The sequence below is a fragment of the Crinia signifera genome, chromosome 4, assembly GCF_055691185.1.
Source record: "Crinia signifera chromosome 4, ASM5569118v1, whole genome shotgun sequence".
Lineage (NCBI taxonomy): Eukaryota > Metazoa > Chordata > Amphibia > Anura > Myobatrachidae > Crinia > Crinia signifera.
The window spans coordinates 45414732-45536627 of NC_139220.1; the positions used below are offsets into that span (position 1 = coordinate 45414732).

A 121896-nucleotide genomic window follows, 5' to 3' on the forward strand; every position below is an offset into this window, starting at 1 on the left:
TAATTTAATCCGTATAATTTTTTCAGGCTATGCCATTTGTGTCTGTGTGTGTGTGTGTGTGTGTGTGTGTGTTACACTCTCATGTGCCGCATATTATTATTACTCCAGAAAGATATGGAGAACAAAAATTTGGAGGAAAAAATAGTGAAAGAACAAGAACCACTTCCTCCTAGTGCTGAAACTGCTACCACTAGTCATGACATAGAACATAATGTCATTGTAGGCGACATGTAAAATCCAAAATGCCAAAGTTCAGTAACATGAAAAAAATAAATAAATGTAAATCATTGGATGAGAAACGTAAGCTTGCGAATATGCCATTTATGACACAGAGTGGCAAGGAACGGCTAAGGCACTAGCCTATGTTCATGACTAGTGGTTCAGCTTCACACGAGGATCTACACACTTCTCCTTCCCCACTAGAACATTTAAGAGAGTTAAGCTGTCATCATAAACACAGCAAACAACTGTGCCTAATAAAGACATGGGGGCAGATTTATTAAGCTCGGTGAAGTGATAAAGTGTCTGGTTTTTATCACCGTCCAATCAGCTCGTAACTGTGAAGTTACAAGCTTGATTTGAAAAATGACAGGTAGGAGCTGATTGGCCGGTGATAAACCCATGGTGCAGATGCACACTCCATATTATTAATCAATCAATCAATAACAGAGGTTCTTGGTATATCAATTGGCCAAGAAATATTTGCCCACCAACCAGCTTCACGGTAACCTCATTTCTGGTGGGTCCCTAATACTAAGTTTGGATCTGGGGCGCGGAACCCCAAAAAGGCCAGCATAAGCCAGTCACCCCAGGGCAGCACACAAGTGAAAAAACTAAGCTAGAAGTGTGTTAATAAGAAAGTAGCAGAAGCTAGAGGTTAAAATGTGTAGTGCTAGAGAAAGTATAATATTAGTGAAAAATAATTAGTGCTAAATAAATGTTAGGGTGTGCCACCCCGAAAGCAACTCGGTTACACCAACCCGAGGGGATCCGTGCCCCAAATCCATCCCCAAGACTTGCAATAAGTGTCAATTTTTAGGTCTTACCTTCATTGTGCCTACAGTTTGCAGTCTGTGGCTACCAGGGACCAAGCTGGTGAAATAATATTCAGATCAGGTGGGCGGAGTGCTACTCTAAGTTGAAGGAGTCCCAACCTTCAGGTGTACAGGTGTACACAATTTTAGCTTATGGGGGGGATCTTAGAATGCACACCCAATATACATGAGGTGCTATCATGCTGGGACTTGTAGTTCTGCAAAGAAAAACACATGGTGCAGATGCACACTCCATATTATTAATCAATCAATCAATCAATAACAGAGGTTCTTGGTATATCAATTGGCCAAGAAATATTTGCCCACCAACCAGCTTCACGGTAACCTCATTTCTGGGGGGTCCCTAATACTAAGTTTGGATCTGGGGAACGGAACCCCAAAAAGGCCAGCATAAGCCAGTCACCCCAGGGCAGCACACAAGTGAAAAAACTAAGCTAGAAGTGTGTTAATAAGAAAGTAGCAGAAGCTAGAGGTTAAAATGTGTAGTGCTAGAGAAAGTATAATATTAGTAAAATCCCCCTCCCCCCATGGCCGGTGATAAAAACCAGAGACTTTGGGCCTTATTCTAGTTCACTCTTTCTGACAAAATCCTTCTTAGATGGACAAAACCATGTGCACTGCAGGGGGGCAGATGTTTCTTGTGCAGAGAGAATTATATTTTGGTGGGGTTTTACTTCAAAGTGAGATCTATATTGCAGTGTAAAAATAAAGCAGTCAGTATTTTCCCTGAACAGAAACAAAATAACTCACCCAAATCTAATTCTCTCTGCACATTTTACATCTGCCCCCCTGCAGTGCACATGGTTTTGTCCATCTAAGAAGGATTTTGTCAGAAAGAGTGAACTAGAATAATGCCCTTTATCACTTCACCAAGCTTAATAAGTCTGCCCAATGGTATCACAAATCCCCAAGGAGAGTCTAACGGTGTTGGTGGTTGCGATGCCTGACCTTCCCATCGCTGTACAGGAAGAGGTGGCTCCTTCCACCATTTGCAGCACACCCTTTGCATATGCTGGAAGCATCACCCACTGTCCAGTTCCTGATTTTGAGATTGAAGGTGTCAATGTTTTAAACCAGGAGGAGGATATTGATGTAGCTGGAGCAGGAGAGGAAGTTGACAAAGAGGATGATGAAGGTGATGTGGTTTGCTTAAATGAGGCACTGGGTGAGACAGTTGTTGTCCATGGGATGCAAAAGGCTGTTTCCATGCCTGGGCAGTAGACCAAAATAGCCACCTATTTAGCCTGGAATATTTTTTATCCAGATCCAAACAACATAAAGTGCAAAGTGGGCAGGATAACTGACGTGTTTCACCGTCTCAGCGGCTTTATCAAAGGCAAACTTTGATAATGCTGCTGAGCCGGTGAAACGCGTTAGTTATCCTGCCCACTTTGCACTTTATAGACTGATCCGGACCAGCCTCAGATACCACTTGGACCTCCTGCCCTTGCATTAAAGGACTCCAGAACCACTCTGTTTGACCACAGCTGCAGTGTACTCCCCTACTTCAGGACGGTGACTCGGCCTAGTCTATTCAGGCCTTCAATCCCTAGGAGGTATAAGAAACACCATGGTCTCTAATCAAAGTGGACAATAACATCAATCCTTAGCTATTGCATTGCACTTTATTTGGTCCTCTGAGGCATACTGGGAACAGACAGCTACATTACTTTCCATATGTGAGGCTCTGCTTGCATTTTATATACCAGCACTACCCCCAAACGGCCATTCATTGTATTAATAAAATTTATATATTTTAATGTAAAATCAGTCCAATCTTATTATGTTTTTTTTATTGTTTCTAAATTGCTTTTTAATTTCACAAAACAATCAGCGCTGCTTTCCATCTTGTTTTGGAACCGGAGATCAGTCTGCCAGACCTTCCCCTACAGATATCTAAACTTTTTGTAAATTGGGAGCAGGATAACTGCTGCAAGAGTTGCCAGAAATTCTTTCAACTCTGCGGGCATTGGAGTCATAAATAACTGTGAAACTTGCAGAAATGGTTTCTGTATTTTTCAAGGACGGAATAGGTTAATAAAAAGGTCCCTTAGCGGTGTACAGTTGCGCTAACATAGAGGGGTGACACTGAACTGCAGTTAAGTTTTAGGGTGTGGCTGCTCCGATAGTACACCGTTCTAGAGTTTTCCAAGAGTGTGATTTTGTTAGATTTTTTTTTTTTCAAATGAAGACCAAAAAGTTCCATAAATTGACCAATACCCAATAATTTCACTTATAAATATTTGACTTAGAAATTGCCTACATGGGAAATATTTCTTCATGCAGACTCTATCTAAATAGTAGATGTCATTGAATACTTTCCATGGTAAAGTTTACACTGAACAAATTTCCCCTATGACTGATTGTTGCTGTATCTATGGTCACTTGTGCAGTGACATCACAGTCTGTCCCTACAGGTGTAAGCAGAACAGACAAATGAATGAGATGCTGCTTTACCTCTATATACACTGCAGTAAGGCATACTGAAAAGAGGGAAGAGGAAATAAACTAGCAGATTCAAAAATAAAACAATATGAACCATAGCAGCTTCCTCCTGGTCTGGGACATTACAGTGACATCATTTTTCAGGGCTTCTCTGATATATAACCCAGAACCCTCTACTTTGAAATACTTTTACTACAACACCTCAAAGGATAAGAGCATTTGCATTCAGTACTTAGAGGAACTTCTGCAGGCATTGTTCCAGTCACACGCTCAGACGTAAGATGATAAGTTATATATTGTCTCTTTTCTATATTAATATGTATATGTTTCTAGTACTTTTTCGGCGGTTTAACCCTTTAAGGGCCAAGCCAATTTGTCAAAAGAGGTGTGAAAATTGCCAAGCAAACATTTTTTCTCCATCATAATGACCTGTAAAATTTACCTTGTATAGAAAATATAATCTATTTTACGCAACATTTTTTATTTGAATTTATATAACACATGTGAGCGACGCTGGCATTTTTAGCGGATATTTTGCGCATCTCTCACAGAGATGCTCAAAGGGTTAAAGAAGGCTATGGCTTTACTAAGCACAGATGCTTCCCGGACTTTTTAATCCTGAAATGTAAAGGGGCACTCAGTGGTGTAATTAGAAATTTTGTGACTCCCTGCCAAAAAAAAATCATGCTGTGTCAGGGGTTTCTTATTCATTACCAGTGGGGTTTTTTTACCAGTGGGTTCTGTGCTCATTGCCAGGGAGTTACATGCCCATTGCTAGGGGGGGTTACATGCTCCTTATATTATATATTATATATATATATTCTAGGGGCATTAAATATATATTGCTTCCCAGAATCCGTAAATAAGGGGTAGCTATGAACGCTACCCAACAGGACCTCTAGCTTCTATCCATCTGTCTGCAGAGTCCATCCGCCCCCATAGCGATGGCTCCCCCAAGCCCCCGCTTGGGCTGCAGTGCCATTGTTACGCTTTTGAGGACACTACTTAACTAAAAAAGCAAACCAAGTTTTTCTATTAAAAACTTTGCCACTTTAAATTTCAGGCTTCTACACACTGAGAAAATAAACCCCCTATATATGTTTAAAAAAAAAATGATATGTCCTGTGTTCATCCCAATTGTGCCTGTACTGTATTCAGATTGATGTACAGCTCTGAATGGATAAGTATTTGACGACTGTCTCCTAGCTACAATGCAACTTCAGCTGATATGCGTCACATGGTCAACTATTCATAATGTCAACACCACAATGACGACATGGTTCAAACTATCAACATGTACCCGGCCTACATCTTTAAACTGTTAACCGGTTCACAATCTCATGCTGCATGTCGACAGTTTGACATTTTCATGTCAACCTTTTAAGTGTCGACAAGTCATACCACCCCTCTCATACCACCAGAGCCACTGATCACTCTGGGTGAGATTCAATAGGATGAGAGATTCAGAAAGTGAGAGATTTGGGAAGAAATCTCCAATTTTTTTAAAGCGGCAATCATCTACACTGCAAAATCAAACTAATTTTGCAGTGTAAATGATTGCCGCTTTAAAAAAAACTGGGGATTTCTTCCCAAATCTCTCACTTTCTGAATCTCTCATCCTATTAAATCTCACCCTAAGTGTTCTGTGGTCACTATTTAATTACAATTTTATGCTAATATTTGGCCAAAAGGACATTCTTGAAGGCATTCAGTTTATTGTTATTTAATGTTTTCCATTTTAGAATTAGATAATTTGTTGCTTATTACTATATATATATATATATATTATATATTATAGCATTATTAAAAAACCGTCATCAGGAATGGGATTTTGGGGAGAATTGCTTGCTGTACTGTGAGTCACTTGATTAAATGGCTGCTTTGCATGGTCATTAATTGTCATGATCTACATACAACTTCGCTCTTACACATCCGGATAAACATCCACAGACAATATTATGATGGATTACTATGTCTGTGAATTTATTTCTGCAGGATTTGGCAGCGCGTTACAATGAACATCTTATAATCAGGGTTTATCAGTGGTTAATTATGCAACACAGAGATAATTGCTGAAGAGGTGTGTTATATCACAACATGCTCATTGACATTACGTGCCAATCATAATAGTGATTCCGTAGATCAACATTTATTTATTGGTGGGGGTTGCCATGTGTCTCCTTGGGTGAGACTTTATTTGTTGGATATGATTGGACAGCTAACAAATGACCCACTGCATACCTCCCAACATGACCCTCTCCAGGTGGGACACAATGCTCTGCTCCTGGACTTTCCTCTTAATTAATGATTGCCGTCACCTGTGGTGCAGCACCTTTCACCTATTAGTAAACCTGTTCAAAAACAGGTGATGGCAATCGAACATGAAGAGGAAAGTCCAGGAGCAGAGCATGGTGTCCCTCCTGGCATGGGTCATGTTGGGAGGAATGCCACTGTCATATTTGAAATATATTAGCACTGTACTATTGTACTATTTCCCACACCAGGAAACATTGGTCCAGATTGACAGAGCTGTCCATCAACAGCTTGTCCATTGCTTTGATAGACATTGATATGATATTTTTAATTACAATAATTACAGTACCATTGACTTGACATTCTCCAGTATGAACCGTGTACTGTACAAATTAGCCCTCAGTGTCTTCATGCCTTTGCACTAATAGGCCATTTGTATTGCAGATGCCACTGGACTTAGCACTCACAGTCCTCTTCCTCATACTTTGTGCTCATCCTCTACAGGGAGCTTGGGAGCTACGTTTAAAGAAAAATAGTAAGTGTGCTAAATGTTATATTACAGTATTTACGGTACATTTTTGTGAGTGCAGCAGGTGAAAATTTACTTGAAAACCACGGTGCGGATGTATTAAGCCTGGTAAAGTGATAAAGTGTTGAAAAAGTGGGAGGTGATAATGCCCCAGCCAATCAGCTGTGTTTGAAAAATGACATTAAAGGGGTGTACACATGGAGCGATTTTTGCTAGTGAGCAACTTTAATCGATTGTGACTAAGCGATTTGACTAGATACAACAGAGATTTTGACTAAGCGATTTGACTAAATGCACAGTGATTTTGACTAAGCGATTTTGTCTATGGGCGATTTTGACTATACTAGAATTAACATACTTGGTTGGTATTCATTGCAGATCACCTAGTGAATATCTCCCTCAGCAGTGATTAGCAGTGATTTTGAGTAGACAGCCAGCGATCTAGTCAAAATATTCTTGCCTAGGCAATTCTTTTTTTACTAAGTGATATTATAGGGAGATTTGTCTAACCTTGACAGCGATCTTTACTAACCTTAAGTTCTAAGCAATTTTGACTATGTAGACAAAATCGCTTGGAAGGATTGCTCCGTGTGTACACTCCTTTAGAAGCTGATTGGCTGGTGCATTATCACCTTCCACTTTATCAGCCTTAATACATCTTCCCCAATGTTTATGGTTCCCTTTATAACCAACTTCTAACCTACATCTGTCATCTGTCAAATACTACCAGGTTTATGGGCTAGATGACTCAAACCTTGGAGAGGGATAAAGTTTCAAGCAAGGCTGTTTTTGAAAACCGATAGGAGCTGATTGGTTGGTACTTTATCTCTCTTCAAGATTTGACACATCTCTACATCTGTCTCTAGAGCCAATGTTCAATTGTCCATGACGAGCGGTCACAATTTGCAGCTGTGCAGATTGCACCTCCTACTGCACCGAGAATGTCACCTTGAAAAGGTCGACATACCATAGGTCCGCATTGACAGAAGGTAGATACAAGCTTAAGGTCGACATGGGCTTGGTCAACACCCACAAGGTTGGCATGCGTTTTTCACATTTATTTTGGGTGTAGATGACTTGGATCATACTTTACTATCCAAGTGGGCATAGAGTGAGAATATAATAGTGTAGCGAGTGCAGCTAGGCACCGTTCCCGAAGCATGGCGATCGCAATGAGCCATGCCAGGGGACAGAGTACACTTATACTTTGTACATGAAGACATAGACAACAAAAACCATGAAAACCCCATGTCTAACTTAAGCTTGTGTCGACCTTCTGTCAATGCCGGCCTATGGTATTTCAACCATTTCTAGGTTAGGTGTTGAGCTAGTCACTGTCGACATTAGTGGTCAACCTAGACATTGGCAGGTATTCAATGCTGTTTGCGAGTGGTGACAGCGAGCAGGGCTTCCTGCTCGCTGTCACCACTCACCCTGACAGCCTTCAACACAGCCTCCGCATCCGCCGATTCCCCCTCGCTCCGTTTTTTGAGCGAGGGGGAATTGGCGGATGCGGCTCCAGAAGAAGCGAGACCCGCGGCTAAAAACTGCGAGTTTTCTGCAGCAGCCGCGGGTCTCGCTGTTTTGGGGAATTCTCGCCGTCCTGTGACGGCGAGGATTTCCCCAGTACGTTGAATAGAGCGAGCGGCCGGCGTGGGGGTTAAACAGCGAGGATCGCTGGTTTTCAGCAATTCTCGTTGTTTAACCCCGTCGCCGGCCGCTCGCTGCGGCATTGAATACCCCCCAATGTCTGTCTGTTATACCATAACCGCACTTCATATCTGTATAGAGTGCAAAGGAAAATTGTTATGGCTGGAGGTCACAAAGTGCCACTGATGATCCATGGGTGGGCAATATAAGGGGGCCCTCCAGGTGTTGATGAACTACACATCCCAGCATGCTTTGCATCAGTTTCAGCATGGCCAAATAGCAAAACTAAGGCAAGGCATCCTGGGCTGTGTAGTTTATCAACAGCTGGAGGGCCGCTTATTGCCCACCCCTGCGGGGACTGATCCAACAAAGATGGCTCCAACTGAATTAAAATCTCGACAATGTCTGATCGCAATGTCTCTTCGCTATTCATTCACTACTTCCTTTGTCTTTCAGCCTTAGTTGTAGACATCAATCCTAAGAACACACGATCAGAGATAGTACACATTGAGTGTAATGCTCCTGGTCATCAGGCTGTCCGGTGGAAAAGGAATTTACAGCTACAGAAGACATTAACTGTAACTGTGACAGAACTTGCAGATGTGGGAAACTTTTCCTGTTACTCCTCAACTGAGATTCTGGACACTAAACTTGTTCTACTAAATTCGCTCAACCTACCAGTGTTCAAAAGAATAATGGCACGTAAGTATGATGTCACTTCAGTCCTACTACTAAGATACAGCGGGCAATGTTTATTTTTAAAACTCATGTAACAGTTACCTGAATAAAAGGTGTTCCCCAGATTAACCAATCAGATACAACCTGTCATTTTTTCAGCAAAAACTTAAAGCAATACTGATTGGTTGCTTTGGGTAATGTCACCTTTTTTTGTACAGTTTTTTTAGAGAACAGGTGGACTCCCATAGTAAATGCTTAGTTTATTCACGAGACATTTAATGGAATATTTTACTGTTGGGAAATACAATTGAAATGAATTAATTAATTAAGGGAGATGTAAATATGATAAACAGGGCTTTCATTAATTTTTGCATTTTTGGCAGTTAGAATGAATGCAGGCAAAACTAGTGGTGGATTTTCCACTGAGTATGTGACCCGCAAGGCACATCGCACTTGCTTGGGGACAGCACAGAATGCTCTGTTGCATGGGATCCCTGCTAGGCCAATAGCCTGATTCCTTCTTTTGTTTTGCAAAAGGCAGGGGGCAATAGACAGCAGGCTGTGTTTCGGAGGTGAGACAGGAGACATGGGGTGAGATTTAATAGGTTGAGAGATTCAGAAAGTGAAAGATTTGGTAAGAAATCTCCAGTTTTTTTTAAAGCGGCAATCATTTACACTGCAAAACCACACTGGTTTTGCAGTGTAAATGATTGCCGCTTTAAAAAAAACTGATTTCTTACCAAATCTCTCACTTTCTGAATCTCTCATCCTATTAAATCTCACCCATGTTTTGGGGTGGCCAATAGTTCTTTGCCTACAGGTAGCCTGACCTCTAAATTTGCCCCAGGCTGTCAAAGTAATATCTATATAATAATAATATTAATGATCTTTATCACAGACAAAGAACCAGTACGCTGCAAGGTCAAAAACGATAGCGGCCAGTTCAGCTGCTCATGGCGTTCAGAAGACAGCAGTCCCGAATTTATCTTTGAAGCACGCAGAGGGTAAGAACGCCAACCCAACTGGTCTATTATTAAAACGTTTCTATAACTTTATTGAAAAATTGTTATGAGTACTGTATGTACCATGCCTCCAAGGGCATAATTACCATAGGGGAAGGGGGTGCAGCTGCTATGGGGCCCAGAGCTTTGGGGGCCCATCTTCCCTCTGCAAGATTTGCTACAGTATATACATTTATAAGTATTGGCTGGTAAATAGGGGCCCTCACAAACTTTTGCTATGGGGCCTATGATCAAATTTATTGAGACAGTGTCCTTTTCCGACACCGTCCCATTGTACTACCCACGACCCACAGTATGCTGAATTAGGGGTAAGGGGGGGTAGTTGTAGCACAGCAACAGTGACTAGGTATGCGGCCATTGAGTTGACTGTGTCTAGGTTGACAGTCATAAGGTTGTGAGGTAAGTTGTACAGTAAAATCAGACATAAAAATCTAGCAATTTAGCAGCAGTTATAGACATGTCCAGCAATAAAATGTCCTAGAGAATTCACTGGTTTATCACAAATTTAAAGAAGGGATGGCCATCTGCGATAGATGATCTTAAAATTGATGGGGGAAAACCAAATTATTTCCCACCATCGATGAACAGAGCAAGCACAATTTTTTTTTCCCGTTTACCAGGTGTTCAGTTATGGATCCCAGCTCCGCCCCTGACACCCATGTAGTTACGCTCCTTAGCTCTGATTTGCTGGCAAATCATTGCAGGTGTGACTATCCTAAAACCATTGATGGTTCTCTTGCAGATAGTATCACACCATCAAAGTTATCCATCAATGGTGACATCTAAGGCCATTGGCCATTCCTAATTTAAAGATTTAATGGCTGATTATGAAGTGGGTGTAAAGCAAACAAAAAAAAGGCACGTAACTGTACCCACCTGGACAAACCATGCTGCAATGCCAGGGGTGAAGATACATGTATTGTTTTTATGCAGGGTAAATACTGACTGCTTTTGCATGTATTCCATAATAAATATGCAGCTCTATATTTACAATGCTGTTTAGATTTGCATTTGGACCTGCACCTCTCGCATCAAAATCTCTCTGCACATGTTACATCTGCCCCACCTGCAGTGCAGCATGGTTTTGCCCATTACAGTAAGTTTTTGCTTTTGAGATCCTTACTGAATAATCCCCAGTAGTATGTGGCTGGAGGGTACAGAGGTTATTCCAGTAGCTGTTTGTCATCACAAAGGCACTACATCTATAGTAGTGCCCATTTTATTACTATATCATCACTTCTTGATTGTATCTGTTTTATTACCTTTTTATAGAGACATAACAGAAAATGTATACTTGCACACTTTGGACCAAATGTAATAGGGTGTGAGATCAGAACGTGAGAGATTTTGTCAGAGTTTTACCATTTATTTAAAGCGGCAATCATTTACATGGCAAAATCAACCTTGTTTTGCCATATTAATGATTGCCGTTTTAAATAAATGGGAACTATCCCAAAATCTCTCAGTTTATGATTCTCACACCCTATTACCTTTGGCCCAATAGCTGTATCTCACAACTTTTTCAAAATGCCATTTTTCTAAAACAGAAACTACAGCCTAGTGTGTCAGGAGCCAGTGAGAGAGCATAAAGAGTATACAGTCCATTGTCATGACACGCAATCGTGTCGCTATGCAGAAGAGGAACATAACATCACAGTTATCCTGCACGCCATCCGACATAAGAGATACGAGAATCACACCTTATCCTTCGCATTGAGAGAAATCAGTGAGTATAATGAGTTGGACGATGACCAAATGGAAGTGAAAGCGCAATGTGGTGATCTGGGCCCTTACTCTGGTTTACTCGCAAAGGCAATTTCCTTCTCAAATGGACAAAACCATGTGCACTGCAGGTGGGGCAGATGTAACTTGTGCAGAGAGAATTAGATTTGGATGGGATTTTACTTCAAAGTGAGATCTATATTGCAGTGTAAAAATAAAGCAGTCAGTATTTTCCCTGCACAGAAACAAAATAACTCACCCAAATCTAAATCTCTCTGCACATGTTGCATCTGCCACACCTATACTGCACATGGTTTTGTCAATTTCAGAAGGAATTTCCCTTTGGGAGTAAACCAGAATAAGGGTCAAAGAAGCAGCGCTGGTGTTATAATGAACAGATTGACCAATTTTAAGGTGGAAAAAACAATTTATATTCCAAAAATTAATAAAAACATTACATACATTTACACATGACAATATCACACAATAAAAATAAGTTAAAAAGAAGGTCTCACTCTTTGATTGGATGTAGATCCGTGAGGGCCACTGCCCTATTGAGTATCAGTCCAAATGGAAAGTGCACTTAACCAATGGTATATCTGCCGATTGGGAAGATGAATGGGGGAAAGATTGTGGGGAACAATTCACCGGTCCTCTCTATATTCACGGGTAGATGTTAGTTGCCGCTGGAGGAATCAATGGAGAAATGTCCGTAAACCAGAATAAGGGCCCTGTTCAGCCTATGGGATCCATCAGAACTACTGACATCTCTGATGCATACGGCAGAATGTACTAATGCATGTGGTACTTTGTGTAATGAATTGATGCAGCTTTATAAGCATTCTATTAGGCCCAGCAGTGGTGTAACTAGACATTTTACACCCCCTGCTGAAACGTTTCTGGTACCCCCTCCCCCATACATTAATTATATGTATATTTTTAACTACATGCTCCTTGCCAGAGGTTTATTGCTTATTGCCAGGGCTTACATACCTGTCAGGGGTTTCTTGCTTGTTGCCAGGGGTTACATGCTAATTGACAGGGGTTTTTTTTGCTTGTTGTCAGAGGGTACATGCTCATTGCCAGGGGATTACATGCTCACAGCGCACCAGCATTCCCGGAATCCAGCACCTACGAGTAACTCTATACATAATGCACACCGGCTGACAGGCACTAGAGGACCAGTAAGACCTCTAGCATCTGTCTCCTCCACGGCGGTGGACATTTTCCCTGGGGTGCCGGGACATGAAGCATAGCTAGTGTATAGCATAGCTCCACCCCTGACACCCAACCTGCATTTGGCGGGGTGTGTTAACGTGCTCGCTAGGCTCCAGACACACGCAGTCAGGGCAGTCGAGAGGGGAGGGAGCGGGTACTAATTACCTGGGCCCAGGATTGCTGAAGGGGCCCGGCAGGGGCCCTGGTACGACCCCTCCCTTCCCCCTTAGTTTATTCACGAGACATTTAATGGAATATTTTACTGTTGGGAATTACAATTGAAATGAATTAATTAATTAAGGGAGATGTAAATATGATGAACAGGGCTTTCATGAATTTTTGCAATTTTGGCAATTAGAATGAATGCAGGCAAAACTAGTGGTGGATTTTCCACTGGGCATGTGACCCGCAAGGCACATCACACTTGCTTGGGGACAGCACAGCATGCTCTGTTGCATGGGTTCCCTGCTAGGCCAATAGCCTGATTCCTTCTTTTGTTTTGCAAAACGCAGGGGGCAATAGACAGCAGGCTGTGTTTCGGAGGTAAGACAGGAGACATGGGGTGAGATTTAATAGGTTGAGAGATTCAGAAAGTGAAAGATTTGGTAAGAAATCTCCAGGTTTTTTTAAAGCGGCAATCATTTACACTGCAAAACCACACTGGTTTTGCAGTGTAAATGATTGCCGCTTTAAAAAAAAACTGATTTCTTACCAAATCTCTCACTTTCTGAATCTCTTATCCTATTAATTCTCACCCATGTTTTGGGGTGGCCAATAGTTCTTTGCCTACAGGTAGCCTGACCTCTAAATTTGCCCCCGGCTGTCAAAGTAATATCTATATAATAATATTAATGATCTTTATCACAGACAAAGAACCAGTACACTGCAAGGTCAAAAACTATAGCGGCCAGTTCAGCTGCTCATGGCGTTCAGAAGACTGCAGTCCCGAATTTATCTTTGAAGCACGCAGAGGGTAAGAACGCCATCCCAACTGGTCTATTATTAAAACGTTTCTATAACTTTATTGAAAAATTGTTATGAGTACTGTATGTACCATGCCTTCAAGGGCATAATTACCATAGGGCAGGGGTGGCCAAACCTGTCCTCAAGATCTACCAACGGTGCATGTTTTTTAGGCCACCTGTGGATCTATAGTAGGAATGAATGCAGCATGTTTTAAAATGTGACAGTTTGTAATGACTACAGCTGTGCACCAGCTTGGTAACCTGGAAAACGTGGACCGTTGGTAGATCTCGAGGACTGGTTTGGCCACCCCTACCATAGGGGAAGGGGGTGCAGCTGCTATGGGGCCCAAAGCTTTGGGGCCCATCTTCCCTCTGTACGATTTGCTACAGTACTGTATATACATTTATAAGTATTGGCTGGTAAATAGGGGCCCTCACAAACTTTTGCTATGGGGCCTATGATCAAATTTATCGAGACAGTGTCCTTTTCCGACACCGTCCCATTGTACTACCCACGACCCACAGTATGCTGAATTGGGTAGTTGTAGCACAGCAACAGTGAATAGGTATGCGGCCATTGAGTTGACTGTGTCTAGGTTGACAGTCATTAGGTTGGGAGGTAAGTTGTACAGTAAAATCAGACATAAAAATCTAGCAATTTAGCAGCAGTTATAGACATGTCCAGCAATAAAATGTCCTAGAGAATTCACTGGTTTATCACAAATTTAAAGAAGGGATGGCCATCTGCGATAGATGATCTTAAAATTGATGGGGGAAAACCAAATTATTTCCCACCATCGATGATACAGAGCAAGCACAATTTTTTTTCCCGTTTACCAGGTGTTCAGTTATGGATCCCAGCTCCGCCCCTGACACCCATGTAGTTACGCTCCTGAGCTCTGATTTGCTGGCAAATCATTGCAGGTGTGACTATCCTAAAACCATTGATGGTTCTCTTGCAGATAGTATCACACCATCAAAGTTATCCATCAATGGTGACATCTAAGGCCATTGGCCATTCCTAATTTAAAGATTTAACGGCTGATTATGAAGTGGGTGTAAAGCAAACAAAAAAAAAGGCACGTAACTGTACCCACCTGGACGAACCATGCTGCAATGCCAGGGGTGAAGATACATGTATTGTTTTTATGCAGGGTAAATACTGACTGCTTTTGCATGTATTCCATAATAGATATGCAGCTCTATATTTACAATGCTGTTTATATTTGCATTTGGACCTGCACCTCTCGCATCAAAATCTCTCTGCACATGTTACATCTGCCCCACCTGTAGTGCAGCATGGTTTTGCCCATTACAGTAAGTTTTTGCTTTTGAGATCCTTACTGAATAATCCCCAGTAGTATGTGGCTGGAGGGTACAGAGGTTATTCCAGTAGCTGTTTGTCATCACAGAGGCACTACCTCTATAGTAGTGCCCATTTTATTACTATATCATCACTTCGTGATTGTATCTGTTTTATTACCTTTTTATAGAGACATAACAGAAAATGTATACTTGCACACTTTGGACCAAATGTAATAGGGTGTGAGATCAGAACGTGAGAGATTTTGTCAGAGTTTTACCATTTATTTAAAGCGGCAATCATTTACATGGCAAAATCAACCTTGTTTTGCCATATTAATGATTGCCGTTTTAAATAAATGGGAACTCTCCCAAAATCTCTCCCTTTCTGATTCTCACACCTTATTACCAGAGCCGAATTTCCCATTAGGCACGTGAGGCACGTGCCTAGGGGCGGCACATGTTTGGGGGCGGCACTTGGATGCCTGTGATAGTACTGTCAGCCCAAAATGTACCAATAACTGCAAAATATCCACTGCACTGTACTATATTCCATCTTAAATAGAGGAAATGGATAGGACATGCAGATACTGCCCCTATAAACTGTCCTACTTAGTAAACATTATTGTTGTGCCTAGGGGCGCCCTCATTCCTAAATCCGCCCCTGCCTATTACCTTTGGCCCAATAGCTGTATCTCACAACTTTTTCAAAATGCCATTTTTCTAAAACAGAAACTACAGCCTAGTGTGTCAGGAGCCAGTCAGAGAGCATAAAGAGTATACAGTCGATTGTCATGACACGCAATCATGTCACTATGCAGAAGAGGAACATAACATCACAGTTATCCTGTATGCCATCCGACAAAAGAGATACAAGAATCACACCTTATCCTTCGCATTGAGAGAAATCAGTGAGTACAATGAGTTGGACGATGACCAAATGGAAGTGAAAGCGCAATGTGGTGATCTGGGGTCAGATGTATCAAGCTTCAAAAAGTGATAAAGTGGAGAGTGATAAACAGCCAGCCAATCAGCTCTTACCTGTCATTTTCAAATCCAGCCTGTGACATGGCAGGTAGGAGCTGATTGGCTGGCTGTTTATCACTCTCCATTTTATCACTTTTTGAAGCTTGATACATCTGGCCCCTGGGCCCTTACTCTGGTTCACTCGCAAAGCCAATTTCCTTCTCAAATGGACAAAACCATATGCACTGCAGGTGGGGCAGATGTAACTTGTGCAGAGAGAATTAGATTTGGATGGGGTTTTACCAGTGGCGTAGCTTGCTTTGCGGCGCCCCCCCCCCCCCCCGCCGTTAATGGGGGGGCGCACCCCCGTCGGCCTCCCTCCCCCGGCCACCCGTGCCCCCCCATCGCCGCAGGCTTACCTGTCTGCGCTGCAGCGCGTCTCGGCTGCCATCCTAGCTTCAATTAATTCTATGTAGACGGACCATGATAAAATGGCCGCCGCCATACCGCAGACAGTTTCAGAGAACTGTCTGCTTTATGGGGCGGCCATTTTATCGTGGTCCGTCGCGCAGAGCCGGGACGCGCAGACATGTAAGCCTGCGGGGGATGGGGGGCGGGGGCATTACTATAGCACCGCAGCCCCCCCGCCGCCCCCACATGCACAGCGCCCCCCCCGCGACCGCGGGGGCTGCGGTGCTATAGTTACGCCCCTGGGTTTTACTTCAAATTGAGATCTATATTGCAGTGCAAAAATAAAGCAGTCAGTATTTTCCCTGCACAGAAACAAAATAACTCACCCAAATCTAAATCTCTCTGCATATGTTGCATCTGCCACACCTATGGTTTTGTCAATTTCAGAAGGAATTTCCCTATTTGAGTAAACCAGAATAAGGGCCCTGTTCAGCCTATGGGATCCATCAGAACTACTGACATCTCTGATGCATACGGCAGAATGTACTGATGCATGTGGTGCTTTGTGTAATGAATTGATGCAGCTTTATAAGTATTCTATTAGGCCCAGCAGTGGCGTAACTAGACATTTTACACCCCCTGCTGAAACGTTTCTGGTACCCCCTCCCCCATACATTAATTATATGTATATTTTTAACGACATGCTCCTTGCCAGAGGTTTATTGCTTATTGCCAGGGCTTACATACCTGTCAGGGGTTTCTTGCTTGTTGCCAGGGGTTACATGCTAATTGACAGGGTTTTTTTTGCTTGTTGTCAGAGGGTACATGCTCATTGCCAGGGGATTACATGCTCACAGTGCACCAGCATTCCCGGAATCCAGCACCTATGAGTAACTCTATATATAATGCACACTGTCTGACAGGCACTAGAGGACCAGTAAGACCTCTAGCATCTGTCTCCTCCACGGCGGTGGACATTTTCCTCGGGGTGCCGGGACATGAAGCATAGCTAGTGTATAGCATAGCTCCACCCCTGACACCCAACCTGCATTTGGCGGGGTGTGTTAACGTGCTCGATAGGCTCCAAACACATGCAGTCAGGGCAGCCGAGAGGGGAGGGAGCGGGTACTAATTACCCGGGCCCAGGATTGCTGAAGGGGCCTGGCAGGGGCCCTGGTCCGACCCCTCCCTTGCCCCTTCATCCCTCCCAGGCAGAAGCAGCAGCACACACCTTCAGCATGTGCTTTGCTGATAGCAGGTTCAGCATGAGTCTCTTACTGACAGCATCATGTCAGCACAGAACACGCTGTAGGTGTGTGCTGCTGCTGAGTTTAGAGTTTTTAGAGTTTTCTTTCACCCCCTGTAAACATTTTGGGGGCGTGGCCTAAGCGAGGGAGGTGGCCACACCTCCCACACTTAGGCCACTCCCCAAAATTTTCCTCTCGGCTGCCCTGCACGCAGTCTAGCAGGCAGGGCTGAATCAGCCCCTATATATCTCTGTTTTCCACTATTACATTGAACACCAATGCAGTGCTTGGTCAGCTGTATTAAGCACAAGAGAGGTAAAGTCATGTTACAGGCTGTGTTTGATTTGGTTGGTACTTTATCTTCATCCACTTTATCTGTCTCTAAACTTTGATAAATCTGGACCATATTAACCATTCTATTTAGACCTAGATGTTGCTCTTTCAGCTACAAGACTATAAATAAAGTACATTGGGCCTTATTCTGGCACTCCTGGCACATTCCTTCTTAGATGGACAAAACCATGTGCACTGCAGGGGGGCAGATGTAACTTGTGCAGAGAGAATTAGATTTGGGTGAGTTATTTTGTTTCTGTGTAGGGTAAATAATGACTGTTTTATTTTTACACTGCAATATAGATCTCACTTTGCAGTAAAACCCCATACAAATCTAACTCTCTCTGCACAAGTAACATCTACCCCACCTGCAGTGCACATGGTTTTGTCCATCTAAGAAGGAATTTGCCAGGAGGAGTGAACCAGAATAAGGCCCATAGTGTAAAGTTTGATGGCTGATTTGTCACACATATGTAACTGCATGTTCCTGTTCACCTTTTTATTTTTTAGTTAAACCTGACCCACCACAGGATCTGCTACTTGATAAAACTAAGAACAGTTGTTCCATACACTGGAAGTACCCCAAAACCTGGTGCAATGTGCACACATTTTTCCCACTCGTTTTTAACATCAATATAACAAATGGAGACAACAATCTGCTAGAGGTAATCCAATTTATCATAAAAGTACCACTAAACCTCGGTCCCTTCTTGTTCTGTTTTAATTCACAGGAGGAAAGTTATCATTTATTCCAGATCATAGATAATTTACCTCAGTGGTTCTTAGACTCGGTCCTCAGGACCCCACATAGTTCTCGTTTTCCAGGTCGCCCGACAGGAGCACTCAATACTGACTCCTCAGGAGGAGCTAATTATTTCACTTTATTCTGTGAGGAGACCTGCAAAACATGCACTGTGTGGGATCCTGAGGACCGAGTTTGAGAACCTGTGATTTACCTTCATCTAGTGAGAGCAGAGCTAGTTTTTTATTACTTGAAATAAGTCTCAATTTGTGAAATGACTGAGTTTTCTGAGTAGATCAGGATTCGGGAAAGAAAAAAAGTTTCACAAATTACTGTGGTAAAAAGAAAAAGTTCAAATACATTTACCATTTTCTTTGAATGGAGTGTTAGGGTGGGTACACATCAGGCCGATATTGGCATGATTTGCCGCATTTGAGCGTCAAATTGTGCACATGGTCTGATGTGTATGCTAAAATTGCACAATAGATCGCATGCAACAACTTCCAGTCAGCCATGTTGTGAGGACCACCAGACGGTATCGCATGTGGTGCTGTGTGGAGGAATGATGGTGCCGTAGATCGGTAAATCTTCTTGGTGTGTACCAGCATGGTCCTGGGCGGAGCAAAATTGTCCTGGCCATCAGCCTGATCACCAGCCATTGTGAAATGTAGTCACGTGACGTGCAACGCCAAGCCATGGCATCCTTACTGGGATCCAGGATGAATAAGGACGCATCTTTAATTACCTGGCTCTATGCCTGCTGGTAAACCCTGATTCTACTGATGCAGACATCTGAATCTCGTGAGTCTGACACTGACCCACTGGCCATTGTCACACAGTGGAACTGGAACCCAGCCATTTCACTGTGGGGTCCTTTCCCTGCAGACTGACTGAGAGTGTTTTCTATATAGTTCTGCAGTCATGTGTGTTTAGACACACACACACACACACACAAGGTGCCAAATTGCCTCCAGGCAACTGGAATGAACTTACGCCTCTGGCTAAGCAGGGTGTATGCAGTTCAACCAGAAAAACGGCACCTGTACTCACCCAGAAATAAGTTAGCACAAGATTTAAGGTGGCCATACACTATTGCGCTGTCTTTCAGCAGTGTATATCCACCCGTATCCGCTTGAGCCACCCAGGCAGGATCGTATGTGATACATCGTATGACGTCATTTTGCTTGCAATGTATCTCATGTGACCCTGTTCCCCACTGCCGGGGACACCAGTCTGAGACATCTGCTTTGGGCCGATTTATTGACCCGATTGGTCGGAAACCATGTGAAATCGGCCCAAATCGGACTAGTGTATGGGGGCCTTTAGAATAATGTTTATACTCTGCTGCATACATTTACACATTCATTAATTTCTGAAATAATTTGACTGATTTTTTTATCCCATTTGTGGAACTACAATAGTTTAAAAAAAAAATAGAGATTACCCCAAAGAAAGGTGCTTATACTGGGTACCGCTGAGTACACCAACACTGTAAACACCATGCCCAGCACATTAAGCACAAGCAACTGTTCATATGGCTACAGGCACAAGTGTAACTCCGGCAAGGTAGTTTACTTTGGGCCAGATGCACTAAGTTTTAAACGTGATAAAATGGAGAGTGATAAATAGCCATCCAATCAGCTCCTGCCTGTCATGTCACAGACTGTGTTTGAAAAATGTCAGACAGGAGCTGATTGGTTGGTTGTTTATCACTCTCCGTTTGATCACTTTTGAAGCTTAGTGCAACTGGCCCTTTATCTTCTTAAAGTAGCAATAATTTAGAAGTATAATTGTCAAATGAAAAAAGAAAACAGTCTACAGTAACTCACCAAAATTAGCCCATGCCTGCAAATGACAAGCTATTAAATAATGTCCAAATGCAGTGGTTCCCAAACTGTACCCTGGGGTACCTTGGGGAACTTGTAGGGCTGGCCTGGGTTGGTGGGTTAGGACAAATTCTAATTATTTATGGTAAATGTAACAGACAAAACTAGTGCTAGCGGCTGACAATTATAAAATATGTGGACATTAGAAGCAATAAGAACACCTTATGTAATTTTATATTTACTTAAATCTACTTCAGAATTTATCCTTAACAAGCTTCTGGCCTAGGGGTGCCATGAGAAGAATCCTGATATTCTAGCGTTTTGGAATATTACGTTTATCAGGTACGAAGATCCGTACCTGATGAAGGAAATATTCTGAAACTCAATACACAGAACTTTTACACAATCTGTCACTTTACTGGGCAAACTAGTTGTGGTGGTGCGGAGTTGTCCAGTCTGGGAACCTTCTTTGTTGTCATGCCAACTCTTGCCCACAGCAAATTTTCCAATTTGATGAGATCAGATTCCCTATTTTATGCACCTTATGTTTTCTTGATGCTCCCATATGTCTGAGTAATGGTTTACATGATATTATTTGTAACTATTGGTTAAAAACTGTTATTTTGTTCCCCAGTTTTTGGGGTATATTATAAAATCTGATCCCAAAGTTTGGTTACTATGCATTGATCCTTGGTGAACACGCACACCAGATTTTTTCACCTTTGTCCCAGTCTGAAACTGCAAGCCTGGAAAATCTAAATTAGTACACTGATTAACTAATAGAGATTTGTCTCTAGGAGTCCTAGGATAAAAGAAACATTTTCTATACATTGATCAATATGCATTTTCTTCCTAATAACTTCTAGCACCATGAAAACGTAGAAGGGACAGATCTTATTCTACAAAACAAACAAATCTCAGGTTTCTGCATCCAAGCAAGAGACATGTACTTTAATTCGTCCTGGAGTGACTGGTCATGTTACAAGTAGGTAAGGTGCATTCTGGGTACCAGATTGTGCAGTGGGACATACAGTAACACTGCTTTGCTCTGCCCTGCCTTTTGATAGACATTCTTTGCTCCAGAATTATTTTGTGTTGTGTAACCTGGGGTTATTAAAACTATAAATGAAATAATAACATTTTTGCGTAACCATATGAAAAATGTGACTAAAGCATAGAGGATGATGCTTTAAAAGCATCCCGAGGGGGCTTATACAAATGTCTGCAGGGGCTTATACAAATGTCAGTTAAAGCAGGGTTGCCTACCCTCCTGGATGGGCCGGTAGGGTCCCAGAAATTGGGCCCAGCTCCCGGCCCCCTGGAAAGGTGGGCAATCCTCCCAGATTCCGCAGGACCCCCCCCCCCCTGCATCTCCCCGGGCCGCTGCGTTCATTTACAGCAATTTGCGTTTTTTTTGGGGGGGGGGGGGCATTAAATATGCAAATAGAATCATTTTAACCCCACCTCCTTCTCGAGGACCCGCAAAAAACGGGATTTGCAGCACTGTGGGCGGGGCTTGATTATGTCTACATCAAGCCTTGTCCTCTGAAGTGCTGGTGACAGTCTCCTCTCTGGGCTTCTCCAGAGAGGAGACTTTGAGAGTAGTCAAGTATGAATTAAAGCTGTGTGATTGTGTAAAGTGGAGTTAAAATAAAAGCAAGTTGGCATTTTTGCTTTATTGACCCTTTTGCATCTGGGCAGATTGGCCATAGACCTCACAGTTCGATGCACCTGTGAGTCCACTTATAAGACAGTCACTTATTTTTATGATCTGGGCAGGCCCAGAGTAGTGGTCCCATTGGTGGGGGGGGGTCGGGCTCCTTGGGGGAAGGAGAGTTGCGGCCAACACCAAGTCCGGGGGGGGGGGGGCGGGGGGGATTGTATGGAAATCGAAAATAAGATACATAAACATGTTGTCTTTGAAAAGGCAGATTGTAAGTACTCCACCTCGGCTTCTTCATTCATATGCGGTGGTTTAGAGGGGGCAAGTATAGGGAGAAGCAGGGTCAATCTTTCTATAGTGTCCCAGTGAGTTTGTCTGCTCTCCTGGCTCAAACTCTGACTCCTTATATGTTGACACAATGATTTAACTCAATGTGTGTCAATGCATTATATCCAATGTTAATGTATAACCTGACACGCATATTCCTTTTGTGCACTGTGTCTGACATGTATTCCTTTGTTCTCCTTTTCTTTCTGCACCCTCCTTTATTTGTCTATGAAAAAGCAATACAAATGTAATGATAACCCATACACCCATCACTACATGTGTATGGGCAATCTAGCCCCGGAAACTACAGGATCAAATTCCCAAGCCTACATCCCTTAGCATGCAGGCTAGCAGAAATCGACCAGTGTATATGGGGATTTACACTGCTGCAAATGATTATGCCCATGCATAGCGGAGGTACACTATGAGATTAAAAAGCGTTGTCAATAATATAGGCTACAATCTGTTTGCTGGGTGGGGGAAGGTAAGGAGAGTTAGGTAGGTGAGGAGGGTAAGTATACTTACCCAGCCCCTGTCCGAATTCCGTACAGTGGTCTGTCTTCTGACCACCAATGTTCCATCTGCTGGTCACGCATACAGAGTACGTCAAGAGGGGGAAAGCTTGTGGCAAGGTACCTGGGCCTGTCTGGTGGACCGGCAGAGCAACAGTCTAAGAAGAGCATTTGGCTATACAACTCCCCCGGCTCCACTCCAAGGCATGCATGCCCACATCGCCCTGTAGAGGGGCCTAATACTGCAGATCTCATTGCCAGGTAATCAAGTATGACATAAATATTAAATGGCATATACATTATGTTCAAGTAGCGATAATATACAAGCTACACCCTTGTGAACATCCTAATACTAATTCCCTCTTAACCCTTTAAATACCTACTGTATCACATAACATTCCCGACTGAATATACCAATAAGGCTGATCTTAAAGGACCTGCCCATTTCCATTAAAACCACACCCCATTCTGTCCCTTGGCACTATAAATTAGTGGGAGGGCTGAAGGGCAAATTTGGAGCGAGCAATGAAACTAATGATGACATGTTTTTAAATTACAACTGGATTTGAGAATAACATACATCCCCCCTTTAATCTGTAGACCAAAAGAAAAAGCAAAGAACAAGCAAAAAAATGAAAAGAAAACGAAAAAGAAAAAGAAGAAAAAAGAGAAAAAGAATTAATATAATGTTACCACAGATATTGGACAAAGTATTGCCGAAAGCTAATGTGACTATCCTGTATTACCTTATCCTGTATTATCTTGCCACTTGTACTTCAATGCTTAGCTTTCTGTTATTTATATATCATATATCATTCGGTTCTTCAGGTTTCAGGTCCATTTTCTTTTTAAAAGTTCCATAAATTTCCTTAATACTGTAAAATAAACGTAGAATTGTGCAACCATATTTATATTTTAGAATGGAGTTTCAGCATAATAGAGAATATTTTGCTGTGAAAATTACCTGGGTTGCCAAACCTTCAAAGCAGAGTTTTTACTCATGCCTTCTTAGACCCAATGTTTTGACGTGGTACTGTATAATGTAATACAGAGCTCCAGGTATATTGCCAGTTTTGCTGATGGATGACTTACAATTTTGTTATTTTATACTAATATTTTATTCAGTTTATGACAGTTGGCCATTAGGGAGATCAGTGTTTTTCAACCACTGTTCCACGGCGCACTACTATGCCTTGTGCTGTTCTCTGTGTGTCACCAGAGCTAGAGTTGTCCACACCAGATTACAGCTACCACCAGTTTAACAGTTACTCACTGGACTCCTGTTTTCATGTAAGGGTCAATGTGTTTTTATATTTGCTACCTGTGAGGACTAGTGTGAATTTTTTTTTTCCATATGGGGGTCTGAAGGTGTTCCATGGCAATTTTAAAATCTTGTAGGTTGAAAATCACTGAGTGAGATCCAATGTACTAACCTATGAAAGTACCAGCACCAGTACAGCCGTTCCCACTTGGTGCTTTCAAATTTTATCACAACTGGGGACTGAAGTACCAAGAAAGATCTAATGCCGCCCATACACGTCCCGATACGGGCGTGCGTTCCGTGCTTACCTAGCATGCATCACATCGCATTGCATTGCCTGTGCATGTGTTGTGCATGCAATGCGATGCAATGTGATGAAAACTAAGTACAAAAAGTATATGCAAGCACATACTTTTTGTACTGTGCGATGAGGTGCCGCGGGAGCGCGCACCTCAAAGCACACATCGGACAGCCCGCATCGCAGCGTGTATGGGCTGCTAAATATAGTACTTTTTAACTCACTGAGCCAATTTCATTAGCTGCCTAACAAGTTGCCCATAGCAACCAATCTCGGTAGAATCTGATTGGTTTCTACTTTCTACAGGTACAAAAAAGATTATGGTACAAGGACTAGCGCTGACACTCACAATTTATGCAGCCAGTGGGGCACACCAAGTGTTCTGTCAACACGAACACTCAACAACCGTGACAATTATACAAGAAATGGTGACACCACTTAGCGCTAATTGTGTGATCAATTGTAAAAATACATATCTGTTTAGAAAACAGCAATCCTGATGTATGTTAAGGATGATGAATACCTAAAACAACAAGAAAGGATATACCCTTTCTCCCACGTTTGAGTGGGGAATTGGAATAAGGGTATATCAATAGAAAGCGATCATTGCGTAGTATCCAGGGGGTAAAACAGAATTTTATTTGATACAGGAGACTCACAATATTGATGATTAAAATCGCATTTAAAACAGGGTCCTTAAGGCAAAGCTGCTGCAGAATTTTTCCTCCCCTCCGACCAGGAACTGGATGTTCAAATGTATAGGAGACTTTGGGCACCAGTATCCCAGTCCTCTATCAGTCCAGGCAGGGTGGGTAGCAGTCCAGCCAAAAGGTTCCAAGTGTATGCCTCACTTAATGCATTTCGGACGGTAACATCCTTCTTCAGAAGTGAATTTTTACAATTGATCACACAATTAGCGCTAAGTGGTGTCACCATTTCTTGTATACTTTCTACAGGTAACTTACCCACAAAACGTTTCCCTCCTAATCTGCTCTCTACTTACTGAAACCTGAAGATGCCTACAAAATTATAAATGACTCAAAGTATTAAATATATTATTTATTAAACCTTCTTATTAAAGGTAACTTTTCTTTAAAGATTATTTCCTGACTGAACTTTTGGGGGGGAGAGTGTTCATCCCAAACCATCCAAGATGGAGCTGGCCTCTATAATTATATTAATTAATTTATATTAAGTATATTATTATTTGTGTACCTTTTTTTCGTACCCATGCTGGAATTTAAAACCTATTTGACAAAGGAAAAGATTGGTTGGTATACAGTATATCTACAAGCTTTGATAAATGCATTCAATAAAATGTACATTTCAGCAAGATAGTTGTCTTTTAATTATACAAAATAAGGTCACACAAAGCTGACATGGTCTTGTATGGTGAATGCCATCTACAATATAGATGAATACTCTACAGTTCAAAGACTATGGGGTCTATTCATTTGAAGTCGGACCATTACGACATGCATTTCCCAGAATGAATCAGACAATTCCTATTCAATTGTGCGGCCATTTCTGTCTGTCGGATTTGGGATTTAGCTGGTGCTGCTCACCCAGCCTGGCATTGTGACCGGGTAAGCTGCGGCAGCGGGCCGATGATGCCACTGGGACCGGGTAAGCAGCAGGAGGATGGTGCCAGATGGTTCCGGGACAGTGTGAGCCTCATCTCCTCAATCCAAATTTTTTTTAAGTCGGATTGAGATTATTGGAAACGGGCCAAAACCTGTCGAATTTGGCCTAGTTTCTAATTAAAACATGTGGAATGGCAGCTATTCAGCTGATCCACGTGGCCCCCCCCCCCCCCCCCCCCCAAATATAAAAAAGATACACTATCCTTCTCGCTCAGTTGGATTGACCCTAAGTAAAGTAAATAATACATTTTTAAAAAACCTTGCCTATTTTTTCAGCCATATTGGTAAAAGGTAGTTTGCATAAAGTAGGCGCTGTGCTCTAATATACAGTAGCAATGATCACAGAACCACGTGTCAGTCCACGTGTTACAACATTACTGTATGGCCAAATGCCAATGCTCTCCAATACACTGTACTGTACTATAGGAAGTTCCTGTTAGTAACTTGCATATTTAATAATGAAATATGTACAGTATCAAGCTAAGACAAGGAAGTGGCTGATGATGATGATGATGAAATGTGTCCACAATAAAATCATAGCATCAAATATATCCACTTCCTCAAATGACATCATGCACAATATGACACCAGGAACCTTATGACAATAGGAACAACATGACAATAACACAAGAAAAAAGCAACCAAAATACACAGCGCTAATTTAAGGAGAAATGAAATTAAAATAAAATACCAAGGGATGATAAAATAATATTTAATAATCACATTTTATAAACATAATATAAGGCATAGAAGTTGATTGTACAAGTTAAAAAGGCAGGCATTGTCCCGCTGCGGGGGGTGGCAGTTGGGAGACCCCCCAATCTAATAGAATAGATGCTGTGCGCATTCTCGTATAAAAATGAGGTTGCGGCTAATTAGCATAAGCCGCGCTCCATTTGCATACACCCCGCCCCCTTTTCAGACGCTTGCGCGGCGAAGCCGTGCGAGTGTCCCTATTTTATCAGCACAGAAGTTGGGAGGTATGATATGTCTAGTGTCCGTTTGTGTGTCTCCAAAACACTGCCACCTGTTGGCAGCGAATGAAACTACATCTCTTTCTCTCTCACACATGCACAAACACAGATGCAATCACAAGGTAGCAGACTAGCTTTCGAAGCATTTGCTTCAAGCAGGTTTACCAGTTAATAAATATGCCTCCCTGTAAATAAGACACATGCAAACATCATATTCACCACAAGATGGTAGCAAAGCGTTAGCATTGGAGCAACGGTAAACCTCCAATTCTTCTAGCTTGCTTCTAGTGAGAAATAATATATTTATATAGTTATTGTGAATACAAACATTAATTATTGAGGGCAGAGTTGCATCCTTTTTTTAAGGAAAATTGTCGAAACATGATCTAGAAGTCTTTGGATAGCTCCCCTAATGACTAATTAAGCAATTGAAAGTTTCAAATAGGCCGCAACGCCAAGAAAAATGATGGCCTGCCAGAAAAAATTGTAGGCGTGCCTAGGAAAGCGCAGGTGCACCCAAGTGCTTTTTTTTTTGGGGGGGGGGGGGGGGGGGGTAATGTCAGCTCCAGGCCAGATAAGCCTGTATTCATCACAGCCGCTCAGGAAGTTCCAGGCTACTCCTAGCTTGCGATGACAGGTGTCATTAGATGTTGAGCAGCGTAATGAGGCCCGTTTAATTTTTATGAAAAAAACTTACAGCCAATTTGATATGCCCCCTGCCTTGTTTCTAGCTGTCAACTTCCACCATCAACGCATTGGGGGGTGTTTAATTAGTGCTGATTTTTGCAACAGTCGGAAAATCTGCACTTTTCGGCGGTTTTCGGTGGCATTTTCATTCAACCTATTCAATTAAAGTGCTGATTGTTTGACTGTTGGAAAAATTGACACAGATGAAATATATGTGGATCGGCGAATTACTCATAGATCCACGTGTTTTCATCAAAAATACATTCATTTCTGACTTTTTTCTGCCAATGCAGATCCGACTATTTCGAAAGTCGAAACTGCACATGTGAAAAACCGGCTCGAAAATGGCCGCATTGAATAGCTATGTCTGGAGCTAGCTGAAAAATGCGGTCATAGTTGACAAGAGGGAATGGCAGAGGCAGATGTCACCCGTGTGTATCTGATAGTGTTAATGTCAGTGGATTCAAAGTTTAACATTTTAAAGAATTTGGGACAAAATAGTACACTGCCATTAATGTGTTGGATAAAGTATGGAGTATAAGGTCTTTTCCTGTAAGACCACGACCCTTGCAGTGAGGCCACACCCCTTTTTCTACGCACACACACAAAAAATGAAATTTAGAACTCGGACCACCTAGCACCAACTTTCTAGTTTCACCTATGCTCCTATGTTAGTGAAATATTACAGACGGGTAGAAATTCTCGAAATACTGAAGCACATCCACTGCAGAAATATGTCCTGCCAAAAAGTGAACATTAAACTCAGGATAGGTTTCAGCTAATAACCCTATATTCTTAGCAGGTGTTGCAGTATATTGCATATTGTGTTGGTCACTAGAATATTACATGTATTGTATAGGTGATTAGAATGATCAATATATTGCATGCTAGTACCTAGCATGCAATATATTGATCATTCTAATCACCTATACAATACATGTAATATTCTACAATGCAATATACAATGCAATCTACAATATAACAATGCTTCCTATATTATATTAGGGCTGGTCATCGTTACTATTGCCATCGATGGTTGCCATTCTGCAACTGGCCATCGATACTGCTAAACTATGCAATGGATGACCATCAATATTTTTACATATCGATGGTCATCCATTGTGTTTCATTGATTGGCCTGTGGGCCAATCAAAACACGCGGGTGGGGCATCGCGGGTGTCGGGGGCGGAGCTATGCTCCATGTCCCGGCACTTTGAAAAAAACAAAAAACAGAAAAACATTGTTTTGCTGTTTCATCGATGGAGAGAAACCATCTGGTTCTCCTCCATCGATGGCAAAAGTATTCGACATCGGCCATGAACCATCGATGATTTCGAATCATCGATGGTCGATGGCCATCCCTATATTATATAGAGGAAACTAAAGTAGGCTCTCTGAATTGTATAACAGTCACTGGAGTGGTGTCTGCTTTGTCAGAAGCGTCTGTGAGGTGTTTGATCTGATTATATCTCTGCAAGTTAAGAATCTGATGCAAACCCACATACACTAACCATACTTGCAGGTTCTTGATGCGACTATTTTTCCTTTGTTGCCCTGATGATAGAAACGCCAGGCCGAGGTGCTTTCATTTGCCCCCGGGTGACATGATGCCAGTCAGAACCTGATGATCTTTTTATGCATTGATAATTTGGCAACTCTATGTTAAAAATCTGCAAATTGACATGCTTATGTACAGCATTTAGAGGCCACATGAATCCTTCAGGGGAGATTTATCAACTACTGGAGAGAGATAAAGTGGAAAACTCACCTATTCATCAAAGCGTACCCTTGCACTGCATAAACCAGCTTGTTCTCCGACCCCTTGCCTGTTTACATCCTGCTATCTAGCCACCACCCACTCGCTTGCACCTCTTGTAATCTGTCTGTCTCCCCTTCCTACTAGATTGTAAACTCCACAGAGCAGGGCCCTCTTCCCTCCTGTTGTCAAAGTCCTCTTCTCTTCACATTTCACTCACAGCTCTCCTATACTCAAACACTCAGTGACCGTCTTCGTCTGCATACTCATCTCGATCATTGGCCTCAAGCCTTTAGTTGTATGTTGATTGAGTCCTCACTACTTATATTTAAGCTGTAATGTGTACTGATCTGTGGCGCTCTTTATTTGTACTGTATTTTTGTTATTTATTCAATGTTATGCCAAGCTTTGTCTCCCTGTATTGTTCCTTTGTACGGCGCTGCGAAACACTTGTGGCGCCTTATAAATAAAATTATAATAATAATAATAAAGTGGAGAGAGATTTAATAATGATCTTGTCCTTTTTCCCAGCTTGTAACATGGCAGAATTTATTTCTCTCGCCAACCTTTGATAAACATCCACCAAAATACCAACCAATCAGTTTCTATCTGTCATTTTTCTAAAATAACCTGTATAATGACAGCTAGGAGCTGGTTGATATTTTATATCTTTCCACTTTATTACCAAGATTTGATCAATCTCCCCGATCAGTGGTGTAAGTTCATTCCTTTTGCCCAGAGGCGATGCCCCCCTACCCCAACACACACACACACACACACACACACACACACACACACACACACACACACACACACATACACACACACACACACCCTTATGTAAATATTTGGGCAGCACAGATAATGTAATGGTTAGCATTATCCAGTGCCTCATAGGTTTGATTCCCACCATGGCCCTAACTGTGCGGAGTTAGTATATTCTCCCTGTGCTTGCGTAGGTTTACTCTGGCAATCCAAAAATATACTGGTAGGTTAATTGGCTCTCAACAAAATTAACCGTAAAATGTCTGTGTAAGAGGGTACATGTAGTCATAGGCGTGTGCAGCATATTTTATTAGGGGGTGCACCGTCAAAGGGGTGTGCCTAGCACCACCTACTGGGTGGGTCTTACACAGCCAATCAGGCATGTCTACCATCATCTATTTGCTCTCGCTACAAATTAAAACATCTCTCAGCCACACCATAATCTCCTGCCTATTTCAGTTTTAATTTTATAATTACTCTGTGTAACAGTATGTGCAAATAAAGTCAAAAACATAAATGGATGACAGTTATGTAGTGATATGACAATGGTCTAACAATGCAAAACACACATAATTGATTGATGGGCGCTTCTTTTAACGGAATACAGTTCTAAAAAGCAAAATACTTTGGTAAAAGGTATTGCTGGTTACTAGCAGCAGGGATGTGTTTATAAGGGTAGGCACAGCATTAGGGGGTGCCTGTGCACCCCTAACTCTCAATGTGCGCACACCTATGCATGTAGTAGGGAACATAGATTGTAAGCTTCACTGGGACAGGGACTGATGTGAATGTTCAAATATTCTCTGTAAAGCGCTGCGGAATATGTGTGCGCTATATAAATAAATGTTAATAAATAAAGAAATAAAATATATAGATATATGTCTGTTCTGAAATATATGTGTTTTTATATTTATATATAGAGAGAGAACACATAGATTTCAGAACTCTAAAGCAAAATAGGCGGCTTCCAATTAACTGACTTCAATTTGCAGGGGAGGAGAGGTGCCCCCTTGGGAACAGGAGCCCGGCGGCAGGTAACACCATCGCCTCCCAGCATTACACCTCTCTGTCCCCCATAATCCCTTCCATTTGGCATCTGGAATGATGTGTTTTGCTATAAGATGCATCTTTTCAACCACCAGAAAGCTACAAAGGACACCGGAATAGCAATATATGACATAAAAGTGTGAAATATAGTATAAAAAGCCTGACAGTCGGGATCCTGACTTACAGGGGTTATTTCCCTCATGGGGGTCCACGACCCCCGTAGAGGGAGAATAGAAGCTATGGTGAGCACAAAAATCCACTGAGCCCACATCACGGCTTGTTGCAGCGAGCCTGCACGGGGCTTCTTTGCGCTTGCCCCACTGTTGGAGTACTGGCAGTCGGGATTCTGATGTTGGTCTAATGACCGTTGGAATCCCAACAGTCTGACCCCTACACCACACCCCATTTAACCCACTGGCTGCTTTTGTGCATATCGGTTTTCCCATACAGTACAATTTGTCAAATCTATTTTTTTTTTTCAAAAGACTTTGCATTCAGAAAACACCATTGCATTCTTTAGAACCCAAGACAAGACTACACATTGGCTTCCAGATAATGATGAATTTAACCAAAAATATACAATCTGTATTTATTTAGCTGGAAAAAGTTAAAGAGATGAATTGACAAACATGAATGGTACCCAACTAGTATGAGTTGACTCATTGGCTTATTTATTAAATAATATTTGTGGGCTATCCCTAAAACTCCCATTAAGTATCTGCCCCTTCCCCAAAAAATGAAAGAAGGAGTGACTAAAGCTTTTGGATTCACCAAGCTCTGGAATGTAAACCAATAGTTGCTGTAGCCGATGGGCTTCAATCCTGATTTAGAAGGGAAATTGGTCTGTAGTAGGAAACTGTAGGATGACCCTTTGGGGATAACTATTACACAGGATGTATTAAAGTCTGAAGGAGGAGATGTTCCTGCAAGATTTCAATCAATCAAATTGTAGAGATGTGGTGTTATATGTGAAGACAGTGTTTTATAAAAAAAAAAAGCAGGTACATCTAGGCCGGGTATCATACCATTATATAATGTTTTGATGACGAACTATATTTCCAGTTCAGTAACTGGGAATACAAATTAGGTGAGACTTGCCCGTTTAAAAAAAATCCATTTTGCCAGATTATCAATGGTATCCCTTTCACAGCATGAACAACCCCCCCCCCCCCCCCCCCTGAAATGTAGTGGGAGGGGGGCAAGAAGAAAAATGGAGCAGTGTAGAAAAAGGAGAAAGAAGAGAAAAAGGATGAATGAGGGAGAATGTCAAAAAAAGAAGGTTTATCATCCTGAATTGTTTTAACGCAGGAGTCGTTTTACATACAGTACTTCTGCTTTATTTAACTTTTGCTTGGAATGTGTTTGATGTTAAATGTATGTGTCACTACTATTTCAATGAATGTATTATTGTATTGTTAAAAGGATTTTTATCTTGATGGCAGTTTAGGTGTAAATAGGTTAATCTTCAACATCAATAGATTGAGAAGGGGCAGAATTTAAATGTATTACTCTGTGCTAAAATGTAAGTAACAAGGAAGAAACATATACTACGTATAGCAATTCTATTGTTCAAATTTAATTTATGGTAGTGTATTCTGAATTCATTTTATGTATTAGGACATAACTAACGTTGTGTTGAGATTTATTCACTACAGTATATAGTATATAGTAGCAACAATTTGGACAACTTTAAAAATCAGAGAAATCTGACCTCGGCAGACACCGCTTTTAGTGTCAGTGTGTATTGACAGCACATTTACCATAGAGATCAATGATGTCTACTTAAATAGGCGTCCAAATAATGCAGTGCTCCCAGGCCAGTGTAAACGTATCCTTACAAAGTAAAATAAACGAACATACTCACAAAGGACCTTATTCCAAGCTGGAAATAAAGGAAAGTTACCTCTTTTGGGTTTTGGGGGGGTTTTTTAAATTTATTTTTTTTTTGCTTGTTTGTGATTTTATTTTTGTAGATGTATCTTTTTTTTTTTCAGGCATCTTCCTACCCCCAAGGGTTCGGATGGAGTGGCATGGGGTGCGGTGTACATGTAAATGCTAAATGTAAATCTATTGTAAAGGGCAACGGAATCTGCTGCGCTATATAAGAAACTGCAAATAAATAAATAAATAAAATGCTACCAAATGGGTAAGGGTAATGTTTGAGGTGTGTTGACACGCATTGTGGCCAAACTGACCAATGTTTAAAAAAAACACCAATATGAAAGGTAAATAACTTTGAAACCATAGTACTGTCATGGGGCGTGGCTTTATCCAGGAGGTGTGGCCAGGCCACCTCCTAACTATTACCATATCCGCTCACCCTCATCTCAGTGGTCCTGGCTGAGGCAGTGGGGCCAAAAGCACCAGGAAGAAAAGCACAAGCTGGAATTTCCTTATAAGGTCACTTGGATGCTCCAAAGAAGGGATATTGGATGTAGGTTGCTGTTCCAGGCACTTTGCAAGTGAAATGGTTGTAGTGTAGAAGTGACGGTGCTGACCATAGGGAACCTAGTTACGGCCCTTTTCTGGTGCAAGGAGAGAAATTATGTGGATGCGGAATGTAGTCATGCAATGGTATATTCAATAATTCAAATTAATTAAAATCTGTGATGCTCGGTACTGAACCATGCGTAGAGTGTCATTGCGTTGTCATGGTAAAGCGGAGGGCGGAGCTATGATGATGTGATTTATTGCACTATGAGCCTCCCAGAACATCCACTTAATTCGGGGATGTGTGTGGCCCCTGGGGAGGGTCTGGGGTTGGGTGGGAAGCTGCCCTTCGGATTATTAGTGCAGACTTTTAAACAGTAAAATTTTATATTTGCATCTTGGTGCTTGAATACTTCTTAATTAAACTGCTGTCATTTACTGTAATGGGTATTAATGGTGTACTAAGCTGTTATACTTGCATTGAAGTTATACCTCCTATCGTACAGTATGACTGATGCATTTGGCCCTGTGACTTGCATGGGGAAAGACCCCATTTACTGCCTGGGAAGTTGGGAAGATGACAGGGTTCACAATACCAATGGCTTCAGTGCTGCTCCAGAACAAAGTAGAAGCAGACTCAGCGCGTTTCAGTGTTGTCAACTAACACCTTCCTCAGGAGCAGTATTATAATATGATTTTACTGTGCATATTTATTCAGTTTATGTCATAGAATTTTAAACTCATATAAATCAGTATAATAAAAAACCTTACAGCGGCTTCAGAGATGCAGTACAAGTAGGTGATGCTGATCTAGTCCACAGAAGATTATATATTCACAGAAATAACTTTTCATTTCTTGGTTGGTAATGCTCCCAAGAGTCAAGGGTCAGCATTTAAGGATAAAGAAGGAAAGAAAACTATCTTTGCTGGGACAAAATTAGTATTTTATTTAAAACATAACATTTTTATTGATATATATTAACACCATGACTGTTGTCTGTGTCTTTTAACTTCATATCCTGAACCATACAGTATATCGCGTTAAACATACCAACAATCTGTATGCAAATTTGTAATAACTACAGGTTGTGCCCCACACAATGGGAATACATTTATATTGTACATTTACTGTATGTCATGCTTCAATAAAGAAAAATAATATAAAAAAAAAAAACATACCAACAAGAACCATAAGGCTACATAGCATTAGATATTGATGTCATCAAGAACATCCTATATACACACGGTGCCACTCTAGAAGAGCGGTATTCAATAGAAGAGCGGCAGATTCTGACAAAACAGACCAACTTTAAAACAAATTGGATCCGTATTGTCGGAAATGGCTGCAGATTCTCAAATTCACGTCTATTTTTCGACAATCCACAAATTTTCAATTCGTTTGTGGACTTTCCGACACTCGATATTCGGTACATTGAATACTGACTGTCGAGTTCCTGCTGGAAGGAACAAAAAAAAGGACAAAGACTCTGATGGCCCGGGAATTTAATCCCGCCCATAAAGTGACATTTAAACAGATTTAGTGAAAATTCGAATACAAAAGCAAAAAAATACAATATTGGATACAAACATATCCGGTTTACCACAGCTTCTTGGTTGTGTTTGCTGAGTACATTTATAGCCAATGCAAGGTTTCTCGGCACAATAGACAAAACATCAATCTACTGACACCACCAGCCCCAACCCCACTCAACCCAACACTGCCACCAATACCCACTTTGCATCCCCTCAAGTGAAAGTATAGATGTTTCTCAGCCACCATCTGCATTAAGTACTATAAGGATGTCTTCCTCATAGGCATCCTTAATTTTGTGACAGGCAGACTCAGTTGGGTCCCCCAGATCCTGGTGCCCTAGGCAGCTGCCTAATGGTAGAGCTGGTCCTGAATACATGTGATAATGTATGTCCAAGCTGGGGTCTGACACTGGCTTGCGATGACCACAAGCATAGGGGCTGACTGATATGTAAACCTGGGCGCCTTAATAAGGCTTGATTGCACATGAAGGAGATAAAATACAAGTATTTATTAGTCTCACAGATAATGGTACAATAGCGGCAGTTGGTAATAACTTGGTAATTCGGTATCAGAAATATATGCAGACAGGGGATCAAATGCACAGAGATATTGCCACTACTGCTGGTTATAGCACAGATGGTGAATACACTGATGAAGTCCTGGATATAGATATGCTGAATTTACAAGTAGAAAAGAAGACTCTTTTGTTGGAGCACTCTTATGTTAATTGTAGGGTATTTTAGTACGTACAGTATATGTGAGTGTGCTCTGACAATGTTTTCTAAAATATAACTTTTAATATATAAACGTTGAGGTTTCTCTCAGATTTGATCAAGTATTCAGAGACACAACAACATACAAATAGAAACTGGAAACTATTCAGTTGGGCAACTTTAATGGTTCCAACCTTGTTTAAAATTGAATTAAATAGATTAGCTGTTCAATTTTGACTGCAATTCATCATGAACAGAGGATCTAAATAGGAGCTAACTTGCTCGTGATTCTTGAGTTTAAATTGCTAGGTGCCCTAATTAAGAAGGGTCACATGTTTCCTGGCATTCGTATTTATCCTTATCACAACTTAGTATCCAAGCATATCAGACACAGACACGGCGTTCCCTAATGTAATTCATTTTTCAGAGCCATTCTAAAGATCCATACACACTGGGCAACTATGCCCAGCGTGTATGGACAGCGATGACCGCTATCATCACTGGGGGGGAAACCCGCTCAGTGCATACACACTGAGCAGCTTTCCCTTTGCCCGGTGCCATCAGAGGGGGGGGGACATGCTTTGCATAGCACAGCGCTATGCAAAGCCACCCACAAAGCCGCTCATCTGTCGGTAATACCAGCAGATGAGCGACTTTCCCGGCGATGAGGCGGCAGAGCGTAGCAGCGCTCACCGCTCATCGCCGAGCATACAGACTGGGCGGCTTTGAGCTGAGTCGCCCTAGTGTGTATGGGTCTTAACCAGGACAGCAGAAGAGTGTCTTCTTCTTAAACCGCTACATTTATATACTGTATGTTGATTATTATACAGTATATTTAGAAGTCACCTTTGTAGGCTTATTTATGCTGTGATTTAGGGCCTTATTCTAGTTCACTCTTTCTGACAAAATCTTTCTTAGATGGACAAAACCATGTGCACTGTAGGGGGGCAGATGTTACTTGTGCAGAGAGAATTAGATTTGGGTGGGGTTTTACTTCAAAGTGAGATCTATATTGCAGTGTAAAAATAAAGCAGCCAGTATTTACCCTGCACAGAAACAAAATAACTCACCCAAATCTAATTCTCTCTGCACATTTTACATCTGCCCCACCTACCGTCCACATGGTTTTGTCCATCTAAGAAGGATTTTTTCAGAAAGAGTGAACTAGAATAAGGCCCTTAATCACAGCGATTGCTTCTGCTACTGCAGGGGGGATTGAATCAGTATGATACATTGTTGAACTGCTGTATAGTAAAGTAACTGATATAAATTAATGTGTTGAAAAGAAACCAATGTGGGACCGTCCATGGTAAAAAGCATTATCTGTTTTGTGATACAGTTTGTTCTGCTTAATTTTGCTATGGGAAAGATCACAGGTGATTAATCAGAAAAATTCATTACATTAGGCCACGCCGTGTCTGTGTCTGATATACTTGGATATTAACTTGCGATAAGGATAAATACGAATATTAGGAAACATGTGACCCTTCTGATTTAGGGTACCTAGCAATCTATACTCAAGAATTTATTAAAAGTTATGTTTTAGAAAACATTGTCAGAGCACGCTCACATATACATACTAACATACCCTATTATTAACCAGGGCTACCTTAACGGATGGGCTTACTGGGCAGCTGCCCTAGGGCCCCTCAATTCTAGGGGCCTTGGAGCATAGGTTTGCTGGTGCCTCTGGAGTTTCCTGTGAGGCTAGTAGAGATTGCTACCCGACTGCTTTGGTTGTGAATTACACAAAATCAGAGCTGCTGGAAAGCATTCTTTACAGGGTTGCCTACTTCTAAAGTCACCTCTCTGGGAGAACCCCAGAGAGAGACTGTCAGCAGCCCTTCTGGGGGAGGGGCCTGATGTAGACATAATCAATCCCCGTCCCCAGTAATGTAAATCCTGCAATTCAAGGATCTACAGGGAGGGGACGGGACACAATTTGCATATTTAGCCACGCCCCCCAAAAAAACTGCAGATCGAAGTCATTTTACCGCTGCTACCAGGGAGATGGAGGGGGGGGGGGGGGGTCTGGTGGTATCTGGGAGGGTTACCCACCTTTCTGGGGGGCTGGGAGGAGGACTCAATTTTCCTCCATTATGAGAGGGTAGGCAACCCTGATTCTCTACCAACCTGCAGCCAAACAGTTACTGGCTGTAAGCTAATGCTAATTGCGGGGTGGCTGATAGCCGGTGGAGAAACACTGCAGGAAGCTATGATTTTTGTTACTTAGTAGGGACCCCAGTGCAATGCTTTGCTTAGGGCCCACAATGCATTAAGACGGCCCTGCGATTAACATGAGTGCCCCAAGAGTGCCTATTTATCCTTCAATATTTGCATTTAAGAATCACCCCATCTATGTAGGAGGGACCGCAGCAGGAATCTCTGATCCCTGCTACGATCCCTCCTGTACCTCCGCTGGCCGCCTCCCCCATAGGTTTCATGGGGAATGTAAAGCTGCCTGATGTATCAACATCGGGCAGCAGCTCATCGCATCCCCGGGCTACCGCCATTCTTAGATGGAAACTCCCCCGGCGCCCAGCTCAACATATCACAGGGACGGGCTCCTTTTGGAGGGATAGGGATGATACATCCACCTTTAGGATTGTATTTTATAATGCAATCCTGGGCGATAAATGTGACCCATGATAAATGGGCCCCAAGGACTCTTGAGCTCAGAGAAGTCTGTCATGGCTGCTGCTGTAATGCTGTGAACAGTCCCCTCCTATCACTTTTGTTTCCTTTGTCTCATCATGTTTGTGAGCCTAAAAAAAGTAAAATTTTATTGACACCCATAGGTTTTACAGGGCTGTCCTGGGTCCAGTGTGTAAGTGACCAACCCGGGAATAACCCCGGTTGAAGTACAGTGTGAATGGGGTATATAAAGAGTCTGACCTGACCCATGTTGCAGCAATGGATCCCTGTTCAAAATATAGGGTTGGAACCGTGTTTGCGTTCTGAAAGCCATATGAGTTGTTAGCTGCCTGTTTTTTTTCCTCACCCAGATATATTAACTCCCAGGTGGGATTATAAATCTGGAACTCCCCTCTGTTCACTTCACAGAACGGCTCCTGTCACAGAATTATTGCAGTCAATTATTCTTACAGGGAGAGGTCTGACCTCTCTGCTCCCGAGTTGGGTGTTCTTTCCTTGGAATTCTGAAATGTTTCTAAGATGGAGTAAAACATTGTAGAGGAAATGGGTCTCAAATGTATTTTTTTTAATATGAAAAATTAAATGTGCAAAACACCTAGATACCCACTCTGGAGTATTAAGGGAGGGTGGGTCCTGTGTGCATTATCTGCCCAGACCCCCAACCCCCCTCTCTAGCTGGCAGCATACTGTGATATTCCCTGCGAGCAGCAATGCTAGTAGAATCTAGTGGTGTACTAGGGTTTTACCGAGCATGCGCAGGACTTCGGGGAAATGCCATGGCAGCCATTTTCCCAATAGTCAGACCACTTCTTAAAAAATCTAATTTAGACCCTGACTGCATGACCAACTACATGCCAGTATAAAATCTTTCTTTTCTAGGAAAGGTTATTGAGAAAGTGGTTGCAACTCAACTAGAGACCCACCTGTCAACCCAAGACATTTATGATCCATTCCAGTCAGGATTCAGGAGAAGACATAGCACAGAAACAGGTCTGGTATGTGTGCTCAATGATCTTCTAAATGCAAGGGATAGAGGAGACTGTTCAATCCTAATCCTTCTGGATCTCTCTGCAGCTTTTGACACCGTTGACCATGGGATTCTAATTGGGCGCCTGAAGAATTTCTGTGGTCTGGGTGGCACAGTCCTTACCTGGTTCAAATCATTTCTCGCTGGCAGGTCACAGAGCGTTTCATCGGGAGTATACTCTTCGCCACCAGTGCCGTTGTCTTGTGGTGTCCCACAGGGTTCTATACTATCTCCCATGTTTTTTGCAGTATACATGCTTCCACTGGGTGACTTAATCAGACGTCATGGCCTGGTCTACCACTGCTATGCAGATGATACACAACTGTACCTGTCCTTTGAAATACAATATACAACAATTGAACAAAACCAGCGCTATAGAAAAATGGGCTTCAGTTAATAAATGTAGCAAGTGATTGTAGTAGCATAAATCCTACTTCCGCACATCCAAACAATGTTGCAGGTGCAGGAACTGAAACACTAACTGGGGTCTAATGTACCCCTGATTGGCAGACACTTACTTCTAAGTTCTGCACCGCATACATATAATGGTTTCTTTAGGTCTTCTACCACTATGAACATCCATGTCTGTATACTGATACAATAGTAACACTAAAAAAGATGTTATTGTCCGAAAGGCATGCAAACCAGCCGGCAACAGGGGGAATGTTCACAAGAGGGAGGAATGAGATGGTGGCGGGACGGGTGTCGGATGAACCGGTCAGAAGCGCTGCAGACGCTGGAGACTGTGACACCTTCCGTTTTCAGACGTACGCCTCCGTCCTCCTCATAGATGGATTTTCATGGATAACAGGAACCAGCCTCGCTCCTGCCACATTCTCTACTCCCTTCACTGGCTACCTGTAAAATGGCGAATCGTTTTCAAGATTGGCTTACTCACTTTCAAGGCCCTACATGACCAGGGTCCAAGGTACCTGCAGCAGCTGCTGATCCTTACTGTCCTACTTGATTACTACGATCCACTGAAGAAGGACTACTAACAGTACCCAGAATTTCCCTGACTTCATCTGGGGGTCGAGCTTTCAACTTTGTTGCTGCAACTTTATGGAACTCACTTCCTTGCACAGTGCGAGAAGCCCCCACTGTAGAATCCTTTAAAAATAGACTAAAGATGTACTTATTTACTCAAGCATTTCACTGACATCTACTGTTAAGCTTGTTGTGTATTTTGAGCTGTAAAGACAATGGTAAAGCACTTTGAGTCCTATTGGGAGAAAAGTGCTATATAAATATTATTATTATTATTATTATTATTATATTATAATACCCCCCTGTGTTTGAGCTCTTCCACATATGGGTAGCCTGGTCAATCATGCTCAAACTTTTTATTCCTAATTAAATGGATACATGTTAATTGCAAATGGTATACCTCAAAACAGCACACTTTTCAGTATAGATTTCAAACAACCTTGACATGAAAATTGTGACTCTCAAATATACTCAGGGAACTGGAAATGCAAAAGAGTGAATGCAAGCCATAAATTTGTAATACATTGGTAATTGAATGAAAAGTTGTTCTTTCCCAGTAGATGTGAAATTTCATTTCTCACCAGTTCTAGATTGTGAAACCTCTCTGCTGCCTACTTTCAATGCCTACAACTTATCTGTTTCTACTAATGATGATGATGATGATGGTGGTAAACAAAACAATGAAATAGTCGGCACACATATTTTCTGCGTTTGCTACTCCACCTACTGCCTACGTATTTCCTCCTACAATTAGAATGTAAGCTCTTTGGTGCAGGGAGCTCCTCTGCCATTGTTCAATTATGTACTAGATTTATTCTATTATACTTGTTTTTAATATACTATGTTTTCTTGAATGGTGTCTTGTCAAGTGCTATGTTAACAATGGATATGTCCGTAAATACATTTGAAATGTTTTTGGTATTTAAATGTTTTTAAAAAATTTGTGGACACTTTAGTTACCTGTTTTCAGTTGAATTTAATTATTTTTGTTTTTCTTCGCTTTCAAAATGAAAACACATGAGGTTCTATCCAGATTGTTTATTGTCTGTTGCGATTATTGTTGCTCTACTTGAACTTGGGTGTAAGATTGATGTTATGATGCTGTTTTCTACATTTTCAACAAAAACAGAATACATTAAAAATAAAAAGAATATAATTCAAGTCCTTATTGATAAAAAGCATAAATAAAGTTAGCATATTTTAGGATATCCACAGACAAAGTTGTAACCATTGTTCTAATCAAATTCACAGTTGAAGTAGCGTCTCCTTGGCTACATTCCCACATATTTCAGCGCAGAAGAAAAAATAGGTTTACAAAAACACATGATTTAAAAATGGTCAAGTGTGGGAGGAGCTGAAGAGACCCAGCTGTTGACAGTTCAGGATTCTTAGATTTTACAGCAGGTCATCGTCACTACATAAACTGCATGAAGTTGTTGTCTACAATCCAGAGGAATTACCAGAAACAGGACAGAATTAAAAGGTAATTTTTATATATTCATTAGCTATAATCAAAGTACCATTGTTTTGTGAAAACTGGGGGGCCGCCATGCAAAATAATATGGAGCTAAAAATAGTAAAAATGAACAATGTTAAACATAATATCTCTTGAACACAAAATGAATGAGATCTAAAATACAAAGAAGCGACAGAGAAATAGTGTGAATCAGCAATGTATAGACATAGCCATGTTTAATATAAAGAGGAAAAAATTGCTATTGTCTTATTTTATTTTTGCAATTTTAAAGAAAGAAAGTGTAATTTTGTTTTGTATTTTAAAAATTGTTTGTGCCCTTTTTTAATGGGGTTTTACCCCAGATATGATATAATGCATCTATGGGTCAAGTCCCTTGTTTGATCTTTTATGGAAATATAACTAAGGCAATATTATGAAAGATTTCTATAAACATAGATTCAATTTAAAGAAATAAATAAAAAAAATAGAATGTTCATATTTTGGGGGACTGTGAGATCAAGTAAAATAAACAAAAATGGTCTTATTTTTTATTAAAAGGAAATCTATTGGCATTCTATTATATTTAATTGATAAATTAAAAAAAAGTAATTCTGTTTTTTTTGTCTAGGTTTGTATTACATATTATTATTTAATCTTGTACGGTAGATCTTTACTAAGAAATAAGATAGCATTAATGATTAGCATTGGTTTGTAAATATACAAAATACATATATGCAAATACAGAAATATATTACATTTTAATATTTTCATTTTCATTTTTTTTCTACATTATATGGGAATTATTTTAGACCCCACATATTCGTGAGATGTTGGCCTGCAAAACCTATATTCTTTCATAGTAAGACAGCAAAACACAGCCAGTAGATACTTAGCGATCTAGGGGTTGATGTCTCACGCAGTGAAAAGAGATATGGTCCAGTGGAGAGGTTAGCCACAGCAACCAATCAGCAGATATGGACCAGTAGAGAGGTTACCCACAGCAACCAGTAGAGAGGTTAACCACAGCAACCAATCAGCAGATATGGACCAGTGGAGAGGTTGCCCACAGCAACCAATCAGCTTCTACCTATCTATTGCTAGAATGCCCGCTGGTCCACTTCTCCACTCTTTTCATTGCTTGATACATCAAACTCCTGGTTATTAGTATTTCCTTACCTTTTTGCTAGTCTAATCTCTGTTACTCTGTGCACATATGGGTTTGTGCGCCGCATCATTAAAGGCCCAGACTTAAGTTCACAGAGGGTAATATAATGAATGATATCGCTCAATTTGGCCCTTCTGATTGTTATTGTTCACAATATTGCCTAGTGTGTATGCAATTATCGACGAAAGTTACACGCTCCTGCGTGTCATCAACGACCCCCGTCGTCGTCTGTGCATGCAGCTCAATTTGACAAATGTCTAACGACTGCATGCTCAGCAAAGGGATCCAGTGACATCACTGAACAATATCGATCAGTGTGTACGCACATATCGTTTGCATGGGAGCTTAAAGGAGATACTTGATGTCGCTCATGGAGCAAACCGTCAAGTGCTTACCGGGCTTTGAACTTTCAGTTTTACTGTTTATTATTTTATGCTAAATATAGTGTAAGAAAATTCCCTAAACACCCGCATACAGCAGCATTTGTATGTTTTCTGACACATGCATTTAAAAAATGTTATTCATTTAAATATAGTAGTAGTATTATTACTATTATTACTATTATTATTATTATACCATTACCTTTTTAAATAATAGTTTATTTTACACATATCACAGGTTTTTTTTAACTGTCATCCTGACATCCTAAGAAAACTCTGTAATACATGAACCACCAGGATTCTTGTGAAATAGACTCCCCCATACTTATGCATAGGCATGTTTTTTGTTGTTGTTGTTTTTTGGCAATCAAATTTTACAGTCAACCGGTTTAATTGTTGTATAGGGTAATGCAATAATGAGCAGTTTGCATTTTTTGCCTCTTCACATCTTGGTAAAGACCTATTAGATTGGTGTTTCAGTCATTTTTTTTTTTTATTTTTTTTTTTTTGGTAACAAACTGTATTACAGTTATACCCAACTTAATCCATAGATTATTGATCAGCTCACAATGGTGACGCACAAAAAGCAAACTATAAACCCACAAGGGTCACTTTTGGAAATGTTAAACTACTCTTTATCATAGTCACTAATTAAGAATAGTAAATCCTCAGCTCCGGATCGTCCTGTCTTTGTTTCAGAAATCTGCCATTACTAATTATCATATCTCTAGAAACTAGTGATGTCTGTGCTTGGCACCTCTGATTGGCTGGGCGTTGCCATTGCTGCTGGCACGGCAGTAATACAACGAGCCAATGTGAGAGCACAGCTCTGTGTCTGGAGCTGCATACCCTCCAACTGTACCGAATTTGCCGGTACAGTACCGTTTTTTAACAGTCTGTACCGGCAAATACAGTTTGTACCGAATGTACCGATTTCACAGCTTCACTACTCCCAGAAATTACGTGGCGTTGCAGCCTCTAGCCTGTACCATATACTAAGACGTGATTCGTCAGCTGCCATCTGTGGGCGCAATGTTATTGGCTGGTTCTCCGTTTGTTAGTTGTGCAGCATTGTTATTGGCTGGCTGATGCTGCAGTGATGTGATTGGCTGGTGGCAGTGCCGTATGGAGCAGTAGTGCGGCTGAGCTGCTGGGCTGCCTCTTCTCCGGGAGTAGAGGATGCACAGGGGAGAGCTGGCAGCTGTGTATGCTTCCCTCCCAGTTATCGCTGTCCTGTACGGGGTGTGCTACGGCAGGAGATCCCAGGCGGCTCTCATGCCCCGGCAGGCGTGAGGGATGATCTCCTGGACGTCTTTGCAGCGGTCATTACAGTGCAGCAAGTAGGTGCTCAGCCTGGCAGGCTGCACTAAATCACTACAGCTGTCTTCTTCTATCCAGCATCCTGTCGCACCTGTTTGTCTGCAGCTCATGTCACATGGTGGCTTGGTGGGCTGCTGGCATATTAAATAAGTATATTTAATATACTTTTTTAATAGCCAGCAGCCCACCAAGCCACCATGTGACATGAGCTGCAGGATGTGTGTAGTAATTGGTGCATAGTACACATACGGAAAGGGGACGTGGTTACACCCTTTTTTCCAGTGGTCACGCCCCTTTGTTCATGGCCACGCCCCCTTCCCGAATATGTACTGATTTTTTATCTTCAAATGTTGGAGGGTATGGAGCTGCCTGCGTGGCAACTGATTAGCCTGCTCCTGAGATCTTTTCTAGTGGAAAAGTTCTCAGTCCAGCAGTTTCTTAACTTATTTTTATGACGCTTCACTTCTTGTAACTGAAGCAGGAACCATTTCATTTGCCAGTTCAGCCAGAACAGTATTTATAACATTAACAATAACTGTCTGGGAATAATGGGCCTACTAGATATTATTATTGGCCAGACCACTACAAGAAGTATGATTTTTTTTTTTATTACAGCAATAAGTCACTTATTCTCAACAGTTATGAAAAATAACATTGACCCGGCCGATGAGCATCACTGCCTGGAGATACTAGCCCTGAGTGCGAGTGAGCAGTGGAATTGTAAATAAAGTTACATTTTACTTATTTAAAAAAATATATATATATTTTTCAAAATTAAAGGATTATAAAATGCTTTAGTCAAAGATGCATGAATTTAGTCATTGCTTTTGACCTGTCAATTCCGGGCATGGTCACCAGCATTATGGTCGGCAAGCATTAGGTCGACACCGTTAGGTTGACATGCATTTAGGTCGACATGAGTTAAGGTCAACATGCAGGAAGGTCTACATGACTTGGGTAAGGTCGACAGGGTCATTAGGTCGACATGGGTAAGTTCGACATTGAAAAAGTCAACTTTTTTTTTTTTTTTACCGGAATGTCAACACAATCAACATAAACACTAAAATGTAGCACCGCGTCCCCTCGCATGGCTCGCTGTACTCACCATGCTTTGGGCATGGTGCCTCGCTACGCCCAGCACACTATTTTATTCTCCCACCACCCCCTAGTGGATGGTAGGGCTTGAAATTCCGCCTATCAGCACATGTCGTGTCGACATGGAGACCGAAACGTAGTACTGCGTCCCCTCGCATGGCCCGCTACACTCGCCATGCTTTGAGCACACTTTTTTATTCCCCCACCACGCCCTAGTGAATGGTAGGGCATGAAATACCGCCTGTCAGTACATGTCGTGCCGACATGGACACCAAAACGTAGCACCGCGTCCCATGCTCGGCACACTATTTTATTCTACCACCGTAGCACCGCATCGCTACGCTTGGCATACTATTTTATTCTACCACCACGCCCTAGTGGATGGTAGGGCACATTTTGGCTCAAAAAACAGTAAAAATCCCCATGTGGACCTAATGACCCTGTCGACCTTACCCAGGTCGACCTAATGACCCTGTCAATTTTCCTGCATGTCGACCTTCCTGCATGTTGACCTTAAGTCATGTCGACCTAAATGCATGTTGACCTAATGGTGTCGACCGAATGCTTGTCTACCATCATGCTGGTGACCCAATGACCGTTTCCCTCAATACCAATGTAAGCTAGTGAGTGCAGATGAGGCCTACATCCTGTCATGCGCTTACTGTGTAGTAGCGAGTTTGCTTCTGCCTTGCAATGGTGACCATTAAACTCTATGGTGGTCCCAACCTGTGTGCAGAAGCCAGTCCCGGCCATATACCCAGGGGTGGAGAGAGCAGCAGTGACATTTGTAGGGGCTCCAATCCAATGAGACCAGGGGCCTTATTCTGGTCTGTGCGTACTTTCCCGCACTCTTTCGGATGGCGTTTTTTAGCCGTCTGCGTATGCGTGGGCAACGCTATGCGCATGTGCCACGCAAGGTCTCCGTACTTGTTCTCACTAATACCGTACAGAAATGTGCACTGCATTCACTCGTGAAATATGGGCGTAATATGGGCGTCATTCGGAACTACACAGGGGCGTAGTTTCAAAGTGGGCTAAACTGGGCGTAAACATGGGCGTACACGAGGGAGTGCACTAATTCTGGTATGCGTACATTCGGACAGCACACCGAATGCACGCGAACAAAAAGGCAGGAAACATGCGGTCTTCATAAGCATGTATTGCTATGCGGACACCACTCGGTCATGCGCTAGGCATTCGGAACGCCCAATCAGTACGGGCGCACCTCAACCAATGTCAGCTGAACACAATACAATCACCTACTTTACTCATTACTCATAAATTACACTCTTGTCATTGCTTCAATTGGAAACCTTGCATACGTAACACATGGGCGTAAAGGGGCAAGAAAGAATGTTGTGAACTTAGCATGATGTAAGGGTTAATCTAAAGTGGTCGTAAAGTGTTTAATGATCAATTTGAGAAATAATAGATGACCATTAAAAACATTCCCTTTTTAATGAGGTTGCCTAATTGCATAAGTGGGTCATGTTACAGATTTCGGTGTTCAGATAATCGTTGTGATTTGTGCGGAAATACACTGCATCAGTGCGTACGGGCAGGTTCCCGTCCGTTCTGACGCGGTAAGACCGTGCATGCGCTGTAAGACCGTGCAGAATATGTGTGTGTCCACCTCACACGCAAAGGTTTGGATGTCGTCCGTAAACACGCCCTCTTCTTAAAGAGTGAGTCCGTCCGAATGCGGAGGACCGGTGGGCGTTTCTTCGTACGATGTCCGCACAGCGTGGCGTGCGGACCTCTCCGAAATAAATTGGAAATATACGCACCAACCAGAATAAGGGCCCATGTTATCACCAATTCCTCAGGCAAGTGGTCTATGAACTGGATGATGAGCAGGGCGCTTGAGCTGCAATAGAGTGTACTTGGAAATTGTCCCAATTTGCATTTGCAGAAAGGGGTGTGACCTGCCTGAATAATTGCTAAGGTCTTCCTCACAAATGGCTGTTGCTGGGGCAGATCTGATGGTGGACTAGTTGGGTTATGGGCATAGTTTGATTTGATGCTATTTAGCAGTCAGCAAGTCTGAGCGCTATGTATCACCTGTGTGCTGTCCTGGTAGATGTTTGACCATAAAGGACATTCAATTCTAGATTTTTAAAATCTTTTTCCTACTAAGCATCTTAATAGAATTCTTCAATGGTTCACCCATTAAACCTAAGAGAACTTTGTACTTTTTTAAGTAATGTTGCAGTCAGAAGCTCTGCCACGTACTAATTATCTAATTCAGCGGTTCTCAAACTGTGGGTCCTGACCACCTCAGCATGGGGTCACGACTCTATGTTGCTGACTATCAGGCAAATGTGTCTGTGGAGGGGGGAAAGGGCATAACTCGAAGTAAACACCCACTGCTTCACTCTTCCATCTCCCTTTCACCCTTTTCCACCCGCTACCCCATTACCCATTGCCTCACTGTCACAATAGCGGTCACTTCACTTCACTGACCACAAATGGTGGCCATTCAGTAGTAACTTGCTGGTGTCCTGTAATGATTTGTATTTGTCTGACTGGTTCTCAGAGCAAAACAGTTTGAGCACCCTGATCTAATTGATATGCAGGTCCCAGTGCATATAAAAAAAAAAGAGATGTTTGAAACAATATCTATGCCATGTCTATGCAGCCCCATAAACCTTGGGGCGTTCCCCCTGCTGCTATAGAGGTTTGTGAAGCTTGATGGTGAGATTCAAGGGATCAAGACGGCAGATTGACACCTCAGCATTGCGTAATGGCTTCATAAAAAAAAAAAAAAAAAAACAGGAACACACAGTCAATGTTGACTAAAGTAGGCGGGGCCTGGTGATGAAATATGCATCATTATCCCCTCCCACCTAAGGTAAGTGCTTTATGTAAGAATTGTCTGAGTTATTGGGTATAAGCAGGGCTATTTTTGTAGGAAAATAGGTTCAGGAACTGTGGGCAGGGGCAGAAAGTGGGCGGTGATGTGGGAGAAGCTACAAAGGGGCGGGGCATTACATTTTAAAAAAGAAACAAGAAAAATATAATTCCTCACGCCGTCATGCTTATTATACATATGCCACACACAGAGATTCCCATTATACATATGCCCCACACCGTGATGCTCCATTATACATATGCCACACACCGTGATGCTCCATTATACATATGCCACACACCGTGATGCTCCATTATACATATGCCACACACAGAGATGCTCCATTATACATATGCCACACACAGAGATGGCCATTATACATATGCCACACACAGAGATGGCCATTATACATATGCAGCACACAGAGATGCCCGTTATACATATGCCACACAGAGATGCCCGTTATACATATGCCACACAGAGATGCCCATTATACATATGCCACACAGAGATGCCCGTTATACATATGCCATACACAGAGATGCCCATTAAACATATGCCACATACAGAGATGCCCATTAAACATATGCCACACACAGAGATGTCCATTACACATTCGACACATAAGTGCCACTTACCTACATGCTTAATGCCCCTCCCCAGCATATATTTACATGACACCCCCAACATACATTTACTTGACCCCCCTCCCCAGCACATATGTACATTACCCCCCAGCACACATTTACATATTACATATGGTGGCCGATTAATGTTGAATTAGGCCCTATATGAGTACACACACACACACCTTTCCCCTCAATCACTTAAAAAATTATGCATCCTCACAAACACAGAGACCTACATTTATTATAGATCATCCTCCACCCCCACTCCATCAATCCACTGTGCGGCTGTAAACTTTAATTTTAGTGGGGGGGGGGGGGGGAGGCTATAGAGGTGGGTTGCTGCCAGCCCTCAGCAGCAGCACTTAGCTGCAGCATTACTCCTCCCGAGCCCTCTGTAGCAGCAGGCACCCCACATCCCCAAGCCCTCAGTATCGGGAGCATCTTCACTCACCCCAAGTAATGCTGTCTGGGCGCCGACATCCTCCAGGTGACGTCACGCTAGCAGCTAGTGAGTTCCTGCGTCCGATCACAGTCCGCACGCTCCGTCCCGCCGTGTATAGACGGTGCCGGCATTTGTACTATACAGCGCCGCAGCCCCTCTGGCAGCGGCAGCCACAGCACCAAGCACTGCTCAGGTGCTACCGCATGTGGGTGGGCGAGCGGGCGGGCGGCCGCCTGGAGAGTTCTCACTTCAGCCTTGTGGCGTTGACACATGGCTGCCCCGGCCCTGCGAGCGGGGAGCGGGCAGGCAATGCGAGTGCTGGGCGGCCTGGAACAGGTTCCGGAACGCCGTTCCTGATGACGTCATTTTTAATTTGAGCTTCAGGAACGGCGTTCCGGACCATTCCGGCTGAAAAATAGCCCTGGGTATAAGGATGTCTCCAAGGGTGCATACTGATTACCTGGGCCTAGACTTTTCAGAGGGTCCACGCAGCAAGGCATGTGAATCAGGGAAGTGAATCAATGAAATGCACATTACGATCTATCAATAGTGTACACCAGATGTGGCAGCAGCCCTGGATTTCCCTCCCTATAATAAATAATTCTCCCAGGCATTCCTGGAGAGCTGGATAAAATGGAGAGTGATAAACAGCCAGCCAATCAGCTCCTGCCTGACATTTTTCAAACACAATCTGAGACATGGCAGGTAGGAGCTGATTGGCTGGCTGTTTATCACTCTCCATTTTATCACTTTTGAAGATTATAGAATCTGGCCCTTTATGTTTAAGAAGTTTCTCACCATAATCATGTGATATGTCATATACAAGGTTATATTCACCAATATATCAGTATATATCTTCCGGGATGGTAAATGTATGCCACAGAAAAATATAATCCCATACCATACATTATAAATCACCAAGGAGTTTAACAGACCACAATCTAAGTGCTTATATAAAGATCACAAATGTCTGAGATGACTTCTGATATCCTTGTTGTATACAGCAGTTGACAATTGCACCTATTAGTTATTATTATTTATTTATTAATAGTTTCTTATATAGCGCACACATATTCCGCAGCACTTTACAGAGAATATTTCAACACTCACATCAGTCCCTGCCCCAGTGGAGTTTACAATCTATATTCCCTACCACATGTACATGCACACACAGACATTATAGGGTTAATTTTGTGGGAGCCAATCAGCCTGCCAATATATTTTTGGAATGTGGGAGGAAACCGGAGTATCCGGAGAAAACCCATGCAAGCACGGGGAGAATATAAAAACTTCACACAGTTAGGGCCATGGTGGGGATCGAGCCCATGACCTCAGTGCTGTGACAGTAATGCTTACCATTACACCATCTGTGATGGTGTAACAGATTCAATAGAAAAAAAAAAAAAAAAAATTGGAAAAAATGAACTTTTATTACTGTCATCCTTGGTAATAGTGTTCCTTAGTATGAGGAATATATTACCCGAGGGACCCTTCAACGCATCAACTCTTATCACATGTTATGCTGGTATTAGCTGTGGTGCCTATTTGATGTACAGTACTATATACAGTAGTACAAGAAGCATCTAATCAGTTATCTGCATGACATTTTCAAATACACCTGCTCATTGGCAAGTAAAGGTTGAGTTTCCCTTATCCAAATATCCTTTATCCAAATTAATCAGAAAACCATACATTCCAGAAAGTGAAGAAATATTTGAAACACTACTGGGGACATCTGTAACAGCAGTGCTGGGGACATGATATGTAACTGGCACTACTGAGGACATGATATGTAACTGGCACTACTGGGGACATAATATGTAACTGGCACTACTGGGGACATGATATGTAACTGTCATTACTGGGGACATGATATGTAACTGGCACTACTGAGGACATGATATGTAACTGGCACTACTGGGGACATGATATGTAACTGGCACTACTGGGGACGTGATATGTAACTGTCATTACTGGGGACATGATATGTAACTGGCACTACTGAGGACATGATATGTAACTGGCACTACTGGGGACATAATATGTAACTGGTACTACTGGGGACATGATATGTAACTGGCACTACTGGGGACATGATATGTAACTGTCATTACTGGGGACATGATATGTAACTGGCACTACTGGGGACATGATATGTAACTGACATTACTGGGGACATGATATGTAACTGGCACTACTGGGGACGTGATATGTAACTGACATTACTGGGGACATGATATGTAACTGGCACTACTGGGGACATGATATGTAACTGGCACTACTGAGGACATGATATGTAACTGGCACTACTGGGGACGTGATATGTAACTGACATTACTGGGGACATGATATGTAACTGACATTACTGGGGACATGATATGTAACTGACATTACTGGGGACATGATATGTAACTGGCACTACTGGGGACGTGATATGTAACTGACATTACTGGGGACATGATATGTAACTGGCACTACTGGGGACATGATATGTAACTGACATTACTGGGGACATGATATGTAACTTACATTACTGGGGACATGATATGTAACTGGCACTACTGGGGACATTATATGTAACTGACATTACTGGGGACATGATATGTAACTGACATTACTGGGGACATGATATGTAACTGACATTACTGGGGACATGATATGTAACTGGCACACTGTACACAAACTTTGTTTCATGTTTTGAAACCTTGTTTTATGCACAAATAAAATATATTTGTGTGTATTTCATGTGGTTCCTCTGTTTGTACAACATAATGCACGATACCTTAAGATACATCATTGAAATATAAAAATATTCTGAAATATGGAATAATCCGGAATAAAGCATTTTGGATAAGGGATACTCAGCCTGTATTCTAATATGTTGTCACCTGTATGTAAAATTCAGTGCTGTTTCTCCCGACAGCATTGAAGAGGCAGATCGACGGAAAGGGTCTGACTTTAAAATCCGTCGGGCCAGTTTTTCCAAGAACGGCCGTGAATTGTCGCAATCACGGACGAATCTCGCCAATCCACGTCCGTTTATGTGGACACGCCCCCTTTTCGGCAATCAGCAGGCTGGACATTGAATCCCGCCTGGCGTTATGCTGTTGAGCAAAACGAAAATGGACCAGGGTCACGGCTGTCGGGACAGATCGACAGTCGTGGCCCGGAATTGAATACCCCTCTTAAGCGAAGCAGCTTAACTGATCACTGGCCACTGTTTGAAGTTTGAACAAGTCTGAATTAGGCCCCTGGAGCATAGGCAGTGCGAAAACAAGCAAAGGTGTACATTCACCTCTGCAACTGGCCCATGGTATACAATATAGCATAAATACCAGAACTTGTGGATACATTTCATGCAATCATTTATTAACCTATTTTTAGCAATGTTTTTGGACAGAGTACGTTAAAAGGGGAAGATAATTCTCTTTTAATAGCCAACTGTATCTTGGCAAAAAACACAAGTTAGTGAAGAAACAACATCTTGGCAGCTGAGTGTACACCTTGGCGGCCAGAGTGATATACAGGATGATAGAGTTCTGTGCTGATTCAGCAGACGTTTGGCCAGGTTGGCACACCTCTAGTACACAGTGAGCAAATAGCCAACTGCAGGAGAATCACAGAGGCTACTGTAGGTGTAGGAGAGTAGAAGCCACACACAGTGAGTCTCATCTGCAGCGCTAACCATACTGTATGTGGTTATGTTATCACAACACAACAATGCCTACTATTATTTAAACTAGCAAACCTACTGCATTAAGGCCATCATTCTGGTTTAATGGGACCGCGCCAAATTCGGCCTCGTTCTGATGTTTGGTGCTCTACGCATGGTATAGTATAATGAGCGCATGTCCACGTCCCATTTGTGAACAGCTCTGGCAGTTCGCATAGTCAATGAGCTGCACTGGACATTCCCATGGGTACGCAGATGGGCCAATGCATGCTGCCGGGGAAGGGGGGGGGGGCTGACGTCACAGGATGTCAGCCACTCACCCCTGCGATCCTAGCAGCTTACTGAGAACAACCAGAATCACCCCCTAAATGAGGGGACCCCAGTTTAAATTTGACACAATATGGAAGAGCCTTCAGGCTACAGATTGCAAAACTTACCAGAAGAGGAACCCTGGCACGCTCCACCCGCACATGGCCAGCCATCACACTGCACATATGCAGCAGAGCAGCTGGCCTCAGAAAATGAAAGTGCTGATTACATTAGCAATCACTTGACTTCATACTTGCCTATCCTCCCAGAGAGCTGGTAATTCCGGAGAGCTGGGAATCACAGAGAGAGCTGGTAATTCCAGAGAGCTGGGAATCACAACGCTTTGTGTAAAGGGGGTGGGGCTTAAACACGTCAGCCTCCCCCTCGCCTAGTTAATAAATAGGCGCCACTGTATATTAAAGGGAAACTCATACCTGCACAAAGTAGCCAAAATGTCATATAATCTAAACCACATAAACATTCTCTTATATGGATGTGCAGACAAGCGAGACTGTGCAACCACCCAATCCACTAAACATACAATTCTGGTTGTTTAAGGGAGTTTCCAATGTTTAATTGGCCTATGCCCTGCTTCTTTCAATAGTATCTTATTCTTATTATAGAGAACATCATTAGCAATGATTAGTGAAATAAGAACATACCTCCCAACTGTCCCGATTACAGCTGGACAGTCCTGCTAATTGGAGACTGTGCCGCTGTCCCTTCTGTGGGTCATAGCTTCCCATGGGAAGGAGGGGGGGGGGGAGCTGATGATCACTGCTGCTCTGCTGAGCAGCCAGTGACCAGTGAATAGCCCCTGTCTTTTCAGCATTGAGCCCCCTGACACTCCCTTATCTATTAATCCTCCTGTCTACTGCACTGTCACTCCAGCCTCCTGCCCTGTGTCAACTGCAGCCTCCTGCCTCCAGCGTAACTCCAGCCAGATGTTCCCTATGTCACTTTAATACACGGTCATTCCAGCCTCCCAGTCCCTGTGTTTATTCAGTCTTGTGTAACTCCAGCCTCCTGTCTTTGCAGCCTCCTACCTCCGATGTTACTTCAGCGTCTTCGCCTTTTGTGACCCCAGACCAGAGGTATAGATAAGTGGCATAGTGCCTGGACCAAGTGCCTGGACCAAGGGAATGTTTCAGAACCGCCCAAGCCATTTTTCTCTCTTACACATTATGCAACAAAAACCATAATGCCCATTACACTTTATACCACACACCTTAATGCCCATTACACATTGTTTCACACACCATAATGCCTATTACACATTATACCACACACCATAATGCCTATTACACATTATACCACACACCATAATTCCTATTACACATTATACCACACACCGTGATGCCTATGACATAATATACAACACACAGTGATAACTACTAAATATTACTAAATTGCCTGATGTATGGCCACCTACGTTACTCATTATTGTTGGCTGCCACTGAGACACTGCATATAGATTCCTGCCTATAGTATTGCAGTTAGCAGCTGATATATGCCGCACAAATGGTTATTTCCACCACTCCCCATTACTAACCCAAAATTTGAATATTCCTATGCATTTGTGAATAATTCCTCACTGCGATCCTAATTGCATATCAACAGCAGCACATGCACATTGCAGAAGTGACGCATGTGCTGTTCAGGCCTATAGTCCTCAGCCAATAGGAATAAAGCACAGCTAATCATAGATATCATGCCCTGTGTAGGTAAACCTGTGAGTAAAACCAAAACACAAGAGAGATCCAGACATATGCTAATAATAAATCACTAGAAGTAATTGGCTGTTTTGCAAATGAAATACTCCAATCTCTCGACCTCAGACATCACTCATGTTTTGCAAGGGGCAGCCGTGGAAAGGGGCCATTCAGGTGTGGGACTGCTATAAATTAACAATTTAAATTAGACTTGAATTGATAAATCTGGCTATTATTTAGTAGGTGGCTACTCTATAGGTATTTCTGTAGGGAAGGAGAATTGTACAGTTACTTGGCAATGGTCACAAGATACTGCCTGACACTAATTTGTGTACAGATATTTCCAGTAATTCACTTTATACAGTCAGCTCCTTAACCACTAACCTGATCCCCTCCTCTCCCCTGTGTCATCCGTCTTATTGCACAGTAACATCTGCTGAGGCAGCAAGTTGAAAAACAATGTAGCTGATCTATGTACTGTGTTAACTCCAGTGCAGAATTTACTTCCAAGTTGCCCCATGTGTGGCCTTCCAATGTGGGGCTGGGCGGAGGCATGGATGGGTGTGGGGGGTGGGGTGGCGGTGGCCTCACAACAGGTGGGCAGTGTGGGGGCATCAATGTGGTCCCACATCCCACTATAATTATAATGCCATATTACCAGCACTGTAAAGGCCTCCTGGGGTCACCCAGTTCTAAGGACTACTGCTGGGAATTTGGTGGGGGCTGTGACCCGCACAGGGAGACTTGACTGCATTTCTGGGGGGCTGGGAGTGGCACCTGATTTCCAGGAGCCTCCTGGCCAACCTGGGAGGGTAGGCAAGTATAGTCTGTGTGCAAATCACCACAGGATTCTGGAGCGCTTCTTCATGCGGAGCAATGGTTGCAGAGGCTCTTCCTGTAACAAGTAGACATACATCCCAACTGTCCCAATTGCAGCAGGAGAGTCCCATACCTCCCAACTGTCCCGCTTACCGAGGGAACGTCCCAATATTCGGGGACGTTCCCACGTCCGCCCGGGGCCGCCATTGTCCCGCGGTGGGGGGGGGGACAGTTGGGAGTCCCCCCAGCCTGCCAAGAATAGATTCAGCGCCGATGAGTGGCGGGAAACGGGGATGACTCGGCCGGAGGACGTGTCATCCCGCAAGGTCATGCCCCCTTTTCATGCAGCCATGCATTCCCGCATACGCCCGGGGACGCCATTGTCCCGCGGTGGGGGGGGGACAGTTGGGAGTCCCCCCAGCCTGCCAAGAATAGATTCAGCGCCGACGAGCGGCCACGCCCCCTTTTTGTGCAGCCACGCCCCCTTTGTCCCGACCTCCTAACTACAGAAGTTGGGAGGTATGGAGTCCCGCTAATTGGACACTGGCCCACTGTCCCACACAGCTTGACAACTCCTCCTGAATGTCACAGAGACTCCCTGCTATTTCAGGGAGTCTCCATGATACTCAGGGAGTGAGTCAGTTTGTAACGGCAGTTGCTTGGCCTCCCCTATTTGAATTTTGAATTGTGCAGCAGTGCGCCCCCCCCCCCCCTAACAACAACTTACAGTACAGTGGTATATTAACATTATTGCATTAGGGGAAGGGACACTTAAACAGTCATCAGGGACAGATGCAAAACCAAAACTAGGTGGCGTTGTAGGGAGCATGTAGTATAAAATTATTTAATAGAAGTAAAGCACATGAGGGGAGAGGGCCCTGCTCATGAGATCTTGCACTCTAAGTGCCAGATGTATCAAGCTTTAAAAAGTGATAGAATAGACAGTGATAAACAGCCAGCCAATCAGCTTCTTACAGCCAAGTTATAGGCTGGGTTTGAAAAATGACAGTTTGGAGCTGATTGGCTGGTTGTTTGTTATTATCAAAGTTATCACTTTTTGAAGCATGATACATCTGGCCCTATAGGGGCAGGAGCATACAGACAGGTGTGACACAGACAGGGGCGGAGCAAGAAATGTCACCGGGCGCCAGAGCCGTCCACTTTGCCGCCGGTGCCCCCACCCTGCTCGCCCGCTTCCCCAGCACGCCTGCTCCCCTGCTCCCCACTGCGCCCAGCGAGATAGGTAGCTCACAACTGAGCCGGTTCAAAGAGCCGGATATTCCACATGAACCTGCTAGCTGTGAGCTGTTAAAATTGAGCGACGGCTCCTGGAGTGAGACAATTCTTCTTTTCCAATCTCTGACTGTCAGTGATTGGGAGAACCATCTTGCTCCAGGAACCGCTGCTCAGTCACACTCACGGGTCAAGGACTCCTCCTACAGGCTTCCCCGCTCAGCTCTCATGGCTCATAGCTCGCTGGCCGCTCAGAGCCTCACTGACTGTTCACAGCTCTTTTTTAAACGTTAATCATAATAATAATAATATCAGTATTAAAAAAATCGATTTAGTTTTGCTACCCATGGTGCGGCCACGGCATTCAGAAGAGTGTTACTACTGTATATATATATCTATATCTATATATATAGATATAGATATAGATATATGCTTCTGAACGCCGTGACTGCACCATGGGTAACAAAACTAAACAGATTTTTTTTATACTGATATTATTATTATTATTATTATTATTATTATTAGAGTCGTTGAAAAGAACTGGCTTTTCGGTGGACTGAACCATTGAGAACCGCTCACAACAAAGAGCCGAGTTGCCCATCTCTCCGCCGCTATATTCAATTAAAGTCACCCGCTGGGCCGCTAGCCAATAGGTGCTTGCGGTCCAGCAGCCAATCAGAAGCAGCATTGGCTGCTGGAATGCGAGTGCCTTTTGGCTAGCAGTCCAGCGGGAGACTTGAGATCTGGCTCAGCCGGGCACAACATGGAGCTGGAGAGCTGGGCGGGTGGGGGAGCGGGCTGCACTCCCTCTTGGCAACGAGCAATTTCAGTCCCCTTGGCAATGAGCAATGTCAGTCCTCCTTGGCAACAAGCAATGTCAGTCCCCCTTGGCAACGAGCAATGTCAGTCCCCATTGGCAACGAGCAATGTCAGTCCCCCTTGGCAACAAGCAATTTCGGTTCCTCTTGGCAACAAGCAATTTCAGTCCCCTTGGCAATGAGCAATGTCAGTCCCCCTTGGCAACAAGCAATGTCAGTCCCCCTTGGCAACAAGCAATGTCAGTCCCACTTGGCAATGAGCAATGTCAGTCCCCCTTGGCAATAAGCAGTTTTGGTTCTTCTTGGCAACGAACAATGTCAGTCCCCCTTGGCAACGAGCAATTTCGGTTCTTCTTGGCAACGAGCAATTTCAGTCCCTCTTTGCAACAAGCACTTTCAGTCCCCCTTGGCAACGAGCATGAAGTCCCTTGGCATCGAGCATAAAACCCCTGGCATAGAGCATGAACTTCCCAGCAATGATCATGTAGGTAAGTGGCACTTATGTGTCAAATGTGTAATGGGCATTACGGTTTCTTATATAGTACTAGGTGATTCATCGCGCCCTACGGGCGCTCTTCACACCGTCGTAAGGGGCTGCGCCCCCTTAATTTGTGAACTTTTGTATTGTGAGAAATATGGTTAGAATTGTATGAAAGATGCCCTGTATTGCAACTTGAGTTATAGGTGAAATGTGTTAAATAGAGAGCATATGATTTGGAAGGGGGTGTGTATTGTTTTGTTTAATTAAAAAGCGGTTGCAGAGTAAGATGTACATTGATAGTGTGGAGGGTACAGTGACATTTGTGGGTGTGTGGGGGGGGTGTGCATGTTGTTTAGGTGTGTGTGTGTGCAATAGTATAGTAGGGTGTTTTTGAGCCAGCGGTTCCCCACTGGTGGAGGTCACGACACAGGAAAACAGGAGGCTGGGTAGTGATAGGGGTGTGTGGGCAAAAGGGGGACTAAAGAGGAGGGTGGGGGACACTGTGTAGCTTCTGCCAGTGGGTGAGGGTCCAGCGTGCAACACAGGAGTACAGGATGGTGGCCCTGAGTCAGTGTCTACTCCTACTGGGTGGGAGTTAGGGAGCATGAGAGCAGGAGGCTGGGTGGAAAAGCATGATAGGGGAATGTGGGCAACACAAGGTGAGCGGCTTCCCACTGGCGGAAGTTACGGGGCAGGAGAACAGGAGGCAGGGCAGTGAGGGCATTGGTGCAGACGCCATCGATGGTTGGCATTGATGGTGATTTTGCACCATGCCATCGATAGTAGTAACATATTACTTGGATAACCATCGATTGTTGTAGCTATCCATGGTCATCCAATATATCTGAATGAATAGGCCGTGGGTCAATCAGAACTCGGTGGCGGGACTTCCGGGTGTGGGGGGGCGGAGCTATGCTCCGTGTCCCGGCACCTTAAAAAAATTTGAAACTTGATTGGTTCTCCTTTGCCATTGATGTAGGGAAACCATCTAGTCCTCCCACATTGATGGCAAAAGTATTCAACATCGGCCAAAAACCATCGATGATTTGAAATCATTGATGGTCGATGGCATCCCTAGAACTGGAGGAGGGTGGGGGACAGTATGCAGCTCCCGGCAGTGGGCGAGCGTCTCCTCGCACTGGGAGGGAGTAAGGGGGTGTATGAGAGCAGGAGGCTGTATAATAGTGGTATGTGGGCAAGACATTGATAAAAGTTGTGGTGCTGGTGCAGAGGACCGTGGGGACACTTCTGGCAGGGGGCGCGGCTCTGCCGTGAATCACAGGGGTGCCACGAATCGCGGGAGGGGAGGTCGCGTGTGGCCGCAAATCGTGGGAGGGGGTGCCGTGAATCGCGGGAGGGGGCTTGGGTCCGCATATCATGGGAGGGGGGGCGCCGTGAATCGCTGGAGGGGGGGTCGCGGGGGTCCCGCGAATCGCGGGAGGGGGGCGCGGTGGTCATGAATTGCGGGAGTGGGAGGTTGTGGGGGCCGCGAATCGTGGGAGGGCGGGTGCAGGGGGTGCCGTGAATCGTGGGAGGGGTGTGTGAATTGCGGGGAGGGGTGTCACGGGGGGCAAATTCCGGGGGGGGGGCGCGAATTGCGGGAGGGGGGTGCGGGGGGGCTATAATCGCGGGGGGGGCGCAAATCGCAGGAGGGGGGGTGCCGTGAATCGCGGGAGGGGGCGGGGTTTGCAAATCGCGGGAGGGGGGCGCAGCGAAGCATGGGAGGGGGCATGGTAAATCGCGGGGGGGGGGTGCGGTGGTGTCATGAATCGCGGGGGTGCCACGAATCGTGGGAGGGGGGGACGCGTGGGGCCGCAAATCATGGGAGGGGGTCCGTGGGGGGTGACGTGAGTCGTGGGAGAGGGCTTGGGTCCGCAAATCACGGGAGGGGGGGTCGCGTGGGGTCCGCAAATCGCAGGAGGGGGTCCGCGGGGGTGCCGTGAATAGCGGGAGGGGGCTTGGGTCCGCAAATCACGGGAGGGGGCGCCGTGAATCATTGGAGGGGGGGTCGCGGGGGTACCTCGAATCGCGGGAGTGGGTGTCGCGGGGGTCCCACGAATCGCGGAGGGGGGTGTCGCGGGGGGCCCGCGAATCGCGGGAAGGGGGGTGTCGCGGGGGGTCCTGCGAATCACGGGAGGTGGGGTGTCGCGGGGGTCCTGCGAATTGCGGGAGGGGGGGGCGTGGGGGTCCCGCGAATGGGGGGAGGGGGGTCGCGGGGGGCCCCGCAAATGGGGGAGGGGGGTTGCGGGGGTGCCGCGAATCGCGGGAGGGGGGGTCGCGGGGGTCCCGCGAATCGCGGGAGGGGGGTTGCGGGGGTCCCGCAAATGGAGGAGGGGGGGGTCGCTTGGGGTCCCGCGAATCGCGCGGGGGGGCCGTGTGAATCGCGGGAGGGGGGGCACGGGGGTCCCGTCAATGGGGGGAGGGGGGTCGCGGGGGGGTGCCGTGGGTGTCCGGGAGGGGGGGTTGCTGGCAGTTGGGGGGGGGGTGCGGGAGTAATGGTGGATGGTGGCTGTGGAGTAATGGTGGATGGTGGGTGTGTTCTGTAGCCCTGGCTGTGCGGGGGGAGGTGATGTCAAGGGGGTGGAATGTGTAGAACGTTATACACATAGAACACTTTTGCCTGGGGGGGGGGGGTTTGTGTATCCTGCTGGGCGGGAACGTTACCTACACAGGGGATGAGTGACAGATCTGGCTAAATATATAAGAGATGTAATGGGCATTACAGTATGTTATATCGAAAGTAATTTGCATCATGTGTGGCCTTATGTGTAATTGGCATTACGGCATGTGGCTTTATGTGTGATGAGTGCCAAAGTTCACTAAAATGTGCAATGGGCATTATGGTGTGTGGTATAATGATAGTCCACACCCCTTTTCCCAGCGCAAGAGCCCCGCCTACTACAAATCGGGCACCGTGGCACCTACCAACACCACTGGACACATATGGGATAGAACCGAGGGTGTAACAGTGGGTTAGAAAGAGAGATAGAAGTGAGCATGGTACAGTGGATTTGGTTATGACTTGGCTAGGTTTGGTGAAGAAGTGGGTCTTGAGAATCTCTTGAACATTTTATAGAGGGGTGGAGAGATGTACTTAGCTTGAAATGTGCTAAAATGAAGAGTGATAAACCACCAGCCAATCATCCCCTAACTGCCATGTTACAGGCTGTGTTTCCAAAATTACAGAGAGGAGCTGATAGGCTGGTGGTTTATCACTCTCCTTTTTATAACTTTTCAAGGGTTAGTACATCTGGCCCAGAGATGTGCGGCGGAAACTTTTTCGGGTTTTGGTTTTGGATCTGGATCTCCCTTCGTGTTTTGGATATGGATTGGTTTTGGCAAAACCACCCTTGTGGGTTTTGGTTTTGGTTTTGGATCTGGATTTTTATAAAAAAAATGCTAAAAATGGCTAAAATAACAGAATTTGGGCCTGTTTTTGTCCCTAAAGTATTATTGACCCCAATAACATTAGTTTTCACTAATTTCTACTAGTCAATTTTGATCACTTCACAGCTTGCAAAATTGTTTTCATTTACTGTAGTTGGGCCAAAAGGGTATACCGAGGTAGCTGGATGACTAAGCTAAGCGACAGCAGTGGGCATCACATACATGTGGACCTTACACTTCCAACCTGGCACATCTTGGAAACAGAGCGGCACTGCAGGGGCAGACAGGGTGGCAGTTTAATAAATTACCCCAAAAAAAGAGAAATGCTCCAAAGAGCAAAAAATACAAAAAGGTATTGGCCTTGTCGTGATTGGTGGTAGCAGCTTCAGCACTTCTATCAGGTTGCTGATCTCCCACTATTTCCTCCTCCATCATCCTCCAAAAATGTGTTTTTATTTTATTTATTACTTTTATTTATTTTTCTTACTTTACACTGGACACAGCCTGTCACACTGGACACAGCCCCTTGGACACTGGACACAGCCCCTGGACAATGGACACAGCCCCTGTACACTGGATACAGCCCCTGGACAATGGACACAGCCTCTGGACACAGCTCCTGTACACTGGACACAGCCATCACACTGGACACTGCCCCAGTACACAGCCCCTGGACACTGGACACAACCCCTGTACACAGCCCCTGTACACTGGACACAGCCCCTGTACACTGGACACAACCCCTGTACACAGCCCCTGTACACTGGACACAGCCCCTGTACACTGGACACAGCTCCTGTACACAGCTCCTGTACACTGGACACAACCCCTGTACACTGGACACAGCCCCTGTACACAGCCCCTGTACACTGGACACAGCCCCTGTACACTGGACACAAACCCAGGGTGAGCCGACTTTCAAAAAATCTTCTCCGGGAGAAGCCCGGAGAGGAATCTTGCATTACGCGTTTTGGGGGCGGGGCTTAACTGTGACATCATTAAGCCCCGCCCCCATTACAACAAAGAGCCGAACTAACTGTTATTCGTCGAGGGGGCGGGGCTAAAACGTCACGATTGTGCCGTTTTAGCTCCGCCCCCTCCCCTGAGACCCGCAGATTGCGGCATATAAATACCGCGATCGGGGGGCTCAGTGGGGGTCCCCCTGATTCCGGGAGGGTTGCCCACCCTTCCGGGGGCCGGGAGGAAGGACCCGATTTTCGGGAGACTCCCGCAAATTCCGGGAGGGTCGGCAACCCTGCACAAACCCTGTACACTGGACACAGACCCTGTCACACTGTACACAGGCCCTGTCACACTGGACACAAGCCCTGTCACACTGAACACAGCCCCTGTACAGCCCCTTGTACACTGGCCACTGCAGCCCCTGTACACTGGACTTGTGTACAGCAGCCCCTGCAAACCCTAATCGAGTGAGCAGCAGCAAAATAATATATTATTATTATAGCACAGCACAGAGCACAACCACCCTCTTCCCTCTCCTATGCTGAAGTAAAGATGGCGGGGCGCGCGTGCGTCTTATATAGAATCCAGATCCCGCGAGAATCTGACAGCGCGAGATGACGTTTTGCCTTGTTTTCGGTCCGGAATTTACTCGGGATCCCGGAGATCCGGACCCGCTCATCTCTAGTTGGCACCAACATCAGGCCGTTTATGTATTATTATGTATTTTGTCTGCCGCCTACCCCGACCATGGTTTGGAACCCCTATTATTCTGTTTGCTACATGCTACTAATTTGGCTTATATATAACATTTCTGCCTTTTATGTTCATTTACTGTTTGCTATCTAGTATTTATTCTGTTGACCCATGTACTAGATTTCAGTATATCTTTTGCATGTACCAGCTATTACACAAAAACTGCGGTAAACTGACTATTAGTGAGCATATGGTATGCAGTCATTATGTCAGTATTCAGAATGTTGACTGTCCATATTAGTGTTAGAACTGTAATGCTGTGGTTAGGTTTAGGGCTAAATCAGCTCAAAAATGTTATGTTGACATGTCAACTGTGAAGACTCATAAATGCCGACATTCCACAGGATGGTATAAGGTGCATGTCAACATTATGAATATTGACAGGTGTACTACTTCCGAGCATATACAGCTCTATGGAAAATATGAGGTGCTATGAACATAGGCGTAACAAGGGTGGGGCAAGTGCCCCAGGCTGGCTTTGAAGAAACAGAAGAGGTGCACTGCCAGACAGGTCACTGTATCAGGGCTGCTGTGTGCAATTAAGTATGATGCCAGACTGGAGAGGTGCTATCCGCTCTTTGTTGTGCCAGCCTCATGCCTTGTAGACCTGAGCACTATGAGGAAGGTACTGAAAAAATGTATTGCCGGGCAAGTCAGATATACCCCTAAACGAAAGTCTTTCAGTGGGATGCACTATAGCAGTATTTAACATTCTGCTATACAGTAGCTCTTATCAAGGCAAAACAGGAAGTGACAACACCAAGACATATTAACACCTTGGCCACCAGAGTCGAAGAGAGAGTTTTCCAGGCTGTGGTGTACCCAGCTAGAGCCACAGCACACCGGTCTAGTGCTGACGTGCTGTGTCTGGGTGTGGTATATGGTCCCGACAGTCGGGATCCCGACTGGCCAGACTCAGACAACGGGGCAAGCACAACAAAGCCCCTTGCGGGCTGGCTGCGCTCGCCACACTGCGGGAACAGTGGCTCGTTACGCTCGCCAGCTATTCTATTCTCCGACCCCCACGAGGGAGAATAGCCGGTAGCCGTCGGGACCCCAACTGTCTGAGTTTTGACTGTCGGAATCCCGACGTCGGGGTAATGACTGTCGGGATCCCGACTGTCTGGAAACGGTACGTGTTTCCTAGCACAGCCACACCGATTTGCATCAGGGTGGTCGTGGCGGAAAAATCGCAGCGGTCGCATCGCATGTGACCAAATCGCATGCGATGCGACCGACGCGATCGACCCGATTTTTACATTGAATCAAATGTGAATAGGGTCCCTGGGACCCTATTTTACATTGGATTCAATGTAAAATATTCCCCAGACCCCCAATTTTACCCCCTCAACGCCGCCACCCCACGATTGACGCCAACCCGAAGCATGGCGAGCGCAGCGAGCCCGCGAGGGGCGGCGCTGAGCGTCCTCCGACTTTTCATACCCCTACTATCCACGTCGGCGTGGAGTTGAGAACATAAAGTGTGGCGAGCGCAGCGAGCCACCAAGCCCGAAGCGTGGCGAGGGCAGCGAGCGCCGCGAGGGGACGAGTATAACTTCACAGGTATACGCGTCCGCTCGCCACGCTTCGGGCTCGGTGGCTCGCTGCGCTCGCCACACACTGGGGGAGATTCTCTAAGAATCTCCGCCCCCCTTCGCCGCCCATCGCATACTTAATTATCGCATATGTTGTAACATATGCGATAATTAAGGCAAAGGACAGCTCTTGCGTTAAGAGCTGTCCTTTGCGGTGGGAGTAGCCGGGTCCCAGCAGGTCCCGGCGGCTCCCCCCTCCCTCACACACCCGGCACTGCTGCTGCTGCGCCGGGCTCTCCTCCTCCCTGCACCCGGAAGAGGATCAGTGCAGGGAGGAGGTCACAGGTCCGGGCAGCACTGCGCTGTGCTGCCCGGACACAGGTGAGGGGGGAGGGGGCGATGCGGGGCGGCGGGGGGTCGGCGCGGGGCGGCGGAGGGATGCGATAGAAGTCCATTGGCTTCTATGGGGCATCGCCAGATTTTTCTGGCGATGCCCCCCGCCGCGTTAACCCGGCGGGGGATGTTTACAGCATCCCAAAATGTGGTAAAAACCCCGATAACGGGGTTTTTACCGCATTCCTTGTTTAGAGAATCTCCCCCTTTATATTCTCAACTCCACGCCGACGTGGATAGTAGGGGTATGAAAAGGTCGGAGGACGCGCACCGCCGCCCCTCGCGGGCTGGCTGCGCTCGCCACGCTTCGGGTTGTCGTCAATCGTGGGGTGACGACGGGGCCATATACAATGTGAAATGGGTCATATTGGCCCATTTCACATTGTTTCCTATGTGAGATGAACTTAATCAAGTCCATCTCATCTTGTGCCATTATAATGGCACAAGACCGACGCGATGCTCCCGATTTCAATGTTAAAAAATATTTTAACATTGAAGCCTATGGAAAAATCGCGGGCATCGCGTCGGTGGCCATGTTAATGGCCGCGACCGACAAGATGCCTCCGATTTTGCCTTTCACGGCAAAATGGACCTTAACTTTAAGGTACACGATGCCCGTGATTGTGGCCGTTCTATGAAACAAGTACCCTGAAAACTGTCCGGCACCCCTGTGTCTAATCTCTGCACATACACATACACATACACGAGATCCCACAATTCTCCTATGTGCAGCTGGACCCCCAGCAGCTGCCAATATGTGACCTAGGGGCCCATTTATCATGGATCACATTTACAATGCGATCTGGGCAGAATATTACTGTAGCATCCCTGACATGCAGGGACAGGGCTCCAAAAGGAGCCCGTCCCTGTGATTTGCTGAGCCAGGCACTGGGGGGGTCTGTGCATGCGCGGTTAGTGCTGACACCCCACCGACCCCGCTGACCGCACTGCCCCAGCAACAGTGTGGTGTGTAGCCCATAACTCAGAATGGTGGTAGCTGGGGATGCGATGCGCTGCTGCCCAGTGCTGAAACATCGGGGGAGGCGGCCGGCGGCGGTACAGGAGGGATCGCAACAGGGACAGTGATACTTAATATTTGTGGCTAACCCCCGAAAACAGTGACTGAGCTGCAAATATTGAATGATAAATGGGCCCCCAAGAACCATCAGCTACAAGGTTAGGCTTATCATTTTATTTTTATAACATCTGATGATTTTTCATTGCCATACAATATAGTTACATATTTGCAGATACCGTAGAGATCATTGGGCCTGATTTAATACAATTTGGAATGGGGCGAATTCGGTCCTGTTCTGATGGTAGGGGGGGGCTGTGCATGCACATGCGTGTATTGGCGCATTTGCAGACCTCAGGTGTGAACGGCTTCGGCGAGTTACGCCAGCTCCAGAGGGGGCGGGCGGGGGAAGGCATCGGGTCACCCATAAAATGCATGGTGTCCCCCTGGTCTGGCCCGATGGGGGGTCAGAGGACGTCAGCGTCCACCCCCTTCTCGGAGGACAGACTTTTATTTCCAAAGACAGGGGAACTCATTTGATGGTCTCCTGCTAGCGTCCGCATGCAAGGAAATGTGTTGGCGAACACAATCCCTCGCATGGTACCAAGGAGATTTGGCGGCAGGAGGGGAATCGGCCAGGCGGTGGGCGGCATCTCAGCACTCGGTAAGTAGCGAGCCAATATCTATCACCCAAATTATCTGCTTTCATACATACCAAGGTTTATTGCAAGCATGAAAGAGCGCTGGTTATAGAACATTTAACTTAAACTACCCCTTCTTACAACTCCTTTATCACTTCATTTCTCCAAGGCCCCAATTTACTACAATCCACATTTCAAATGCAGTTGTAATGTGATATTTTAAAATGTATGAAATATCACTTGAATATATCAAACATCTTATGTATGGAAAGCGCTTGCAAGAAAGCTCCGTCCTGCTAATCCCTTTGGAGAAATAAAAAAGTGTCCACGCTTTTCAGATTATTTAAGTAAAATATGGCCACAGGGCTTTATATATCTCCCCCAATCAATTAAGGGAAGAAGATAGGGGAGCAGAGCAATGGAGTGTGCCAGGGAGGAACAAGAGGGTGAAGGGTCCTGCTCATAATAAGAACTTACAGACAAGGGAAAGGAAGATAGTTGGATTGTGCAATGGTGTAAAGAAGATGCAGCAGTCTGCAATGGAGTTGGGAGGTAATTGCTTTCTAAGAACTGCTGGTATAGAATGTCAGGATACTCTACATCAATGCTTCTTATCTGGAACTTTTCAATGTGGGGCTTAAGTGTGAGTGTATACAATTCCTAGTTAGTGTAAGCGATGAGTTACAGCAAGCGGTGACTCATTACATTGGATCCTCTTTAAAGGGCAAAGTCTGTAGGTGGTCGAAGAAGTTTTAGTTCTTATTACCAGGCTAACAAAAAAGAGATGTTTTACAGTATTTTCTGAAATGGTACAGGAGTTACAGTACGTCAAAGTAACACGTACATGCAGTTATTGGTGCCTCATCCAGCTTGTCTACTACGCAACTGTATTGACCCGCCTTTCCAACCTATGATTTATTCTAGGTCAAACATAAAGGGGAGTGAGTATAGGAGTCCCTGCTGAGCTGATAAAGCTATGTCTTACGTACTTCCATGCACTTATGTAATGGGATGAATCATCAGAAAAATATAAATGAGAGAAATCATTGGAATATGGAATGCGGCTCAGTCACTTTATAGGGCGTACACAGTTAGATTTCATCTATTTTTCTATTATTTAAGCAAAATCGAATCGAAATCTTATGGAAAATTAGCACATTCGATCCCAAAGCACGGCCCCGCGGCATCGAAATCGAATTAAACAATAGACTGTGCAGGCAAGACTATATAGTACAGATGTATCTATCTATCTATATATATACAGTAGATAGATATATACAGTGGCGGCAGGGCCGGCAACAGAAATCTTGGGGCCCGGAACACTGATATCTCTGAGGCCCCCCCCCAGCACCGAACGCAGATTTTTTATTACATTGCATATTGAATGTATTTTTTTAATTAATAGAAATAAACAGATAATTACTATTCACAATGCAATATAATAGGGAAGGGCAGATGGGATGGCACAGCATTGTGCGTTGTGTGGTCATTAAAATCATTAGTACGGGTAGCCAGACAGGTGATTAGGCAGTCATGCTTACATGGAAACAATATCGACCAGTGTTAGCTGGTTAGTGAAATATCGGGATCACATCACACATGTATTTTTCCAATACCAGCCTAGGATTAAAGCAGGAGGGTTGGTCATTCATGACACATGACATTCTATTTAGCAAACTTGGGATGGGGATCATTAGATCAGAACCATCGGTAAAATGGTTCCGATGGTCACTATTTAACCCTTAACCATCGCAAGGTCTCCACCAATGTTTCCTCAAAAAAAAAAATGTCTTTGTGTTTTTTCTCTTTTGCTGCTGCTGGTGGCTGACAGAGTGATAGACCCTCTGGTCAACCAACCAGCTTCAGCCCATAGGACAGGGGGCAGGCTGGTTGGCGGCTTACTGGCCTGTTCCCTATACCTTAATCCACTGAAATTCTATGGGCCCATAATAAATGGAGGGCCTGGAGCTGTAAATCCACTTGCCATACTGTTATATATCCGATACTGTTATTTCAATCACGTTTTTGTATGTGTGAAATATGTAGCTATATATATAAATCGGATTTGCAGACATGCAGGCACTCCAATATAGTAACTAAACAATGGTGCAGTCACTGCAGTGTCCATAAAATATTCCTTAAGAACACACTCACCTCCCCAGTCGGTGGGTAAAGTAAAGGAGCAGCTCTCAGGAATTTGATGAAAACAGTGATTTCATCCAAAAGCGCATAAAGTATGAGACGCTTCCAGCAGCAGCCAATGGCAGTTTTAACTGTCACACACCCCTAAGAAAAAGTGGCATGTGCCAGATGTAACAGCTGCTGGGTGCTGCAGTAAGCATCTGGTACATTACACCAACCCTTCTGGAAAATAGTTCTATCTTTTACTGTTGTTTATAAGGGGCACAGTCAGTATGCTGACTCACCTCCCCTGGGTGTTTTGTACACCCAGGTGAAAAACAATGGCGCCGGCTTTCAAGGCCTTGTTTTCAATTGCTTTTAGGGTCATGGAGAGTAATCCTTTATGTGTTTTTTGGTCTTAATTATATCTGGTACTTTTTCTTTCCTTTCTTTCCTCCTTGTAGAATACTTATAGTACTGTATACTGGTCACCATTTCTATTAATTACACTATGGAAAATAACAATAAAACCTGACAGCCTTTAAAATCAGAGTGCATTATGGGTCAGCTAATTTGCATATGAAAAGCAGGGCATTTTGGGTAAACACCTAGTGCATCATGGCTCCTCCAACAAGCTTGGCTCCTCCAACAAGCTTGACAATAACGCCCTTTCCCACCAGACATTGCAGCTAGACCATCAATGGCCTAGTTCATGATGTGTCAAATCAAACCATAAGGCTAGATTTTAGGAAAGGCTTATGAGAACACATCTGCAGGGGCAGCTGGTAACAGGGCCGGCAACAGAAATCTTAGGGCCCGGAACACTGATATCTCTGAGGCCCCCAACACCGAACGCGGATTGTTATTACATTGCATATTGAATGAATTTTTTTTTAATAGAAATAAACAGATAATTAATATTCACAATGCAATATAATAGGGAAGGGCAGATAGGAGGGCACAGCATTGTGCGTTGTGTGGTTTGGTGTGTTGTGTCATTAAACTCATTAGTACGGGTAGCCAGACAGGTGATTAGGCAGTCATGCTTACAGATCCTGAGTTCCTCAAAGCTTTGGGGCCCCTCAACTGGTTGGGGCCCGGTACGAGTGTCCCCTTTGACCCCCCCCTGTCGCCTGCCCTGAGTGGCGGCTCCTGCCTTTAGACTTAAGGGGGCTGCAATTTCCTGGGTACTGCTTGTTGCAAACAGTCATTAATTATTTGCAGGGTATTAGTTTGATTTGCACTGTACATGTGTTTGTATGCAATTACTGTAAATAAATGATGTACTCATATGCACATAAACACAGGTACAGAGCAAAATACACACTTTTAATAGCTTTAATAATAATTAAAGTACACAAAATGATACTCTTAATAAAGATCTACACACAAATATTATTAAAATAAAATAAACTTCCATGCAGCTCTCTGGTGCAATGCATACCTTCCTTCAGCTGCATCACACTGACTCACTGAAGTCTGGGCATGCTCACTGCAGAGGATTTTCTTCTGCTGGGCTGCACAGACAGCAGCCCATAGAAGCACTGTAGCTCTGGAGATTTGCACAGAATGGCTTCCTGCTGGAAAGCTATTGCTGTCATCGCTCCATGTACTGACAGCCCAAGAAGGGGAGGAGTTTCCAGCTCTGTGGCTCTGTGTATGATGAGCAGTAGCTGCTTCCAATAGTAGGAATCTACTTCATGCTGAACTCCTCCTCACAGGGTTGGGCTGTTGCTGAGTCTGCACTGCTGCTTCATGGAGCCTGGTGAGAAGATGTTACCACCCTGTCAGAGAGACACAGCCAGCAAGCACCAGAGCTCAGGAGGTGTGTGTGTGGGGGGGGGGGGGGGGGGGGGGGCAGTGCCTCTGATTAAAAACCCTCCCAAAACAAGGCGGCTGCTGCTGCTGTCCACCCCGGGCCTGAAAAGCATGTGATAAACTCCAACAATCAGTGCTCAGCACAAGCCTCTCAGCCTATAAACTGTTGTGCAAAGTCTTATGGGACTTAGTATGCCTCAGCTCTCGATGCTCAGCACCATTAATTATTGTCACATCGGCAGAAAGGTGAAGCTGCAGCACTACCCTACTCCCATGCACAAAACCTTTAGCTAAAATAATAATAATAATAATAATAATAAAAAAAATACATGCCAGCCACAGGGGGCCATAGATAGAGGGAGGCCCACGGGTACTGACCACCCTGAGCCCCCCTTTAATCTGGCACTGCCCTTTACTATCACAGATTTTGGCAACAATAAATAGCTACCCTTTGACCCGGAGGCATGTGCGTTCCATCAGATCAGAGGCTCATTTTATGATGAAGGGTATTGGTACTTTTTAGGTTGTAAGCTTTCAAATCTGGGGACCTCTTTGTGACAGCTCAGAATGCACAAAGATACCGGTGAAACTAGGCTCTGAAATGTCATTAAGCAGGTAAAAGAACCTTACTGACTGACTGTCAGGATCCCGATTGTCGCTCCAGTTGCTATAGCCTACTCTGTGAGGACGTGTTCCAAGCAATACCAAATCCAGAGCCTGTTTGTTTTCTCCACTCCTCTCCTGTCACTTGTTGGCACCATACAGAGTCTCCTCTGAATAGTTTAATTAATTGTGATATATCCTTAGAGGCTCTTTATGTTTTATCTGTATTGGACACTCTCCGAAGTCCCATGTCTCAACTACATTCACCAGTCTATGCTGATATAATCAGTGACTGTTACATTGTGCTGTACAGCTCTCTCTACTTGTTCCCAAACAACCCAAAACAGTGTTGTCTTCTGCTGCATCAATGTGAATATTTTGCCCACAGATTAAATGGCAAAACAGAATCTGTGGATGGGGCTTCAAAATACCCAATTTAACATGGTCTCTGCAGTACACTGTGGCCACTACCCCTCTTCATATTAATGATTGGCCTAGTTTTGTGCATGTAAATTTTGGGAGATATGAACTGGAAAAAACATGTAAACTACTGGTAGATTACTTCGCTGCTGACTAACATAGAAACAATGGTGGGTTTGGTTGTTATATGTTAAGGAATATAGGGGCAGATGCACTAAATGTCAAAAGTGATAACATGGAGAGTGATAAACAACCAGCCAATCAGCTCCTAACTTCCATGTCACAGGCTGTGTTTGGAAAATGTCAGACAAGAGCTGATTGGCTGGCTGTTTATCACTCTCCATTTTATCACTTTTGAAGCTTAGTGCATCTGGCCCCTAGACGGTAAGGGCCATTGGGACAGAGACTGATGTGAATGACATGCATTGTCTATACAGTGCTGTGTAATAAGGTAGTGGCTTAAGTGACACAATAATAAGGGCAGGTACATAGGGCCTTATTTATGTTTGTATGGAATTTATTTTGTTTTCTACTTAGAGGACGAGGTGGTGCTCCAAACACCCAGTGCAGTGACCTAAATCATGCATAGGGGGCATACATGTGTAAGGAGAAGAGGCCTGTTACTCCCCTAACCCCTCTCAGCCAAATGGCCAAGAGGGGAAAATAGGGATTGGTGGGTCCTCTTCACCAAAGCCCGGAGAGACCCTCTTCCCCTAACCCCCGGAAGGGTTAGGGTGGGTGGTTCCTCCTTCCTGAAGCCTGGAGAAACCCTCAGTAGGCTTCCCTCCGCCTTACAGCTCTGGGTTGCCCTCAGGGACTGCAGCTCTCCCCAGAAGGAGGACGTGGGGAGCGGGTAGCCCATAAGGGTCGTACCTACAGCCCAGGAAACTAATGGGAAAAAAAAAACAGAAAACAGGGAAAAAGTGACAAATGTGAGAGGGAAAATAAATAAGTATAGAGGCCCCAGCCAGAAGGCCGGGGTGGGTATATGAAAAATTGTCCTGCCCCAGCCAAAAGGCCCAGGGCAAGGACGTGCAGTGCTAACCTAAAGGGAAGTGTGCAGTGCTAGTGCCATACTTGTGCATAGTGATTTTTGGGATCACCGGTGCTATACCTCGGGCTCCAGGCAGCCGCACAGCTGCAAGGTAGCTTCTGTTAATTAAAACGTAGATGCTGGAAGATATGTCTGAAGGGGATAGGTGCCTCCTGCATGTATCTGTGAGATCCAAATTCTGCATATGAGTACACCTCCATGGATCACCATTGCGGCAAATGATCATAAATTGAAGCTCACTGAAGCTGGTCATCAGATCCAGACACCCATGTCCAGTAAGTCTGTGTCCAACAGTGCAGACCCTGGACCCAGTGCATCTACCGTTTTGAATAACAGTGACTGTTGCTGCCCCCACCCACCTTCCCAAATGGTGCAGCACATCAATCATGCTGTGGCTGATAGGGCTGCAAGCAGTATCGGGGTATGGGTAAAAACCAGACGCGGACAAGACCCTGGAGCTTGGTCCGGGAGGTTCCAGTCCGGGGGAACTGCCAGTGAACGCTGTCACCAGGGAGAGGAGGAGGGAGAAAATAAGCCTCCCTGTATGGTCCCGGCATGTAGCAAAACACAGAACAGTCCGGACCACATGGGGAGGCTGCAATCTCCCCTTCCCCATGTCCCTGGTGAAAGGTATCACAGGCATCCCCCCGGACTTTACACCCCCGGACCAAACACTACAAGCTCCGGAATGCAGAGTTTGATGTCCGGTCCGGTGTTCTGGGGTCTTGTCCGGGTCCAGTTTTTACTTAGTCCCACAATATCGCAAGGCACAGCAAACATCGAATTTGCACATAAACCATCAAGCCCTTATTGCGTCTATAATAAAGCTCAGGATGAGATCATTCTAGACCTTGTCCTTTTCCCGGCATTGTAGGTTAATATTCCGGAATCATTGAAGTTACAAGTGGACAGTCTCGTTCAGAGGTGATTATCGCATTAGTTTCAGCTGTTTATTGAAAAGCAGGAGCAGTGAGCTGTGGACAAGTAGCCTCTGCACAGGAGATACAGTATATAATTAGGTATGGCATTCCCTGCTCTATTTGTGATAAGCTAACAGCTTGTGTGACAGCTCAGAAAAAAACGATGATTTATACAGGGGCGGACTCACATCCCTGCTCTGACCTTGTTAAAGACGCCATCCATAGGCTTCAGAGTAAGCATAAGGAGCATACAGCAAGAGACTGAGCAAGTAAGTGCACCTTAATATGCACCATGGGATGTGACGGGAACCTGCACAGTAGGTGCTGGTATCCCATTACTGATGCTTATTTAACCCCTGGAATTTTTTTATTTAATTTTTTACAGAAAAAAAATCCAAGAACCTGTTTTGTTTTTTTACTACAGCCAAATAGGGATACATTTACTAAAGCTCCTATATATGATTATTTACAGCAGCCAATCAGATTCTATCTATCATTTCTCTATTGCATCCTGGAAAATGATAAACATAATCTGTTTGGTTGCTATAGACAACAACACGTCTTTTCATTTTTAGAAGCTTTATTAAATTTACACCATGAAGTTTTTAGAACTGTTACTTAATGTTATATTGCACTATACTTTATTTGGAGATTGTGGGTGAAATGTAATAGGATGAGAGATTCAGAAATTGAGAGATTTGGTAAGAAATCTCCAGGGTTTTTTTAAAGCGGCAATCATTTACACTGCAAAATCAAACTGGTTTTGCAGTGTAGATGATTGCCGCTTTAAAAAACTGGAGATTTCTTACCAAATCTCTCACTTTCTGAATCTCTTATCTTATTACATTTTGCCCTGTATGTTTAATATCTATATTTATATGTTATTATTTGTAATATTATTATTATTATTATTACATTTTGTAGTTAGCTATGGTTTGTCTATTGAATAGAGCAGATTACACTTTTGTGTACTGTGTGGCAGATTAGGTTATTATGAGGCTAAAGCCCCCATACACGGTCCGTTTTTTCGGTCCGTTCTGTACTTTTGAAGTACACATCGGATCGGATCGCATCCCTAGTGCATGCAGTGTGCATGCACTGCGATCCGTTCCGATGTGTACCTAGTACAAAAAGTATGTGCAGCACATACTTTTTGTACCGTACTATGTGATGCGCGGGAGCGCGCATAGCATAGTACAGAACGGAGCCCTACACAACGGACCGTGTATGGGCTCCTTTGATAAATTAGGTAAATGTAACACTCTATGGGGTTATTCAGACCTGATTGCAGGGCACATTTTTAAGCAAATAGATAAAACTATGCTGCGCTTCAAGTTGGGCTAATGAAATGTGCAGAGAGTTAGATTTGGGGGAGTTATTTGTTTCTGTGCAGGGTAAATATTGACTGCTTTATTTTTACACTGCAATATAGATTTTAGTTTGAACACACCTCACTCAAATGAAATAATGAGTACACACGATGAGATTCCTTTGCCTTTCGACTAATGTGGGGTACACACCAGGGGGGACCCGCTCACGATGCATGATGTGAGCGGGTCGTCAGTGTTTCTTCCGACCCACTCACGATGACACGGGGGGGCACGACCTGCTCATGATGTGCAACGTGAGCGGGTCCGATCCGATGGCGACCCGCACCCGGGAGTATGGTCGTTTCCAGATCCTACCTGCTGCAGGTAGGATCTGAATAACGACCGACCGACCCGCGGGACCGCACATCAGATCGGTATCGGTCCACACCAGGACAGAAATGGGCCCAATCACCACACAATCTACATCCAATCGGTCAGAATTGCATCTAGATTGATGGGATCGGACCCTTGTCGTGCTGGTGTGTACCCAGCATAAGATTTGATTGCTATGCAATTTTTGCTAACTCTCTACTATTTAAATTCAATTCATACTATCTACATTCAATCTGCACTATATAGTCATTGCTGCACTGTCTATTTGGATTTTCAATTTCAGCTGAATGGGAGCGCGCATCGGCACTGAATCAAGATCGAAAGCTAAAAACCATGTTCGATTTCCATTCGATATCTATGCAATACCGATAATCAAGATCGAAAGCTAAAAACCATGTTCGATTTCCATTCGATATCTATGCAATACCGATTCGATTTTGACTATATAGTCAAAATTGAATCTTAAATCTTACTGTGTGTAGTGTACACACCATAACTCTCTCTGCACAAGTTGCATCTGCCCCATCTGCAGTGCAACATTGCTAAAAAATGTGCTTTGCGATCAGATCTGAATAATCCCCATGTTAGTACTATGGAACAATAAGGCGCTTACGCTGTTTTCTGTCTAGTATACCACATATATGCTGAATAATGAGTTGTTGCTTTAATACGTTGCAGCATATCCAGGGTTCTGTGCTTTAACTGTAAGCTTACAAGTTTTATATTACCATCAGGCATCACTAATTACGTCTATTATCATTTTCCTACTTTTATAAATGCAGTAAGCTGAATAACTTTTTGCTTTGCTATGTGGCACAGGGATGGATTTGGGGGGGGGGGGGGGGGGGGCTCAGGGGGTCAGTACCCCTGGCCCCCTCTATCTAGGGCCCCTGTTGTCAGCATGTATTTAAAAAATTAAAAAATTCTTAGCTAAAGGTTTTGTGCATGGGAGAGGGGTAGTGCTGCAGCTTCACCTATCTGCCAATGTGACAACGATTAATGGTGCTGAGCATCAGGATCCAAGGCACACTGGGCCTTATTCTAGTTCACTCTTTCTGACAAAATCCTTCTTAGATGGACAAAACCATGTGCACTGGGGCAGATGTAAAGAGAGAATTAGATTTGGGTGAGTTATTTTGTTTCTGTGCAGGGTAAATACTGGCTGCTTTATTTTTACACTGCAATATAGATCTCACTTTGAAGTAAAACCCCACCCAAATCTAATTCTCTCTACACAAGTAACATCTGCCCCACCTGCAGTGCACATGGTTTTGTCCATCTAAGAAGGAAGAGTGAACTAGAATAAGGCCCACTGACTGCACAAGTGCAGTGCATTACTGGAGCCAGTGGTGCAAGTAGAAAAAAACGAATTAGTGGTATTGTGAAAAATGGACGTGGCCAGGGCGTGGTCATACGACACTAGGGGCTAGGGGGAGTGGCTGGAATATTGCACGCCGAAGGCACACGGCCAAAATTTACACAGTAATGCCTGTTACGCGTCACACACCCAATACATATGACCCATGCCATAATGCCCGTTACACATTATGCCCCACACCATAATGCTCATTGCACCGCACAACTGATGCCCATTACTAATATGCCCCCCCAGTGACAGAGATGCCCCCACAGTGCCACACATATGCCCCCAGTGCCAGATATGCCCCCACAGTGCCACACATATGCCCCCAGTCAGGGCCGGATTTGTGCCTAGGCCCGTGAGGCACCGGCCTCAGGGCGGCATCAATTAAGGGCGGCAGGCAGGCTGACATTCTGTTAAATAGCAGCATGGCAGAGCGGGTGGGCAGCGGCGAGTGACGAGCGCCGCAGACATGAATTATCATATGTCGGCGGCAGCGCCGCGCGTCACCCACGACTGCCCGCCCACTCTGCCATTCACATTACATCACCGCATAGTGGCTGGGTCCGACGGTCCCCCTGCGCGTCCAGAAATGGCTCAGGCTCACTGCTGCCAGCTCCCGCCCATTGGCTACTTTACACACACAGTCTATTGGCTGCTGTGTATCCAGCAGCTGAGCGGCGCGCAGATCCTCCCTGCGCTCAGTCAGTCACAGTGTGTGAGCCGGAGAGAGACTGACGGAGACACTCTGCTAATCACTGTACTAATAAGTGCCTCCCTCCCTCCGGGTCCTCCGTACAGTGAGCAGTCCAGAGTGCTTAAAAAAATATTAAGGTGGGCTACAGTTAAATTTTAATGAAATATATAAATAACAATGTATACTGTATACATATATGATTACATTAAAATAGGGGGGGGGGGCATAAAAATGTTGTGCCTAGGGACGGCCTGACCCCTAAATTCGCCCCTGCCCCCAGTGCCAGTAGCAGTAGCATGTACAAAAAAAGTGGGTTTGTCAGTGTAACCTGTGCTCATTAACAGTTATTGGGGTGACACTTATGTATCATCAGCTCCAGGGAGATCTGGTTTTGTTTTATTATGTTTTTTCTTTTATTGGGTGCATTGGTTTTTCTTACAGGCAGTAAAAGACATGTTACACAAGGAGTGTAACCTGCTCAGTTACTGGCATATTTCATTAAACACAGCAGTAAGGAAACGCATTCCATTCGCGTGGGGTAACTCTATTCCCGAGCCTATCTATCCGTGGCCTGTCAGGAGGAGGGATCAGGCGGTTGCTCACCTTGCAGCTCCTTCCGCTCATTCTGCTTAACTTGGTGCTCCTTGAGCAGCCGGGAGAGCATGGTAGGTGGAGCCGTGGAGGAGGTGAGAGGCCCGGAGGGACAGCTGAATAGAACGCCTTACCTGATGGGGAAGACTGGCAGCGCTGTCGCCCAGCCAGAGGAAGCAGTGTGTGTGCAGGGAGAGCTTGTGATCTGTCTGTCTGTCATCATGGCTCCATTATCCCATTCATCGCTGCTCTAGTACACAAGCCACGCCCCCCAACCCGTACATATGCGCGCATGCGCGGTAAGAAATTCGGGGGGATTTGTTATGGCGGTACGGGGTACCGGCACAATATGTTTTATCGGTACGCCGTATCACCCCGTACCGCCATACTTGCACCACTGCTGGGAGCTGACCCATGAGACTTTGCACAAGAGGTCAGAGGCTGAAAAGCTTGTGGTGAGCTCTGATTGATGGAGCTCATCATATGCTTCTTAGGTCCATGGAAGACAGCAGTAGCAGCTGCCTTGTCATGGGAGGGTTTTTAATCAGAGGCAGCGCTGAGCCTGTAAGGTCTCCCACAGAGTAATGTACATAGAAACAAACACAGGCTTTTCATGTGATATATATATATATATATATATATATATATATACAAACAGTTATCTCCCTTGGAGTCAGGAAAGAAAGGAACCAGCACACGCATTAAATTTCAAAAGCAAAACGAAAGTGTATTAGAGGTACATTACCGTTAGTTGAACGAAGGTATACAGTGGCTGACCCGACAGCCGTTTCAACTGGCAACCAGCCAGTTTTCCTCAATTGCCTTATGAACCCTGCACAGCAATATGTAAAAACCCTCTCAAACTGTGTGCCACCTTGCTCCAATCGCTATGGGAAAGAAAGAGGTTTTAGAGGGCACTGAGAAATTATTCAATGGTTGTTTTTCAACAGTATTTAATACACTAAAACACTTTCATGTGATATAGCAATAAAATGATATAAAATTTGTTTTGCCCTATTCAGGCAATTAACATAACATAAGCACACTTTCAAATTACTTGATAACAATCATCATGACCAATTTTTTAGGCGATGTTAGTAAGAAAGTCCTTATACTACTTGTTAGTAGAAGTTAGTCGGTTAAGGTGTAAAGCCCAAATTATTTTTATTTATATAACAAACAAAAAAACGGTACTTGTGTATTATCACGGCGCCCCCGATATTGATCGCGCTATGTTTTTATCGCATCACATGCCATACACCCGATGGCATGCGATGCGATGCGATTTTAGCCCCCTATTCGATTAAAAATTGTATAAGCACCTAATGGGTGCTTACAATGTTAAATGCACCCCCACGCGTATACCTGTGAAGTTATGCGCGTCCCCTCGCGGGGCTCGCTGCGCTCGCCACACTTTCTAAAATCAACTCCACGCCAACGTGGATAGTGGGGGTATGAAAAGGTCATAGGACGCGTACCGCCACCCCTCGCGGGGTCGCTGCGCTCTCCACGCTTCGGGGTCACGTTTATAGTGGGGGGTGGCGTGGGGGTGCATTTAACATTGTAAGCACCATTAGGGTGCTTATACAATTTTTAATCGCATCCCATCGCATTGTATGGCATTGTATGCCACATACAATGTCATACAATTTTTAAATTGTATGACATTGTACAACATCGCGCGATATCGCATCGCATGCCTTATGGTATGCGATGCGATGGGAGCCGTGATAATACACAAGTACCAAAAAAAACTTTATTTCCATTGACACTTGAATGTATACATACTAAATACAGTCATGAATTTCATTCACCAGATACCTTACCGGGTTTAAGGTCACAGACCCCAAGCTCTTTTGAGCAGATTCCTTTATCAGAAGTATCTGATACCAACTGTATGTTAAAAACCTTTCCCATTAGAAAGTATGGGGAATTATTATATATAAAAAAAATTATACACTAAATATAGATATTTAATTTGCTAGATAGGTGACTAGGTATAAGGTCACAGTTTCTGAGTTCATCAGATCTCCTTCTCAGAAGAATATCAATGGTATGTAAGAACTGTTTTCCTCATTCAAAATATGGGGTATTACTATAAAAATTTAGATGTATGTATCATTTACTATAGGTTCAATACATCTGACATATATGGGACCCCGGATGGTTATTAGCATTTTTGCTGGTTGGATTTACACCAGACTCAATGAAAGGTGTGCAATTTGTTACCTAAAGAGACTCACATATCAGCTTATCCCACACTATGGTATATTCATCAGACTAGTGCTAAACTCTTCTGTCTTCTTCCACCTTCTCTAAATCGTTCCTTCCTGATGTCCTTTTATTATAGAATTTAAAAAAAAAAAATTGTTGTGAACACTATTCATATTACTGTATCATGATTTACTCTTGCCCCTGAGGAAGTCAGATCACTGACGAAACGCGTTGGGATTTACACCTTAACCGACTAACTTCTACTAACAAGTAGTCTAAGGACTTTCTTACTAACATCGCCTAAAAAATTGGTCATGATTGTTATCAAGTATTTTAAAGTGTGCTTATGTTATGTTAATTGCCTGAATAGGGCAAAAAACTTTTATGTCATTTTTATTGCTATTTCATATGAAAGTGTTTTAGTGTATTAAATACTGTTGAAAAACTACATTATTCTTGTGATGAGTGACGCGATGCGCCGCATACAAAATGTGATGCTTGCTTATGCATCTTGTTCTAGGTATTGTAAAGCAATGTTCTATCCAATATATAAAATCTATTGCAAAGAATGGAGAATCAGCTTTGCTGATCAGCTTTGGTGGTGTTAATCAGTTCAGGTAATTTGTGCAATTAGCAAATGACAATATAGGTGTGCTACATATGTCCTATATAGGGCTACTGTATGTAAGACAAAATAGAGGTGTGTAATAATATTCGGAGGGGATTATATAATTTTGAAGCTGGAGTTTATCCCTATGTAGATATATATTAGATTATAAGTGGAGGACAGTGCAAAAATGAAGGAACAGGATGAGTTGGGTAAACCAAAAGTTGGACTGTTAGCAGACTTTAGATCTTTGTTCTTATTATTTGTTAATCTCTTCCAGTTTTAAAAGAAAGACGCCTTTGAAGACTTCACAGAACCGAAGAGACAACACGGGGAGAACCTTTAGTGTGTGACCAGTGCTGGACTACCGGTGACACGACAAGTGTTTCTCACGCTGATCACATGAAAACAGAAGACGATCAGGTTCAACTGGTATGGAGCGAGCTGGTTGCCTAAAAACGGTGTCATTCCCGGTTCCTGTCCTCTACCTGCTGTTCTTATTACAGGGGACAGGCTCGGAAAAACTTTTCCACAACAGAGATCATTCGGATGCTGAGTTACAAAATCACCCACAAGCTGATGCAATCCTGAGCCCAGAGGCTGCGCAGGTATGATAAGCCAGTTGTATGAGGAACATCTAGCACTGTTCTTCTGTGGGTCAATGATGACATAGGACTCCCCCTGTTATTTAAAAAGAAGCTAACATTATTTGGAGATCTCATTTGAAAGCTACTGTAGAATGTATTTTTCATTGTACCCCATTTCGGATCTTATTGTAGGCTGCAGCTCTTATATTCACTTTGGAAAGTGTTTGACATTAAGTAGATGGTATTTGTATGGTATTTGCGGGATCTAAAGAGGCGCTGCTTTGGTATCCAGATGGTAAATCTACAATGTCTAGGTAGGCAGACAGGCCACCATGACAAGGAATACGATGTCATTAAGCCCGGAAATGATGCGGTTTGCATAAATTTTGTCCATTCCCCATAGAGCCGCAACTTGACGGTATTCAACTGGTGGAGAGGTGTATGGGGGGGTGCAGGGGGATGGGTCCAAAGGCATGCGGGAGGCTTCCCCACCCTTTTTTTAAGGGGCAGAAGGACCATTCCATTTTCAGGAGCTTCCTGACCAGTCGGTTAGGCAAGATAGATATTTCAGTAAATGGGTTATTTGTTTTGAAGGGACCAGCCTGTCTGGGTATATTGAGATCTACCCATCATCTCTTTTAATGGTACTCTTTACCTAGAACGGCGCCCACGATTGAAATCGCGGGCATCGCGGGTAAAATCGCGGTAATCGCGGGCATCGCGGGTAAATCGCGGGTAAATCGCGGGTACATCAAAATCGGGTACCCGCGATTACCGCGATTTTCCCATAGAGAACAATGTTAAAAAGCCTGATTGACCGCGATTTTAGCGTTAAATGCCTCAATGCCCGCGATTTTCCCATAGGAATCAATGTTAAATGGGCTACAGAGCCCAAATAGCCCCAATTAACCCTTAAATGTCCGCCCAAATTTTTAACGCCACCCCACGATCAACGCCAACCCGAAGCGTGGCGAGCGCAGCGAGCCCGCGAGGGGCGGCGGTACGCGTCCTACGACCTTTTCATGCCCTACTATCCACGTCGGCGTGGTGTGAGAATAGAATAGTGTGGCGAGCGCAGCGAGCCACCGAGCCCGAAGCGTGGCGAGCGCAGCGAGCCCCGCGAGGGGACGCGGATACCTTCACAGGTAAGCGCGTCCCCTCGCGGGCTTCACAGGTGTCCGCGTGGCCACGGACACCTGTGAAGCCCGCGAGGGGACGCGCTTACCTGTGAAGGTATCCGCGTCCCCTCGCGGGGCTCGCTGCGCTCGCCACGCTTCGGGCTCGGTGGCTCGCTGCGCTCGCCACACTATTCTATTCTCACACCACGCCGACGTGGATAGTAGGGCATGAAAAGGTCGGAGGACGCGTACCGCCGCCCCTCGCGGGCTCGCTGCGCTCGCCACGCTTCGGGTTGGCGTTGATCGTGGGGTGGCGTTAAAAATTTGGGGGGACATTTAAGGGTTAATGGGCTCTGTAGCCCATTTAACATTGATTCCTATGGCCAAATCGGGTGGATTGAGGCATTTAACACTAAAATCGGGTCCATCGCGGCTTTTAACATTGCTTCCTATGGGAAATCGGGAGCATCGCGTCGCGGGCATCGCGGGTACGTTTATGGCCGGCCGCGACGCGACCGACGCGATTTTTCAGGTTTAACATGGTTTTCAATGGGAAAATCGCGGGCATCGCGTCGGTCGCGTCGCAGGCAGGCATAAATGTACCCGCGATGCCCGCGACGGGCGCCGTTCTAGGTAAAGAGTACCCTTTTAATAGACAATAAAAAGTGTGAGGTTAATACCCAGAAGTAAAGCACATAAGCATACATGCAATGGGTGAGTCTGAATGATTACTTATGATTTCTGAACAACATCAATCAGCAAGATGCGTATCAAACCCACATGAGTGATGGTATAGTAACATGTAGAAAGGTATCTTTTTTTTTTTTAAATAATGGACGGCGTACCGGTACTCACAGTGTATAATGAAGCAACACGTCCATAAGGGTTTCTTTTTTACAAGTAAGGATTTTTATTTTAATACATGTTTATTTAATACATGTTTTAATACCTATTTTATTTTTATTTTTTACCATAAAAAAATTAAAAACAAAAATAAAATAGGTGGCGGCCCTAGTAGGATGGACAGGTATTGCGGTACTTCCCAAAAGAATCAGTGATCCGGACCTGGTCCTAATAGGTGCACCTCAAACTCACTCACCCAAACTCCAGCCTGTTCCTATAGTTACACACTGAATATGCTCAACATGTTTTGAGATGCAAAATCTCTTCCTCAGAATCCATGATCAGTGTGCTGAAGATGTCTTTTTTAATATGTGTATTGTGGCTCCGCCTCCGCCTCCCTACTTCCGGTTTCCAAAACAAAGATACCTTTCTCATACCTCCCAACTTTGCAAAATCAGCAGGCGGGATGCTGCTGCTGCGCCGTGCAGGCGCGCCAAAATTTTCGGGGGGTGTGGCCTAATTTGGGGGCATGGCCTATACTTGCGGCTCTCCCGCGAGGCCACGCCCCCATTTTGCCGCTATGGGGGCATGACCCAGAGGCTCTGTGAGCCTCTAGCCATGCCCCCAGCCCCCTGGCTGCGGGAATAGACGCTGTGCGCAGGCGCACAGCGTTTATTCCCCGCTGCTTAGCAGCTGACAGGGAGGACTCCCAACAGCCCCCACACACCGCGGGACACTGCCGCCCGCGGGTGGGACAGGCCCTGATAATCGGGACTGTCCCGCTAAAATCGGGACTGTTGGGAGGTATGCTTTCTTCATGTTACTATACCATCACTCATGTGGGTTTGATACGCATCTTGCTGGTTGATGTTGTTCAGAAATCATAAGTAATCATTCAGACTCACCCATTGCATGTATGCTTATGTGCGTTACTTCCACATATTAATCACGATTACTTCAATCATCTGGAACCACCGTTATTCTGAGGAATTGATGCAACAACACAGAGACAATGAATAGAGGGGAGTATTGTTTAATTGATATACTCTTGTGTGCCCAAAAAGGGGAGCGCCCATTTGTTGGGTATCAACCTCAGACTTTTTAATGCACTAGAGTTCTGTTGCTATAGACCCACAGGGTGGGAAGTCATTTACAATGGGGTACTAAGGACTAAGGACATGGGGGGAAGACACCACCACACCACCTAGGCAATTTTTTATTTTTCACTGAAATACAAATAAAAATCATTCTAAGCTTATAAATGGTTTTAGCTGGAGGTTCCCACAAGCTCACGAGTAGCAAGAAGTAGGATGAACAGTTATCACTTTCTCTCTCTCTCTCTCTGTATATAAATATATATAATTTGAAATGTTTACAGCAGGCAACATCTGGGCATAAGCATGACCAGCAAAGCAGAGTAAACATCCTCTTCACACATCTCCACCAAGCACGGAGTGGGTGTAGTGTGTCTCACACTGGCTTGCCTGTGCATTAATCTCACATATCTCTCACACTTCCACAGTAATTATCTCTGATAACAGCCATGGACCCACTAAGGCCACCCAAGAAAACTTGAGAAATGAAAGCATCTTTTGAGAATTGCTGCTAAACATACAGCGTGTTTCTGATCAGGGTTATCTATTTTGGTGGGTTCAAAGCAGTGGCGGCTCCTGCCTTTAGACTTAAGGGGGGCTGCAATTGGCTGGGTACTGCTGATTGCAAACGGAACACAACATACAGATAATCTACTTTAAATCACCTTAAACTATGGAATAAAGTAACCTTGATTGTGATTGCTCTGTACCAGTGATCTTGTGCATATACTGTAAAAAAATGATGTATGTACATCATCATCTGTCTGTCCCTCCTCTTTAGAATGTAAGCTCTCACAAGCAGGGACCTCTTACCTCATGTGCTTATCCTTTCTTACTCAAGTAGTCTTCGACTGCACCAAAGCAATCATGCTGTTTGCTGCCACCTTGATACTTATGTTGCAGTAATCGGCTGATGATCCTATTTACCCTGTATTTGTCCTGTATTGTCTTCAACTGTAAGTCACTGTTTTTCCTGTTTGATTATGTGTACTTTGTAACTGGGCGCTGCGGAACCCTTATGGCGCCAAATGCACCTCTCTGGTGCAATGCATACCATCTTCAGCTGCATCACACTGAGTGACTCACTGAAGTCTGGGCATGCTCACTGCAGAGGATTTGCTTCTGCTGGGCTGCACAGGCAGCAGCCCATGGAAGCACTGTATCTCTGGTGATTTGCACAGAATGGCTTCCTGCTGGAAAGCCATTGCTGTCAATGCTCCATGTACTGGCAGCCCAAGTGGGAGAGGAGTTTTCAGTCCTCTAACTCTTCAATAACTATTCCCCCCTCCAGCGGCGTAACTATAGCACCGCAGCCCCCGCCACCGCGCGGGGGGGGGGGGGGGCGCTGTGCACGTGGGGGCTTCGGTGCTATAGTTACACCCCCCCAATCCCCCGCAGACTTACCTATCTTGCTGGTCCCGGCGGCTCCGTTCTTCTGCTGAGGACCACCACAAAATGGCCGCCCCCATATAGCACACAGTTCTCTGAAACTGTCTGCTGTATGGGGGCGGCCATTTTGTGGTGGTCCTCAGCAGAAGAAGAACGGAGCCGCCGGGACCAGCGCGATAGGTAAGGCTGCAGGGGATTGGGGGGGGGGGTGTGCATGGGCGGCGGGGGATTGGGGGTGCTTGGCGGGGCGGCGGCGGGGGGGGTGCCCCCCCTAATGGCGGGGGGGGCGCCCAAAACTTAGTTACGCCACTGCCCCCCTCCCCCTGCAGGTAGAATGCGCACCCCCCTCTTGAGCGCCCAGAGCTCTGATGCTGGCTGTCTTATTTACACTGGAAACCTCCTGGTTTTCACTGGAGGGGCTGGAGGGGCATCCCAATAGCAGAAGCCGCCACTGGTTCAGAGTAGTCCTATATCCCACGTTTTTCATCAACGCGCACCTACCAAGGATTTTTGTCAGTGGGAATGGTGAAAAGGTAAAAACCCCGGGTGAAGTGACCTGGATTTTTTACAGGGTTTTTAGCGGGTCTTTCCGGTGTAATGAGCTGTGGAAACAAATTATCTGTAATAGACTTATAATACTCATTAAACAAGTTCATCTGGAGGTTTTAAGCTATATAGTTAGAGGTAAAGCATACCTCCCAAATCTAATTCTCACTCTGCACGTTACATCTGTCCCCCCCCCCTGCAGTGCACATGGTTTTGTCCATTTGAGAAAGAATTTGACTTTGCGAGTGAACCAGAATAAGGGCCATTATTTTCCCTGCAAGCAGAAGAAAAATGAATCTACATGCTTTGCCCTGCTATAAATGTTCACATTTTATCTAGATTTGCTCCTAATTTGTAATGAATATTGATTAATATTATACACAATGCAATGAATATATGTATACTTCTGTTATTCATTAATTATTCTATATAAAATAAACTGAGGTACTAATTTCCTCTCTTTATCTCGCTAACAGCAATACCTTGTGAAATATGGATGGGTGAAACCCGTAAATTGGGAAGAACAAGCATTTGGAGAGTTCCTTGAACTTGACAGAGCCCCACAAGATGTTTCTCAGCTCATTTCAGAAGGGGAATCAGAAGAGCGGGAGATTTTCGTTACTAATAAGACAGAGATAAGCACATCGTTTTCAGAGTCTTTGAAAAAATTTCAAGAAGCCAACGGACTAAACGCCACTGGTTTCCTGGACACTGCCACCCAGCTCGCCATGAACAAACCCCGCTGCGGTGTTCCTGACCACAAAGCCCCATCTAAACGGAAAAATGCAACTCTGAGTCTTTTTCCTGCAAATGACACCCATCACGATTTCACACAAACTGCAAACTCCCAACGTGGAAGAAGAAGTGTCCTGTCCAGGATAGTCGATCACTATAGAAGAAAGCGTGAAAACAGAGATGCTGAGGAGAATGGGAACTTTATGAGTTTTCCCAAGAGAACCCTGAAGTGGAGATTGATGGGGGAAGGGTACAGCATGCAGTTGACTATCGACCAACAAAGGAGAATTCTTGCCACCGCTTTCCGCATGTGGAGTGAAGTGATCCCTCTGCAGTTTGTGGAGGACCTCACTGGAGATGACATAGATATTCGAATTGGCTTTGGCACAGGCAGGTTAAACCTCTTCCACATTGGTATTGCAATGTAAGACTTCTCAAAGGAAAGATCACTTTTAGAGAAAGCAAATATTAATACTTTTTCTAGGTTTTTATTGGTTGCTGAAATTTTATTTTAAAGCTTACAATACGTCGGTGGTTCCCAACCTTTCATGACTACTCCCCAGAGTATCAGCATTTTTTTCTTGGCATCTTTAAGATAAAAGTTTTTTATTGATCATTTTGTAAAAAAATATATAAAATTAGGTAAATTGTGCCTACCTCCGGTCATCCTTATGGTCAGTTATGTGGTGGTGGTGGTGGTGTACAGTGCTTCTGATGGAATACATGCTTTATGACAGGCTGCCATTAGAACTGGTTTTGCTTATCCTGGACCACCAACCCGAGGTACAGTACCCCAGCAATTGCAGGGCACCTAGACACACACAGTTTGGGAACCACTGTCATCTCCTTGATTACAATAGGAGAAATCCATATCAAGGGAGATTTACACAATAATTGGGATGACATATTTCACAGTGCTAGTGTATACCCAACGGAAGGTATCTATCTATCTATCTATCTATCTATCTATCATCATTTAAAGGAATGGAGATGTCGGGTGAGATCTTCAGATACAGCCAAAGATCCTATCCTATCCACAAAATCACTGCCCCTTTGATACACACACACTTCCCCATAGACACACACAGACACACAATTGCCTTCACCAGCACCACCCCCTTACAGCTCCAGACTCTCCTTACAACACCCCTCCCCCAATGCAGCCCACCCATGCTTACCATGGAGAGGGAACCCTGATGGCAGCATTGTGGATCAGGGTTGGGCCAGACGCATACCGGCAGGCAGCCACGAAGGGACAGAGCCAGTGCGGTAATATGACTTTAGAGTATAGGCCTTCCTTTGACATTCCTGAACATACTGGGTTAATCAGAATTTTTTTTTTTTTTTAAACCAAAACAAGAAATGGTTCCATATTTCTGTGACAGGATTAAGGAATTACAAAAGAAAAACTTCCCTTATGCAGCACAATTCCCCATAATGAACTGTTACCTATTTCATTCCTTTGCTCCATTATCTATGGCACAGGAGTTCTCTTATCTGCTGACATGATTGTGAAGGCAGCAAAGAGACTTGGTTTTCAGTCTTTCAGTGATACATACTATTTATTAGTGTCACATTTATATGTTAAATACAGTATATGGGGTGGTTCAGACCCGCTCAGTGTGGGACAAATTTGTTCCCCTGTTTCACACACGCCAAAGCGTTTGCTCCAGGATGGGGGGGCAGAGGGTGATCAAGGGAATGCACGTCTCTGCCTGCTTAGTTTAGGAGGCTGACGTCACATGACATCAGTACCCTCCCCGAATTCGGGCATCTGCGGCCAGAATAAAAGTCAGTCTAGACGGACTTCTATTAACGAAGGGAAGAAAAATAATTTGATGGCGAGTGAGCGATTTTTATTATCGTGCAGCCACATGCGAGTGGTTGTGTAAGCGTACACATCCACTCGTGTGTTAGTGCAGGGATTCCCACGGAAAACTTTAGGGTGAAGTTTAAAAACATTAAATTAATTATTAAATTAATAATAATAATGAATATATATATATATATATATATATATTATACAAGCAGAAAAAGGATATACAGTATGCCTCTACTTCTCATGGTTCTCAATTAAGTAGCATTGTTCTTGTGTTGGGCATCCTCACTAGGAGATATTCTGGACTCTTCATCCGGGATTGGTATAAAAACTCAGCGGTCGGAATCCCGGCGCTCAAAATCCCAACGGGGGGGGGGGGGGGGGGGGGGGACGACATAGATCGCACACTAATTTATTCTCCCTCTATGGGTGTCGTGGACACCCACGGAGGGAGAAAGTGTCGGGATTTCGGCGGTCGGGATTCCGGCATTGGGATTTTGAATGCCGGGATTCCAACTGCATCCCCTTCATCCTGCTTTCGAGAATACATAGCTGTGGTGCTATTTTGAAAACTTGCATATATTTCTTGTTCTGGATAATCAGCCAGAAATGTAGCATTTTGATTTTATTGTGTGTTTCGCTGATTTGTTTGTGACTTGAATATATCCAGGGCATAAAGTGGTCCTGGAGAGATTGGGGAACTCATTTGCCTCTTCCACCTAATTATCCCCATCCACTCCCCCATTAGGCAGAGCCAGGGCCAGTGGTAGGGTTTTTGGCACCCACTGCACTCTAGAATGCTTTTCTGTTATAATGACTTTGCAGGGTCAAGGTGGAGGTTGAAATGTTCCACCTCACCACTACATTAAATATAAGGGGCGATTCAGTGACCAGTGTCTCTGGTGTTGTGCGCTGTGTTATAGCAATACCTTTAGGGGACATTTATGATGCCATGACATCTATCATTGTGACAATTATTATCATTGAGGTCCAGTCCATGTCTAGCCAGTGGCACTTATTACGTCATTATGCGGCAGAAGGCAGGGCTGTGATAAATGTCAACGCTTTGGTCGTGTCACTGGGATTTCTTCATAAGTAGACAATTATTAAATAAGTAACCCAACCACCATTGTATATTCTTTGCTTCTCTTCAAAACAATTAAACATTTGTGCTAATAAGAACTGATGATCGTTATAGTAAAAGTACTCAGTAACATGTCCAAATCCAAATGATGTGACTGATCATCATCTGAGCAAACAGCTGAATAAGACAGTGCACTATTGCTGGGCTCTTATACCCATCAGTCCAGCCCAGCAACAGTCATTGCGTCATCACATAGTTATCAGGATCAGCTGCATTTCTGGAACTATGGGCAGGGCCGAAACTAGGTGTTTCGGCGCCCGGGTCGGCAGTCATTTGGACGCCCCCCCCCCCCCCAAAAAATAAAAAAAAAATCACTGACTTGGGGTCAGGCAGCGGGGGTCCGGGGACTGGAGAAGGTTAACTCCGGCTCCTAGCGCTGCCGGGCGGTGGGCGGGAGGCAGATTTTGAAAAGACTTGCCGGACGCTGATTGGCTGAATTCAGCCAATCAGCGTCCGGCAAGTCTTTTCAAAATCATCAGCACTTCCCGCCGCCAGGCAAATAGCGAGCGGCTGTGTTTGTGAAAGCTGCCGCTACACCAGTCCCTGGACCCCCGCTGCCAACATACCTGTGTGTAGCGTCCAGGGGTCCAGGGACTGGTGTAGCGGCAGTCTTCACTCACTCCGTCACCTAGCGCTATCTGCCTGGCGGCGGGAAGCGCTGATGGCTTTGAAAAGACTTGCCGGACGCTGATTGGCTGAATTCAGCCAATCAGCGTCCGGCAAGTCTTTTCAAAACCTGCCTCCCGCCCACTGTCCGGCAGTGCTAGGAGCCGGAGTTAACCAACCAGTCCCCGGGACCCCGCTAGGACCTGGCGTTAACCCACCAGTCCCCGGACCCCCGCTGCTCATCCCAGGGACCACGCTGCCGGGACACCAAACTAGCGCCCCCACCCTCCAGCGCCCGGTGCGCGTGACCCCCTAGCCCCCCCCCCCCCTAGTTACGGCCCTGCTATGGGGGTTATTTTGGTTCACTCTTTCTGACAAATTCCTTTTTAGATGGACAAAACCATGTGCACTGCAGGGGGGGCAGATGTAACATGTGCAGAGAGAATTACATTTGGGTGAGTATTTTGTTTCTGTGCAGGGAAAATAGTGACTGCTTTATTTTTACACTGCAATATAGATCTCACTTTGAAGTAAACCTCACCCAAATCTAATTGTATCTGCACAAGTAACATCTGCCCAACCTGCAGTGCACATGGTTTTGTCCATCTAAGAAGGCATTTGTCAGAAAGAGTGAACCAAAATAACCCCCTATGTCCCTGATTCAGAGACATTCGCTATTCCGGTTTTTGACCAATGTTTTTAATACAGCGTCGCACTGCGCATGTGTCCCTATGCCACTGCAATGTCTCTCACAGAGATGATTTAGATACAGATTGATAGTCAGCCTGGACTGACTTTTCATTTACACGCTTTCCTCTGAAATTTGGTGGCGGCCACTGACGTCACGGGATGTCAGCCACCCACCCCATGCAAGCATGGCCACGCCTGCATGTTCAAGAGAACGCCCAGGGTTTTTACGGGGACGCCCATAAAACCCTGGGCGATCCCCTGCTTCCGTCTCCTTCCCTTCCCTCCTCGAGCGAAGGGCCTGGCGAGTGTGAAACTCTCCGAAGCCATTCGCTTCCGAACATCGGTGGCGGGCTGAATTCGGCCTGTAATGTATGGGTCTGAATTGGTCCCTTAGGTCCAACAGCCACTCTAAGTAGCCATAGGTTACCCAAAAGGAAGATAATCATCTGATCTGCAACCGATGCTGCGCATTTGTACAGAGCTGCTTGGATTTGCAAAGCTGCCGATGGATGTCTTAATACAAATCCTGGCGGCAGCAGTGCCGGGTTAGCGTACAGGTCCTATAAATACAATGAAAGTGACAGTGTGTATGGCCACAATAGAAATAGACATAGTAATATTAACATATCATGCCGGTATCACATAGGGAATAAGAATGAAAGGGAAAGGCACATCAGTCTGATAGTGGAAGAATATTTTGTGACCACCGCTCAGATAATCGCAATTAGAACTTATGTTAGAGTGAAGAACATATTACTGTAGCTATTGATGCATAATAATAACACCACCGTCTGATTACAGGGCAGCACCTTGGCTGTTCCCAAGCATTCGATGGAGTTGGTCAGCAGTTTGCACATGCCTGGTATCTGGGAGACATTCACTTCGATGATGATGAACATTTTGTTGGGCCAAGCAGCGAGCAAGGCATCAGCCTTCTAAAAGTAAGTCCCTGATGGTGCATTTGTGCATCCAGGTTTTGTCCTTGAACTAGAACATTGTAAAATGGGGGTTATTCTGGTTGATTTGCAAGGCTGCAAATTCGCAGCCTTGCGAGTCCACCAAACCTCACACTGCGAATGGTGGCGTGGCTGCCACCCAATTGCAGCGTGTGTTCACATGCACTGGCTGTGAATAGCTGTTTAACATAAACATCCATTCGCAGGCTGCGGGGGAACATCCGCATCATTCGATGGTCATCGACCATCGAAAGATGTGGCGCGTTCACGTATATATAAAGGGACTCCCAGGTCACTTATATATGCGTGTACTTTCGGACTGAAATGGAAGGGCAGCTGACATCCGGTGATGTCAGCTGCCCGGCTCCGGTGCCCACATCACCCGGGGATTACCATGGGAACACCAAGAGTTTTCAAGGGAACACCCATGAAATGCTGGGCATTCCCATGAGAGAGTACCCCAGTCCGTCGCCCTACCCCCCGCCGGCAATGTTGGGTGCATGCACCCGGCAGTTTGTTTGCCATGGCCGCGCGCACCCGGCGCATGCGGTCGCGCATGGGCGTATACGCAAAACATTGAGCTTGCATGCAAATTTGAATGCGAGTGTACAGATCTGAATAAGGTTCTATGTGTAAGGGGTCTTTGAGAAGTAGAATGTCACCTAAGAAGATTAGATGGTCTGACTGTGTTTGGACCAGCCCCTCCTCCAAACAAAATAATACCCGATTATAACAGTAGGATTTGTCCATAGGACTATAATTGAAGAACTTCCATTGAGCTTTGTTGTAGCAATATTCCTGGTGGGGAATCCACCCCATCACAAATTGAAAAGCTAATGCCATTTCTCATTATATATGTTCTCTTTCCTGTAAGTTTAATTAGTTAATATTGTACAGCTTAATGTGGTAATTACGATAAGAGCACTGGATCAACTAAGCCTTTATATGTATACTAGTTACCAGCTTGTCAAAAGTATGGAACAAAATAACAGTAATGTCAGCCCCGGTGGCTGTGAGTGTAATATGAATGCCATCAGGTGCTATCTAATGTGAACTAGGGCAATACAGTGTGGCATAATGTGTACTGGGCAATACAGTGTGGCATAATGTGTACTGGACAATAGAGTGTGGCATGATTTGGACTGGGAAAATACAATGTGGCATAATGTTAATTAAGGCAATACAGTGTGGCATAATGTGAATTGTGGAAATACAGTGTGGCATAATGTGAATTGGGGAAATACAGTTTGGCATAATGTGAATTGGGCAATACGTTGTTGCACAATGTGAGCTGTGGCAATACAGTGTGCTATTATATGAACTGGGGCCATACAATGTGGCATAATGAGAACTGGGGCAATAGAGTGTGACAATGTGAACTAGGGAAATACAGTGGCATAATATGAACTGGCGACATTGCTGGTAGAGTTACTCTGATGAGATTCATCTTTGAATCAGGCCCACAGTCCACCAGAGTTCTGCTAGTTGGGAAGGGAAGTTTATCAACTGTAATTAACTAAATGTAATAATTTATTGCAGGTTGCAGTGCATGAAATCGGCCATGCCCTCGGCTTGTCCCATATCAACCGCATGGGGTCTGTGATGCAACCAAACTACACACCTCAGGGGAAGCATTTTGAGCTGGACTGGGAGGACAGAAAAACGGTTCAGAAAAAATATGGTAATTGTCCTTGGTAAATGATGTGTACATTTTGCTGTAATAATCTTAGGTAGAGTGCATGTTTCTAGGAAGAATTGTGTTATGAAAATGTCACATTACCTCTTCCTAATTCATGTAAAGGATGAATGCTCAGCAGGAGAGAAGGCGGTCAATGTGCAGCGGCAGCCTCCTCTCTAACCAGCAGCACTGTAGAGTCTGAGCACTAGGGTCCCAGATACTAATACGCATATACAGATCTCCAGGAAAATGGCTTTGCAGCCATTTCCCTGGTGCTTTGTCTATTGCATATGTGCAATAGATAATTTGTGCTGTTGCTGCCACCAACAGGGGACTCCAGAGAGGGGAGTATTGAAGAAATGAGTGCAGCGTATGTAGGGATGGGCATTGGTGCAGTCGCCATTAATGGCGATTCTGCAACCAGCCATCGATAGTATTAAACCGTTTGATGGATAACCATCGATAGTCATCCATTATTTTTGATTGAATGCCCATGGGACTTTCAGAACTTGGGGGCGGGGCTTCTGGGTGTCAGGAGCGGAGCTATGCTCTGTGTCCTGGCACCTTGAAAAAAAAAAAAAGAAAGAACGGTTCTCCTTTGCCATTGATGTAGGGAGACCATCTGGTTCTCCTACAGCAATGGCAAAAGTATTCAACATTGGCCATAAACCATCGATGATTTCAAATAGTCAATGGCCATCCCTAAGCGTATGTGGTGTGGGAACTCCGTGCACCGTACATGCAGTCTCCAATATAAAAACACCAATGATGCGAATTCATTTTAATTCAGTCTGAATAATGGCTGCTTTTCTAAATATGCTTGTCCATACTAAGTGTCTCTACCCACATTCAACCCTCATGACCTACATGGAATTCTGTGGTATACATGAATATTAGGAGCTGTTAATGTGTGCCTCTTGTGTCACCAGGTTCATGTGATGGGAGTTTCAGCACAATCTTTGATTGGGTGAGGAAGGAGCGAAATGCCAGGGGTGAGATCTTCTATAGGTTCAACACCTACTTCTTCAAGACAGGCTGGTACTGGATGTATGAGAACAAGAGTAACAGAACGAGATTTGGAGACCCTCTACCTATCAGAGGGGGCTGGCGAGGTCTCCCAGATAAAGACATTGATGCCTATCTACATGTTTGGACTTGGAACATTGATGCGCAATACTTTTTTAAAGGTATGAACCAGGAGAGAACTACAGTTCTATAAGCAGTCTAAACTATTAGATGTCTGATTTGTCCTGCAATATCAAAGTCACCGGTTAAAGTACTAATAACATACTTATATATACACTTATAGAGCTTATGCATGCATCGGATGCAGTCCTGATACCATGGTCCATTTGGATTGTGTCTTCTGCTAAGTCAACTGCTAGAGATTTATCAACTATGTCCCTCGTATTAAAGTTGCTCTTGTTGTTCCCAGACTCTTTTTTTCACTAGAATAACACTAAAGCCCTATACACACGCTTAGATTTGCTTTAGATTTGATGTTAGATTAGATTTTCTATTAGATCTGGCATTCGATCATCCCATTCGATTTAGCATTAGATCTGTACTTTTGCATTCGATTCGATTTCACAATGTAGGCACAATGTACTCACTCGATTTACTGGATCGAATTCGAGATTTCCTTGGTTGCACAGTAGATTTTTCTATTCGATTTGGAGAAAACGGGAGCGCGCATCGAATCGAAAGCAGATCGAAAGTGTCCTAAAAACCATTCGATGTGGATTCGATTTTGCTTCTATAAGCAAAATTGAATTAAAAACAGGAAAAATCTAAGCGTGTGTACACAGCTTTAGGGCTGAGTTCAGACCTGACCGCTAATTCGAGAATTTGCAAATTGAGCGATTATCAAACTACTGCCCATGCGTGCTGTATGCATCGCGTATGTGTGAGGGGAATTAGCTGGATGATGATGAAAGGTTTGCGTATCATCTGCACTTTTTCTTCCAAATGAGATTTCTTTCATTTAAAAGGCACACAAGTCTGGCGCTACGACCCTGACAACGACATGGTATATACGGAAGACTGGAAAAAAAATAAGTATCCGCAACTGATTTCGGAGGCATTCCCTGGAGTAACGAGCCCTGTTGATGCAGCTTTCTTTGACAAAAAGGAACGACTGATATACTTCTTCAGAGACAACAATGTATGTAGAATTGGGTGGATTAGTAATTAGATATAGCCACACTGTATATCGGCTCATGTAATGCTGCAATGTGGTTGGTCATGAGACATAGGTTGCCTAGGGCAGCAACCATGAAGGCCTAAATTGTTTCTCCAATTGTTTTATGTATACAACCTACGCAGTGGTGGAACTAGACATTTTAACTAGAGATTAATTGCCAACATTTAAGACCAAACAAGAAAAACAATAAAAACATAGGAACAATGCTTTGACAGTGTAGACAGAACCAACACCCCCCCCCCTCTCAGCTGTTTGCCCTATAGCGGTTGAAAGTTCCCGATACTAAGGCTAGTTACACTTATAAAAGTATCCATGCAGTTATATGATCATATGTGCAGAGGTAAGCGAGACGCAAAGGACAAACCAAGTTAGACAGTGGAGAATGGAATGTTACTACGCTAGCTCATTTGCATACGTATGCAAATGTTCCCACCCTGATAATCACACTGGAGAAATGTACCCTATTAACATTTAAGTAGATGGCACCAACATATTCTGTTGTGCTTTATACTACAGCACTTTGGATGAGTCACATACAAATTACCTACAATTTTGCGGCAATTTTGAATCTCAACAGCAGAACTCTGATGTTTAAAATACCGGTGGATATGGTAAGTATTGTATGCCTAACCCTTACTGCCGGTATTCCGAACGTTGGCATGCTGAGTGCCGGGATATTAACTATATCCCATCCAAAGATGGCATCAGTCCTCATAGGCAAACTAAGAAATATTCTTTTCCTTAATTACCGAAATACTGGGGGGTCCCATTTGTGATCATGAATAGGCCCCCACGTGTTTAGACTGCCAGTACTCAGCAATGTTAAAATATAAATACCTAGGAACATTTCTTGACTATAAACATGCTAACGTAACCAATTGTTCCAGGTAACAGCATTTAGTGTGGACAGAAACAAGATGGCAGAGAATTTTCCAAAACGCATCACAGAGGTCTTCCCCCCCATTGATCCTGGCGATCATCCAGTCGGACACATTGATGCTGTCTATGTCTCCTACACATACAAAGAAACGTACTTCATCAAAGACAGGTATTACTGGAAAGTGGTCAAAGAACAAGACAGGCAAGCCAACGGGTCACTACCCATGAACGGACTATGGCCACGCAAGAAGATAAACTCCAAGTGGTACGACATTTGTGATGTACACCCATCTGTTCTGTTGAACACGACATAGACTAGAAAACTGCCATGCCTAGTCTGTAAGCCCATCAGCGAATAGGGAAAAAAAATAATAAATGTTGCAACACAATGTTTATCATTGCATTCCAGCCAACTCCGACGCTTCTCCGTGTACCGCTAAAACTGTTCCCAGGGTTGCTGCTGTGAGAAAAGTACAGGGAGGCCTGGAAGTCACAGCGTCTTCCAAATACCTTGTGATCAGTTGTGTAATATCAAAGGAATAAACACAAGGTTCCGTAGGAAATATTTAACCATATGCAGTGTGCAGAATCTACAACGGTCACTGTTCTAGAACTTTGTGTCTTTATTCTATCCAAGGTCTTGGGTTTATGTTTTAAGCAAGGTATACATCTAAGAAAACAAAATGGCTGCACTTCAGTTTATTTTTATTGCCAATTACTGAAACCACCGCATTTTATTAGGCAGAATAGGAGACTGTTCCCTCACCTTTCTACTGTATCTGTGGAATTTTAAACACTTGTAAGTTAGCGAACAATTGTATGCGAGTAATGACATACTGTAGCTGTAAACACTGCTAAGTTAGCCACCAATTGTATGTGAGTAATGACAAACTGTAGCTGTAAACACTGCTAAGTTAGCCACCAATTGTATGTGAGTAATGACATACTGTAGCTGTTAAACCCTGCTAAGTTAGCCACCAATTGTATGTGAATGCGTAGCAATAAACACTGGTTAATCAGCCAGACACTGTATGTAAGCACATGACGTAACTAAAACACTGGTAAGTTAGCCTTCCAGTGTACTGTATGTGAGTAATGATGTAACTGAAAACACTTAAGTAAGCCACACACCGTATGTGTAACTTGAACCCTTTGAGGGCCAAGGGAATTTGTCAAAATAGGTGTGAAATTGGCAAGCAAAAATTTGGGTACTTATGTAATATCTGGGCTCCCGTTTTTCTTATGAGACCGCGTCCGCTCGCCACGCTTCGGGCACGGTTGCTCGCTGCGCTCGCCACACTATATAAAATCAACTCCATGCGTAGTTGGATAGTAGGGGTATGAAAAAATGGGGTGCATTTAACATGGGAGCCCAGATAATACATAAGTACCGTAATTTTATTCACCATAATGACCTGTAATGTTTACCTTATATAGGAAATGTCATCTATTTGTTTTTACACATTTTTTTTTATTAGAATTTATAGAACAAATTAGCCACCCTGTGTATGTGAGCAATGGTGTTACTGTAAACCCTGGTACATTAGCCACCCTGTGTATGTGAGCAATGACGTAACTGTACACCCTGGTAAATTAGCCACCCTGTGTATGTGAGCAATGACGTAACTGTAAACCCTGGTAAATTAGCCACCCTGCGTATGTGAGTAATGACGGAACTGTAAACCTTGGTACATTAGCCACACAGTATGTAAGCAATGGCGTAACTGTAAACCCTGGTAAATTAGCCAACCAGTGTATGTGAGCAATGACGTAACTGTAAACCCTGGTAAATTAGCCACCCTGCGTATGTGAGTAATGACGGAACTGTAAACCTTGGTACATTAGCCACACAGTATGTAAGCAATGGCGTTACTGTAAACCCTGGTAAATTAGCCACCCTGCGTATGTGAGTAATGACAGAACTGTAAACCTTGGTACATTAGCCACACAGTATGTAAGCAATGGCGTAACGGTAAACCCTGGTAAATTAGCCACCCTGTGTATGTGAGTAATGACGGAACTGTAAATCCTGGTACATTAGCCACACACACGGTATGTGAGCAATGGTGTTGCTGTAAACCCTGGTAAATTAGCCACACAGTGTATGTGAGTAATGACGTGAGCATAACTACTGCTAGACAGTTGTTCTTGCTGGAAAACGGAATGTTGCATGATTGATAGTGTAGATACTTGTCTGACGTATTACTGTGTAAATGATCTTTTATTGCTGCTAGAAAAAAATTACAAAGCTAAAATTATATTTATTTACCCTTTACGCAAACATCTGCATTTTAAGCTTTATTTTTTTTCATGACAGTATAATGAGTATATTCTCATATTTGCCCTACAAGGAATACTTCTGACCAATATAATAATTTTTACCGTTTGTTTATATGGACAAGGACACAGACTGCCTCTATTTGTTCACTCAAAGGAGGACCAGTGTGCTGCTATTATAAATGCTTCGTTTTTATACCATATTCATGCTACTCTTTATATTTAATGTACTGTAGTAAAAGTTGTTACTTTTGTACTATGCAGTATACATGGTCACTCATTAATAAAAGATACTGATATTGTTCATGGGAGTGTCATCTCTATTTCTTTAGCCCAGGAGTGGGCAATTAGCAGCCCCCCAGCTGTTGTAGGGGATACGGTCACTAGGTCTACAAGCATTAGGTCGACACCACTAGGTCGAAATGCAGGAAGGTCGACAGGGTCATTTGGTCGACATGTTGACTTTTTTTAAGTCAACAGGCGGTATTTCATGCCCTACCATCCACTAGGGCGTGATGGGAGAAAAAAAAATAGTGTTCCCGAAGCACGTGGGGACGCGGTGCTACGTTTCAGTGTCCATATCGACTGGGTCAACAGGACAAAAAAGTGCAAAACCCCATGTCGACTGAATGACCCTTTCAACAAAGGCATGTCGGCCTAGTTGCTGTCTGTTCAATGCACATCCCAGCATACCCTGCCATTATTTTGTTAAAACTGTTACAGGGCATGCTGGGATGTGTAGTTTACAACAGCCGAGCGGATAAATGCTTTATCCAAAGTTAGTTATCCTCATACTGCAGCTGGTTTTCCAAGTTGGAGCTGATGTCCTATCCAAACGCCACGGAGGGAAGCCTTAGCCCAGTGTCCAGCCTGCGGAATTCAGTGACCCAAGCTATCCCCGGGACTTTGGTCTGAAAGGGATATTTGTGAGGTCAGGCATGTATGATGGGTGATGGTGTCTGACATCGATCTACATTCCAATTCATCCCAAAGATGTCTGTTGAGGTCAGACCAGTGAAGTCTATTCTACAGCAAACTAGTTTATGATACATCACATAACACAAAGAGACATTGACATAATACAATAAGAGAGTCTACTGCAATCTCACAGAATTCTCTAAAATTGCATTGTTAGCTCTGCATTAAGACTTTCTTTCTATGGGAGAATGCAGCCCAGGCTTAACCTTATGCTCCGCAGGAGGTTTCTACCATCAGTGAGCTTGCCATAGGACATCTGCATTCAGGTTTGGCAGGTATACTGGCCTAGTCAAACTGCCCACCTATCAAACCCAGACCATTTTCTCTCATATACCACTTCAAGGGGAAATCGCATAGTCAAAATCAGTCATAGCCAATATATCACCATGTCTAAGTGTTGAGATCATATGTGGATAGATATGGTACAGTAAATAAAAAATAAAAGTATTTTTTACATTGTGTATGGAAAAAAGGGGCCACATTTACACAGCCCAATGTAGGGTAGACACCAGGACGACCCGCTCACGATGTGCACCGTAAGCGGTACCGATCTGATGGCGACCCGCACCTGGGTGTATGGTCGTTTCCAGATCCTACCTGCTGCAGGTAGGATCTGAATAACGACCGACCGGCGGGGCCGCACATCCGATCGGAATCGGATCAGAACAGAACAGGGCCCAAACACCACACAATCTACATCCAATCAGTCGGAATTGGATCTAGATTGATGGGATCGGCCCTAGTCGTTCTGGTGTGTACCCAGCATAAGGGTGGTATTCAATCTGGAATTCCGACTGTTGGAACATCCCAACAATCGGAATCCTGGCCAGTTTTCTCTCTGCTCGACAGATACTCAACAGGCATAATTCAATGTTCTGCCTGTGGAGTCGCCAAAAGTGGGCGTGCCAGCGAAAACGGCTGTAGATTGTCGTCAATCCATAGCCGTTTCCGACAAAACAGATCCGACTTGTTTTAAAATTGGATGCGTTTTGTCTAAATCCACCTTCAATGCTGTTGGAAATGGCAGCAATGAATAGGCGGCGGCCGCTATTTCCCCTGTCGGAAATAGCTGCCGACATTGAATACCGCCCTAAATCACAAGCTCAAATTGGAATCTGCTGTATATAATGATGAGGAACAAGCTAGGCATTTAAGGCCGTATCTTTAAGTTTATTGACATATTAATAGGCATATTTCATTAGACTGGTGTCTTATTTTATTTTTCATAAGTTTATTTACCAATCCTAAAAAAAATTATGCTAATCTTGCAAAATACCCCACTAAATTCAGAAAGAAAAAAAAAATTGAAAGAGGCTGAACATGCAAATAATTCTATTTCATGAGCGCTCATTATCTAAAAAAATATAAATAAAAAATATTTAGAATTATCAAAATTGAGAGTTGATCGTACACAAACATTGTCCGAATACTTTCATTGTAGAGGAAAGAAAATCTGAACATTCTCGGAAATAGGCAAGTGGGTGTTCCATCATTACAAAAAGAAAAAGTATACAAAAACAAAAAGACAAACTCAAAAGAAAGCATTCAAGTTTGAGCTCCGCCGGTCAAACATGCTTGACTCCACCCCCTCCCCCCCAAAAAAAACAATATACAAACAAAAAACACAACTAAAACAAAAAGACAGTGAAATATATAATATTCCGCACCTAAGAATTCATTATTGACCTTGTTTTTTTGAGAGATACCTGTAAGAAAAGAAGAGGGAGAAATAGTTGACAAGTCTTGCTAGTAATTCAATACTGTATGTGTTCACAACGTAACGCTCGCTTACCTTTCCCAATGTTTATGATTAAGGTCTGAAAGGTCTTCTAGTTTAGCAATTTCTTTAAGGTACTGGGACAGCCTCAAAAGCTCTGTATCTTTATCCCGATTTAGATGTGCTTTCATGAAAGGCCTGATCTGTAAGGAATCAGATACAAAAAGGATCTCCTTGGGGTCTGATGAAGAGGTGAACGATGCATGCTTAGAAGTCAAGCTTACACAAGTACTTAGTCAAAAATTGCTGCAATGGCCATCCCCACATAGGCAATCCTTAAACTTGCCATTTTGGCCAATGGCATCTGATTCACGATGAGAAATTGGGCGAAAACTGGCAAAATCATATGTTGGACATCCCATCCGATGCGTGGCTCCATACGCAACAGATCGGGAGATTGAACTGCCTGCACATAAGATATATGGGATGTGGGGCTTTCAGATGCTTATCGCAGGTGCTTTTTAGCAGATTTATCAGATTTCCCTTGAACTCACCTCCCTGTGAGTCCTTTTTCATGCGATAATCACATGTTAAAATGGCCAAATCTGATATAAGCCTACTCGGGGAGCTGTCGGGAAAGTTCAAGGGAAATCGTGTCCGACTTGCACTTCAGACAAGTCGGACTACTGTATGGGGGCCTTAAGTGAGGAAGTGACCCCAGAACTGCAGGCTATGCAGAGCTTCCTTGAAGAGTAAATGCAACTCTATAGGACCCTATACACTATGCGATTTGGGCCAGATTTTACCATGGATCGGGCCAAATCGCATGTGTATGACATCCGATCCGATGCATGGTCCAGTGCGCATTGGAATTAGAGGTCGGACGGACGGGATAAATCTGATCTTTTTAGCACTCACGATGTAACACATCCGATGCAGCGGAGTCTTCCAAGAGCTGGGCTGAGGAAGCCAAGCGAATTTAAAAAATAAAAAAATACAGAGGAATAGGCAGAAACTCATTGGCTGAGAGCTCTCTCAGCCAATCAGTGGCTGCATATTCATTTGTATGGGTTTTTTTTTTTTGTTTTAAATTATCCTGCCACCCGGCTCTCGACATCCCCCAGCCCGGCTCCCTCCACCTGAAGCTCTCCGGAAGTTGCATGTGCTAAATCACATGCGATTTGTTACATGCAAAACTTGGCGCATCAAGGGCTTAAATCGTACTGATAATCCTAAACTGCCAGGGAAATCAGGTCCGACTTCCTAATGTATGTCGGCCTTTACACCAAGAATATAGCGGACCCAACTGCCTACTGATGCTAAGGGGCCTCACCCACAGTGTACCAATAAGGTCTCTAAAATGCACACTATACATATGGACAAATAGACATGTGCATACATTTTTTTAATGCCGTGCAGCCATGGTGGGATTAATTGCAGTTAACTTGCATTCAGTTTAGCATCAGATCCTAAAAACACCAAATAATGTTAACAATTAATTTGGACATTATCATCATTATCATTGTTTGAGATTAGGCTTTCCCCTAACATTTTGAAGCGTATGTACAAAGTGATATTCACTCCTGCAGATTGCTTTCTGGAGACATGTGAACCTTAAAGAAGGTTAATTTAATGATAGGTGTATATAATCCATTCACACTTTAATGATTCCATGTGTTAAAGAGACAGGAAATGTAAAAAATCCCTCACAAAAGTGACAAGTCCTTTAAATCGGAGTTATGTATCTGAAGAAGGTAGGTCGGCATATATCTGAAGAAGGTAGGTTGGCATATAGCGCCATTACTTATATCACTGGGTTACCTTTAAACCATTCTGGGGATTCATCAGGAAATTCCTTCCAATATCATCAAACATGATGGTGTTCTTCTTACTATAGAACTCTGCATATTTGCCCCAAATCACCCCGAGTGGCTTCACCTGCAAGGGAAAGAACAAAGACACAAGTAGGACGTCTCCTGTAAAACAGACGGTAGCTCCCAGCTAAAGGCTATGTTCCTAGAAGATTAAATGATACTGTATTATATTTAATTCACACTCGTCGAGGAGTTTGCACTCAGCAGTGCGGATAGGGTGCTGGAGCATGGGGACGCCCAGTGTTTCTTGGGTGTTCCCAAAAAACAGATGGGCAGCCCTATGTGAACACAGGCATGCCGAAGCCTGCTCAGGGCGGGTGGCTGCCGTCACAGGACGTCAGCCACCGGCCCAGTCTTCGTTCAGGTGCACGTAAATAAAAGTCAACCTAGACTGACTTATTTGCAAATGCGTGTGACAATCATTTGATGATCGCCGACCGTTGAATGATTTTTTTTTACCCCCGTACACTACCATGCGAATGGATGGGGCCGTTCGGTCATGGAATGGGGGAGTGCGGCGTCTACCCATTCGGTAATCAGCAAAATTACCGAGCCAATGCTAATCACCCCTAAAACGCCTTGAGGCTGTATATAACCTGTGGGAGGAACCTGGAGGGGACTCTTACTTCCACAAGTTGTAAACAGCAGCAGGAAGAGAGATGAGACTGCTAATACTTTGTAAGGAGGGGTCCTGACCACACCTCCTTATGATGGCCAATCCCCTCCCAGTATCAGGGCCCGGCAGAGCGGTTGCCAGCATGGGAACCGCTAGATGTCCTAATTGAGTGTATTATTTCTTCTGGACAAGATTTGTATTTCTGTAAACCAATTTTCCTAAATAAAAGGCAAACTGCCATCTTTTCAAATAAGACAATAATGGACAATGAACTAATGAAATGAAAGCATGAACTGCCTCATGATGTCACATGTCCTACTGAAAGGCTGCTTGCAGTGAGTACAGGCGATAGGTGCAGTTTAAGTGTATTTGTAGCTCCGCCCCTTTCACCTCTGGCTGCATTTACCGTATGGTGACATGGATATAATCAGAGATCCATGATCTTTGCTGTGGTAAAACCATATGGCCTGTATGACTAATGTTCATGATAAACATCTCAGAAGGACACTGAAAATACATCTGCAATCACCACAATTTGCTTTTCATACTGTGCACAATGTAATGTGGCTTAGGTTTGCAGCATGTAAGCTTTGAGGTAAAAACATGGTTACTAAAAGAATTGTTCATTGTCACAGAAGACTCCATAAAATCCACTTTAAATCAAGAGTTGGTTGTGGCATCTGTAAGAATCTACTATTGTATAACCAGATTCTGTAATAGGATGTCATATTGTCATTGGAAATGAAAGTAGACTATATCATTGTGCACCGGAGAAGGGAACTTATTCTAATTGACTCACTTGGGAGTCTCTTGCGAGTAATCCAGAACACACCTGGCGAATGGTGGTACGCCCGCCCCCATTCGAACCCCGGGTTCGTTCGTCCGGCACGCGAATGGTTGTTTTACATAAACAAACATTTGCATACCGATGGGAACCTCCCCCATCATACAATGGTGGAAGAAAGGCACACGCATATATATGGGTGGTCCAGACCACTCCTACATATGAACGAAGAAATGCAGTGACATGGGTGGGCAGCTGACTTTCGGTTATGTCAGCTGCCCGCCCACCGCACCTGTGTCACAACCGCATTACCATATGTATGCCTAGCGTTTTGTTGGGAACGCCCATGAAACGCTGGGCGTATGCATATGCTAATGCCCCTGGCCAGCACCCCACGCCCCTCTCAGGCCCCCGCTTGGAATGCAGGGAGCGTGCAATCGGCGAACAAATTAAGCACTGAGTTCACACGTTCCCAGCGTATGCACATGCATAGAAAACATCGGTCCCCATGCAAATGAGCGGCTGCAGCGAAGGAACCAGAATAAGGCCCCAGATGTAGCATACTGGGTGGTCCAAACTATATTGTCAAGGTTCTAGTGGAGATGTAGGATCCTGCAGCCAGTGCTTTGGGCATACTTATGACTACCATAGAACCACAGAATTTGAGGGCAGGCAAGAAAAGCTTAGCACTAAGCTTAGTTCTACAGTGATGGTAACAGCGTGACAGAAAACGTAATTTTGTGAATTTAGAATATTACCACTGCATAACTGTTGTAACCCTGCAGGAAGGTGAAGGACCAAAGCAAGGGTTTGTGTAAGCAATGTAGTTGTTCATATCTATCTTACAATTAAAGGCTTTCTTATTTGTGTACATTTTAACAGATTACAACCGTTCTCCTTGTCTCCCTCCTCCTCACAACCGCTTATTGCATCTAGTGGATGGCAAATAAAACCACTATTTCCCCGGAACGTAAAAAGGAAAATGAAGGAGTATATTTAATTCTACCCTGGCTCTTTGACAAGATCAAATATCTCAGATAAAAGGCTCCAGACAAGAGCCTAAAATAATCACGTAGCAGAGACATCCATAATCCCTATGCAGAGTGTATACTTACATCAATGAGGCCTCTCCTGGGTGTGTGGACGGTGATCATGGCTGCACTATCCAACATAAAAGTGATCTTGTAATTAGCGTTTGTGCTGACGCCCAACTCCTAGTAAAACACATGGACAGTACCAAGTTAGGAACGAGAGCCTGTGCAACACATGAGGAACTGCCTTAAGGGGGGGACATGACTGAAAACAATGTATCATTTATTTCACTTAAACAGGCATGCTTTGCCAAAAGGCGACTAGAACCTTTTATTACTCCTCTAAATCTTGTAATTAATAAAAAAAGATGAATTGTATGATATATTCCTGGGTAATTCCGTGTTGCATAACATTCGGCGGAGATACCACGAGTAGGTTTGAGACTGCACTATTACTCTGATCTATGCTGTTCAGGATTACTTTTCCGGTATACAGTCGTTCGTTCAACAGCACTAAGGTCGGCATGCATTGGGTCGACCACTGAAGGTTGACATGAGCCAAGGTCGACACATGGGTTAAGGTCGACATGGGTACAAGCATTAGGTCGACAGTCCAAAGGTCAACATGGGTTTTTTCACTTTTTTTATTTTTATTTTGAGCCGACATGTGCGGTATTTCATGAGCTCCCATCCACTAGGACAGGGATGCGGAACCTTCAGCCCTCCAGATGTTGTTGAACTACACATCCCAGCATTCCCAGCAACAGTTTTAGATTGGCCAAATAGCAAAACTGTTGCAGGGCATACTGGTTCCCCATCCCTGCACTAGGGAGTGGTAGCAGAATAAAATAGTGTCCATGTCGACATTCGGGTAAAAACAAAAAACAAAAACAACCACCTTGGTAGTTGTTTCCTAGCACTGTGCCCCCGATTTTGATTGAAGTGCATCTTATACAATCACCCTAATGGGTGCTTACAATGTTAAATGCACCCCCATTGTCAACGCCACCCTCGCTATCAACGCGTATTGAGCCCGCGATGGGCGTTGGTACGCGTCCTACGACCTTTTCATACCCCCACTATCCATGTTGGCGTGGACTTGATTTTAGATAGTGTGGCAAGCGCAACGAGCCCCGTAAGGGGACACTGATTACTTTACATGTATTCCGCGTGTGCTCGCCACGCTTCAGGCTCGTATTCGGGCTCGGTGGCTCGCCACACTATCTAAAATCAACTCCACGCCGACGTGGATAGTGGGGGTATGAAAAGGTCGGAGGACGCGTACCGCCGCCCCTCGCAGGCTGCACTCGGCACGCTTTGGGTTGCTGTTGATAGTGGTGGTGCATTTAACATTGTAAGCACCCATCAGGGTGCCTGTACAATTAAAAAATCGCATCGCATGCCATTTGCTGGCATGCGATGCTATGCGATATTTCATTGTACAAGCACTCGTGTTAATTTAACGGGAAGATCGCATCGCACACCACTAAATACAGTATGCGATGGGCGCCATGCTAGGAAACAAGTACCAACATCTTCAGTGGTCGACCCAATGCATGTTGACCTTAGTGCTGTGGACCCTATGACCCATACCCACTTTTCCGGATCCCACCAAAGCCTATCCTCCCACCTTTCCCATTTGATTAGATGAGGACTTTGCTAAAGCATTATGTATGTCTCAGTCAGAGTGTCTGTATCTCACAGGAGGCACTTTGTGTCCCCATACAATTAGTACAAAGCAATGAGCTGCCACCTCAGCAGACACATGAATGGATCACTGTACCGTGGATCTGCATGTTATAAAGCGCCTACATTGAACAGAATAATAGCAGTATAAAAGTGTACTTTATCCTCTCTCTTTCTATACCTCAGGGGAAACTTATACAGGCTACATACATGGCACTACGGCTGCGGACGTTGGCAGATGGACACAAGTGCTGCATGCCTGACAGCAATAATAACAACAACAAAGACTAGTACAGGCTTTCCCAACCTCAGCTCTCAATGCAAGTGCAGGTTTAGTCTGAGCTGAAGTATGGCTATCACTAAAACCTTTGCTGTAAGCATGTCTTGAGGCACGAGGTTGGGAATGCCGGGTCTAGTTGGAAGGTTACTGCCATCTACCTGCCATGCCACCTACCCCTATGATATCAGATTATCCCGTCCGAGTCCAAAATGTCTGACCTCTGCAATGGAAATGAATCAGAGGTATGAGGCGTTTGTGTGCCTCACTGAGCTCACTAAGTCATATGGACGCTCAGCTCACAAAATGCAACAGTTGTCTATAGACGATGGGTCACCAATAATAGCTGTAAAACCAGCAGGGTAAATATCAAGAAATCCGTGTTATAATTGACTTTCATGAATAGACGCTATAGGAGATTACATCCACTCACCTTCATTTTGGCTTCAATCCATTTCATGCTGGTTGCAGCTGTAGAGGGAAAAACAAAAGGAAATAATTAAAAGATAAAAAAGCTTTTACATCACAGGAGTAGCATATGGCGCTTGTACTACTATGTGATATACAGGCAAAGTAAACACTTTTATATTTCTTGCTCTTCTATATAGAACTTATATCCCGATGTCGTACATCTGCCCAGTCATGTAGTCCAGAGGCAATCAGCTGAGCAAGTCATCAGTGATTAATTCCTATATGAATAAGATTATTTAGAACACAGGTTCTCAAAGTCGGTCCAAAGGACCCCATACAGTGCATGTTTTACAGGTCTCCTCACAGAATCAAGTGAAATAATTAGCTCCACATGTGTCAGAGTAATGAATGCACCTGTCAGGTGACCTGGAAAATGTGAACTGTGCAGGGCCCTGAGTACCGATATTGAGAACCACTGATTTAGAACAATGATTTGGTAATAATACGCAATGGGCTGGGATGTAGTTGGCACCTACCCACCGGGTGTCAGGATCCAAACTATTGGCATGTCTCTGTCTGTCTTCTGACCAGTGGGATACCATACCAAACCCAATGGCACCTCCTAATCTTTAGATCTGACCAGTGGCGCCTTCTACCTTTAAGTAGTGCTGTAAGTGCTACTGCACTACATACAGGTAAGGAACTTTAAATCGCCTTACTCAGTAACACAGTAATGAGACCGCGCATCTTACTAATGTACTTCTGTGGGTACAGACCATAATACTGTGACATTTTAGGGACTTAGACACATGCACAGGTGAAACACCACGGTTATAAATACATTTTTTTATAATAGTTCCTACACGTTGTAAAATTATTTTCCTTTATAAAATTCTTTTAGAATACTAAACCCATATTTTAACAAATGTTTCCTGCTCCTGAGACAACTGTATGAGAAGGGCAGGCAGAGCTTCCAATAGGTCAATCGCAAACCCAAGGGGGGCGGGGTTGGGATAATTAACTGTGGTTACAGGCAGTGGTGAATTTTTACGGTGGGCGGGCTACAGTCCGGAAAGTTATCCAGAAAGTCTGCTGGTATTTGTGTACTAGCACGGCACCCATGATATTTGGTCGCACGACATATAATCTCATCGCATGCCATACACCCGATGCACTGCGATTTAAAATTGTATAATCCCCCTATACGATGTTTAATTGTATTAGCACCCTAATGGGGGATTACAATGTTAAATGCACCCCCACTATTAACGTGAACCTGAAGCGTGGCGAGCGCAGCGAGCCCGCAGTACGCATCCTACGACCTTTTCATACCCCCACTATCCACGTCGGCGTGGAGTTGATTTTATATAGTGTGGTGAGCCCAAAGCGGGGTGAGCGGAGCGTGCCCCGCGAGGGGACGTGTATTACTTTACATGTATTCCGCATCCGCTCGCCACGCTTCGGGCTCGGTGGCTCGCCGCACTGTATAATATAGACTCCACGCCGACGTGGATAGTAGGGGGTATCAAAAGGTCGTAGGACGCGTACCGCTGCGCTTGCCACGCTTCGGGTTCACGTTCATAGTGAGGGTGGCGTGGGGGTGTATTTAACATTGTAAGCCCCCATTAGGGTACTTATACAATTTTAAATTGCATACCATTGTATATGCGATACAATAGCATACAATAGCATACAATTCAATGGTATACAATTTAAAATTGTATAGCATTGGCTGCCATCGCATGGCAGACCTTATGGTCTGCGATGCGATGGGTGCCGTGCTAGTACACAAGTACCAGTCTGCTAAATAGAATGTATTTCTTATGAATTTACGGTTTCAGAAACTAGTATGATTTACCTTTGTGCAGAGGAGACTTTTTTAGGAGCTACCAGAGACAGAGATCATTTGAAACAATAAAGGCCCACACACCCAGAGCGACTTGGAGCTGAAAGCCGCTCAGTTTACTCGTTTGATCGGCTTTCAGCTTCAAAGCCGTCCAATGTGTACGGTGCAGCAATGAGCAGTGAGTGCTGATGTGCGCTCCTGCGTCATTGCTGGCCCGGCCGCTTATCTGCTGGTGATACTAGCAGATAAGCAACAGGGTTGGACAGCTTTCCATAGTGTCTTGTTATGGAAAGTCATCCACCCTGGGGAAAATCACTAAAACGGTCGAATAAACAAAGCATTTTCCAGCCCAGCAATTTTCCCCATCTGGGCAAAATTGCCCAGTGTGTATGGACCTTTAGTGATAAAACCAAGGTCTGTTTGTAACTACAACAGCAGCTATTAGATCCATGAATCTATTAGTAATGCCTTGCAGCCCATTCAGCTATGCTATGCAGGATCCATGTGGTCAGACACATAGGACCAAGATGACACCTGGCTTTTAATGTCGATCTGCACCAGGCAGTTATACATAAACAGCTGCAAAATCTGGTTGTTTTTGCATTGAAACTAAATTGCTGCTCTAGAAATAGCATCGACATCGCCTATTACATTTGTTTGCATCTCTCATACATAAAGCAGTTACAATATGTGCAGTGTCATGGAAGAAACCATTTGAATAATGAACAGAATGCTATATAAAAGGAAACTTGTACCTCTTAACTATGTCAGGATGGAAGGAGGGGCGCCAGAGTGCACCGTAGTCACCAGCCCAAAATTTTGGGGCCGTGGTCAATGATTGCGGGACTCCCGCAAGACCACGCCCCATTTGTAGTCACTGTGGTGGACATGGCCAGTGCTCTGAGACTTTGTAGCACTTCATATACAGCCATACATATACAGTGGAGCACATCAAATTAACTAGTGCAGCAGTTATGTGGAATTAAGATGCACATCAGAGCGAAAAAGACACCACGCAAACGTGGTGTCACATGGGACCTGGCACAACTGCAGCAATAGTGTGAGGACACATCTATAGCACTTCAAATGTACAGGTTGAGTATCCCCTATCCGAAATGCTCGGGACCACGAGCATTCCGGATAGGGGAATTTTTCGGTTTTTGGAATATTTTTTTTAAAGCATACTTACCTGTCCCCTGATGGTGTCCGGTGGTCCCTCGGCGTCCACGCAGTCCCTGGGCGTCCACAGCAGGCCTCCGGCATCTTCTCCGGGTCTCCAGCGGTCCCAGGAATGCATTGCGCGAGTGTGCGCGCGCACCGGTGACGTCACCGGCGCGCGCGCACACTCGCGCAATGCATTCCTGGGACCGCTGGAGACCCTGGAGAAGATGCCGGAGGCCTGCTGTGGATGCCCGGGGACTTGGTAAGTATGAAAAGAGGGTTAGGGGGTTAAAAAAAATAAAAAAATTCGAATGATTCCAAAAACCACGGTTTTTTAAATCATTCGGATAAGGGATGTCCGGATACCGGATACTCAACCTGTATTTACTTTATTAAATGTCCTTTTATCTAAATGTTCAAGAGTTATAATATTGTGTAGAATTATACAAGCTTGCGGTTTGTTTTTATGGAGCATCCCATGGTAATTAAAAAATACATGTAGTACAGGTAAAACAAAAAAAATTAAAAAATCCGCACAAGTAAAAACACTTACACCATATTACAATATCATAGTCTTCATAGGCAGAGGTAAGAAATTCATGCAGGTATGGCCTCATAAGCTCTAGGCCTGTTTCTGCACATGACCGATGATCTGAAAAAGACCAGGGGAAGGGGGGGGGAGGAGACAGTTACATTTTATAGGTGGCTAATGTTATACATAGATGAGGTGGAACCAAACACTGTCTGGTGCATTCAAATCTGCGTCTATGTCTACAATTCCCTTCCCTCTTCTCTGACACCTCCTGTTAGACTAGGTGGGGCAAGTGGTCAACAGGTAAAAGGTAGACAGTGGTTAACCCATTTTGGCCAAGGTAGCTCACTCACTGTAAGTTAGTATTCATAATCGTATTCCACATGAATGGAACACTATTGTGACATTAACCTCTTCAGCTGTTTTTTTTTTTTTTTTTTTCAAGGAGCGCTCCCCCCCTGGGCGAGTTTTTTTCTCAGGAGCGCCCCCTGCCCCTGGCAACCCGGCTGTGTGCAGCCTGAGGTTACAAGGTCACGCTGCACACAGCAGGGTGGAGAGGAGGCAGGGTCAGATAGCCGCTGAAGCTGAGCTCATCGCTCAGCGGCGCTGCCCGGCGGGATGGAGCGCAGGCAGTGGCACTCCCGAGAATTTTCTGGGTTTGCCAGTCTGCGCACTGGAGCAAAACCCAGAAAATTCTCGGGAGTGCCACTGAAGGGGTTGAAAAGTTTTATGCAGATCTAAAGAATGTTACAAGTTGATCATCACTTTGGATAAGCCGCATTAATTGCGGTGGTCTTAGAGCAAGTGATAACATCAGCTAAGGCATATTGGGGAAGGGAAGGTATATTCGGTGACACACACCTTAAAACATAGGCATTAAATGTGCAGGCAACATACTAACCGAACAGTGTATAGTCAACATCTAGAACCAGCAGCTTTTTCCCTTCCCTCGGAGGATTCAGCGTTTCCACTTTGTAGTCTTTGACGCGACGTGAAATCTTCGCCAGGTTTTCTTCTCTGGAAGTATATTACATACTGTAAATGTGCTTATTTTTCTGTAGAATATGCAGATAGGGGGTTGCTTTGTGTCTAGTTACAGCATTGCTGTATCCCCAGGACAGCAACTGTGCTAGAATATTCCTAGGGTCAGGATATACAGTAATACCAACTACAGATTATCCTGCTACTCTTCATGTTGTAGGAATATGGAGGAAAAATTAAACCATTAATTAATGAGTGGAGCAGTATGTTCCTAGACCAGTGGTTTTCAACAGCTGTGCTGCAAGCGGCTGGCCGATGCGGCATCGCCCAGGAGATGCCACGTGCCCAGCTGCCGATATCATCACTGCCAGGCGCGGGCAGCACAGTGCTCTTCCGAAGCTCGGCACATGACCACTATTGGAGCATGACTCATAGGTCACGCATGTAATGTCGTCTTGCCGCCCATTGAATATGTGGAATTAATGCAGGGGCCAGTGTATTCATTTAATTATTGTGGTGGCAAATTTGTTTGTTTTTTTCACCCTTAGGGGCCAGTGTGTGTTTTTACTCCCATGGGGTACTTATAGCGTGCCTTGGCCATTTTAAAATCTTGATCAGTGTGTCGTGAATTGAAGAAGGTTTAAAGGCAGTGTACTAGATAATTATTTGGGCTATACATCGATTTCATTAGATGGTTTATAAAGAACATTAGTTTACAGGGCCGGCGCCACCACTAGGCAAATCTAGGCATTTGCCTAGGGCGCCAGCCACTGGAGGGCAATATTTCGACCCCCCTTGCCGCCCGGGTACCTGTCCTGCGGCGTATATGTGCGTAAAAGCTGGCGGCGGCAGCAGGGGGTCCCTGCAGTCAATAAGAAATAACGAGCGCTATTCGCCGGGCTATGCGGAAGCGCTTCTGTTTTGGAAACACTGGCCGCACGCTGATTGGCTGAGATTCAGCCAATCAGCGTGCGCCGTGCGGCCAGTGTTTCCAAAACAGAAGCGCTTCCGCATAGCCCGGCGAATAGCGCTCGTTATTTCTTATTGACTGCAGGGACCCCACGCTGCCGCCGCAGCCAGCTTTACAGCGCCGCAGGACAGGTACCCGGGCGGCAGACACCGGGGCGCCCCCACCCCGACTTGCACCGGCCCTGTTAGTTTACAGTATTGCTGCACAAGTGAGTCTCAGTCTTTCCAAATGTTAAAAGCAAATGTCATACCGATTTTCCACCTCCACAACCTCATCTTCAATGTCAAAGTCATTTACAACATCGTCATTGTCTGGTGGGGGAGCCAGAACATCCTCCTGCAACAAAGCATAGCAGACAACTACTGGCTACAAGCAAATCAGACTAGGAGCTACTGCATAATAATTGGGGTAGTTACATCCCAAATGGGGTTGCATTTCTTCTTTTGGGTGACTCACACACACACTCCTTTGCCTAAGCCAGGCCTGGCCAACCTGCGGGCTCTCCAGCTGTTGTGAAAGTCCCAGCATGCCTTGCCACAGTGTTGCTATAAAGGAATGCTAAAACAGTGGCAAGGCATTGTGGGATTTGTAGTTTCACAACATCTGGAGAGACAAGTTGGCCAGGCCTGACCTAAGCTGACCTCTAATTACAATATGCAAACGTACTCAAATTCCACATATTCAATTTGTAAAGAAAAAAAAAAACACTTTTATGGAGTTTTTAAAGAATAAATTGGCAAATGTAGGCCGTTATTCTGGTTCACATGCAGCGCTGCGAAGTTCGCATGTGATTTAAAGCCCGCCATTCGCATTGCCGCCTGTCCGCCGCCGCATGGTGAATTCGCCGACACGGCTGTAAATGGATGTTTTGCATCCATTCGCTGCCTAGTAGAAGAGGACCACATCATTCGTTGGTTGCCGACCACCGAATGATCTGGAACGTGCACGCAAAACTAAGACACTCCAGGTGCCCATACACTGAGGCGATTTGGTCTGATTTCGGCCGATTGCGAAAAATCAGCCCGTTAAATCGGACCAAATCGCCTCTCCCTGACATGCCGCCGGGTCCGATGCGCAGTCCTGTGTGCATCGGTGCCCATCCGACCACCCGTCCTGGGACCTCCCTCCTGGCGGCGAGGCAGGCAGGAATCAGGGACGCATGCGATCCATCACAATGGATTGCATGCGTCCCTGCCGCCGGGAAGGTCCTGGAGGCTTGCCAGGGTGTCGGGTGTCCAAACACTGCTGCGAGACCTCGCAGCAGCGTATGGGCACCTTAAGTTTTGCGTGCACCCTGTGCGAGGACAGGACAAGCAGCTAACATCCGGTGATGTCAACTGCCCACCCCTGGCAGCTGCGTCACTGCCTCATTTCCCTGGGAACGGCCAGTGTTTTCATGGGAACACCCATGAAACCCTGGGCTTTTCCATGGTGTGTCTACCCGCCGACACAGTTGGGTGCAAATGGAATGTCGAACTTACCACTTGCAGTGACCGTTCGCACCCGGCGTCTGCACATGCACAGATGCCAAACATCGGTCCCCCGTGCAAACACAAATGATGAGAAGAACCTTAACTTTTACTTATATAAACACTTTAGTAGACAGTATACACTTACTGTAACTGTCATTAAGTAGTGGCTATAGCGAGTCCTCTGTCCGCAACCTCCCCATCCCCCACAATCTGCATCATTGCAAAACGGACATTGTCTTTTCTGATCCAAAGAGGGCAAACTCCCGATTATACATAAATATACCGTATATATAAGAACAGACTCACTATCTGTAGTCCCCTGAGATAGCAGGAGTTATAGGACATGTAGAATTTTTCCCCATCTCTGGATCTGTAAATACCAAAGCAAGTAAAATAGGACAAGAGTGCCAGTCTCCAGAACGGTCTGCTTCTTAGATTTCCTCCAATATTAAAATACCAAACTAGCAGAAGAGAACAGCCAGGAACCCACCAAAGAACCTACTGAATGCTAGACCCTACGTATGTAATCTTTGGGATTGAGTCTCACTTACGCTACTTCTCCCAAAACAGAGATTCCCAATCTTTAGCAGAAGCTTTTTCGAACCCTAAAGTCCCATGCACATTAGATAATATTGGAAATGATATCACCCAGAAAAGGGCTTCTGAGCGATCTTTAATATGGTTATCTATGCGTGCTTCTGCGCATCTTTAACGATCCCTTCCCAAAGGCTAACCATGCAGATCAATTTGGCTTTATAGCCAATGACCCGTATGTTCAGTGGGTCCCGGTGACATCACCAAACAATATCGTTCATTGTGTACACTCAGAGTGGCCACCCGCGGCCGATACCGTTAACTATATCAACCGCAGCCAAGATCGCCTAGTGTGCAGGGGGCTTAAAAAAACACTTCTAAAAGCAGAACTTGCATACCAAACTCTCCTCCCGGGTTCCCATCATCATAATCTTGGTATTTGGCTTGAGTTTGAGGACACCAAGTTTAATATTGTTGTCTGCAGGTTTACCTGTAACAAAATATATAAGTAAATTAAATAAAATTCATCAAAACAAAGTCATTGTAAACATTAATACATGACTGATTTGAGCAGATTTACCAATAGCCATACACATCATTAATGCTGAAGAACATAAATTCAATATATGCAAAGGGAGTAAAATTCATTAGGGCCAGATATTATCAATATTCCAAAAGTGAAAAAATGGAGAGTGATGAACACCAAGCCAATTATCTCCTAATTGTCATGTTACAGTCTGGGTTTGAAAAATGCCAGGTATGGGCTGATGGAAAAAATGGAGTGATAAACAACCAGCCCCTACCTGTCATTTTCCAAACCCAGCTGGTAACATGACAATTAGCTGCTGATTGGCTGGCTCTTTATTACTCTCCATTTTATCACTTTGCGAAGCTTGATAGATCTGACCCTTAAACTTATTTAGTAAGCTTAATTGGACAGGAAAACATAACCTTGTTTGTGGTTTGAAGGCCTATATAATGTATAATCATTATTATTATCACCCAAAATGCACATCCACTCTGAAAGTACCTAATTTCCTAATAGATATGTAATAATAATATACAATACCGTGTGGAATTTGGTAGGTAATCAAGGCGCTTTGCAAACATTCAAGGTGAAACCCAAAAAACAAAAGAAAAAAAACCACAATAGTGTAATATGGTTTTAACAGTACATAACAGTTCAATTAAAACTGGAGTCGACTCGTACCGAATTAAATGGTCTACATATGAGGTAGACAATAAGGCGTAGGGAGGGATATATGCTTGTCACAATGGAACCAAGAACTCCTCTCACTTTCTTTAGATGCTGATGAATCTCAAAAACGGATAAGAGAAACTTCATGGTGCAGTATAACACACTTTTATTCACAAACAATCACACAATGTAAGGGATCTCAGGACCCAGGCAGTGGTCCTTTGAAAACACTCTGGAAGGGGACGGACGGACTTCACCTTACAGCCAGTATCCAGGGACGCCTGTGGTGGTTGTACATCTTATGCTTTTGTGTCTACAATCACTTGTGGACATAATTGAATGGTGAGAGTCTGGAGATCCCTTACATTGTGTGATGTTTTAATTGTGTGTGAATAAAAGTATGTTATACTGCACCATGAAGTTTCTCTTATCCGTTTGAGATTCATCAGCATCTAAAGAAAGTGAGAGGAGTTCTTGGTTCCATTGTGACAAGCATATGTCCCTCCCTACGCCTTATTGTCTACCTCATATGTAGACCATTTAATTCGGTACGAGTCGACTCCAGTTTTAATTGAACTGTTAAAACCATATTACACTATTGTGGTTTTTTTCTTTTTTTTGGGTTTCACCTTGAATGTTTGCAAAGCGCCTTGATTACCTACCAAATTCCACACGGTATTGTATGTAACTAACCTCTGGAGTGGTTCTCCAATTTTTTGGTTGTGGTTTTGGGGCTGCTATTTAAGCGCATGATATATTAGTCCAAATCTTTTGTCTATGTAATAATAATACAATTTAGAGAGAATGTCAGTGTAAAAAAAATCTTCGCTCCAGATTTTGTGTACCTTTGCACTGCGCTGGGTGATGCACCTGGGTACAATGCTGACCGGTGATACTAGCAGTAGGGGCGTAACTGGGACATCTGCACAAGGCAATGCTTTGTGATGACTTGTCGATGGAACGGCAGGCTAGGCAATACATACATAAATACATATTTTCTCTCCAATCTTTTAACCTAAAGGTGCCCATACACTAGTATGACCGGGTTTCTCAGGATTTTGACAGTGCCATATCGTATGTGACTTACCTTCGATTCCGATCTGATGCTCTGTCCCCCAATATGGTTTAGATCCAGAGATCGTCATGGCTGCCACAAGGATTTGTCAGATCCCGCAGCTGTGACCGGTTTCACATGTGATAGGATCACATGCAAAAGGCTCCCTGGCAGCACTCTGTCAAGGTATTGCATTTGATGCTGCATGCGATACGTTGGCGTAGTGTATTGGGGGCTTAAGGAAATGGCTAGTATAAGTGCACACTAATAATGGTAACAGCCATCAAACTAAGCATGCACAGGAATACACAAATTTACTCTGTACACAATGGGCACGATTCAGACCCATTTGCAGTGCTGCCAATTTGAAACCTTGATAATCGAAAGACCGCACATGTGCACGGTACACTGTGCACATGTGTGGGGTCCCTTTGCAAATAGTCCATGCGTAGGTTAGCCTTCGCTGGTCGCTAGCAAGGTGATTGACAGGTGCCAGGCATTTGTGGGCCTAATGCAGGGGGAGACCCCTAATCCCAGCACCAGTGGGGGGAAATCCCTGGCGTTAGAGGACCCTGTGTGGCAGGTGCAGAGGAGGCCCCTCTGGAGCCTGTGTGGCAGGTGCGAAGGACTCTGAGATCCTGCATGGAGGAGGACCCTACACAGAGAAAGACCCTGCGTGGTAGCCGCGAAGGAGGACCCTGGGACTAGGTGCAGATAAGTACCCAGGGATCCTGCATGGCAACTTCGGAGAAGAACCTTGGCGCCAGGAGCAGAAGAGGACCCAGGGAAAAGGCGCGGAGAAGGACCCCGGGTGGCAGGTGCGTCGGGGAACCCCAGGTGGCAGGCGCGGCGAGGAACCCCGGGCGGCAGGCGCGGCGAGGAACCCCGGGCGGCAGGCGCGGCGAGGAACCCCGGGCGGCAGGGAACCCCGGGCGGCAGGCGCGGCGGGGAACCCCGGGTGGCAGGCGCGGCGGGGAACCCCGGGTGGCAGGCGAGGCTGGGGACCCCGGGTGGCAGGGGAGGCTGGGGACCCCGGGTGGCAGGGGAGGCTGGGGACCCCGGGTGGCAGGGGAGGCTGGGGACCCCGGGTGGCAGGGGAGGCTGGGGACCCCGGGTGGCAGGGGAGGCTGGGGACCCCGGGTGGCAGGGGAGGCTGGGGACCCCGGGTGGCAGCTGAGGAGTTGGACTCTGGGGGCCGCACTAAAAGGAATGACAGTGGAATGACAGTCTGGTCCCTGGTACCCTGCATGGCAGGCATGATAAGTGTAGGGTACCACACCAGACCTAAAAGGGCACCTAACCCCTCAGGAACATCTGTTGTCACTGCATAGTGTGTATGGTGCACTAGAACAAGGCAGAGCATCTCACCCTTGTATTTGAGGCCCAGCAGCTTCTGGCGTTCCGGCAGGACCCCAGTGAGGCTTTTCAGAGAGTGCTTGAGGTCCATCACCGTGTCCTCCTCGGATAGAGCAGACAGCGGGAACTCCTGGCCGCCCCATTTGATGATCAGAGACAGGGTCATGGTCTTTGGGTCGGCGCGCAGGGCCATGGACGCGGCTACACCGTCACAACCCGGCCCCTCTCACACACCGGCTGCGGCGTCCATGAAGCAGAGCCGGCAACGGCGCTGCACACAGCAGCACAGAGGGAGAAAGGGGGAGGGGGACGTGACGTGCGGGGGGACGGTAGCTGCTGCGTCACCGGCTGATGCGGGGCCTGCTGCTGGGTCTCCATGGCAACACTTCCTGACACTGCCACCACCTGACTCTGCAGCTGCACCATCAATACACCACCACCACTGCTGCTGTGTGTGCTTGATAGTAACATCCAGGAGTCATCCTGCTGCTGCTGCCCACAGGACTGTGTCATTATGACACAAATCAGGATTTTATCTGCACAAACTGCACATTGTTGTCTGTCCGTGGGTCTATGAAAGGGCACACTGTCACAGGAAGACATAAGCTGTACCATCACAGTATGTCGTACACAAGGTAGCCCTTAAAATGTGTTTTTTTTCTAACACATCCATTTATGGGGCTTCAAACGGTACTTGTGTAGTTTCACGGCGCCACCGCGTGCACAGTCTATTAGAAACTTTGCAGCTTGCCAGACTCTGTGCGCGTGCCGCTCTAGCTGTTATCAGCGCTACGTTACCAGCGTAGCTTGTGCGCGTGCCACTCTAGCTGTTCTCATTGCAGCGCTACGCTATCAGCGTAGCGTAATGTACACGCTACAATTGAGACGCTTTAGCGTCTGAATCCCGAGTCCTTGCAAGCCGCTAAGAAGGGGGTTATCTGGATTCAGACGCTAATGCGTCTGAATTTGGTAGGGTGTAGGGGTACATAGGGGTGCACTGTGAAAAACACTCCTAAACCTGTTCACAATTACA

At 44.6% G+C, this 121896-nt stretch overlaps 2 protein-coding genes across 4 annotated transcripts; one reads left to right on the plus strand and one right to left on the minus strand.

The window, feature by feature from the left end:
• The first annotated feature begins 42035 nt into the window (after positions 1-42035).
• On the plus strand, positions 42036-100689 carry LOC146074015 (matrix metalloproteinase-21-like). 3 transcript variants are annotated; one of them, XM_083181691.1, is made up of 8 exons: positions 42036-42126; positions 82102-82429; positions 87875-88523; positions 93194-93333; positions 94888-95029; positions 95956-96213; positions 97018-97190; positions 98117-100689. In XM_083181691.1, exons 2-8 carry the CDS (start codon positions 82256-82258, stop codon positions 98420-98422), a joined length of 1842 nt encoding a protein of 613 aa, XP_083037817.1. In that variant the 5' UTR covers positions 42036-42126; positions 82102-82255; the 3' UTR covers positions 98423-100689. The 3 variants fall into 3 exon arrangements, with proteins under 3 accessions (XP_083037817.1, XP_083037819.1, XP_083037818.1); XM_083181693.1 differs by lacking the exon at positions 42036-42126 and adding an exon at positions 74647-74748; XM_083181692.1 differs by lacking the exon at positions 42036-42126 and adding an exon at positions 74783-74918.
• A 1823-nt stretch (positions 100690-102512) lies between these two features.
• On the minus strand, positions 102513-121194 carry UBLCP1 (ubiquitin like domain containing CTD phosphatase 1). The gene is made up of 10 exons (XM_083181694.1): positions 120876-121194; positions 117654-117745; positions 115500-115585; positions 114200-114315; positions 113320-113418; positions 109782-109819; positions 107470-107568; positions 104902-105018; positions 103156-103283; positions 102513-103069 (listed from the first exon to the last, which is right to left on the minus strand). The coding sequence occupies exons 1-10, from the start codon at positions 121054-121056 to the stop codon at positions 103042-103044; spliced, it is 984 nt and encodes a 327-aa protein (XP_083037820.1). The 5' UTR covers positions 121057-121194; the 3' UTR covers positions 102513-103041.
• Positions 121195-121896: the final 702 nt, after the last annotated feature.

What these genes read in the sequence shown, in the direction of transcription:
- LOC146074015 (XM_083181691.1), top strand. Translation starts at nt 82,256, where the DNA reads ATGGAGCGAGCTGGTTGCCTAAAAACGGTGTCATTCCCGGTTCCTGTC. An exon ending in TCGAATTGGCTTTGGCACAG is followed by an intron (nt 88,524 to 93,193) that starts GCAGGTTAAACC and finishes GTCTGATTACAG; the next exon opens with GGCAGCACCTTGGCTGTTCC. An exon ending in AACGGTTCAGAAAAAATATG is followed by an intron (nt 95,030 to 95,955) that starts GTAATTGTCCTT and finishes TTGTGTCACCAG; the next exon opens with GTTCATGTGATGGGAGTTTC.
- UBLCP1 (XM_083181694.1), bottom strand. Translation starts at nt 121,056, where the DNA reads ATGGCCCTGCGCGCCGACCCAAAGACCATGACCCTGTCTCTGATCATC. An exon ending in GCTGGGCCTCAAATACAAGG is followed by an intron (nt 117,746 to 120,875) that starts GTGAGATGCTCT and finishes ATTTTGTTACAG; the next exon opens with GTAAACCTGCAGACAACAAT. An exon ending in GAACCCGGGAGGAGAGTTTG is followed by an intron (nt 115,586 to 117,653) that starts GTATGCAAGTTC and finishes GCTTTGTTGCAG; the next exon opens with GAGGATGTTCTGGCTCCCCC.